Source organism: Centroberyx affinis, unplaced genomic scaffold (genome assembly GCF_046629955.1).
Source record: "Centroberyx affinis isolate AG114_WGS23_722 - 3 ecotype Tasmania unplaced genomic scaffold, CSIRO-AGI_Caff_v1 ptg002453l_1, whole genome shotgun sequence".
NCBI lineage: Eukaryota > Metazoa > Chordata > Actinopteri > Beryciformes > Berycidae > Centroberyx > Centroberyx affinis.
The window spans coordinates 147,115-291,293 of record NW_027280690.1 but is presented as its reverse complement, the minus strand read 5'-3'; the positions used below and the strand labels follow the sequence as shown (position 1 = coordinate 291,293).

The 144,179-nt window shown below is 40.4% G+C and overlaps 6 protein-coding genes and 1 long non-coding RNA gene across 7 annotated transcripts; 1 reads left to right on the top strand and 6 right to left on the bottom strand.

The window, feature by feature from the left end:
• Positions 1–32,859: 32,859 nt before the first annotated feature.
• On the bottom strand, positions 32,860–35,098 carry LOC139656350 (kelch-like protein 10). The gene is made up of 4 exons (XM_071533900.1): positions 34,953–35,098; positions 33,279–33,654; positions 33,081–33,241; positions 32,860–32,959 (listed from the first exon to the last, which is right to left on the bottom strand). The coding sequence occupies exons 1-4, from the start codon at positions 35,096–35,098 to the stop codon at positions 32,860–32,862; spliced, it is 783 nt and encodes a 260-aa protein (XP_071390001.1).
• A 20,460-nt stretch (positions 35,099–55,558) lies between these two features.
• On the bottom strand, positions 55,559–57,860 carry LOC139656342 (uncharacterized). The gene is made up of 3 exons (XR_011696093.1): positions 57,749–57,860; positions 56,816–56,909; positions 55,559–56,015 (listed from the first exon to the last, which is right to left on the bottom strand). It is a non-coding gene; the product is annotated as an uncharacterized lncRNA (long non-coding RNA).
• Positions 57,861–70,853: 12,993 nt separating this feature from the next.
• On the top strand, positions 70,854–81,779 carry adra1d (adrenoceptor alpha 1D). Its single transcript, XM_071533894.1, has 2 exons — positions 70,854–71,811; positions 80,321–81,779. Exons 1-2 carry the CDS (start codon positions 70,854–70,856, stop codon positions 80,866–80,868), a joined length of 1,506 nt encoding a protein of 501 aa, XP_071389995.1. The 3' UTR covers positions 80,869–81,779.
• A 6,687-nt stretch (positions 81,780–88,466) lies between these two features.
• LOC139656349 (5-hydroxytryptamine receptor 4) lies at positions 88,467–89,543 on the bottom strand. Its single transcript, XM_071533899.1, has one exon. The coding sequence runs from the start codon at positions 89,541–89,543 to the stop codon at positions 88,467–88,469; it is 1,077 nt and encodes a 358-aa protein (XP_071390000.1).
• Positions 89,544–97,699: 8,156 nt separating this feature from the next.
• Positions 97,700–122,654, bottom strand: LOC139656348 (atrial natriuretic peptide receptor 1). Its single transcript, XM_071533897.1, has 27 exons — positions 122,611–122,654; positions 120,923–120,960; positions 120,389–120,511; positions 119,800–119,921; positions 119,592–119,681; positions 119,347–119,492; positions 118,163–118,275; positions 117,815–117,961; positions 117,460–117,614; positions 117,225–117,360; positions 116,989–117,080; positions 115,340–115,472; positions 111,983–112,061; positions 109,066–109,162; positions 108,537–108,614; positions 107,888–107,992; positions 104,154–104,225; positions 103,621–103,792; positions 102,781–102,933; positions 102,275–102,449; positions 100,877–101,020; positions 100,344–100,467; positions 99,732–99,800; positions 99,430–99,604; positions 98,679–98,777; positions 98,250–98,341; positions 97,700–97,753 (listed from the first exon to the last, which is right to left on the bottom strand). The coding sequence occupies exons 1-27, from the start codon at positions 122,652–122,654 to the stop codon at positions 97,700–97,702; spliced, it is 3,027 nt and encodes a 1,008-aa protein (XP_071389998.1).
• Positions 122,655–125,215: 2,561 nt separating this feature from the next.
• On the bottom strand, positions 125,216–129,596 carry LOC139656347 (mucin-2-like). The gene is made up of 5 exons (XM_071533896.1): positions 129,581–129,596; positions 127,681–129,203; positions 127,303–127,364; positions 127,067–127,212; positions 125,216–125,319 (listed from the first exon to the last, which is right to left on the bottom strand). The coding sequence occupies exons 1-5, from the start codon at positions 129,594–129,596 to the stop codon at positions 125,216–125,218; spliced, it is 1,851 nt and encodes a 616-aa protein (XP_071389997.1).
• Positions 129,597–130,999: 1,403 nt separating this feature from the next.
• LOC139656346 (mucin-2-like) lies at positions 131,000–136,652 on the bottom strand (the record flags this gene model as incomplete). Its single annotated transcript, XM_071533895.1, has 5 exons — positions 131,000–131,189; positions 132,945–133,142; positions 135,010–135,074; positions 135,384–135,511; positions 135,569–136,652. Coding segments are annotated over 5 exons (1,665 nt in total), but the record flags the coding sequence as incomplete, so codon positions are not given.
• Positions 136,653–144,179: the final 7,527 nt, after the last annotated feature.

Below are 144,179 nucleotides of genomic sequence, written 5' to 3'. Positions count from 1 at the left end.
CATCATATCATCAGTCATAATCACTCTGTACTGCTCCACATTATGCAACACAAGCTGTAACCATAGCTTAGTCTAATTAATACAGGTACAGACAAAAAAAGACGGGGTTGAGAGGAGTACAAAGCCGATGGCTACCCTATGATCACAGCGGCAATTAAGTATTGATTTGCCATTTGACATAGATGCACTAATTGAAACTAATGCAGGGGTCTTCAGAGGGGCAGAGGAGAAGAGAAGAAAGGAAAGGTGAAGAGGCTGGGATAAAACTGCTGTGGTGGTCGGAGAGCAAGGAGAAAAGTTGGAGTGTGGTATTAACCGTGGAGCGCTCTTTTATGATGGTCTGGTGGAGTTCGCTGTGTGTTCACCCGTCACAGTCAATTGCCAAATCAGAGCTTCTGGCACTTTGGATCTACCACAGAGAGAGAGAGAGAGAGAGAGAGGGAAAAAGAGGGAGAAAGCAAGACAGATGCTGGAACAGCAGAAGAAAAAGGTGATATCATATAAATTGAAATTGAATTCTTTTTCCGCTGTTTTATATGAAGAGTGGCAGAATGAACTGAAGAGAGCTTATAAACACTCCTACATCTGAATGGGAAAATACCACCTTTGAAGTATAGTGTGCCGTTTGTTGGGGAATATGGTGAGATGAGTTTTGTATAATTATTGTGACAGTTGTGTAAAACCCTATATCTATTTCCTATTTTTTATTCACAATACATTGAAAAAATAGAAATTTACAGCTGAAGGTTTAGGATGGGTTAACTGACATGATTCATAAAATTTTCTTAGAAACACTTTTTCTAATACCGCTTTGTTTAACTAAGCTAGTTTCATGGTACATTTTCTTAAATAGTGGGTACATTCTTAAAGTCCTGCATAAGTTTGGTATTCTGATATTCATCTCTGCTGAATGGCTAGTATCAGTGTATTATGAGGATATTATTATATTATGAGGACCTTCTAATTTGTTTGAAAACTAAGGTGAGACTGTAAAGAAAGTGTTTCTCATTTATATTTAAGGGGGAATTTGTAGTGAACTAAAAATATTCTTCATTTTCACTTCAGTACATTGTATTATTAAAAAAAAGAAAGAAATTCTGCTCCATTCATCAGTAAATGGTGTGGAATTCACAAGCTAGCTAGATCCCCTATACCAGGGGTTTAAATACGTAAAATGTTAAAATATTCAACACAGAGATATGTCCTGGGACTCTTCCAGCTCACACCCATATTAACAATGATGGCTTCACATCAGATGGGAGATCTGTGAATTTAGATGGAAAATGTGAACTCTGGAATAGGCTGATTAACATGTCCAGCACTACAGCGGTCTAAAGACCTTCCACTGGGACTTTTTCATAAGGTACTGTATGTGATGACATTTAACATGGCAGAATTATTACAACAGGGTGATTTATTTTAACCTTGTCGACTCTTTTTCAGCAGCACCATACACCATATTTATATACAGTTACACACATTCACACCTGGGAGCTGGGTTTTCATTGTTTTCAAACACATTTTAAAGAAAAATTAAACCTTAAAGAAAATAGGTGGATGATATAAACCTGAAGTCTATGAGTGAATTTCTGTGGAAATCATGTTCAATCGAATTTGTCTAAAGGTATCCTATTCTTGTGTAAAGTTTGCGATTTCATTTGTTAGTGAAGAGCAAGAGAGGGGTCCATTTAAAGTTCTGCTGCCCTTTTACTACAATTTCAATTTTACAACTTTTACTACAATTAAAGAAATGATATAGGTCAAACATGTTGAAATGCTTTTTTTTTATATATATAAACTGTATAATGGTATTTATACTCTTCTTTAAAGCATGGAACAAAAGAATATGGTCCATATTTACATGGTTTTCTTATGTGTCAGACAAAAGTACCATAGCCACCTCAGTGCTAGTGTGTTACAACTGGACACATGAATAAAATTAATTCCTTCATTCATTCATTCACTGAATATTGCTGCATCAGTGAAGTAATTGTTTCACCACTTTCAATACAAGAGAGGTGAGAGAGTGATTTGTCTATGGCTTCTATTGTTGAACAGTCTCCATATATGAATAATGGCTTGCTCAGATTGCTGTGCGGAGTTGAAGCATCAGCCCCTTACTTTACGTCTTGTCTGAGTGAGAGTGCTCCATACTCTGGTTTGGCTCTGATGACAAGTTCAACCAGCCTCCATCAATTATGCAATGGGTTCTGGTGTAAAACCTTTGCTTTGACACTGCTGCCTGAGCTGTCATTACTAAATTATCTTTGAGAGGAAAGTTCCTCTTTGAGAGGAATTTTAGAAAGGAATTCCAGAAGGACCACTAAAAGATTGAGTTTTTTTTTTTTTTTTTACTGTGTAGTAGTTATTGATAGATAGATAGTTTGTACGTCAAAAGTTATAACCATTTGAACTTTTTTTGGATTGCATTATACGTAATTATCATATCTTCACTAGGCTATTAGAGAAGGCGAAGGTGGAGCTTTTCACCTTTTCTCCCTGTTTTCAAAATGTCTTTTGAGACTGTAACAGTGATTAAGGGTTATACCAATAAACATGACTTAAAAACATGAATGACTTTCTCCAGATTACTGAACGATTAAAATGGCTTAATTGCACTGACGGATCGTAACTAAACAAAACAAGACTGCACAACTGAACATCCAAGGTGGTCATTTTGAATCATATTTATGGTGTTAGTGGGGACCACATGGTATACCATTTCTGACATTGTGACATTATCGTCATTCAGTTTAAATACTGAGACATACAATATTCTATGTTATCGAAATATTGTTTAAGTGTGGCTAGGCTCTGAATTCCTAGATTTCAGGGGTAGATAGAGCTGCAAATCGTCAGCACAGCAGTGAAAGGAGATATCACTTCTACTTCTTCTATAATATGGCCAAGAGGGAGCATGTAAATAGAAAAAAGGTATTTGACCTAAAATGAATGTTGGAGAAGTTAGATTTATACATTTCTGAGCTAATAAAACAGATAGTTTGGTTCTGTATGCACTAATAAGAAATACATCCAACATTTGATGTCAACGACAGGCATCAAGGACGTCATTCAAGGAGCCTCCCAGTATATTGCTGATATGTACAGTTTTGCATTATCGGCATAGCAGTGAAAACCAACACCATGTCAGCAGATAATGCTACCGAGTGGAAGCATGTATAGGGAAAAGCTGAAGGATGAGACTTATTAAAATTAACAAATTGAAATCTGTTTATCATCTGACACTAATATTCCGTCTCGTCCACAACCTTCATGCTTGCCCCAATTTAGGATCGTGTCTGAGCTCTAACCGAGGTTTGTGTTTTAATGCAGCCGTATCATTATCAGTATGTTCCTAATGACAGAGCAAATGGGGAGCGCTGAGCACCGCCATCTGTGGCATCACGATGATGACTAAATATCAATCTAATCAACCATCCAGCCAAAGAGACAGGTGCCATAATCGCACAAGCAACGCTCAATCAGGCCCAAGCAGGATCTATCACTGCCTGGAGCCTCTGCACCTCGCAGTCAGGGGAGCATCAAACCATCCTGCTGATTAGCACTGGAAATATTAGGCACTGGGTACTGAAGCTAAGCTATTGATTCACATGTCATTTCATTGCTGTCACACTTCCTGATATAATTACTGCAGCCCTCGCTGGAAAATGAGATGAGGGAAAATGATGAGAGAGAATGGGAAGTGGGGAGGAAAAGATGGGGTGAGAGAGAGAGAGAGAGACAGAGAGAGAGAGTGGGGGAGAGAGAGAGAGAGAGAGAGAGTTGGGCTAAGGAGGACTGTTCAGTAGATAACACAGCAAAGGGGCACAATAACAAAAGACAAAAATCTCACTCAGAATCTATTGGACAATCAATTCAGTAACTTTTGCTTAAACTTTTTGTTCAAACCCACAAATTTTATTTTAATTGCTAGTCAAGATCCCAAGGTTTCAACAAATAATTAATCCTGCATTACATGGAAATGAGTGTAACATGATGTACATCTAGATTTTTCCCATGTGATGTAATGGTGCAGCCATAAAAAATGATCTCTTGGGTTTGAATATTTAACTCAATATAAGCGTGCTATAGCTTCAGTGAAGCGTTGGAATGAGCAGACACAGAATATATATGTGACATTGTCGTACAGTATGGAAAAAATGCTTTTATCCAGAGTAGTTGAGAGAAGCCAACAGAGGTAGTTGATTGAACATGTTTGAAAGACATATCAAGAGTCACTGAAGTATTAAGGGCTGAGAACATTTGCAAGATATAGACTTACGTTTTTTGTTTTTTGTTTTTTTTTTCTCAGTTTTTTTCAGTATGAGTAAAAGTATCAACTGAATAACAGAGGATTTAAGAAGCCAAAAACACATTTTGTACTTTTTGTTCAATACTTGATATTTTTGACAGAATGGATTTTTTGTCATTTTCATTGATCAGGCTCTTAGGGTGTCTACTCACACAGATGCATTTCTTACTCCTAAAGCAATCGGCTGAAAAAAAAGCTGAAAGACATGAAGGATGAAAAATCACGAGTTCAGGGAGAGAGCACTTCTTGTTATCAACAGGTGTCGGTGCGGTAATCACTGTTCCTGGCATATGGCCATTTGGCAGCCTTATTAGTCTGCTTCCTACTGTGTGATTTCATTGTGGCGGTTTTTGTGTTGGAACTAGCTTTTTTGCTTATTACAGCAAGCAAGAAACCTATAGAAGCCTATCAGATTATCTTTATTCCAGGTAACTGAAGTCTAAAAACAGATAAAAATAGTCACAATGATTCTTTAATTGCTGAAACTGAGTAAGGGCTGAAAAACATCCAATCAAAGCAAACCAGTGAGCAGTGAGTAATATTTCTCTGCATGGTTTAAAGCTTTTGCTTATACTTCCTGACGACATCATGAATTAGTAACTGTAATCCTTGCAGTAACTACTATTGCTGCAATCTAAAAATTCACACCCTGCATTCACGATTGGACGTTACAGTATGTCAACAAACCCTGTTGTAAATTGCAGGTTGATTGCAATGTTTTAATTTGTGTCAAACTCTCCGGTTATATTGGGGTTTGGTTGTATATCTTTTCTGGCAGTGCTATGCTGATCTGAGTTTAATGTGATTTTATAGATTTATTGGCTTTGTGCAGCCCTTTGATCAACTCCAGTTGTTTTTAAATGTGTTTTATAAATGAATTTGACACCAGTTCTGACACCAGTGTAGCATCTGATCAGCTTGATCTGTTAACATTCTGCACTCTGACTATGGCAATGGGAATCTTTCTCGGAGTGGTATAACAAGGGCAATACATGGACATAATGTTTGTTACAATATACATAAGACAAGGGACATCATCAACTAAAACCTTGCTGTAACTTCAAGAACAATTCGTGTTTGCTTCTTAGCACAATTCCTCTACTTATAATGAAAATTCATTAACAGACATCAATGGCATGTTGTTTTCCTTTCCTATCAAGATAAAGATGACTATTCAGCAGAGCAGTAGACTGAATTCCTCGTAACCACCAGGTCTCAGTTCAGGACTCCCCGCTGGAGATGACTCCAGTACAGTCTGCAGTGCGATCTGAGAGGACGAGAATGCATTGCTAAACATTAGTTCCCACAAGCTTTGACTTCACCTCTGAACTCATTGGTTCCCAAGGGCTTTCTGTCTGAGTGGGGCTGACACAGCATATGGCTTACTGAGAAAGGAGGACAGGCAAACCAGTGGGCAACAAACACACTAAGACAAACTATGAGTCTTTCCATGGACATGCAATAAGCAAACACTAATCACTAATCACCAACTAATGAAACAGTGTGCTCAGGAGGGTAGAGGATGATGAAAGAGGAATGACGATATAGCAAGCTAGTCATGTAGCAGTGTGTAGCTTGATAATTGATTTATTACTTGAACACTACGGAAGTATAGCTGTTACATCACTGAGCATTGAATCTGGTCAGGCCCAGCAGTGAGAATTAAGGAATCAAAAAGAAAACAAGGGCATGCATTCACAGAAAAAAATGACCAGTGTAACAACTGCATGTTCCAAAATCTGTTTGACGTTCAAAGGCAGGTGACTCACAAGACAGCAGCAGTTCCATGGACGTCATTTACGATTATTCTCTTGCAAAGTAGAAGTACAGTAAGTTACAAGCCATGAGCCAAGGCATTTCCACATACTACACTAACGGGACATTATGTTGAGGAAGGTCAATGGGAGGGTCGGGGGGAGGTGTTGGCACTCTTCATGCTTGAAAGATGAAAGTGAATCTCTCTTCACATTGCCAGAAATCCTTTCATAGCAAGAAAGGTCTTTTCATTTATTAAATTCTGCAACTCCATTAGCTGCCTAATGTTACAACCAGACACACATTCTGTTTCTGATTTGTGTGCAGCTGTAGCAGTGTTATTTTAGACTATACTGTACATGTAATCATTCACAGTAAATGAGCTAAAGATCTGTCAGAATGATTTCTCAAAGAACAATATCTGTCAAAGTGAGTTCAAGTGTTGAATCAAGCCTGCTCTGATTATATCTGGAGTATACTATCCATAAAGAGCCCACACCATAGTTTATATTGAATAGAGATCAGACATGAACTGTCTAAGAGGGTAAGAGGGGTTTCTGCTTGGGTTCAGATGAAATCATGGAGATAAAGAATGTATTACTTTGCCTAGAAATATTTCGGGAAGCATTCATTCCAAGAGCCTAAGCTGCCTTTGTGTGCCACCCAGTATCATTGGTTGATTTAACATGTTATTTCAGCATTATCATATTGAAACAATATTGCTAGATCTGAATGCCTCACTTAAAACACTTCATGGTGCAGCATAAATCTTTGGGCTAAAAGGCACAGACATATAGTAACATCTGGGGAGTTGTAAGATTCAACCAACTCAGCAGCTGAGCCCCTTGACCTGCATTTTACTGACATAAATTTTTAAAACTATACTGTCTTCATTTGCTCATAGGAGCTGTGGGTGAAACTAGTTTGAGGGGCATTCACCTAAACTTAACAATTTATTCAAGGACATGACGCACTGCCTTTGTTCCTCTCAGTGTTAGCAGTATAAATTCAGCTTGCTGCTCTGATCTATCCCTGGTCATTCAAATGGGTGCAATGACTCCAGTGTTCATGGACAGGTTCTGCAGAGGTGGGTTTGATCAATGACATGTGGTACGACTTTTACAAGTGATACAGGCAAGTCTATGTCCGAGAACTCAATGCATAGAGACCAGTGTGAGATAATGCAGCTTTATAAGCAGGATAAATGCAAAACACTCCTAGAATCCTAGAATTCCAAAGAGCCCTGCCTATGGTTGGAGAGACGAGGATTTAAGTACCTGACTTGAGACTTCATAAATAATTCAATAAGTCACACGGAGCTTTATGTGGAGCTTGGGAAAACCAGTTTACAAAACAATTGGAAAGCTAAAATATAACTAAGCGTAAAATGTCTGGGCTCCCATTAGTGATATTTATCCACCTTGCACGTGAAACCTCCAACAATAATAAAGACAAAAGTGTTCCGTCGAGGTTGACGAAAAGCCACAGCAGCAATCTATCCAGCGCTCACTCTTTGTAGAGGACTAGTCCAACACTGCTCCAGATGCAATAAACCTTTTAATCAGGCACCGAAGGACAGCTTGATAGGGGCCCTGGTGTGGACACATGCCATCTGTTTGTCAGGAGACATGGCAGATTGTCATTACTACCTATCTGTGGATAATTCTCAAGCATTAATTTCATCCAGGAACAAGACAGCTCAATAATATCCACCAGAAGTGACAACCTGCCGTGATAAAAGGTTATGTCACTGTTTTCATTTTTTATGGCAAGTGGATGCATTCCCCACACAGTCATCGCACCAATATGAATACAAATAGGCTGTAAAAGGCGCACTATAGAAGGGGGACTGTAAAGTTGAGACACTGCAGTGGAAACGACAGTCGTTAATAGTTGGAAGCTTCCCTTTGGTGATTAAATAAATCAAGCTCACAAGCTCAGTGACCAGCGTCTGGAGTGTAATGTCGTCCATCATGCTGAACAGATTTAAACATGTCTGCTTTTGATGATGTAATAAGGTGACAGCCTATGGAGAAGTGACAACTGAGGAAATAGTTCACAGGTCTGTCCCATGGTGTGAATGATAGTGACATGGAACATTATCCTGTACAAGGCGTGAATTGCCTCCTACACAAACTGGACCTGGATCAGCATACTATGATATGTGTTGTGAAAGGGATGTTAGTGAAAATCTTGTTATTCAATCACTGTTGTATATTCCAGTGGGGGGCAGGAGAGACCAGTTATGGTCCTTGTATGGCTTCTGTTGGCACCAACAGACTCCACCAGCCCCTCCACACACAAACACACACACACACACACACACACCTCCACGCGCTCCATCATTACATAACTGTGGCATGTAATAATTTGGTATGAGTCATCAGCCTCAGAGACTCACCCCCTCACCCTCCACTCAGTCCAGAGCATTAGAATTACATTCCCGACCTGACTGTGCAGTGACACATTTCAACGTATTATGGCATTTTCCCTGAGTTTTGACCTCATGCCTTTGGTTTTAGGAGAATGCAAATCGCAAATAGGAGGTAATGGATAAAGACAAATGAGGAATCTACCCCAATATGCACGTAGAAAGACCGTAAAATGAGATGCAATAAAACACCGGCCAATGAAAACAAACAGGTTGAAGTTGTTATCAGAAATCATGATGAAATGAAAGAATGAAAAAGAAGAATGCTGAAAATCAGAAGAGGCTAAAACCATAGTTACATAAGGGCAAAAAGTCTGCTGCTGTAACACTGTAGACACTGTGCTCCAGTCTTCATGATGCAAAAGTTTTAGAATTTAGAGATAAACACATTTGCATTTTCCAGAAGTGCAGTGACAAGTGATTGTATATCTATGCACTATGTATGAGTCTGGTGGGTCTCATACCTGTATAGTCAACGGGGATCATATGAGCCCAGTCATGCATGTGACACCTTCTCCCTAACATCCTGGTCCTGGACTGTTGTGATTGCTCTGCTATTCTGTACGAAGCTCTGTAATAGAGTTCTATTTCTCTCTGTCTCCCTATGGATTCTTCAGTGCTTTATTTCTGAATCATACTTTCCTAATATGTCTTTCTTTCTCAATTCATTTCTCTTTCCCTTTTGACATCCTCTGCTCTGAATTTCTGCCTCTTCATCTTTTTCATTAGTGATTCCATTTCCTTTCCTCTTTGTTTCTTAGTCTCTCTAGCCTTCCAACTCTTTTCCTCTCTCGCTCTTAGGAGGCTGCCTATGTGTGTGTGTGTGTGTGTGTGTGTGTGTGTGTGTGTGTGTGTGAAGGTCAGCAGTGATAGCGATAGTTGCCTTCCTGTGTATAGCTGTTAATTGCTGAAGAGCCTCATTCACACAAGTGGACTCTGAGCTATGACAGATTGCCAACAGAAGAAGCTCTTGTGTGCCAGAAACACTGGTTTGAAAGCCAGAGCTGAAGCATTGGGTCCATATAGCAGCCGGGGACATTCACTGTGAATGCAACACACATTAATTGGTATTCCGGGCCAAGTGCAAAGTACTCACTTTGCTGTGGTAAAGTATAGGTTTACGAAAAAAGGATTTGCACAAATGAGTACTTTATAGTTGAGGACACTGTAGGATCATTTAGCACATTTTGTTCAATGAATCGGCACAGAGGATTAATTCAAGCATATAGCAAATCAAGAAATGCTGAGTGAAAGTGGCTGACTTGGGTTGTTTATGGAGTAAAGACTGGTTTGTACCATAGTGAGAGTGTGACATCAACCAAATCTCAAATCAGTTATGAGGAATTCACCTGCTATTCTCTATTTGGGCGCCAGGAGTCTTTCTCCCGACATCATGTTGCCATCTTGTGGTAAAATGTTGGCCGCATCATTAATAAGCCATTCTTGTAACTACAGCAGCACATTCTAAAACAGATTCACTAATTCTCCATCCAAATTTGTTGGCCAATTTTAATTTTAAAGAGAAATAGAACGGATGCCACTGCATTCTCTTTTGTTGTGCAAGGAATAAAATTGCCTGAAATTGTTAGTCCTTACTAAAAACATAAATTCCAGCACACATGGATCACCTCTCCATATATTGACTTTTTGATCCTTTGACCTTTCTTTAGACATTACACCCACATAGTGACACAGTGGTTGATAGGGACATAACTGTTTGACCATCAACACCTGTGCAAGGGCCTGAGGCTCCATGGGCAATACAAGCACTATCCACAGCATTCAAGTAATGTCTTAATTGGTTGCCATGAGAACACAATCTTTAATTCCACTGCCTTTATATATTGAGGTAAGGATGCCACCAGCCTCCTCTAGAGCCTGCTGGCTGATAGCACTGCAGCTGAACGTGAAGCCTTGCCCAACTCTTTTGAGTCGTATGTCTTCCTGCACCAGTCGCCCATCACATGCCTATTCACAAAACTGATTTCTTTCCATATGCTGGGCCAAGCAGAAACATGTCAGAGTGTCTTTGCTTCATGCTGGTTGCTCATCTGAAATGCAGACTCAACGCAACGAGGGAAGGGTTGTAGGAATAATAAGTGCCAACATATGCATGTGAATGTACACACACACACACACACACACATCTGTCTGACTGGTGAAAAGATCCCTCATTTGCCATTGCCCAGGTATAATTTAGGATAAAATTCCAGTTAGTTGCTGTGATGCTTTCAGATGCAGAATCTACGACGTGGCAGCAAACAAGTGAAAGTGGCCTCAGCAGAAAAAGAAAAGAGGACTAGACAAGGGATCAAAAGGTCCCGCTCAGCCTTATTAATCTTCTGTGCCAGTAGATTGTCAGGGTTGATAGACTGTCTATTTTAAGCATCGCGCCTCCCAGTGTTTGTGTGTTTATGTGTGTGTGTATTTGTATTGCTCCCTCACTGTCAGACTAACTGCAGGATGTGGTATAACTAACAATCAGCCCAGGAGTGTCTCTACAAAGACACATGTAAATGAGCAGGCAGAGGCCACTCAGTGCATTAAACAGCATGCTCTAGTAGAACCGTGCATCTGAAAGCATAGGACATCTTGACATTATGCGAGAGGTATCTAGAATGTACATTTAAATTATGTGACAGATAAGCTACTCGTCCTTATGTTTCCAGGGAAAACATGATCTCTTCTTTCAACGCATAAGTGGTCAAAGGCAGGAAGACAGAAAGGCTAGGCTCGGTGAACAAAGCTAATTTGTGTTTTTTTACTTAGCAAGCTGTACATACATGTGCATAACCAGATCACCTGAAAGCAGAATATTGGAAAAACCAAGTGTACTTTCTTATTGTACTTTCAATGTGTCTGACAGTCTCCTGAACACCGGGCCAAGAAGATTCTCCCTCCCTACAAGGTTTCTGTTCTCTGCAGAAAATGTCCTGCACGAATGGCATATTCTTAGACTAGTGGATTAAAATGGAATTAATGTCAGATTTTATTTTAAAGTTTCCAATTGAATCATTGTCAAGACGTAACACGCACTGATGTACTCCTGAGTCAGGAGCACACATAGAGTTCAGGTTCGTAGTGGCTTGATGAATATGAATTTGACTCTCTCTTCAATGTGAATGAAGAAGGATTACAGAAAGGTATGACAGCAGGGCTCCACAGAGGCTGACCCTGTAATCTCTTTTTCAAAAATGGGCCAGGCATTCCCAGCAATAATCTTTATTCAATTAAGATACACCGCTGTAAAAGGTTGCTGGATTTATTTCAGCTACTCTCGATTTTCCAGAACTCAAAGGTAGAGTTTGTATGTAGACTACAATGAAGTCGTGACTGTCCACTCATGGTAACAAGCAGAGAGGTTTTTAAAGCAGAGAGGTATAATACACATTTGATCTTGATCCAAACCCATGGTATGAGGATAGCCTTCATTTGAACGAAAACGGTCAATGGTGATAATTATTATACACAAGTGGAGCGCTCAAAAATAGATAAAAGCTTATGTGCATTTGTTTGACATTTCCTGAATGACTGAAGTAGAGAATTCATTTCTGTGCATGTTCATATTCAAAGATGTCATGGTACATGAATCCCACAACCTTGAGCCCCTTATTGCCATATACCAAAAAAAAAGAAACAAGACTAGGTCACAACCTAGTATATGGCTGGACTGTGTATGAGTGTGCCACGTGCCACGGCCGACCAATGGTGTAACTAACTCCGCTGTAGACTGCTAATACAGAATAATAGTCCATACATCCATACTGATCGTTCCAGCGCGTCCCGTCTCTCTCTCCACTGCTGTCGTCTCCACCGCGCCCACGGCCCGCATCGATCCTGCCGATCCAAGCGCCAGGCACTCTGTTACCCGTCGGTGCTGAAAACGCTGTTCGCCGGACACCGGGGGCGCATCGTCGTCGGGACCCCGGCCGAAATCTCGGCCGGATCATCGGGAACAAATCGGTGCCCAGCTAGCGGCACTGGCCGGAACCGTGGCCCCGGGAAACTTCGGGAAGGTCGGCAATAAGCCCTCGGCGTGATGAAACTTCCATGCTTGTTTGTGTCTCTCTCTCCCCCGACAGAACGGAGGATTTCAGGTGGACTGAGCTCGCGCATATGCATCGACATAGACGGTGATATGATATAATTGTATTTCATTTTCATTTCATTTCAAACCTTTATTTAAACTCGAATAACCATTGAGGTTGCCCTCATTTACAATGATGTCGAGTTACAAACAAGTTCAAAGTATTAAATAAATAGGACAAGACATAGATGACAATAAAGAAAATCAATTAAAACAGTTACACATTGAGGCAGGGAGGTTTGTGATCATGGTTTTAAATTGTCCATAGGTTAGTAGAGTATTGGTTTTTAGTGTGTGTTGAAGATCATTCCAGGAATTTGGAGCACTAAAATAAAAGGCTGATTGTCCAAATTTAGACCGTGCTTGGGGGACCTTAAGCATAAGCAAGTCATTTGAGCGAGTTTGATAGGGTCCAAGGTTCCAGTCCAACAACATTGAAATGTAGGGTGGTAGCTTTCCAACGAGGGCTTTATATATAAACAAATACCAATGTTTATTACGCCTCTCTGCCAGAGAAGACCAACCCACCTTATTGTAGAGAATACAATGGTGAGTACCATAGCTATCACCAGTAATAAATCTGAGGGCAGAATGATAAACCGTGTCTAGGGGTTTAAGGGTGGAAAGAGCAGCATTTCTGTAAATTACATCCCCATAATCCAACACTGATAGGAAGACTGCCTCAACAATCCTCTTTCTGCTATTCATAGGGAAGCTGGTTCTGTTTCTGTAAAAGAAGCCAATTTTTTGACGCAGTTTGCTGACAAGATTGTCTATATGGTATTTAAAAGTAAATTTCTCATCAAGCCAGATGCCAAGATATTTATATTCAGTAACTCTCGCAATGTTAGATCCATTCGCAGTGGATATATGCATACAATTGTGATCAATATTTCTGGCTCTAGTAAACAGCATGAATTTTGTTTTATTTGCATTAAGTACCAGTTTAAGATTGATAAGAGCATCTTGCAGAGCATTAAAGGAAAGCTGCAGGTTCTCAATGGCTAGTTGTACAGAATCAGCAATACAATATACAATGGTGTCATCAGCATAAAGATGGACCTGACAGCCACTCAATGAAGAGACAATATCATTTATATAAATGGTGAAGAGGACAGGACCCAAAATTGAACCTTGTGGAACACCTTTTGTTACTGGCAAGAACTCAGACTGGACACTTCCCGACTTTACACACTGAAGTCTCTCAAACAAATAACTCTGAAACCAATCACAAGCCTTTCCATCAAAGCCAATACTGCATAACCTTTGCAAGAGCAAAGGATGATCAACTGTATCAAAAGCTTTTGACAGATCTATAAAAAGGGCAGCACAGTGTTTCTTATTGTCTAGAGCAGAAACTATATTATTTGTAACTAATGTAATAGCTGAAATAGTGCTGTGGTTAGCTCTAAATCCAGATTGGTGCATACTTAATACAGAGTGACTTGAAAGAAATGCCTTGAGTTGGTTATTTACCAAAGATTCCAGGATTTTTGCTAGACAAGATAATTTGGAGATTGGTCTGTAATTATCTAGATCATTTCTATCACCTCCTTTATGTAATGGAGTTACATGGGCTGATTTCCAAACACTAGGAAATATTCCTGTTGTGATAGAAAGATTAAATATATGTGTTAATTGCTCAGTAATAAGTGGAGCGGACACTCTTAGAAAAAAAGGATCCAATTTATCTTCTCCTGTTGAACTCCTGGTATCAATGGCTTGTAATGCTTCAAATACATCACTAGCAGAGAACGGCTTAAAGTTAAACTGAGAGACATGGTTCATGCTACATGCACAATCGTTATTAATATTAATGAGAGGGGGCCCTGTGTAATCCTTCTCAAATAAATGCCCAGCATCTGCAAAGTGCCTATTTAGAGCTTGGCAGACCTCTTTCTGTTCTGAAATCACAGAGTCGCCACATTTAATATGTGCAGGTAGGGAAATAGTGGTTTTATTTCTGTTTGAGTTTACTGCTCTCCAAAACTTTGCAGGGTTTGAATAGGAGCTAGTAATTAAGATTCTACTTTAGCTTCAGCTTACATGCATGATATTGGTCAGCCTGCTTACTGTGTGGGAGAAACGGGCTCCTGATCTCAGCGGAGAAACTAGACGGCGGAGAAAACGAAACTTAAATTTCTGGCTCTGTGACGCTATGATGTGCCACGTGCCACGGCCGACCAATGGTGTAACTTGATCACTCAGTCAGTCAGTCACTCAGTCAGTCAGTCAGTCAGTCAGTGACAGACATTCGCGTTTGTAGGGCTGGCCCCGCTGTTGCGGTCCAGCCAAAAAAAGAATTGCACTCTCAATAGAGATTTTTGAGCATGATGATGGTGGTTCTGTGTCAAAAGCATGGTGTCAAAAGCATTTTAATATACTTCAAATTAGTATTGCTACTAAAGAGTTACCACATTTACTTTTATATTCAAACACCTGCTTTTGCAACACAGTGCAAATGACTGACTTGTATAAGTGCGCTTTGGGGACCAAAGGTTTTTCTTTATTTTGACGTTATCAACAGACACACAGGCTGGGCATTTCTACTTCAATCTATTACATCAATCTATCTTCTGTGTAAAATACTGACAAAAGACAGACATTCAGTAAGTAGAGGCCTTCATTGATTCTTGTAGGTACGCCATGGCTCACAAGTTCTAACTTCAAAATATTACAAACTATTTGGTGTGGATTGGTCAGGATCCTGGGATAATGCATGCACATATTATGTCATTGTTCAACTTTGTTATATCTAATCATAGCCTAATATGGTCTAATATCCTAATAAATAGACTCATTTGTTTGCACAACAAACATCTACAGTGTTAAACATTTTATGACCTTTTGCTGATTGACCAGCTGTTTTCAGAGAACACAGTAAGCAATCACAGCCAGACTTAAACACATCAGACTGTAATGATTAGTGGAGCTTAGAGTAACTGGGGGGGAGTACTGAGGACGAGTGTATATGAGAACTTATAGGTACTGTAATGATCCAGGAGACTCATCTGGTGAGGTAAAATCAAAGTAACAACTGCTGGGATTTTCTTTTCTTTTAAAATACAAATTCAGCTAGTTAACCAAATAACATGGGACAAAATACCTATAGTGTTTGTGAGAAAAGAAAGTAAATCAATTGACACAAAGTTAAAAACAATCAACAGAAGAGCACCATTTTCCAAAATGAAAAATAACCTGAATTACATTTAGCAGATGTCAAAGAAATTGAGTGGAGAGCTGGACGCTACTGCTTCAAGTATACCTGAAAATTTACATTTTGACCATTTAGAGAAAAAAAAATCGAATTAAAGCCATTCAGCAGGAATATTTTGCTCTTGTTAGACTTATTCTTACATTCAGTGTGTTAATACTCATTTGCAATGCAATGGCCTGCATTATATATAACAACTGGTACTGGAGGACCCACTGGGACATAACAGCCAGAGCAGCAACTAGTACTTTCTGAATAATACAAAATTTTGTTAAACTCTGTCTCTGACTGTTCAATTTCTACTTATTCAAAATGTATTTCCTTTCAGTTAAAACCTTTTCCATAATACTCATTATATTCATTATAGCACCATAGCTGGGTGCAACAAACAGCAAATACAGTAATTAGAAAATTTTAATTATATTATGGATCAGTTATCCAAGGCATCATCACGCATGCATATGTGACAAAGGTCCTTGTGGCTTAATATGAGTAGAATCATCCCTCTCACTACAGACAGTGTGTGTTACGCTGACTGACAGGCCTCTATTTCAGCTGAGATCAGAGGCTACACGGTAAGTGACCAAATGGCTTCTACACCTCCTATTCATTCTCCGTTAATGAGTCCACTCATCTGACACCGTTATTACCACCCATTCGCTGCCCTCACCTCCTCGTCAAGACGCATCCATCTTCCTTTCATCCACCTCTATCTGCCTGCCATCCAGACCCCATCATCAGTCAGGGCTAGACGCCTCAGATGTCGACCTCCACCCTGACATACACAATGACGTATGGCCCTGCTCTTATAGTCAGGTCACACTCAGCCACTTACATAACTCCTCTCTGTGAAAATGCCATTCTCTGTCTGCCACTGTCTGGCTATAGACCTGCCAGAAGGCGAAAGAGCTTCTGGAGCCACTGAACACAGTAGAGAAATCCTGATCGAAATGCTGCCTGGTGAGGCAACTGGCCGACGTATTGTGAGAGGAATAATGGTCCGACAATGGCAGCAATGATTGGGATGGCTGGCTCCTGTTTGGTTTGCTCTGAGCACTACATGGAGTTAGGATGGAGTTCTGTTTGTTCCTTTTTTCCTGCATGGAGAAATGTGCGCCATCTGTGCAGGGTTGAACAGTAACATATTACATGTGAAGAGATTCCAGTAATTTAGACAAAAATGTTAACTAATATGTTACTGAAAAAGATCTGAGGACAGATACATTTGAAAAATAGCTGATAACTTACTGAATTATCACAAAGATAACTGGTGGTAAATAAAGTATTTTTATTACATATATACTGTATTTGGCCCAATTTGAAATGACGATTAATTATATGTAATGGACTATAAAGTAAATTCATTTATCGATGGGGAGATTACAGAATTTATCATTAAAAAGTAATGCTTAACTGATATAAAATCACAAATGAAGTTAGTATCCATCAACTCAATAGTAAACTCAGGTCTGAGAAATAGGATTGCTATAATAAGATTAGAGCAAACATGAGGAGCCCAGAAAAAAATGCTAGTGAGGCTAAATTCTGCTCTATTTTTGGATGCATTGGATTCTGGCTATCCAGGAAACATAAATTCAGTGAAGTAAACATACTTTGTTTTCAGTATCAGTGTTTTTACAAAGCTAACAATGTTTCTTTTACAATGGTAGCAAAACATCAGTTTCATTTATTTTTTCATTTTAGCATTTGGAAAATAATCAGGGTTGATGTATAGCCAGGTGCAATAGCTAAAAGCATGCAATTTGTCTTCAGTGTCACACTAATCATTGATTTGATTTCATGCATAGGGAACAGACCCACTAATCAAAAGCTGAGCAGAAAATGTTTTTGAATGATCCCATTTGATGTTATCCAGATGTTTACATTTAGCTCTGTATATTTGTGTTAAAAATGCATCATATGGACAAGAAATATCTGCATACCCATGAAGCTAATTACTGCGATGGAGGTTTTCTGGTTGCATCTGACCTTTGAAAGTGTTCCCAGCTTGGACTCACAGTCATCCTGGTTGTCACTTCTCTGCAAGTCTTGGATTCCAGGAGGAGAAAAGCATCTCTTTCATCCCACAAACCAGCATAATAGTTGAGACCATTTACACATACATCCTGAACAATGTATAAAATACCTAAACATATTGATTTTTGACAGTAAAGACTTTCCTGTCTTTCTTCTCCTGTCCTTGCAGAGTTGCTGGATTAATGCTGTTTACACAGCCATCTGCCATAGGACACAGCATGATTTTAGGGTAACACAGCTGGTTATACCGTGGCAGACATCTCATTCACTTGTGGGAGGTCACACAGAAGCTAAACCACTTTCATTCACTCTGCTTTGCAGACTTGTGCCGGCGGTAGTGACAGTCGGAGTTATGTCCTGTTCCTTATGTCTCAAAATAGAATTGCACATTGAAGGGAGGAATTTTGAAATGGATGCTCCCAGGAAGAGCTTTCCTGACCTCAATGATTCATCTATAGCTCAACAGATACATTTAATAAATCATAGCTTAATCACCTCTATCTTGCAGCACAGAGTACTCCTAAAGTGTAGTGGTGATGTTTGGAGTGGAATCGACAAATCTGCCTCACAGTTGCTCCACACCAACAGTTCACAGAGATCAGCAAACTAGAACAACCTGGTGAAATCAACAGAGAAAACAACTAAGAGTCATAAGATATGAATGTTCACTGCTCTGAGAATTGAGATTTTTAATAAGTTTCTTGGACCCAAATGTGTTTGTATCAGTGATCGCTTATCTCTTCTGCTCAAAACCAAGCTACAAATGTGCCAGAGATAAGTTGACATGAGCTTATTTTTTGGGTGAATTAGTTTCTGCTTAAAATAATAGTCCCTATGGACCTCAAGTTAAATCCCTGGCTTTCCATAAGCAAATTCAGCTGACACACATTTTGTTACTGCGTTGGAGTCCAACCTTCTGCACCATAACAACTCAGTTAGTCCTTTTCCCGTGAAAGGTTTTGACTTTTCCTGCCTTGGCTTTCGCAGAAATTCAAGTTTAGGCTCACTGTATCCTGTTGTAATACAAGTGCTGGCAAACCCTCAAATTTGTAATTTGTCTGTGAAATCAAGATGGGAAAAATGTGGAATCTCTGGCCCCTCAGAATTGTCTAAAAAAAACTTGACATGTACAGTATAATAAGGACTTAGACACTGCTCAAGGATTTGATTTCTTAAAATTACAGTAAATACCTGCCACAGTCCAAGCTATCTATAGGAATGCTGCGCTTGGCAAAGACACTTTGTTACATAATAAACCATCATTTGTGGTAATTGGATGACTGTAATGGTCTCAAATACCGTTGACTGTGTAATATTTACATAAGAAATGCAGGACTTGAAATATCAAATTGATGACCAGTGACATGATAATTGGAATACAATCACCAACTGAGACTACAAACGATGTGGCTGCTTTGTTTTTGGACCCACTCACCCAAAGTTGAGACTATAGCCAACACAAAATCACCTACAGGAGCCCCATATTACGTAGACAAAACAGCGAGCTGTGCCCCACCTGAAATGCACATTGAATATAAATAAAAAAATACAGATGTGCACCTTCATGAATAATTTCACTTTTATTTAATTTCCTTTTAGTTAGCCCAATGAGAGAGTCTATAGGACTGAGTATGCTGATGAGAGGTTATAATTCTGGACTACATCATAGCTAACAGCCTCTCAGATAAAGGGTGCCAGAGTCAAATTGGGATCAAATGGGGGTCTGTGGCCTCATTTGCTTCCATTTGGGGCTCATTGACATTAACATCTTGGGAACCTTTAGCCTAGCCTGATGAGGGTTTACTAATTTACAAATTAATTTGCAAATTAATTCCACTGTGGCAACAAAACGTTAATAAGTGTCTTGTAATATTATGCAGTGTATAAACAGATTTTATTTAGCATATTGTTGGCATCAAGTTGTCTCACTACGGATTACACTACGGATGATTTGATGAGACATATTCTGTCTCGAATGACTAGTTCTTTTCAAGTCTCCAATAAAACAAGCAATCTATACATCAAAACTAAAGCAAAGAAAATATTTTTCTCCAAGGCGTTACATATATTACAAAGTGAGTGAGGAACAAATTATGTTGATTGTACCATGGCACATAATTCAAAGATATGCAGACAACCTCCAAGTAGCAAATGTCTTTCAGTAGATATATCCTTATTCATATGCAGTTCAATAGAATTCAAGATGCTCAGCAGTTATATAATGCGGCGGAGTGCCATGGAAGAGGCAAAGCACTGCTGACTTAAATACCCAAAAGGTTGCCAACAACCTTCATACTCTTAGTTCCAATCTAATTTGCTATGAGGATTTAAATGTTTTTCAACCTCAAAAGTAGAAAGGCATCACCCTTTTAACTATGGGAAAGCCATGACTCCATAACTGATACAATGTGTGGGCCTAATCATGTGAAACCCCAAGCAAATTACTTATCTAGGTAACAGATACCAGGGAGATGAGTTCTTTAGACTGTAGCTATTACACAAGTATATGTAATAAGAGCAAACTAATGTTACTCTGTTGAAATAAATTATATACAAGCACCTTCCCTTATTACTTTAGAATGCTGTATTCTTCTGTGACTTACTCTGAGCTTCAGAGAAGTTTGTGTGGCACAGTGGCCATCTTTCAAATCCCGAGAGTGCTGAGAGTATCAATTCCAGCCTGCAGTACTTTATTGTAATCGCTCAGTGCCTGTAAACCTCTCTGCAATCCCCCTGTCTGAATAAAGATAAAATGAGGAGGGTCACTCCTTTGAAGAATTCTATTACGGAGAACACATTTACTCAACAACAGAGTAAATGTCAGCTGTGTTACTGCTTCATAGTATCACTCCATTAAAAATGAGAATGTGACTACTCTTCAGTCAAGCAAAGACGCTTTAAAAAGGTCACATTCCCATGACTCAAGTACAACAAATGATAATTAATTTCTTAATGACATATATTCATCTCTCCAGCCGGTGAAATTGGGGCAGGCAATTACCTTGACTTAGGACTGATAACAGTAATGTACACCATGACTTATCTGAAGTGATAACTCACATCTAATCTGCCTGGGGGAATGTGGCATATTTCACCAACTCTGGCAGAGGTATGCTGGCTTTTGTTGTTGGAGCACTACTTTGTTTCGGGGGGAACCAGCTCCAGGAATAACCTCAAGATCTCTTTGTAAGTCAATTAAAAAACCCCTGAACAGATGATTTGCTCCATGTGCATCCTGGCTCAACCTATACCAACTGAAATACAGTGGAACATATTTAGCCAGTTTTCTCCAACTCTGAAGAAAACTATTACCAACCTCTCATGGTTGGCCTAGCTAAGTGCCCTCTGGTTGTGCTATTTAGTATTGCGGTGGACTGTTGGAGGAACAACAGCACACAGTTGCCTTAGCGATGGTCTGTGTCAATCCCTATGGCATGCTCATTCAACATACACACAGCTATCATATTCACTGAATGAAGATTAACTCGTGACAGGATCCATGCATACTTTCAAACACACAGCCTTAACCAAACATTTATATGAGATGGAAGCCACAAGCCACAGATAACTGGAATTTCGAGAAAAGTAGCAAAGAAGGTGTCTTTCTCAAAGAGTAGCACTTAAGCTCAACATAAGGTGGGTCATACAGCAGAGACTTGAGAAAGTGAACACCAATCAAAAACTACAGCCTTATTTGGTATCAAAACTTGCTTATTGCCTATGTCGAGTGGGATGAAATTCCTTTATTGCTTCTTCTCAATCCCTTCCTGCATGCTTCTTGTAACCTGTGGTATGATGAAGAGTCGAAGAGCAAAACTTTGGAATGGAAGTCAAAGCAAAGAAAGCACCTATATCCAAGGGATGGTCCTCTCCGCCCTTCACCCCATCTGTAATAGGTTTTCTCTTCTCTTCTGTCCTCCTTCCTCCCAGGCTGGTGCAGTGAAACAGCACAGTTTTGTTTGACTGCGTGAAAAGGCAAGTTTGCTTCCCTTCCTTTCTCCTTCAGCATTAATGAAACTCATTATTTCTAGTCTTATCAGCACAGCTCCTCCTCTCTCCGTTCCTTCAGTTTCTAATTTGCTGACAAGGTGGTGAAGCCAGAAGCATTGGCGCCAGTCCTGCATCTTGTAACAAACTCTGGTGTACGGAGGTAAACAATTTCAGTGTTCACAATCATCATCGCATTTTCTCACCAGAACCTGATTACAATGGGTGATTGTAATAGCTGCTTTCCCGTACAGGGCTTTTGGTATGATGCAGAAAACTTGCATGTTTTTTTAAGGCTAAGGGGAATTCAATACTGCTGCTGTGAGCATCAGCAACATTAAGCACATTAGTGTGTAAACACTTCTTAACAGCAAGATCAGCAGAAAAAAAGTGGTTCCCTATCTATGTATTGCTTACAAATGTGTATTTTTGATTTTCTTCTTAGAAATCTTAGAGTTTGAAGGAAAATTTCTGACATGCCTGCATGGGGATAGATAACCCACCTTACTCACTGTACTCTGATTTCACATTTATCTCCTCTCTCTCTTTCTTGTCTTTTTTGCTTGAACTGCATGTTGTTCAAGTTGACCAATAGGATTCCTTGAGAAGACAACCCACATTCCTTCTGGATTAAAAAAAAAAACTGACTGACCGTATGACTGAGAGCAGAAAGTGTATGACTGAAGATTTAGACATATCTCTGAGGCTGTTTACAGTAGTTGTCCCATAAGTACAATACAGTTTATATGAACTTATCTGAAGTAATGTCTATACTGTAAGGAATCATGCAATGCATGCATGGTATCATGCAATGTTCTTTCTATGGGATGCTTTCTGTTATCTGACACAGTTCTGTATTTAAACTTTACAAGCACACAGACAAAAAACATTTTCATACATATCATATATAATAATAATCCATCATGTTTGAATTTAGGATTAAATAGAGGAATGTGTTTGTTTATCTGCTGTTATTATTATTTAAAAAAACAACAACGAGCACACTAGCAATTCTGAAGCCTACCTTTCCTTAATTATACATGTAGGCTATTTGAAAATTGCAGGACAAGTAAAATTGAGTAGGATTTGAAGGTAGCATGGAGACTGACAGGCAGCTGAACAGAAGCACTACCACTGTTCATGATGAATATGTATAAAACAGGGCCTATGGCTTTGTTTCTGAAACTCCAGTGTAATAAGAATCCACCTCTGCACGTAATCAAACCATGAGAGAACATTGGGGTATTTTCAAATTTGCAGGGCCATTGTTAGGCTTGGCATAAAGCACTCTTTGAATTATAAAAGGTTTATCTGAACACAGTATTGGAGAGTACTTTAAACAGAGTTGACAAACGAGTCTAGAAAAAAACAGGGCAAGAATGTGATTTGGTATTATTATGTTTCGTATGTCAATGCTGTATATGAGAGATAATATTATGAGGTTTTAATGAACATCAAAACAGTAAGCCAGCCTGCTCGTGTCTCCATCTTTATTATATCCATTGTCAGTTTCTCAGGCTGGTAAAGCTGGTGGTCTGTTGAGAGAGAGAGAGGCACCGAGTTGTTTTCTTTCAGTTTGTCAACTCTGACTCTTTCCTTAACCTGATGCTCACAGGCTAAGCCTCAGACTTGAGGGATGTTTATTATCTTGGCTGACACTTTCTGTGCATGGCCAGAGGGAGGTTGCTCCCCTAATGACATCCTAAGTATTTTCCCACAGCTAAAGGAGAGGGCAGTCAAGGGATAAATCTCTTTCACATGTTTGGAGAGGAGGAGGAGGAGGAGGATGGTGTGTCCCAACGCTCCTGTCACCTCCCAGTCCTGGAAGTCATCGCTGTTTTTACCAACACATCTATATGGTCTTGTAAGGTTTTCAGTGCTACTCCTGCTGAATCCTAGCATGGAACATTCACTGCGTTCAATTAGATAATTCTCAGGATATAAAATAGTTTTATATTGCTGTTATGACCCAGTGGGGGTCATGTATGCTGGCATGTTCTGTAGTATGTATGTATATATCGGCATATTCTGTTTTCTCTCTCTCTCTCCCTCTCTGTGCCCTCTCTGGAGTGTGGGTAATTGCTTGCAAGTGGGGGTTTTACTATTGGATGAACCAGGTGATTGGAGGGGTGTGTCCTGTGTGCTGATTGGCCTGTGGATGACAGCTCCAGGGATATAAGGCCAGAGGACAGCTGATACCATGGGCTCTCTCTTCTTCCGTGCTCCCAACCAGCCAGACCATGTGTGATGCAGCTGCCGACTCTGTAACTAAGCTCCAGTAACTTGTATGCAGTTGCAGTATTTAAGGACCTTGAGTTATCTGTAAATACCTGTTCCAGTAGCAGCTCCAGGCCTGTAGGGGTGGGTAGCCTTTTTGTTTAAGTACTCTGTTTTCTCATGTTTTGTTTAGGGAGTTAGGTTAGCTACCTATGTTCTTTTGTTTCTCTTTATTTTTGATAGGTAAGTTAGACCTGGTTTTGTATTCCTTTTGTTTATTGTTTTGGCTATGCCCACCCTGAAGCAAAAGGTAAACCGGAGAATAAACCTGCTACTTCTGACTGTTATACCGTTTTTCTGGTCTTCCTTGGGAGCGGGGAAAAGTGGGGAGTCACGCTCATTTCAGTTGTGTCCATTTCCCTTAGGCTGGGCATAACAAGTGCATATAACTGTAGAGCTAAATAGAAGTTGAGGTAATTGATGCATCTTTGAAAACATGAAACAGTCGTTTCCATGAAGATAGTCCTTTTGAACTTAATGGTAAGAGTAAGAGTACAATACTTTTCATTAGGCATGTTTTTCATTCACATCATGTTTTATATTTTTGCTTTGGTAAGATTTAAGTGACATTAGGAGGAGATTATTTTATCTTATCTACAGTATCATTCAATAAGGATACTTACTCACTCGATAGGTTTAACTGAAAGTGGGAAGTTGTAACCAGCAGCATGACGCATTTAGACCAGCCAATGTGACTTTTTTTTACATTTTGGGCATTGTTATCTTTATCTCAGGTCTGCACAGGGTTAGCTGATGTTAAAACTCGTTTTTGGCTCCTGGACAATGCATGAAAGGTGGAGGAGGCATCTCTTTGTGTGGTAAGACATTTTTTTCTTGATGCCTGTCTGTCTGATGCCTGTCTGTCTGTCTGTCCACCTAAGACTCTAACCTGGATTACCTTGGCTGTGCAGAGAGATGAAGACAGACTCAGGAATTGGTTCCCCTGTAATCCAAGTATGCATATGAAGGCATAGGGAGGGATCAAAAATAGAACCATGTGGGCTTACGCCTTTCTCCTCTTGCTGCGACTAAATGAAGCCCATAGAGAAGCTATGGTTGTTTCAAGTTACACATATAAATGGAATACGTTACAGATAGATCTGCTGAACTACTTCACTGGCTTGCTTTAGTATGGATATTTTAGCCCTGTGCCAGAGAACTGGGGCAAATGTATTCCCCACTTACAAAAGGTTTGAATCAAAGTACATTAGGTTTGTTTGGATGAGACACCACAGATGACTCAAGGAATGGATACCACCATAAATTATGTAGCTCCTCTCGTGTACAAGACCTTACCTACGCTGCAGCAAAGGCTAGATAAGGATTATTCACTTCTCAACAAGAGCAGAGTCGATCTGAGTTATTCAATTACAGGTCTACAGGGCTAACATACACAGAGACTAAACAGAGATTTATTTAGATAGGGAGGGGCAAGTTAAGTGAAGAATTAGTGGACAATCAAAGACGTTTCATTGATTGCTATTACAGATCTATTCGAAATAGGATAAGGACAATGCTACAGTGCTCAGGGCCTAGAGTTGGAAAGATAGTTGGAGCCTGCATGGCTAAACAGACAGAACAACAACAGAACTGGGCTAATCTGTTCAGATAATCAAAAACATGGTATCTTGATCCTTGGTTTCTACTATTTCTAGCCACCCGGATAATGTAATTTTATATTTCAGAATAAGTCACTATGTCGTCTAAAAATGAAAGACTGTGTTGTACAAACAGCTCAACAAATATAACTCCATACACCTAATGTGATCACTCTGGTATTCCAGGATATTCTGATATTTAATGATATCCTGATATTCTCTGATAATCCACTTGGGAATGTTTTCCTATATGATTAAATGTTGTACGGGTATGTTTTCATAAATTAAATTGGATTAACCCAGGGCTTTATTTTGGCTGGAGGGCTGGTGTAAGTATCAAGCCATGGTCTGTAATTCACTTCGACACTCCGAGGATTAAAATGCCCAAGGAGACACGATGCTTTTGGGCCTAAACCCTTAGTTTAACCTGAACTCTCCCCTATCATTATCTATTTGAGCAAATGAAAAACATGCTGATCTCAAAGTCATGCTGGATAAGTTATGAGACACAGAGAGAAGCAGAACACTTTAGAGGACTAGGGAAGTTTTTTTTAGCGATCTTCAGCAAAAGAAAAGAACTTGGGTTAAGTGGGATTAAGGCTGACAAGGTTTGGTCGTCTTTGGGGCAGTTGAGAAAATGCAGCTAAAAAGTAGGTTGTCATGGTTGTCCATGAGCTGTCAGTGGGGGAGAGAACAAATTAGGCCCTAATACTCTCCCTCTGTGTCTCCATCGTGCCTCTCTGATTTAAGAATGGAGTGACAGGGAGTTGACACACTGGCAGCAATAAAAACAGTCTCATTTCTCCTGCTTTCTGGCACCTCTTCCTTCTTTCTACCTCCTTCCCTTGGTCGTACATCCTACCTCCACACATTTTTCTACTCTTTTCTTTTTTACTTTCCCCTCTACTTTTTGAAACTACTGCTCATGCTTTATCCCTATTAATGTGCTGTTCTCTAAAGCATTGGAGACACCTAATTAAAGAGATGCCCTTTTCAATTCTAATCATAGCACTATACTATGAGTATGACAACACTAGGCCGAATAATTTTGGAAAGAAATTATTTCATCTGCAGTTCTATAATCAGCACTTCAGATAAATCTTTTCCCTGGTTTCCCTGAACACTCTGACTGTATTTATCCAAGACTATGAAAATCAGCATGAGGCTATATTCTCTTTGTTGAGCACTTCAATGAACACAGATGCTGAGTCTCCACAGCGCTGCCTGAGGCTGTTTGCCTACTGCTGCCGACCTTATTTTAACCACATCCTCACCTGCGTGGCACTAATCGCAATGCTGGCACCGGATATTACTCACAGATGTGGCTCACACTCACAAACTCAAGTAAACTAGGATAATAAACAGCAAATCGTCTGTCACTATGGCAAATGTACTAATCAAAATATGATATAGTACAACCTAGTTTGTTTTCACCCCTTGGGAACAAAGGTTGTTGAGGAGAATTAAATGTTTGGAACACTAAAATGTAGTTAAAATTGCAGTTAAATACTATCCAAAATAAGAGAAGTGCATGCATTCTGAAATGCTCTGTGCTGTCTCATTTGTAGTATATAATACTTTCAGGTGCATGTGTAAAAAAAAAAACCCATCAAACTGTTACATTCAATTAACTTGTATTTTTGTAACTGCAGATTATTTGTTAAGTAGTGTGACTGTTTAATAATAACAAAACATTAGATACTTGTAGTACCTACTGTAGTGTTAATGATATTAGGTCTTTCAAAGTACTTGCTTGGCACTTTCTTTGAATACAGGAGTCAAGTCAAGAGTCAAGTCAAACTGTCTTTTCCCCACTACAGATCCTCACCTCAAAAGAGGAAAGGGGGCTCATTGTGGCTGTTTCATAATAGCTTCTGAAACTCTGAATAACTGCAGAAAAAACACAACATAAATAGAGACAGAAAATTACTATTTCAAGGGCTGATTGTGAATGTCATAACAGCTGTCCATGGTGCAAAACGAAAAAAAATTAATCTGAATGATTCCTGAAAATGAATGGAAATGAAACGCACCAAAACAGATTTTTCTTGGCTGAACAAAATCAAAACAGCCATGCAGAGATTCTCAGAACTAAATAAGATGCTGGCAGTTGCCATTCAAAATAGAGGCGGGGGAGGTGTAGATATCATGTACACAAACACAGCAAATGGCAGGGGAGGAAACATCAAAACATCTCAATAGATACTGCTGAGCATCACAGAAGGGCTGTGAGACTGCAGAGGAACACTGCCATATGACAACCACATCTTTTATTGATAAGGCAAGTCAACAGAATCAGTCTAACGGACTATAGCTGCTATTTATGAGAAAGAAATATCACTTTCTAGTAGAAAATAAACACAATAATAAAAAATAAGGATCTGGGTTGTGTTGTTTTCTAATATTATGTTGTACGTGCAGTCTATGTCCAAACATTGGTACAGTCTTGAGTTTGAAGTGTACTCTGCCCCTGTAGCTGAGAAGTTCATCGAGCATCAATCAATACTTTCACATTATTTATTCAGACTTCGCCCACAGCAGCAGGCCCACCTTGGGACATGCGACATCCACTGAAAATAATAATATAAGAGCCGAACTGGATATTCATTACAAAGTTTATATTCAGTTACATTTAGTGTTCCACAGAGAGAGATACATTTGAGTACTAGATGTATCTCTCATGGCAAGTCAAGATTATCTGTATAGCTTTTATTCACAGTTACATTCTCAATGTTTGCATTGTGAAGCCCTCATTAAATTCATCACCACCTTAACTTTAGTACATTCTACCTTTCATACTCTGAGCTGACAATGACAGTAGACTGATTGTGTTGTACATAAATTGCAACGAGTCGATCCAACAAATGAACATCATGCTGCCTTTAAGTGTAAGTTGCTGTTGGAAATATCAGAATTACTAGTTCAGCATGCATGAACAAAATAAACAAGGGCTAAATATGACAGGGAAAGTCAGGATTTTCCATGATCCCCAAGTTGCCTAAATATGATGTTTATGGGCAGAGAGCATAGAAACTTTTGGAAAACTGATAAAAGTTATGTATTTTTTTATATTTTTAATTAAAATGTATCACCCCATATATAAAATCCCAACTTGTTTTTAAAGATTAAAAAAGCAATAAGGAGATGATATGTTCTAAATTCAAAAATACCATTACTACTAACCTGGATTAGAAGCAATGCAAGCACATGGTGTTCCCTCTGTTAATACCACCACCATCATGTGTTTCATCAAGAGATGAGCAGCAGCCCCCTTTTATTTGGTTTTGGCATGCATGTCAGATCTGGTCGCAGCATCAGTAGACTGGAAGCACTCCAAAGAATTTACAGCTATTTTTTTATTTCAGTTGTTTCCTTAAAAATCTACCACTAACATCACCAGAGACCACTATAATCACACCTCAAGTGTATAATGTTTTATAAGACAACAATAGCATAAAAAACGGTGTACTTTGTGATATTGTTGTCTGTGTATATTGCTTTTTTCATGTCTGTCCATTATGAACATACCAAAGATGTATTTATTTATTTTTAAACTGTCTAGTCTTGGTATCTTTGCTCTCATTTTCCCACTGTGGAGCTGACCTGTACTACGCTGAACTGGCTACAGTTCAGTTAAATTGAAAGTCGGCAAAATTGCCAAATCTAATGTTCAGTTGTATGTCAAGTTCCACTTAAACTCCCCTGAGTAATTGCCTTGTTTTACTACCCTGGTGTGATTGTCATTAACCATGTTTTACAGCAGTATTCATTTGTGTTAATTAGAGTCATTTGGCTGCAACTGTTTCAGACAAGAGATTCATTTGGGAGGATTTGACTGTGATAACGGTTGCCTCATTGTCAGGGGAGAGAGAGAGAGAGAGAGAGAGAGAGAGAGAGAGAGAGAGAGAGAGAGATATGAAAAGACAGAAGGAGAGAAAGAATAACCAAACATGTCTGTCTAGAGGATGAACTCTTTTGTTCATTACAACACAAAGGTTGTGTGTCGATGTCTGTCTGATCTCATTAGCCCCCTACTGAGACAGACAGAGACAGGAGGCATTGCTTATTACTGTCTGACTGGGCCTCATTGCTTATAGCACAGGGTGTGGACTCATTCTGTAACATCTTGTCTTCTGTCCTGGTTTTGCTTCAGGTCTCATTTTGCCCCTTCCTCTCCACAATGCCTTTTCAAATTTGATTTCAACCCCCCCCCCCCCCCCCCCCCAAAATGTCTCAGTTTCATTCGCTCACACTCACATTAGGTACCCAGCAAAACTGAACATTTTTAGCATTCACTACGCAGACACATTTAGAAAATCCTAAATTATAGTATCTATAGTTTCTGCTTTACCATAATATAAATATGCTTATATAATACTATAAAGATTTTGAAAACTCACACGTGCCAGATGCAATGAGGTGCACAGATATTATTCAGATTATTGGTTTTATTTCATGCACTGCATGCAATGGTACAATATGCTGCACTGCGACTGAGATTTATGTGGGGAAAGTTGCTGGCAGTATCACAATTTTAACACACAGTATGAGGTGCCAAATGACAGTAGATATTACATTAGAAATCCTATGGTACCAAACATGTGATGCTAGTTCAGAGGAAAATGCTTTAAAGTCAACTAGAGACATACCTCATTGATCAATATCATTGCAAGTGCTGATATAATATAAAGCTGTACTGATCCCTGCAGAGTTGCAGGGATCAGTGTAAGAAAAGAAAAAAAAAAAGTTAAAAGAGCCAAGTAACTTCCTGTCTCAAATCCAGGCTGATTTGTGACGAACTAGACAGGTGGCCTAATGTTTTTTTCACCAAAAGTTCAGCGGTCGTCAGCTTAAAACAGCAGGTCCTTTACACTGTGTTGTTGGTGATGTGTGAAGATACACACACTATCTCTTACAATTAAAATGTTTTTTTTTCTCAATAAGTGTCATAGATGGTGATACAGATTCAAGAGTGAACACAGTCAATTTCTGCAACAAGCCTATGAGAGAGCAGATTCAAGATGTGACATATGTTGGGGGTTACAATATGAATAGATGCATTCAGAACTGCTCCAGTGTTTTGCATCAAAATGCAACATACCTGTTTTGTTTAAGTCGAATAGATGCATTTATCAGTAGGTACGTGCCCTACTTCCGAAATATTGATTTCATATATGTTGTCTCCATGGCTTTTGAAGGTCGCATAACTTGAGTTGTATTGAATTGAATTATTCCAATACCAATTTGGATAAAGTTTGTCTTCCAAAATAGCCATAATTTATACTTTAATATGAATATGAAAACATACTGCATGCTTGCATAATTCTGGTTATAAACAGTCACGCTTTTCCCTGACTTGCTCTGGTGGTTCACATCAGCCTAGTCAAGTAAAAAATAAATCTCATGCCAAGAAGGGTTGCCTACACCTGACCTAATGAGAGATTATCCTGCAGGATACTCGCAGCCTCATGAACTCCCAAACAGGATTCTGCATGCAAGAATGAAACCTGTGTGTTCGCTGCGGTTGGTTTTGCTCCGTTGTTGTCCACTATTTGCCAACTGAAATGAGCGTGTGGTGAAAGTCTTTTTATGAATTCCCATGGAACAAGATTCACTCTCTCTTGTATATTCGGGAGTGGATACACACCCATTAAACATTTTTAATGGGTGTGAAGGTCCTGGTGCCAAACATGGAGTGTGGTAAGACCTCAGGTGAGTATTTCCCTCTGGGCAGTTGATGTGGAAATCTGCACTCTCAGTTTTGCAAATATGCATATGGTTTGGTTTAACATTCCATACTCTCAACAGATCATGGGCAGCCAGTGATAGCCCATATCCCAGTATAATGTTGGACGTTAGACAATTTGATGCTCAACATAAAAGCATATAATTTGTCATGTTTGGGAAAAAGAAGACTCATATTATGGTGTATTGTGATTGCTATTGAAAAAATGCCTTATGGATGGCTAAATGTTTAAATATTAGGCTAAAAGATTAATACTGGATGATTAAACACACAAAAAACATACCAACTTAGAAACATGTTTACTATCATTCAAAAGCCCATTTTAACCTAAAAAAGGTCACCACTAAAAAGTGCCCTGTGCTTGTCTTAAATTTATATCAGACAACATGGAACACTCGGTAATGGAGCTCCCATTTTGGAAATGCCTTTAGAAATAAATGTGCCACTGCTATAGGTCAAAATGCATTGAATGAAGATAGTAGACATGCCTGAGATTTCTGGTATGTCGTTTGTGTTTAACCAGCCTCAATTTATTCAGCCTTAAAATTACCCATCAATAAGATACTCTTTACTCAGGAAATTCCATGCACGATAACATAATTATTACAGTATTGTTAGGGGATAGCCACACTAACGAGCCAGCTGTGTTGTTGTTTTCACCTCTTTTCTAAAGCTTGTTGTCAAATTCAAACTCAGCCTTGAGACTTGTGCCTCAAGACTTGGGACTGGAGCAAACTTTGACTCGGTCACACCTCTGGCTGAGAGGAAAGGAGAATGAGTAACCTCCATTTAATCCACAGTTAAAGGTCGAACTGAACAGCCTATGAACCTCCATCTATACATTTTTGATAACACTGCACATTTTGCAGATTTATGCACATATGTTACCTCCATTTGTAAATCTGATAATATGAATATCTTAGTGCGCATTTGCCTGTCTGGACACATTTGTGAATATATGTCTCCCATCTGGTACACACGATATAAGGAATAGCCAGTGATACACACTTACACACTCTGCTTCAGCCTGTACATAGAACCTTTCGTTCTCTGGTGTGGAGAGAACATCATGTCGAACTCCATTCAAGAATGTGACAGTTTAACATTTCCTTGGCTCTCAGCAAATGTAACTTCCATAACTCGTAGATCAAGACTCAAGTCATTTTTGTTATAGTGAACTGAACAATGACACTTGCTTTGCCATGTGACAACTTGGCATTGTGTGTACTGGATATAAGACATGCAGTAGTCTCTTGTAGAGAGACTCTTGTAGAGATATAGAAGTCATATATGTCGGTATTGACTCATTTTAGTTTTGTGATGGATCCAACCCAAGGAGAACTTTGTCTTTTTCTTTTTCCCCCCTCCATAGGGAGGTCAGAGGTCAAAGGTCAGAGGTCAGAGGTCAGGCTCAGCTACAGAGCAACACACTGCAGCTGGTAGAGATTCAGTGTCTTGCTCCAGGACACTTCAGCAGGGTGGATGCTCACTGTTACGGGGGCTTGAACTCTCTGTCTTAGAACACAAAGCTAACAAAGAGTCACACAACCTGAAAAAAACTTAGAAATTATTAGAATAACAACAGTACCACTCCTGTTAGATGCAAAGAGAAATTAATTTAATTTATTAATGTTACAAATGCCAGTCTATGCCAAGGTGGATGAGGGGACCTGGGCTAAAAATAGGCCCGCCGGGGAGCAACACGGCGTCGCAAGGCGCGGCGTACTTGGCCACGTTGGGCAGCCCGTGCGGCATGGAGGTGGTGGCGCCACCTACGAACAGGTGGTTGTCCCGCGGCTGCAGCATGGTTTTGCGCCGCGTGTTGCTGGCTCACGAGGATGTCCGCCATGTTCGACAGCTGCTGCGGAGAGAGCGTCAGGAGCTCTTCAGAGACTTCCTCAAAGTGGTCCAGGATGTACAGGACGGCCTTGCGCCTCAGGTCGGGGCAGTAGTGGACGTCCACGAACTTCCAGATGCCGATGCAGTTCTGCGGGCAGAGCTGCTCCTCCAGGAACTGGCAGCAGGCGCGTACGACGCCCATGAAGAAGAGCTGGTCCGCTGCCGCCAACAGTTCCTCCACGTTCTCCCCGGTCACGGGAACAGAGCCGGTGTAGGCGAACTCGATGAGGAGGCGCATAATGTTGGCCGACACACCGGGGATGTCGTACAACCGCTGCTGCGGGGTCGACCAGCCGTGGGTGAAGAGAACGCTGTGGGATCAGGATGGAAAACAGGATTATTTTGGGATGGTATAATTTGGCTTTGTATCTTAAAATTGTATTCTAACAAAGACCTCCAAAATTAAAAGACATGGATGTGACTGTAAAGTGTTTTTGAGCGATTATTTCCTGGAGGAGACTTCCATTTCTTCCTGTGGGGTGTCAGGTGATTGACAGGAAGCAGAGCGTAACGCCCGGGCCACACCACCTGCGTGAGCGGTGCGTAACGGCTACCTCGCTGAACTGCTGCGGCTCGCACGCCTGTGGTGTCCACACAGAGAGTGTTGCTGCTGCGGCGCTGCCTATCTTTCTACATTGAGTTTGCCTTTGATAATGGCCATAGAATGTTTAATTTCATGTCATTATAAATGTAATTTATATGTTGATGAGCGGCCCGAAAAGTCAAGAGTTGTACCAAGGAAGCAGTCGCGTGGTTTTTGTTTACCCTCGTTCAGAGAGAGAGAGAGAGAGAGAGAGAGGGATAGTGTGCCCCACTATTCAAGTGGGGCACACTATCCACAAGAGAGAACCGGAAAAATACTGCCTATAGCCTACGTGGGGTTTCTGCTATGACTACCGTATTTCCACAATTAAAAGCCGGTACTCCACTAATTTAGCCGTGCAAGTCACTGAATTTTCTACAACACGGTCCTGCAAATATTTAACAATAGATGACTTGTGTTAACAAATGAAGGGATTCTGTCCACAGAAACGCTAGAAGGCTTTTAATTTGAAACGGAAACAGATTTTTTTTTTTTTTCATGTCTGTGACATATTCTACAGATATAGACATTGAAACTGTATTGAAATGTGTAATGTTGCTGGTATGATGTCAGTATGACTACCAACAGATCATTTTCCCTGTCTATTTTTGCTGACAACCGCGCGCGTCACACTGAAAAAGCGCTGAGATGAAAACACTCAACTCAAGAGAAACAGAAACCCAAACAGAAAGTTTGGGTTCATGATGGACTCTCGCTCTGTGGAAGTTGTTTTTCATACTAGACAAGAATGAATGTCAGTAAACGGCTTCTTCTGAAGGGAGGAAAACAACTATGTTGACTGTGTGCAGTGAAACTTAAAAAGTGTCCTTAAAAAAATGCGAGTACTGTTTGTGATGTGTTTGCTCTCTCTTGTGTTCATCTGTTTTTTAGGTCCTTTGTTGTTTGTAAAGCACTATGTGACAAACCAGTTTTTGTATCATTTTGGAAGCATGCTTTTGTTTTCCTCCTAATTTAAAGAGTAGAACTTCACTGACATCTCCTCACCGAGATAATTAACCAACTCACCGGAAGTATTGACTGCAGCCGCAGAGGATGATCTTGTGGACGTTGAATGCGACGTCATCAACGCTGATCACCACGTCACACAGTTTCCTCTCCAGACACAGCTCATTAAACACTGGGTTGTTTGACCCTTCGTCTTGTTCGTTCATTTTGTTTTAGCGATCAACACAATATAATTTACTCTACTCTTTAGGTTGATTTTGTCCTTCTCGACAGGTTTCACCAGCTTGTATGCATGTGACAGTCACGAACCTTCAAGCATCTCTTGGTCAGAATCTAGAATGGCTCTTTATTGCATCACAAAGCCTCAAAATAAACAGAAATTAAAGCAGTGGATATTAGTAACACAGAAACTCAACTAAAAACACAATTTCATTATTTTCATTATTTATTTTATTGTGTGACACCTTTTTTACTCCAACAACACCTTACTATATTGTAATTAAGGCCATGAAAATAGAATAAAATTGTCGTATGGAGATTTTTCATCAATAATCTTGCATTTTTGCTCCAAAGTGGGTTGTTGACTGCAGTTATAGTGATATATGCCAAAATGCAATAAAATAGTTTATATATATATTTTTATATATGTATTATATATATATATATATATATATATATATATGACATTTCCATGCATCAATAATATAGCTTATTGTGTTAATTATGCAAACACAGTGGGCCACTAGACGTGTTAGGCTATTTTGATAAGTGTATGCAACTAATTTCTTTGTTCTATCAGTTTAAGATACATTTTGATGGTAGTTGTCATGTCTTATGAGAAAGACGGTCGATACAACCTTCCCACTGGTAAATTCTGTTCACATCAGCTTTCAGGTGATAAAAAATTTTACCTTGTTATTTGGAACACCAAATTGTCTAACTTCCAATATTATTTGGGCTATCGCTGTCTATCTGTGGTCTGTTTGCAGCAGCAAAGGTACTTTGAGGACATGGAATGCTAAACTATGCGCATGGCTTTCAAAACTAGAGTATGGATTTCCACACTGCCTTGTTTTCGTCAGGGAGACAGAGAGCAGACTGCAGGATAATATTTCTGTTGGAGCGCACCACATGTCAGTGCAGACCTAAACATCAAGGTTATTCACAAGCTTTTATAAGTGGGAGTGGCGAACAGCTCACAGACAGTAGTGTGAAGCTCTTGTTCACGTAATAGTGTTAGCCACACTGTTGGAAGCAAAAACTTTCCCCTGGAATTGAAGGGCAGGGTTATTTAAACGTCTGCAAGACAGACAGACTGTCGTCATCAGTCAACATTGCACTTTCCAACAACACAATCAATAATCCACTAAGGATAGGAAGGATGCAGATGTAAACAAATGTATCTTTTGGCCAATATATATTTTTGATAGAAATGAGAACTAAATAATAACTAGACAGTGTGTGTGTGTGTGTGTGTGTGTGTGTGTGTTAATGTGTGCTCTCCTACAAAGTAATGTGATGTGTCTACTGCAGACATTTCTTGATTGCTAGTTACATGCTTGCATCCTGGTTGCTACCCTGCATGCTTTGCTGCTTGATGTCTCTCACTTTCAGGTGCTTCCACAAGCTCATCTGAGCTTAAAGGGACAAGAAAAGCCAGAACGCTTTTCTTGCCAGTATGTACTGTAGCCTCTCTATCACAAAGACCTCTGCTGTGGCAAGCTCAGTGGATTACCATGGCCATTGGCCTTCACAGCCATAAGCACAAGCCTTTAACATCCCTCCACACAAAAATAAGACAGTATATATATGAAAAAAAAGAGTTTGTGTGTGAGAGAGAGAGAGAGAGAGAGCGAGAGAGAGAGAGAGAGAGAGAGAGAGAGCGTGAGAGAGACTTACTCCCAATATATACAGCCAATATCTGTGAACCTCTACTGTCCCAAAGAGCTTTGTACTCTAGGCTCTCGTCCATAACTCTCTGGCACTATCGTCCAGCTAAAAATAGATCCCTATTAGAGGTGCCACTGCCCCTTGATCACTGCTGTAGTGGATTATTACCAAAGGCAGTGTTTGGGTTAGGCTGTTTCACAGGCCCGGTCCCCCTGATTGACCCACAGCTGTCTCTGTAAAGCTTAGCTGAACTGATGGGACTGCAACTCACAGCCACTGACATGATGCTAAAAAACATCACAAGACAACTTAACAGTGTATTCTCTTATCTTTTTGTCTTTGCCAGTGTCGGTGCCTATCCATTTTTCATTTACATTGAATTGAATGCCAGTGTCCCATCTATGACACTAGCAGTGACATTGTGATGGTATTTAGTCATGATATTTTGCAATTCTTCCATTAGCAAGTTGTGGCCTTTTACGGAGGTTTCGGTCGAACAAGATAATGATGATAATTTTACTTCACCATGCAACTCCCATAATGTCACAGGCAGAAGGCATGGAGTATCATTTATTTTACCAGTCAGCCAATCTCTCCATATCTGCTCTCTGGGGTGTTATTTGTACCGCACACATTAGATGATATAAATAGACCTGCTTTGGCTCACAAAATACTAAAATCCATACCCAAACCGGTTGAAGGTGTACTTGACAGGAAGATTGACTTAAACAGAAAGGAACTGGAAAAGAATTCTTCAGAATATTAATGAGTAATTGCGCCGTTAAATATTCAAATCAGTATGATTCATCCACTCGGCTAAAATGAACACTGTTAAGTATAATTATGGATGCTAATGATTTATCAAGGGCAAGGGGATGGGATATAGGTCTGAATACCAAACTGGGAATTAGAAATGCATGTATGTAGGAAGCATTTCCATACAAGGGAAATGCTTATGAAATAAACAATTGAATGAAATGCTGGTAATGTGAGACTTTAATGTAACAGACTGATAAACACTTTTTCTTCTTTCATGAGGATATTGGGCCTGTTGTTGAAGGATGACAGAAAAAAATAATAACGCCAAGGAGCAAGAACTTCAACAGCAAGAACAAGAAGTGTGTGGACTTTATCCCTGTTTTTTAAGGATCCTATATTTCCTTAGTCCTCCTTATCAAATGTATGTCTTTATTGCTTCAATATACTTAAGAAAGTGAGATCCAGCTCACCATGACGAACAGTCAGCATCTAGAAAAGAATGCTGCTCAATTAGGATGAACAGTGATGAATCTCAGTAATAAACAGACCCATTTTTGAGATGCTGTGCTGGGAGGAACAGTGATATCAAGCTATATGAGATATATGAAAACCCAACAATAGAGAGACAAAAATACAATCCACTGCAACAATTCACTTATCCTGCTCTCTCTTCATTTTGCTTTAACTGAGCTTTAATTTGCTCCATGCATGAGATGAAGCACATACAAAAACGTATTAACATTACGATTGTCAAAAATATTGCATATGATTTACATTCAAGACCACAGTAGTGGAATTCTGCTGTTGATTAACTTATCTTGTGAATTCTCTGCCTAAAATAGTAGTCCCCATTTATTACACCCCCATGCACACCCCCATGCACACCCCCAACCACAGCCAAATCAATCCCAGATGCAGGGTTTATAAAGGCACGTACATCGCCAAAAGTACTGATATTAAATCATTTAGTCTTGCATTTAGGCTTAAAATATCAGTTTCTTAAAACGAATGAAAAATGCAAGTGGGGTGAGGTAATTTCTCTTGTGTTCAATGCAAATCAACCATTACAAGAATTTACTTGATTCAACTGTGGCAGGTAGTATCCCCTCCCTCTCTTCCTCACTCTTGATTGGTTTTCCAATAAGACTGGAATGGAGGCAGTCCTGTCACATTGTTACCTTTATAAAGCTCAAGGTTTGATGCAAACCTCCTTTTGGCAGCTCTGGTAAATGGATGGACTGCATTTATATAGCACTTTTATCCAAAGCGTTTCAGTGTCTTGCCCAAGGACACTTCGACATGAGGAGCCGGGGATCGAACCACCGACCTGCTGATTAGTGGACGACCCGCTCTACCTCCTGAGCCACAGCCGCCCCCTTGTCCTGCTGTAGTGGCAAGACACGAAGGCAGGTCTGAAAAACTGGGTCAGATTGGTGACTGTGGAAAACTGTTAGGTAAAAATCGTTCTCTTTTTGCTAGACGATTTGATTGGCAGGCGCCTTTGCAGCTCCCTGAGTCCAGCACACCTTCAGTTGAGGTATGTTTGGTTGTAGCACCTATGGCACTTGTTTGTAGCATTAGTCTAACAGTTGTCCAATTCTATCATTCCCCTTCAACTTGAAAAGGTCAGGTACACAATGCAGGGGTAAAAAAATGACCTGGCCTCCATTTATTGAACATGTCAAGAACTTGTCTTCTACCTTAAAAGGATATTTCACCTACAAAGACTATATTCGTTTTGCTGTTGGGCAGCAATATCCTCAACCTCTTCACTGCAACCATTAGCAAATTTCCCCCCGTGATCGGTATGCTAACAGTTAGCTTACCTATGTCATCCTCACTGGTTTACAATGGCCCCCAGCTAACAATTTGAAAAAATAGCGCATTAAATATAGTTGAACATAAAATAAATATTTTGGGAAGTGAAAAGCACATTGCAATACTGTTGCTGTTGCTACACAAAGGCTAGGCACATTTAGTGGCATAGAATATTTCCCTTAAATCAAGACACTGCAAATGTGTATCTTTCCGTATGTTCATTTGAGTGCACTTATCATGCTGCTGAGCTTTCACACCTCAAATTGAAGCATTAAGGAGAATTTGCAGCATGCTGTTGCTACACAAATGCTGGGTAAATTCAGTGGCGTAGAATATTTCCCTTAAATCAAGATACTAAAAGAGCGTATGTGGCTGTATGTAAATTTCTGGGTGCTTAGCATGCTGCTGAGCTTTCACGCCTCAAATGAGAAGGGCACTGGAAGTGTTTAAGGGGAAATTTCAACATACTGCTGCTAAACATTGGCTAGGTGCATTCAGTACCGGTTGAAGTTGTTTGGTGGTGTGTGGTTCTGCTGTTTTGGGGATTATTGATGCATTCTCCACTCTTGGCGAGATTCGAACGAGGACCATCAGAATTCTGTTATAGAGGTTTGATTGCGCTCCCTGCTGAATCCTGACTTGAAATGTATGTTTTTCTATTGAAACTTGATATAGCTGCTGATAATCTTCAAAAAGGTCAGGAACCTACTAAAACCTCCAGTACATATTGGTCAGTCTACTTGCAGCCAAGTATTACATGTCAATCCAAATACAAACACTTGACATAAACATCAAAGAGGTAACATTCTTGTCTGTGCAGTGAAAACAAGTGAAAATGAGCTTAGTGCTGGTTGGATGCTTGCCACCTGTGGGTTTACAGGCAGGTTATGGCTTGTAAATTGAAACGTCACATAACTGATGATTAAACGTGCATGGTGAGCATTACAGTGTGCAAACTATTTTATTGACTTCATTTGTCTTGGAGGTGAGTGTCTATTAGTACGCTATGATTAAGCATACGCATTCACACAAAAGCCCAGTTCAGATATTAAAGAAATTGTGTACCCACTGCAAATAGTTGACCATGCCTCATGTCGAGGTTGTTAGCAAATATTCCTGATTAAATATATAAATACATGGTTAGCTGTATAGGCCTTACAACAACAATGGTGTAAATGTGCGTTTCTTTCATCTGGGGATGCTGGATGAAAGAAACACATGCTGTTTTTACATGCATGCACCACAATTAGGCTTATTCACTCCCATTCAATTCCAAATGGCATAGAAAACAACTACGGAGACGTCTAATTCAGTCGGTAAAGGTAATTTATCACTGTAAATGAGAAGCTGACATAATCACTTTTACATTTTGAAGTTCCATTACCTGTTTCACATGAATGTGCATATTAGGTAACAATGGAAAACCCAAGCGACCAAGACAGCGATGAAATTGTGTAAAACATAAAGTTAGAAAGGCCATGTAACAACCAACCTACAAAGTCTTTTTACCTCCATCTAGCATCATACGATACAATCACCATTCAATCGCAATGAGTCTTCCAAATGTTTTTTGGTGAAACTGCATTTCATTATTCAACAGGAGTTCTGGGTAAATTGAAAGTTCGTTGTGTTGAGTGTGGCTTTTTTTGGCAGGACCTCTGCCTCTCACTGTGATTGAGTATGCTGTAATTATACAAAGTGCTGTTTCATTATTGTTTTTGACACAGGGATGAGATGGATTCTTAGTAGAGATATTTCTCTTCTACATGTCCATTATGGTTGGCGCTGCGCCATATGGAATTTCAATGAATGACCCATGCTATTTTTAGATACACTTTGACTGATTTGTCTTTACCACTGAAGTATAACACTGACGAATTACACACACACACACACACACACAGAACTGCAGAACCTGCCAGCTTGTCTGCCTGCACAGAGGCACGATACTGCATGTGCAATTACCTGTCACTAGTTATGGAGCTGATGGAGCCAATCAGTCTCACAGCATACGGAAGGATCCAATAGGGACGGTGCCACACAATTCCTCCTGTCCTGTCTCCTCTGCCATCTCTTCCTCCAGTCTTTCAGTCAAGAAGAAAGCAGTGCCTTAGGAGACAACTGCTGCTTTCTTTCTCGTTTTTTTTTTTTTTTTTAAAGAAAAACAGACACACTCTTTTCTTTTCAAGAAAAAACAGTTATTGAAAGGAGCAGAGATGGTGTCAAATTAGTGTAATAGTGTGTAATAGTGTCAAAATCTGTGCAACTGTCTTTGCAACTTCACTGTAATTTCAACATAGGTATTTCTCTCCAGCTGAAGATGCATGGATACTGTAATGCTAAGGTGAAATTTGCCACGGGAACAGATATGGAACCAGCTAGGGGCAGCTGGTTTAGCCTCAGTGGAACCTGGAGAGAGTCACTGCAGCCACTTCCCTGACCTTTCCAAAGTGACAAACACACAGTGCACAAACACAGATAGCCACATGTGGCTGCTGCTGTGAGCTCGGCCAGAGAAAAAACATTACAGTTTAGGTCCTCTTCACAAAACTGAGGTTATGTGAACCGACCTGTGTGAAACTCCAAAGACCGGCCGAAAGAGACAACAAAGGCTTTCTTGCTAGGGCCTCTGCAGGCTGAGGTTAGAGTGTGTAATTAGCATGTTTGTTATTGTTAATGTTGTACAGCAGATAAAAGCAAACTGCTGGACGGAAGGATGAAGGAGAGGAGCACTGATTTCCCATAAGAGGGAAGTCCTTGTCATTAAATGTTTATCTTCGAGCCACAGACAACCTAAAGGAACAAACCGTGATTCTGTGAGAATTGCTTCCCCGTGGATTGATCAGACATCCACCCATCTGTTCACAAAATATTAAGTTCTTTCAAATAAAACTTTCTACCACTGATATCCATTATTTATTCGTTCATTTGGAAGATCAGAAAGAGGCTCTTTAATTCTGAGCGTGCCCCTGACTGTCCCCATTTTAACACTGGGCTCCATCCTGGCTGCAGGCAAATGGGAAGTTTTCAGTTTTTTTAGTGGACACACTACAAATCACAATCCCATAACAACCGTGGCTAGTCACACCTGTCACTCTACCACAGTCGACAGGTAGGAGAGTGGAAATCATTTAATTACCTGGATTCACCTGAATTGTGAACCAAACGGGCAACCAGCAAGGCTTGAGGGATGAGGAGAAATCTAATCATAAACATGAACAGATACATCTGTCCACACATCGATTCAAAAAGGCAGTGACACCTTTCTATCAGAGAAGTTTAATTATTAAATGAGACTTGCCAGACCAGACATCACAGCTCTAGTCGGTGGCTCCACTGTCACTTTGTATACTTCAGGCTTTATCGAGCAGGCCTGTTAGTCATCAATAGACTCTCTGAAGGCGCAGGTGCTGCAAACGCTGGGGGACATTTGTCCACCTCCCTCTCTCCTAACCACTCTTTAATGAACAATCAGAAATCTTTCTTCCTTTCATTACAGTGACCAGTAATAGTGACTATCACACTGAAGTTAATCACTATATGGTTGTCCTGGTGGTTTAATGGTACACCCTGCTCTACTGACAAGATACAAACATGAAAAATCATCACCAAAAAAGATCATCTCAGCATCAGGTCGGGTTAAGGAGTACAGTCCAGTCTAAAAATTCACAGCTCCTAATCCCCAAAATATCTGGGTTCTAGTCCTTGTTTTTGAATATTACTCCAGGATGCATTTATTATGAACAAGTAAGCTGTAAAAGGATGGTGAGAGTGATAAAGGACAGATATGGAGTTGCACAGATGTGTTGCTTCTCACTCTCCTCAGAGTTATTGCCAGTGCTTGATTTTGAGGCACTGAGAGCCTTACCATGGGATGGCTTGCTATAGTTGGACAGTGGCAGATGTGTGCGAACTATGAATGCAGATGTGCCATCTGTATACTTAAGCATTCATGCTTCATTCGTGTGCTTCTAATGACGACCGCGTGGCTGAAAACTCAAGCGCTTCAGTGGCACTGTAGGAAAGGAGAGGTTTTGACCGTGTGCACTCCGTCACTCCATGCACTCCGGTTCATGCTTCATTTCCATTAGAGGCATGAACTGAGAGTATTGGGCTTTGAGAGTTTCTGTTGCCAAAAAAAATGTCCTTTTACTGTTAGTTGTTAAATATTAATCATATTTATATGTTTTTTAATCTACACAGAAAGTAGCAGAACGACGGGAGACAATATCTTGATTGAAGCCATTTCAATTCATTTAAACTATCAATACCATGTCAGTGTACTTGTGCTTTTTAGGTGCTCTGGGGGTATAGAGCAAGAGTAAACACACACATGCTCACACATCCAATCTCAACACCATCTAGTATCTCATTAGGGATAATCCTGTGCATGCATACTCTCTCTCTCACACACACACACACACACACAAACACACACACACTCTGCCAGCAATGAAGAACACACAGAGCCCAGCTCTTGAGGTGCTCCATCCCAAGCACCTAATAAATTCTTTGTCTTGGCAGGAACGTTGAGCTATGGTGTTGCTAGTCTTATCATCCTGTATTTGATGAATTCATATTTTGGCCAGATGTTTGATGTAAAGCATTAAAGGGGCATTAAGGAACATATGACTTTCATCAACCTCTACAGGCGAGACGTCACGTTTTCACAACACATTTTCACAATAGAGTAAACTAGCAAATTAGAGCAGAGATCCATCAGAAATGTGTAGAAGAGGTGATATATTACGATGCAAAACACTGAAAATAATACTTGATTTGTCATTGAGAACAAAATGTCTTTCACCAGAGTATGAAACAGAGTATGGGCCGGAAAGTGAGCCAGGAATCTCAGTACCTAGCAAAGTAATCATTGAGTCATTGGTATTGATCAGTAACCCTATATATTATGGTCATTTTGTGCTGTGGGACAGTAAAAATCTTACTTAAGGCACGTTTAAAAAACAAATTTGTGTATTTAACAATAAAACAATTCCATAGTTGCAGTCCGGTTGCCAATGCCGGTTGCAAATGTCAACAAGACATACCTTTACCAATGATAGCTTGAAAGCACTATCTCAGCTGGTGCAACTGACTCAAGATGGAGAATAGAATGCCTAAAATACATCACAGACCATTTTAGTATTTTCTGATGAAAACACAGCACTACATTATAGTTGTATAGTTTGTACCCACATGCAAACAGGTGCACACTTGGGAGATGAATGCGACAAAGTATGCAAGTAATCAACCTTAAAGAAACCAATATGCGACCAAACAAATTTGAGTATACTCCCAGAATATTTAATCAATTTTCAGAGTAGCCATCTACAGTATGAGAAATGAGAGGGATCAGGTGCTCTTTCCACAAAGTGGTCAGGGAAAAGTGGGGCTTAATATCAAAAGCCTGACTGGACTTAACCTAACAAATCGATCTCGGATAAAGCACTTCCACAAAGCCACCATCCAGCTAACGTAATCAGTCTGATTCAAGCTTGGTTTGAACAATCAAGATAAATGGACGTCCATGGCTTTAAAACACAGGCTGAGATGTCCAGCATGGGACACCAGTTCACAATGGAAAAGCAAGAGAATCTACATCTGATCTACCATGGTGGCCTATTACAGAATGCAAGCATTTAGCGGGTGTAAACTGAAAAAACGGTGTTGTCTTCATACATATGCATTTATGGGAGTGTCGATGCTAAGGCACAAATTTGGAGGAGGGCATTATCCGAATATTTGCTAATGACTCACCCAAGGTGATTTATCAATGTTGATTGCATGCAGTATTTAACGCAGAGAAAAAGCATGTCTTAACTATGTGAGAAAAGGACAAGGCTGCTGTTGTGAATATTAGAAGATGAAACCGACATCAGGACGACAGCGAAGGGAGCGGGTTTTCCACTGTTTTATTTAATTCTTGCCATGCATCAGCCACATTAATAAAGGCTTTATAATTTGTATACGTAAGGGAGTGTGCCTTGGAACTTTTTTCTTTCTGGTTAATCCCAGATTAACTTTTCAGAATGTTGGAAGAGACATTACATAATAAGATGCAATAGCCTGCCAGGTCATGTTATTCTGGATTTGCTGGAAGAAATCAAGGAGGATTTAGAATCTCAAACCAGGAGGAGCCATGCCATCCCTGCTGGACTCAAACTTCTGGCCAGTTTGCATATCCTCGCCTCTGGCTCCTTCCAACAAACTGTGTCAGTAAGAATCTCGCAATCCACACTGTCACCTGTGTTGTCCATTGTGCTGAACACTTCGGTCAGGAGAGCTGGCTAATTCATCCACTTCCATTCACAAGGGAAGAAATCAGCCAAACCAAAGTTGATTTCTTCCAATTGGCCTGTTTCCCTAATGTTCTCGGGGCAACTGATGGGATTCGTGCATATAATACCCTCATCCGAGAATGAGCATGTGTTCAGAAATAGGAAGCACACCCACTCCATAAATGCTAGGTTGTCTGCAATGCATCATCACAAACTGTTGCAAAATACCCTGCTTCAGCACATGATTTGTTCAGGAACAGCAGACTGTACGAGTTGCTGAGGAACGGGGAACACATGGTACGGCTAGCTGTTGGGAAAGCTTTGTATTTTCAGGAGTACATTAAACTCGTAGGCCATTATTATCATCATGATTATTACTATTAGGCCATAATTCCTTACGTTACAACAGGAAATCATGCATAGGTTGCTGGATGCTGACACCTGTACTGAACCCCAGCACACCAGCAGATGTACAATGATGAACACATACATAGGGTCAGAGTTGAGTTATGCTAAATGCAGATTTCGCAACTTTGAAAATCCCCAAATCACTGTACCACGCACATTACACAACACTCTTTCTTGTAATCTGTTGTCTTGTCGACGTAGTGGTTTGCACACTACACAATCAAGCGCAGACAAGGTTCACAAATTACAAGATCTTTCACCTAGAGGGATCCCTGACAGAGCGATACACCTTTTTCTCACAAAAACAAATGCACAAAAAGTGGTGCTGAATCAATACTGATGTGTATGTAAATGTGCTTGTCATTCCATTCTTTGTGTGAGAAAATGTCAAAGTCGGCGGTCTGATAGGTTGACGCCAAGAAACGCATTGCTTTCAACATTTCACATTAATTTGATTTGAATAAAAACCGCATAACAGTCTTAAGAACAGACTAGACAAGTTCTCATTATCTTACTCGGGGTATCAGACAGATGCTGTGACCGGCGGTGAACAGCTGGCTGAAGAGGACGGCTGTGCACCCGGTACCGGCATCTCCAATGCGCCCCGTGCTTAATGAAACCATAACGCATCATCATTTTATTACCTTGTGACATCCAGTCCAATTGCTTAACACCTTGAATTTGTCACTTTTAAATGAGGCCACTGGTTGTGTGTGCATTTATGTTGGCTGAAAAACGGTAAAAGAGGACAAAACACAGAATATGGAGGAGGGAATGGTTGGGGAAATGTGGGCAGCAAGGACTGAGTTCTGCAGTCAAGACAGAGGTAAATTAGCTAACACAAATGTTTTTTATGTGTAGGTATTTCATTCACAATTTATTAACTTTCCTGTTAAATAGAAATTGACGAGTCCTCAGGTGTAACAGTTTGCTGACTGTGTAAACAAGTTAGCTGTTAGCTAGTAGTTACTAAGATTAGCTGGTATGGTCATGACCATGGAGATCAGTTAGACATTGCCAGCTACATATTATTTGGTCACGGTTTGTGTGCTAGCTAACGTTAGCTGGCTACATAGAGTGGTTAGTTTTATTTAACCACCTTGCTTTTCCCCCAGTGTGTAGTCTTGTCCGATCTGCCCCGAGCTCAGTAGGCTAGGGGGGCAGATCAGTGAACAATTATATAAACTGTCTAGCCTACTGTTCCCAGGGCAGATAGGACAACACTGCCTAAAGACTAAATAGAAAAGTGGTATTTTGCTTTCGCTTCTCCACCATTAGGAGCCAGTCAACCTCAAGTTCTAGTTCAGTCGGAGGACTCTCTGGCTCATCATGGATGCCGTCATTTGGTGGAGCTGCTGATACTGACTCTAGGTTCAATGTCTAAACATCTCACCTTCTTGGGAATGCCTTTCTGTTTAAGTGGTGAAAACAGCACTTATAGAAAAGTACAAAACTTCTATTACACTAGTAATAATTTACAATTAATGAATTTACATACACAGTAGAAATTCGAATTGACCAACTTTACCTTGGCATTAATACTACATTCATCTTGTCAGCTTAAGTGTAAACTAAATGTAATTGCTGAATGTGAACATTACAGTATTTAATCATTCTCTAATCAAATTGACTCTAATAGTGCTGTGTGCCGTGTCCACTGTTACATTACTACAACACGGACAACATGGATTAAAGCTTAGTGGCTTTACCAGCTCCAGAGAAACATATTATTAATTAAATACTCTGAAAGTTGAACATAACCATTCCGGTTAATCATAACAGCATTAAACCAGATTGACTTGCAAAAAAATTACTTTTAGAAGTTCTCCTAAACAACATGCAAATTAATTGGCTTTAGCCTCATTCATTTATAAGTTAATTGCTAAGCTCCAGTAATTGACTTCCAAACCTTTCACTTGGTGAAATTTGGTAAACCGTCCCTCTTAAATGGAAGTTTACCAGCTAATAACAAAGTAGAATCTGTTACTTTTCATATTACATAAGCTTAGAATCAATTGTCAATGATTTAACAATGTTTACTTTTTTACCGATCAACAACAGATCCTCTTTCTACAGCAGCACAGCACATCTGGAACTGCCTACCCTCACAACGTGATGCAGGTGATCTAATTGGCAACGATAATGTAACATGAGAGAATAATAAATAATTATTGTTATTTTAACCCTTAATTTTAACCCTCTAATTTTTTTCTTATGTTTTCCTCCTGAGTTTCATTGCAATATCATCCCAAGTTGTTTTTTTCTTGAATATGGCTTGGGACAGAGGACACAGAGCAAACATCTGCTTTCCTTTACGTGGCTTTTCTGCCATGTTTCACCTGTCAAACATGGTCAACCCAAGGTCTTAAATACTGTAGCGTTGCCGCAAATGTGCTGCACCTGCAGCTACCTCATTTGCACAACAGATCAACACACAAAATAAGAAAGCACTGCACCCTTTAATTATTTGCGCCTGTCATTCATTTGCACGCCTTAGTAGATCCAGGCCTTAAAGAGAGAGCTGCAGTGTTCACAGCTGTGAAGCAGTAAATACTCATTAAATCGTATGATGAATAAAAATACAATAAAGAAAGTAGTATCATTGCCACTAACGAAGCCAGAAAGAAAGACGCAAGATAATGCAGATCAATTATATGCGTATGTAGACCTACATTTTGAAACCTTTTTAGGCCTGATAGGTTATAGACTTGAGCTATTGTGCCATCAACAATTTTAAATAACTGAGAAGCTGAAGCCAAGCCTATTTCAAAAGGCCAGAGTTGTTATTGAAAATCAGATAAAACTGTAGGCTACATCGCAAACGCGCCCCTTTACATAAAGGATAATCAGGGAAGTCAGTGGGCTAAGTATCAGCCAATGGGTAGCATCAGACACACCTGAGGTTCATTTCCTCCTCATCATAGGGAGTATATAAGGCTGGAGATCAGTGTAGAGCATGCTGGTCTGTGGTTGTGCCCTTGTGCTGTGTTCTCCTGTGCTTGTAGCTGAAGGTAAGCCTAGTATTTTAGATTAGTGATATTAATGATAGCAGGTTCCAAACTATCTCACTGACTGGTTCACCTTATTATAGGTTTGATCAGCCTGGACCCTTATGGCTCTCCATTAGATTGGGACTGAATGGGGACCAAGGTAACGTGTTTTCTTTCTTCTTGGTTTTTAATAGTTTTATGTTGGTTGATTAATGGCTATCCTCAAATAGGGATGATGCAGCAAAGCTGAGCCCCAGTAGAGCACTCCAGAGTGTAGGAATTCCCCTGATTCTAACTCCTGTTACAAGGTGGTGTCTTGAAGTGCCAGAGGTATTTTTCTTTTTTTCTAGTTTGTGTAATGTAATGGTCTGGATTTCAGACTACGGTAACTATTGTATTTTGTTTCTTTTTGTAGGTTACCGCCCCTGCTGTTTTACCTTAGTTATATTTATGGTTTAGTTTTTCTTTTTGCCTAAGTACCTGATGTGGTCCAGTATTGCCACTTGTGTGGTAGTAGTGTGGAGCTACCTCCTGTCTGGTCTGGGAATACCTTTTTTGAAATTTTGTGTACGTTTTCGTTTTGTTTGACAAACCAGCTGTAGGTTATTGCCCTTTGTGGACTCTGAAGAGAGTGTGGCCGTGTTGACGGGGACTGGCAGCGTAGGGGGGGGGGCCTTCCTTGAATCACTTGCATGCTATAGAGTTAAATTTGCACTAAACACCTTTTGCTCACCTGTTGCAGTGTGTGTGACCTGGACACAAACACGTGTGGTGTGGTACATCGTTGGCCTTGTCCTGTTAGCAAGTCTTCCCCTGTCAGCGGCCTCCTCCCTCAATTCCCCACTTCCCTTGGGTATGCAAATCCTCATTATATAAGAAATTCTCTATTTTTGTACTTTATCCATTTTAACATAACAATCTTAAGACATTTTTATATTGTAGTTACAAATAAAGTTGTTAAACTATTCTTTTCCATAAGCAGCTTCCGGCGTCCCTCATTCCCAGGCTAACTTTAATAAATAAACTTATTTTTGTGAGCTTGAAACCACGTCTGTTTCATTACAAGTTTACCTGTGCATTTCATAGAAAAGGAGTATTGTATAGAACATTATTTCCTGGGGTGCAATTCCCTAGGTGGCGTAGTCGGTAACTCAAGGTATCAAAGCCCCTAGTAAGCCTGGTCACATAAGCAAGTTACTTACTGAAGGAAACTGAAACCATTGAGGTGGACATTCAATACATAAAACAAAAAGGAGGACACCAGGGCTGGAAATCGTTCAACTAGAGAAAGATGCAAGCTGAACTGCTGTAATCGTGGCAAACATAACAACCGTGAATTTTTTGACACTAATTAGGCCTAGGCTTCCCTCTCCTGCAGGCATTATGAAGTTTCAATTAAATGTTAAACTTTCTCATTAGTGTGTGTTTCCTTCCTTAATTTCATTTATATGGCATTTGTTACAAAATAAACAAGAGCAAGTGGTTTCATGCACAATTTAACAAAATGTCCTTTAAAAGGCTGGAAAGAACTATCCTATTTTGTGACCTAAATTAGACTATTGATGACCAATAGCCTATAATGGTCCACACCATTATTACTTTTTCTACTTTCACTATTAGGCCACAGCCATAGTCCAAAATGTTTCATTAGTGGACCTATTTTCATTGTGATTAATGTTAATTCTGTTGGGATACTTTGGTAATTAAGCAAATAAAATTTCTTTATAGAGCACATTTAAAAACAACAGAAGTTGACCAAAGTGTTGTAAAGGGCTTCCACTGATACAGGCCTACATACATTTTAAATAGGATAGCTTAACCTTGGCATAACTGTGGCTTATGTCACATTATCAGAAATTAACTGACTTATGGGCATGGTGGCGGCGTAATGAGGGCCTGCCATGACAGAACTTAAACGGCACATTTCAGTCGGGTCATAAATCAGGCTTATGCAGATTCAACATAGTCATGGTATCTTTGCAATAACTGGCTACATAAACCCAAACAATGGCAATCCCGTCCAAATTGTCTCACAAAGGTAATCTCCTGGCTTCTGGCTCATTCCAGCGGACAGTGGCAGCTGGGATATCAGTCTGTTCTCTCACCTGCATATTGTAAAAACAGCTTCTGTACATGTGTCACCTGGTAGACATGCTGCTGGCAGCAAGGGTTACTCTGATGATGTCACCAACATAAACAGGCTGTGATTGGCTAACAGTTGTTGGCCCTGGGGCTTCATAAAAAGTTAGTTTCAGGACAGCAAGGTCTTGGCAATAATAGATTGTACATGTGTGGCATACTATAAACAATATGGCTTCTTGGCAGACTTTTGCATCACAACAGAAAAGACTGTAACACCAGTAGAAGAAAAGTTTTGCAGTTGGTGTCAACAAGTAACAAGCAGTCCGTAAAATGACGCCGTAAAATACATTTGCTGGCGCTGCCTCCCACTTCGCTGTCCTCCATCTTTGTTTGGAAAATTTCTGTCGACCGGGTTGTTTCCATGGGAACAATTTGGTGCAGAGAACTGTGGGACAGAAACGATTGTTTAGCAACCATGGGATCCATACTTCCATGTAATATTCATGCAGATATGTTTCAGCATTTGCATACTGACATATCGCATACAATTAGTATGTAGCATGAAGAACATAACTATTTATCCCTCTCTTCCACCCAGTTCTCTCTTCTTGGTTTGCTGACCATTTAATTTCCTCTCAATACTTCTCCCTCTCACCTCACTGTCAGTTTACTTTTCTTCCACAGCAATCTTGAGAGAAGTGTTTTGTAAGTTTCAAATTAACTTCTATTCCCTTCATTCTTTACAATCTTCTAAGTCATTAACTGTTTAATTTCCAATTGATTGAGATTGTTTTATAGTTATTGGCAATTCTCCTTGAGATGACACACAAAGACTAGCAGAGGATGTTATTGCTGAAGCTGTCATGGCGCAAACCTATAGAGCAGTGAAAGTCACCCAGTGATCTGAAACTTGCCGTGGGCTGTCATGAGGGGGTAAATTGCACTGCAGTGCTTCCATGGTCCCCATGGGTACTACTGGGAGGAATAATCGCTCTATGCTTAACATAAAAAATGATAAACACATTAAAACTACTTCATACTTACCATCCCATGTCAACACTACCCTAACAGCTAAAGGAATAGTTCACCCAAAAATGAAAATTCAGTCATTATCTACTCACCCCATGCTGACATTTACACCATTATTTGCTAAAATAATGGTGAAAAGTTTGCTTGCACCCCGGCCTTGATAGGTACGACTAGCTCGAATTAGCAGGAACGAGATTTCCAGGTTGGCTGTTTAGCCTTCAAAATAATAGCAAGATTTGAAAATAGGTAGAAATACTGTTTTAAACCAATTGCTTTATTTTGAAGGCTAAACAGCCAAACCGGAAGTCTTGTTTCTGCTAATGCAAGGAAGAGATACACATGTAGTTCTCCTCGTTCTCGTATCTCAGGTGTGCGCAAATGTGAACTTTTCAACAGCTAGAGTGGCGATTTCAGCTATATAATGTTGTAAATGTCTTTTCAAGTCACTTTGGGATCGTTTGGCTTCCGGAGACTTTCATTATGCTGGATGAGCTGCATGGAGCCATTTTATGGTTATTTTCTGTTATTTTTTTCATCGTGAAGTCAAGTCAAGTCAGGTCCGCAGCAACTTCAATTGTTTTGGAGAAGACTTCTACGCCGTTTTACTGTGGAGCTCAGGACCTGCTGGACTAACAAACTTCACCCGTGTTTCAGCTGGCATGGGGGTGAGTAGATAATGACTGAATTTTCATTTTTGGGTGAACTATTCCTTTAAGCCTAAAAAAGACCCAACACTATTCTAATCACACTCCCTGTCTTTCTTTTTTTGTGCAAATGATCAATATAACAATAACCCATACAGAGTCTGTTCTTCATACACTAATCCATCCACACCAACAAAAAGGGGAACATTTCTCCAAAAATACGTCACTAATTCAGCTTATGAATATGCATATAAATTACCGATCAAAAAATAATATATCCCTCAGTGTTGCTGGAAATGGCTGACCCTCTGTTCTGACCCTTCTAGTGAAATGCATATATGTGTGTTTCTCAGAGGGAAGTTGAAAAAAACAGATTATTAATTACCCTGTGTGTATTTTGGCCATTGAGTGCGCTAGATCCTAAAATTCCTAATATGGATAAATAAATCATTCCTCTACCCCCCTCTGTCACACCTGTCAACCCCCCCACCCAAATATCACAAAGTAACAGCCTAGAAAACAATACTACTCGACTGGAAATACAGACACAAAATCTTTAAATCACAGTGGCTTAACCTGTTGATGAATTAGCAATCAATGGTACAAATTACAGCCAAAAACAATAATCAATCTGAAGAATGGAACACTTCCTGGGGGCCCATACTTTCAGCACTCAACCGTTTAACCCCGCCAACCCTACACACACACACACACACACACACACACACACACACACACACACACACACACACACACACACACACACACACACACACTGTCCAATCCTGTCCTATCTCTGTGTTTGTTTATTCTTAATTAGCCCCCTTTTCCCCCTTTGGTTCTTTTCTTCTCTTTTTCTCTTTTCTCACTTGTTTCTTTGTGTTGGTGCATGTATTTATTTATTGTCTCCTCCCCCCAGAGAGGCGTCACATAAAATGTAAATGTTTAAAGAATCTAATTAAAAATAAAGTTGTCCTCTGACAAAATAAGTTAAAAAAAAAAATTCAAAATAAAGAGATGAGATGGTGGCCCAAATCTCCCCGGTGCCACTTTGTGCTGCTTTGATTTCTTAATAAGGTACCTAATACATTCCATAATACTCTCACACTCTTCCCTAAGGTACATTTTCTGAAAGAAACCTGTCATACATAGGACATAGGGCATATGAAATCTAAATTACAATATAAGTATAATCCCATGAACAGGGACTACATGGAACAACCAATATTTACTATTTATATTTTATTATACAGTAAATACATTATCAGATAATTCTTGTGGAATAGTGCAGGTACGGCAGACTCTGCAGACCATCTCTACCAATATGCAACTACTGTTGCACTATAGGCTCTGCTGAGTCTCCACAGATAGTTGTTGCTTTCCATATCCACAGATTTATCAGCAGACACAGGTTGCTTTTACTGCAGTCAACTTGACAGCATTTGGTAATATTGCCTGACTATTGAATGACTTCTGGGAATGTGGATAGTTTGATTGCTTGACTAACACAACACATGTATAGTGCTCAGAGCCATACTGTTTGACAGCTTTCTCTGACTAGCACACAATTTGGTCTGGTGATCAGCCTATTGTTCAGTGATCCGTCTACTAAACAGCTATTTCAGAGCATTATGCATGATCACAGCAATTACATTTTCCACATGTGGCCTCTTAAAGATAGAGGTTTGATAAGTATTATTCACAAAGCGCTTTAACCTGTAAATGAACTTCAGCACGAGGTTGAGAGGGTGTTTCATTCAGCCAGAATTAAGTAATACGTGTGGGTTTCTGCTGGGTTGAAAGAAACAAAAGAAGTCCTGTTGTAGCCTTTTATTAAGAGTGCAGTTTTTATGCATGTAAGCACACAATCTATGTATGCCAAGCTATCATCAAAATTTTCGTGACCTATGAGGGAGTTTGTTTTGCAATAGTACAAGTAATGGTTATTTATTTACGAAAAGTGGAGGAGACGTGGAGGAGGAAAGGTGTGGAAAAAAATTTGATTTGCTTAGCATGAACTCTGACTCTGCGTACATTTACCCATCAACATTTCCATAACCTTCAGAGAGGAGTTGACGCAATGGTATTCAGAGCATTTTCTGAGTGGTTCAAGGCTTAACTTTGCCTTCATTTAGCACAACAAACTGCACACTACAGAGCAGGATGAATACATGCATAAACGAGCACACACACACACACACACACACACACACACACAGAGACACATACAGACACTCCACTATGTCACCTACACTCTAAAAAGTAATGCCTTTCTTTAACTTATAAAAAGTGAGGTAAGTGGTTGCATTGGACTTTTTGAGTTGAGTCAACTTCAAGGCTTTTTTAAGTAGAATGAACACTGTAACATTACTTAACATGAACCCAGTAAAATCAGGTTGAGTTAACTAATACTACTGATATTACTTAGTTAGATAAACTTAATTTTCTTGGTAAAGGTAACTCACTTGCACATGATAATGAACTTAATTCAAATGAGTACAGGTTACTTGTAGATAAAATGTAAAATAGTAAAATTAACCTAATCACACATGTGAATGAACTCCATTAAATTGAGTCCAGGCTACAACCTCTGGTGAATAAATTATGCTACATTAATTTCTCTAAAGGTTTTTTTGTTATAATTTCTATATCCCAAGCACTACGTTTTGATTAACTTTACATAAATAGACTTTCCTGTCAATAACAATAACAATTTCAAATTAAGAAGAACAAGATGGAAAGACAGATTTAAGATTATAACATTTATTTAACTCTTCACAACCCACTGTTTCAAAGGTTTCACTTCTAACAGTGCCATAGATTGCAAAACAGGCCATAACTGCTGAATTGCGCACACAATACTGTTGAATATCTACCTCATGAGGTAATGACAATGATGGTACAGAACACAGTTAAGTCCATTTTCATTTAAGGCACATTAGAATGAACACAAAAGGAAACTGCCAACTGAAATTCTATTACATGAGTAACTTGCCAAAAGACAAATTATTTTCAGCACATGTAACACGCCAGTTTTGGTAGATACTTAAGTTCCAGGGCATAGGTAAGTCCAAAGAGAAGGCAGCATGCTTTTGACAGGTTGGTCAGACCTCTGACCACTGGATGACCTTCTTTGATTATGCCAATGGCATCAGGCTGATGGCACGCGTAAATTTTCATCGGGCAACTGCTGAGCTCGGCGTGCACCTCGGTTTCATCACGACTCTATTGGTGGAGACAAAGAAGAATAAAGAGTTTGGTCAGAGAAACAGGTAATGAGATAAACAGATCAGACAGGTAATAAGATAGATCAGACACAAAGTCAAAATTGTACCATTGTTGCTAAAGGTGACGGATACTTCATTACACAGTTACACTAGTTGACAGCATATGTCAAAATCAATCTCATATAGCACTTACTGTCAGTGTAATGTTAACAACACCAAATTGCAGTTATGTTCTTGGATCACTGGATATTAAGTTTGTTTAGCTTCAATTCCTTTGCTTTCAAGTCTGAGTCACCAAAATTGAAGACCCCATTACCAGTGTCCCAGTCACCTGTAAGCTACACATCCAGGTCAGTTTTCAAGTTGGTTTCCAGTGCTCCAATCTGGAATTCCAAGCCATGAACCTAAGTACTATAGCATTGGCAAACAGCATCTGTAAGTATGCCTGCTGTGTTGGCCAATCTTACTTTGCCATGACAATGGCATGGAGTGTGGGTATTGTACTATCGTGATCTGGCATAAGTGTTGTCTTTTCCTGGTTTTAAAGGCTGCATTACAATAAAGGGATGCAATTTTCTGTTCTTTGCCTCTACCTGCTTGGTCATCACATTACTAATGACTGTTCATCACTTATCTACAGTGTGTAAATATCTTTTGAGAGCAATAATAATCATCCCTATAATATCATCACAATATCAACACATTAAGACATTCACTTAAAAATACTGATCAAAAACAGGTGACCAGTTAGACTGTTGATCAGACAGATAGATACGTAGCTTTAAGCCTAACACATACCTGGTGGTCACTGATGAGTTCTTCTTTCTCTCCCCCACTCGACCAGGCATCTCAGGAGCACTTCTCTCCTTTTCTCCACAGAGGCAGATGGATCCTATCAAAAAGTAAAACCTGTTCAAAATTCACTGCCTGATGACACCAGCACAAACTATACACCCTCTGTATTTCAACTATTCATTCAATTGCAGTATAATAGACCAAGCATTCTTTAAAGCTGTGGTTCTCAACTCGTTGTGCTACCACGGGCATGTGGAGAGGAAAATTAAAAAAAACTTACTTTGTCTATATTTGGATTAGAATTTTGAGAAAATAAACAACAACTACTGCCTGCCCAAAACCCACAACACTCGATATCAGACAGTCAGCTACAGCTAACTTACAGTAAATTGACATTAGCTAGCGTTAGCATTAAGTAGCGTTAGCATTAGCGTCTTTTGTCTAGGAGTTTTATCTAACCGTTTATGGTTCTAATTTCGTGTATGGCCACACACCAAGTTTCCTGCTCTGAGGCAAAACAAGGGAAGCGAGATGGCAGACATAATGAAGAGCACAAGTGCATAAAATTCACTCTGACTGAAACGTGATTGCTAACTTAGCTAATAAGGCATACATTAGCTAGCATGTCTGTAGCCTGTCTATATTGAAACTTAAATCGGCTTGGCTTAGCCTACATTAAATTTTACAGGCTTCGCTTCAGGTTTCTGTTTTCCCCAAGTGTAACGTTAGGTTGCGGTAAATACGGTGACAGAACCGTGGTCGACAGGATCACGTTAGTTAGCACCGGGCAGCTAACTTAGCTTGCCATGTGTGCAGGGCAGCAACGTTAGCTACAGATTTGCTTAGCTAACGTTAGCTGCCGAACGGGACCTCTCAAGTCATCGGTTTAGCGCGACTTTACATCACCAATCATTCGGCTAAAATTGCTCAACTTACCGCTTTATCCAGGATCCATAAAATTCTGCAGCGGCGAACAGAGTGAGTAGGCTGTAGTGCCAAGCAAGCTGCTGATACCTTCCCGGGTAAAGTGACCTGTCCCGCCCAGACCAGACAGACACGTTGCAGCACAAAGCATCAGGGGAAAAGTGATAATGTCAACTTTTTTTTATTACGTTACATGAACACAGCAACCACATCGACATAACTACGCTAATAAATTGTGTATGTCAACTCACTTTTATAACATTTAATGTACACAACAATCACATAGACATAACTACTCAAATAAATTGTGTATGTCAACTCACTTTTATAACATTTCATGTACACAACAATCACATAGACATAACTACTCAAATAAATTGTGATAGTTTTATTTAAAATATATTGTTGTATATATACTGACACATTTTAAGTAAAGGGAAAGTATATTGATACTTTTTAGGATAAAACAAATAAAATAAACTAGATCACAACTATTTAAAGTATATTAACCCTACATGATGGATGTAGCACTTATTACAGTGTACCAAGCAATGAAATTGAGGGAGGGGACTATGGATCCATCCTGTCCATCTGTTCAAGGTGATATCTCAGGTGTTACCTCAGACACACTTGTCTGATTTTGACTAACACTGGGGGGAAAATGCATCATTACACCAATTTCCAGCATTTAAAATGACACTCATTGGCCTAATGAGGGCACTATAATTAAAGGTTAACAACTTAAATTGAATTAAGCAGAATGCTTACCTAGAGGGATGCAAAATGGCTGCCGTAAAGTGGCTGCAGAGGTGAGTTGTGATAAAGACAATCTTTTCTAAATGATCTCCAGATTTTTTTTCTTCCAAGATGCCTGTACCAAAACTGATTTACTGGCATCAGTGAAATCTGATGGGAGGAGTATTACATAGTTCTACACATCCAACTTAATAACAACATTAACAAATTTGTTAATGAATTAATGTTGCACTGATATAGGCATACACACTTCTAGTCCTAGAAATTAACATTCTTTTCTTACTATTCATGCTCTCTGGCTTGCATACCTCAAATTCCTCCTTCTCATATATATTTTCATTTTCCTTCTCTCTTTCCATTCCACGAATCTCTTCACATTCCTACAATTTCCCTCCTCTTTGTGCTCTCTGCGATGTATTAAGATCTGTAATTTCCAAACTAACACAAAATCAATGGGGCAGTGATTGCCCGAGACAAGAGTTCTTTACTATGTGAATCTGCAGTCACCTTCTACGACCATAGGCGGAATCATAATGGACAACAAACAAGGTATATTGCTTTTCCAAATGAGCTTACATAAAAGCTTCCCTGATAGCCTCAACACCCTTGCTGTTGCAAACTTGACATTTGAATTGAAGTGGCCATCACAGCACTGGTGAACATAAAATGTTAAAGTTTCGTTAAAGCCAGACCTTGTGTTTCATTCTAATCAGGTCAACTGTGGCAGACTCATTCATTGTAGAAAAGGCAAGAGAGAGCAATTTTTAAATAGACGTATAATGTAGGAAGGAATGAGAACCGGTCTTCCAGAAGTGGGCTAATATTGGGTTCATATTAAGTGAAAAGTGTCAACTGGGTGAAAAGTGTAACAGCCAAAATGTCCTCTTTAAATTTTTTAAGGAGATGCTTTCTGAGGTTGAAGAGTAAGTGACCCCGGGCAACGTGACTGTGTTTGCAATTAGGCAGGAACTGTGAATTCTAATTATGGAGGAAGTGATTAAATCATCAGACAGGACTGTAATGGATGTAATGGGAGTTGATGGTGGAAAGCGTGTGGAAGAGAATGATCCCATCACCGCTCTGTTCACTCCGCCATCAACATGCTTGACTCTGAATACAGACAGGCACACTTGTGAAGAGTTGTCGCAGTAAACCGGCTCCATGGCTGGCAATCAAGTGAGATTTACACAGCGCTGAGCAGAGGCCAAGAGGATGAGCATGCGTGTAGTGTCGAAGAGCGTATTTGTGGGGATATCAACATCAGTGTTGGTTTCATCTGACCGACACACACACACACACACACACACACACACACACACACACACACACACACGCCCACACACACACACACACACACACAGCGAAGCACATGTAGCGTGAGAAAGGAGCCTGCCGGGTCCCTGCACTTTGGAGGACACTCAGAGAACACAGAGCAGGTCTCAGGAGAATTGTCTCAGTAAACCGGGTCCATGGTGAGCAATCAAGTGAGATTTACACAGTGTCATAGAGAGGCCAATAGGATGAGCATGTGTTCCAAGTTGAAGTTTTGAGTGTTTGTGTGGGGGATGTTCATGTCTGTGTAGATTTAATTAGGCTGTGTGTGCTGTGTGTGTGTGTGTGTGTGTGTGTGTGTGTGTGTGTGTGTGTGTGAGAGAGAGAGAGGGGAGAGAGATTTCCATTGGCACACTGCCTTGCTTTATGATGAATACACTGCCATGTTGTCGCCATTAGTATCTGTAGTTGGATTATCATTTTAAGATTATTTTATGGCATTTCTGCTTGATGTGATAGCACAGACGGTGGACAAAATAGCAATGACAATGTATGAATATCGACTGAATATCCACTCATCCACCCTTTGCATTCTTTGAATGCTGCCAAGTCCCCATCTGTGTGGTGGGATATTGGATCACTCTTTAAAAGGAAACCTCTAGTTTGTCTTCTTTGAGGGAGGAAAGAGGCGGAAATCTACAGGGGAAGACATAATAGAAACACTACATGAAAATGCACTTTAACTTAACTAAATCACAATCACAAATGCAGCTGCACAGGTCATTAAGTTGTATGTGTCAGCTTTGAAAGGTTTGAAAATCACCACTTTTATGTGTGGGTTTTCAAAGCAACATGAGGCAACAAACAGAGTTTCAAAGGCCAAATAGAATTGCAGATGCATCGGATACAAAAACCGCTAAATAATTTAACGTGGCAAGGGGAACAGTCTTGAAATTCATAATGCGAAACACAGACTAACTTTCTGCGCAAAGATCAGTGGTCGCAAGTCAAAGCTCACACAAACACAGACCCTGAGCAGGATAGTTGCTGCATACCTCAAAACTACAGCCTCAAAAATGACCACAGAATTTAATTCAGTAAAAAAAAAACTGTACATTTTCAGAGCACAAAGGTGGCAAGATTGCCATTCAGAAATGATTCAGGAACCATTGCATTCAAGGCCAACACACAAAAACATAACCTTGTGTACAGAGCACAAAACCTGGACCTCTTGACCAAAACAAGAAAATCTGACCAATAACACCTATCCTACTGGGTCCCAACTCGTGCCAGATGTGACTTCAGGGTGCTTCTGCTAAAATATAAAATGTGACTTGGGTTCGCGCTGTCCTATTTATCAGATCTCATTGCACCGTATATATATTGCCGCTCACCCTCCGATCGCAAGATGCTGGCTATTTATCTATCCCAGCAGTCAAAAGGAAAACTGCAGGCAGCAAAGCTTTTTCTGCTTTTTCTCTTACCTTGGCTTTTCACAATTACTGGGAGTGACTCATTCTCTTCTTAGAATAAGGTTAGACTAGTTAATTAGCACTAGGGCAGGTTCCTGCGAGTCGGAATTTAGTTTGTCTGTGTGAGTGGGAGTAAGTGGCTGAGTTCTTCTACTGCTATCTCTTTTCACTCCAGGTTGTGGCTCGGCAGTATCAGCTTGGTCCTGGACTCTTCCTCCCTCCTCACCTCATGCTTGTTGTTGTCCATGGTGACAAAGAAGGTGCTGACGTCCCTGCACCGAGTGTCGTTCCTCTGATTATCTCGATAACGACAATGACGACAATGACGATGATGGCGAAGTTGGCGTTGATGCCCTGCACCAGATCCAGATGTTCATCCAATTGTTCTTATTCTGTTTGTTAGGTGTATTTGGTTTATGTTCATTTTGTTAACAACATTTAATCTTTGTCTGCCCACTCTCAACACCCATTGCACACCTGACCGGGGATCCCTCCCAAGGTTTCCTCCATGTTCTTTGTCCTAATGAAGTTTTGGAGCGAGTTTTCCCTTCTTCTCACTGAGGGTCTCAGGTTGGGGGGGTGTCATTTTCATTTACTGTTTCATAATGTGAAACCTGAGACTGTAACTGTGATCAAAGGCTATATAAATAAAACTGACTTGAGTTGACTTGACTGAGCAATGGGAAAAAAACTGTAATATGGACTGATGAGTGGTCGCACCATTTTTCCTGCACCTGCACAGATTTACGTTTGGAGAAGGCCAAAGGAAGCCTTCAAACCACAATGTCTGTACTGGTACGGAATATGAGGCCATTTTACAGGACCATGGCCAAACACTGTTCCCTCATGATGTTCAAAGATGATAATGCCCCAATATATCGATACATACTAAACAAATTCAAGAGTGGTTTCATGAACACCAGGATGAACCCCCCCCCTCACATTACAAGCAAAAAAGTCTGTGAGCTAGAATCAAACCCTTCACATTGCAAGTACGTGCCGTAGTCCACTGAACCACCTGCACAGTCCCTTAACTGTCATTTTCAGAGTGTATAGATTCACTGCACGTCTCCAATATGTGTGCCAAAATGTAAGGAGTATTTTACCTGCATAGCTGCTAGCACTGGTCTAATCTAGATGGAAAATCTCACACTTTGGTATCTGACAGGGCAGAACTCCACAGTGCTGTTTCTCTCAGGAGTCATGAAGCATAGAACATTAATTTAGCCCAGCCCCACTGGCTTATGTTTACGTTCTCCATCTGAGATTGCAGAGGTGTGTGAGCAGGAACATGTAACTTCAGGTTAAAAATCAAAATAATAAAAAAGTACAGTATGAAGAAAAACCTAAGTTACATCTCTGTTACGCTGTTACAAGAGCTTCAGTTTTCTGTTGTAATGTTTGCGGAGAATGAATAACAAAAAAACAGGATGTGGCTACATTTTTGAGACTACTGTTTGATATATTCATGTTTTTTATATGAAGGACACATCATTGTCATTGACATGTTTTGTTGTCATCTCTGGTGAGACATCGTCTGTGAGCAACCTTCCAGTCATCATCATCCCAACACTGTTGCCTGGCTTGGGTTCTAAGGTGATTGAATTAAATAAAAAATGCAAATGAAAAATAGATTTTTACTGTTTGCCAGTATCATTCAAATCCAAATGTTTCAATTTCAAATTTAACCTGAAAATCTGAACTCTTTCTGACAGCTCCTCAAAACCTTCATTTAATGGTTTTTAGCATTTTTATTATTATTGTTTTCATGGGTGTCCTTATACTAATACAATTTTAAATTAATATGAACTTCAGACCTCTGCCAACCTTGGTTTTATTCTAACCTTGGAATGGAATTGTTTTGTAGTCACTCTCAATCTACAATACTCTGGGGTGCTTACAAGCAGCCCTATCTAAGATAAAATACAAAACAATAGAGGCTGGCCTTGAAAAACAATGGCACAAAACAATATGAAATGTTCTTTGAAGAAAACTGCATATATTTTCATAAACAGCAGCATTTGAGGAAAACATTAAAACGCAAAGAGAGTTTGCGTTGTGGTGGGTGGATCATGCTGGAAGGAGCAACAAAAACAGTCAGCAAGAGACCAAAATCAACCTTGACAAGAGAACATGAATCAACATTCAAAATAACTACCAAGCATTACCTACAGCATTGTTGTTTTCCCAGTTTTCTTAAAACCAACACAATGACTCTGGGTGTTCATGTGCTCATGGCAGTAAGCTGCATGGGTTTCAATTCTGCTTTTACTTGTACTACTTTTCCATTTTTTCTCCCTTTCTCTGTAATGTTTTGGCCAGTAGGATCTCCAAGCTGTTTGTGTTGGATGGAGCTTCTCCAAATAAACAGATCGCTACTGCTTATCTCCCTGTCCAGTGTGTATCTCTCACTGCCCAGACCCAAGTCCACTGTCCAGAAGCAAGCCACCATTGGTTGTGATGATGGTGGTGTGTGTGTGTGTGTGTGTGTGTGTGTGTGTGTTGGTGTTAGTGTTTGTGCGTATGTGCATGTTATACCATATTATTCATATTATTCAGCAAACTGTTGGAAGTTTAAGGCCATACTGTATCTTGAAGTTGCATACAGAATGTTACACAGAGTATCACAGTGATAGATAAATAGCAGCGTGTATTAACAGAGTGAACTGAAGTGTTTCTCTATGGTATGTTTCGTGTATGTATATTTCTGAGTGTGTCTTTGTTAAAATGTATAATAAATGGATTGAGATGTGGTGAGAACCTAATCTCTCATGTGCATACTGAATCCCTATCTGCATCTGATATCTCACCTAATTTCTAAATCAGAGTCATTCCAAAACAATCAAGACCAACCATGTCTCTGCCTCGCTGTTGTTGTTATTGTAATTTAAAAGCAAATTTAATGCAGTTCTTGATCTTAAAATCTTAATCTTAATTCCTTCCCATATCTCCAGAATCTAATCTCATCTATGATGTAATTTCCCAGTGAATATCTGAAATAGCGTAACTCATTGCTAATTCTAAAAGTATCTCACTCCCAGTCATTCTGTTTCTCCCCTGCGAGTGTGCTGGTACTCTGGCATATCTCAGGTCCGGTGCCATGGCTTCTAGGACTCCCAGACAAATAGAATTATCTCAGAACATGCCAATCCAACCGAACAATCATAATAAGGTTTGCATTCCGGAGCTGCCATTACAGTCCAATGCATATTTGACACTGCTGTCAGACCTGAGGGGAAAGACCAAAACACTTCTCCAATCTAGAGCTCAGGCTCACAAAAATATCCTTAACTTATCGCTTTGCCCCCTTCACCAAAATTAGTGTTGTTTTTATACATTTATTATAAAATCAATGAAATTAAGTCTGAACCAGAATTAATCTAAATTGAATTTCCTAATCTACATGCACAGCGTTTCCCCACCATTACTGTAAATATACCATGCAGGAACTTGCCTTCTGGGGTGAATGCAAATATGTTGCTCAAATCACGGCACTGCCAGAGGACAGCATTCTCATGTTGACAGGTGGTGCTTATGCAATCCGCCCCTGATGACACTCTTCTTTCCACGCTCCTCCACCTGGAGATAGATGCCTTCTCCAAATGGCATTAATGAAGCATTGGTAAAGTGTGATACACCCCTCCATTTGCACATTGTTAAAACAAATCTGTGAATGCAACACATTTCCCCCATCTGATAAGAGTGCTCTTGTGAGGCAGAGTTGCAAGCCATAAAACAAAGCTTTTAAATGCAAAGAGGGTGAGAGGCGTATAATTCTGCTAGTAGTTTACAATCAGACTCAAAAGCCGAGAATAGATTTGCAGAAAAGGCAGCAATGTTTATCTTCTTTGTTTCACCTTGAAGCAATGTGGTACCAATTTGCAATCTTTTAAAAAGGTGCTTGCTCATGGACGCCCTCAAAATCTGCACAAACAACACCAAAATGCAATACCAGTAATATTTGACAAGATGTGAAGGAGCATTGTGTTGGTTTTGAGTGAAACGCATGAACACATACAGTACATACCTGCAGACACACAGACACACATACACACGCATACACGCATGTCTGCACCCTGGCCAGTTGTCTCCCTGGCCAGCACGTGGCAAACCAAGACCCGATATGAGAACGTTCTGACCGTCTGACCTTTAAAGACAGTTGAGCATCCAAACACACTTATGTGAGGTGATATCACAGCATGACATGACTTGTGGCTGACTGAATCCCAGCACTCTGTTGACGACTGATAAGGCGGCACACACTCAAAGTCTGGGGCAGAGGATTACCATATTGAGAGTCTGATGGAAGAGAGAGAGAGAGAGAGAGAGAGAGAGAGAGTTTGGTCGTGTGTGTGTGTGTGTGTGTGTGTGAATGTGATGTGAGTGTGTTCATATTCACGTTTCATGTATGACGGTCGGCCAGAGCTATCTTGTGTTCGCCACAATCTGAGATAGGTGGAACGAGCTGCATCATATCAAGTGCAATAGTTACATATGGAAACATTAGATAACAGTAACCACTTTCGTCCACCCAGGTTTCTTTAGATATTGAGATATTAAGCTTGACACTAGTCTGGTGCTGAATTACCACTGATTTCTCTTCAAATCATAAGACAATATCCTACTGAGAATATGATGTACTCTTCCATTATTTCATATTTTTTGAATGAAGAGCTAATGAATGCATATTGGTATTCCCAGTGTTATGCCAGTTATGCCACTGAGGGAGGCCAATTAAAGCTGTGATGGCCATCAGTTTGCCCCTGAGACACAGTGGCAAGAATGACATAAAATCCATCTGACAGTAAAACTGATGTCATTTCAAATATCTGTGTTAGCACCGTAAGAAATGGGAGCAAAAATCTGAGGAGGCAATTTCAAAGAGCAACAAAAATACCCTTCCTTCTTTCTTCCTTTCTCTTTTGTCAATCTGCAATATCATTTCTAACAGAGATTGAAAACCATAAAAACATAGCAACTTCAATTGGACATTCAAAGAATGGCACGTCAAAGATATTTTATTTGGAACATTTTTAGATCATTATTTTTTCAAAATGGTCACATCACAAGAAATAGGATGAAGCAACATGTTCAGAAATCCACAGGCAGGTAATTAAATCCAAATGGCTGAGATTCTTTTTCCACTGGATTTCTGCCATACATGCAGATTATCAAAGGAAATACCAGGCATTCTGATAGAGGTCAAAGGTCATTTGACTGAGCGAAGGGGCGGTTGTGTGTGATACAGACCGTCAACGGTGGAAATTACATGAACCTATTAGTGATTTACATGTCAGAAACAAGGCAGCTAATTAGCTAATGAGTAACAGTGCATTACAAATTGTCTGGATGCATGACTTGTATTCTAACTGCATTCTTGTTAGCCCTATATTTATGTTTATATAATGTGAAAATCTAAATTATGGTAAAATTATACTACAAATAGCATGTTGGACAATACCATTTCCTTTGTATGGTTAATGGAATCTTAGAAATAGTGTTGGTCAGAATTTAATTTTAAAACATTTAATGTTTTTGTATGTTCTGATGTAAAGATATGCTGCAATAAGATACCCTAATCTAAAATACAAAGGGCCACATTCATGAGATTCAATGGTAACAGCATTGCAGTGCGCAAAATCTGCAGCTCAATAATTTGAATTTATTCATGAATTTAGGCTACCAGGTCTGTGATTACCGTGACGAGCCACATTCCCACAACCAAATAAGTTTGGTGTTTCAAAATTTTTGAGACACCAAGGCAGGCATCTCACATAGGCCTATATGACTATTAATATATGCTGTGAAAGGACATTTTGCAGTTTCATACCGTATTGATTATATTGATTGTATGTTTTTTCTCATTCTGTATACCCTAATAATACATTATTCTTCTTTCCACAAGTGATAAAAGTTCCGCTTTTATTTTGAAGTCAAAATCACTTTACTTCCAGTCTTATTGGAGTTCTCTGTAGCAGCTGCAGTTCACACAGGCATGGATCATCAGGGTAGCTGTTCAATATGCAAAGTTTAATTAACATATTGATTTTCACTGGCTGTCATCTGGGTTGTTGCTGAGAATAAGGCAGAGGTAATGAATATGAATTATGAATAATTTCAAATTACTGAGTTGTAGATTGTGCACAATGTTGTTACTGTGTTTTCTGTATATATCGCCCAGAGTGTTTTCTTATTCTTAAACGTGGGTCCGGCTCAGTCTAAATATACCGTTTTACTAGAGTAGGGTTATTTTTACCGCTGCTGTGCGCTCTTATGAATTGCTTCCGGAACATAAAACAATCAAAGGGAGTAATGGTGCCACAAAATCGCTGTGTAATGCTGGATTTATAGGTAAGAAAAGATTCTACCTTGACTGTCTACCTTGACTGTCTGAGCCCATAAGTCACCCTAACCCTGCTGGTGAGTTCAGGGACAGCTCTACCCAAAATGCACATAGACAGCCTTCTGCCACAGTCCATCGCAGTCCGATATGGAAACTGCACGAGGGGGAAGGAAGGCAGGAACATCAAAACAGCATCAGAGATCACAGGCTGCGACCTCCTGAATATCAGCTTAAATTGGGTCTGCAGGAGGGCCTGTGAAGATGATTGGAGAGCGGTCACACCCTGGTTCTGCTGTGTTTCAATGGTCTTAGCTTTTATTGTTAGGTCTTAGTGTTATAAGAACACCTTCTTCCCCACAGTAATAAGATTTAGAAACTCTCTGGACCTGACTTCCAATAAACTCCCTCCACAGGCTTATAGGTTGCACTGTTCTCATCTACTGACTGACCTATTGTATTAATTTGCTGTAATGTCTCTACATGCAATTTGCTGCAATTATTGCTGTGCTGTTGAACCCAAGGAAATAAAATCCACCAATGGCGTTGCATGGTAATAACAGCACTTTGTCTATCTGATGCAACAAATAAATCCATAAAATGATGAGTCAGAAGTAGAATAATCAGGCGATATTACCGCCAGCCAACTCCAGAGAAAACATATATCTCCGGCAGGCGCATACTGTCTGCCACCAAACATCTCTCCCTGGTGGACGGTGTAGCCCGAGGCTGAATGCATGTGTGCAGATTTACCCCTCGCTCATACGGAGGAGCAGGTGGTTCGGATGAGGTTGGATCTTGTGGCTGGATCCGATAATGAGGATGTGCGTCTGACAGCTGAGCAGACTCACGTGGAGGAGAGACAGAAATGGTGTCGTTCCCTGCCAGAACAATGACTCTGCATTAGGCCTATTTCGCCAATGGAAATAGGCCTTTTTTCAAAAATAGGAAAGTTAATAACAGATGATGTCGATTGGAGGTAAACAGATGCAGAGGAAAGGCAACAAACTTGTCTTTTATTTGGCTTCTGTTTCAGATGGGCACCAGTACAAAGACAGAAATAGAGAAGTGAAATGACTGAGTGGATTTGGAGAAGTCCATAAGTACTGTACCATATGGTGGGGACTTTGCTAAATAGCATTGGCCAATACATCCTTAAAAAACAGACAACATGGTGAAGATGAAAGATATTGCTACAATAAATAAGTGCTTGAAAAAGTTATGTAACATGAGGTTTCTGCTTCACCTGACAACTTGATCAGCTTGAATTCCGGTGTTTTTAATTTATCTGCATCTCACACACAGAGGCCAGGGTGTTCTCCCTCTGCGAGGCTATCCAAACAAAATTTATTCTGATGGCTCTTTTTTGGCAGTTTGCCTGCACAATTTCATTTTGTTTATATCTATTATATCTATATATTTTTTCATGTCTTGTTCTACTGGAAATCAATCATCCAACTGAGTCATTCCTTTTAATATATTTGAATATCCTTTATTTTAATGTATCATTTTAAAATGTTTAGTAGATGGACTATATGAGAGTCGCAAGACAGAATGTGAATTCACAGCATAGAGCGATGAAACCAAGGTGCACTGGACAGCACTGACTGACAGCTGCCAATTTTTGACTCTTGGCTAAGAGGTGAGAGAGCTACCAATTTCTAATTATGGGTCTTAGTGGGGATTTGAGGTGCAGGACTAGGAAATTCAATGCATTACTTCAAATTGGACTTGAGTAATTTGGGCAATTCTGACCACATCAAAGCCCCAATCAGTAGAAAACTCAATGCATGCAACAGTAGTTCAGCCTCAGCTGAGAAACGCAAACGTCTTCTGAAAAATGTTGCCATTGCAGTCACTCCTCTAGGTAATCTAAGGCAAACACAACTGCCAGAGTGTTTTTGAATGTTTTTCACCTTTGTACTTTTGAAATTCATCATCAAAAAAAAGATGGAGCTGGATGTCGAAGCACAGTGTGTCACCACATTTGACCACAGCGGTGATTCTGCATCCTGGGCTGATATGTTTTCCCAGAGCTTGTTTGTCCACTCTGCGATTTCTGCCGCTTAACCTTTCCTCTCTTCCAGGCTCCCTGGTGGCCTTCCACTCAAGCTATGCACGCTAGGCCTGGGGACGGCAGCTGCACAGCGTCACTGGGAAACTTCACAGCTCTGCCTCAAGGCACTCAATTTTCACTCAAATGCTCAAGCTGGCTTGGTGCCTGGTTGTGGTTTTGAAGCTCAGTTTGATGCATTGCCTTGTTTATGTCTCAGCGAAGACAGGTTGGTTCAGGTTGTTGTTGATGACGGTGGTTTTACTTAACTTTTACATCAAGGGACTGATACCAGTCAGGTCTAGCAAAACCATACATAATAACACCTAAACGTCTAATACAGATGCACACACACACATGGCATTTGATACCTAAATACAACCAGGACAGATGAAGAAATTAGTCTTAGTATATACACTACCAAAAAGTTTGGACACACCACATTTTTCTTTATTTTTACTATTTTCCACATCTAGTAAAGTCAAAACGATGAAATAACACAGATGGAATTATGCAGTGATCAAAAAAGACTTAAACAAATCAAAACTATCTTATATTTTTGATTCTTTAAAGTAGCCACCCTTTTGACTGGTAGTGTAGTCTACAATCATACACCACTGTTGCCGTCACAGGCCAATACATAAAGCTTCAATTAGTGTGTCATTTGGTGCACCTCGTGCCGCCAGAGGCAAAGTGATGCTCTCTTGTGGAGACTGTGCGCGCAGCAGGCAGTGCGTGACGCGCCGGGGTGGAGCCGAGTTCAGACACGCTGTGGCAGCTCTGACTCTGTGGTCAGACATGGAGTTGTGACCAAGGATGCCACCAATGCAAAACCATCGGCTTTACGAGTTGCATGGCAATAGAGACAAATTTACCTGATATTTTCATTCAGTTGAAGAATATTTTTACTGCCTCGAGAATCAAAAAAACAACTGTTATTGGTTTTGTTTTGGTGAGTTGAATATTTCAGATTTTTTACAAACATCAGCTTTCTAGTCGTGCATACATTTTCACCTATCTTTGTACGAGGTTTTTTTTTTTTTATTTGTGGGCTATTTATTTTTTCAATATCCTGGCCACCACTGGACCTGTTGCAAAAATGTGAGGGCGCCCGCTTTGACTCATTGGAATGAGAGGCCAGTGGGACTGAACACAGCAGGCTATGCCCAGCACATTGTTTTCTTCTGGAAACGAACTTTAAAGTCCTCTTTATGGAGTTTCAAAATGACATATTCTAACTTGATGAACGAAAGCAACGATGGGATCTATTTTGCTGAAGCTTACAATTTATCTCTTCTGGACCAAATCTTTCCAAACGACAGCAACACCAGCTGCACGAACTTCACACTGGACTCGCAGGTGGTCGGGGTTGGGATCTTCCTCTCCGTGTTTATTTTGGTGGCAATCGTGGGGAACATCTTGGTTATCCTGTCTGTGGTGTGCAACAAACACTTGCAGACTGTCACCAACTTCTTCATCGTCAACTTGGCCATGGCAGATTTGCTGCTGAGCATCATCGTGCTGCCCTTCTCTGCCTCTTTGGAGGTCCTGGGATGCTGGGTGTTCGGACGGGTTTTCTGTAACATCTGGGCAGCGGTGGATGTGCTGTGCTGCACCGCGTCCATCCTCAGCCTCTGCATCATCTCCATAGACCGGTACATAGGCGTGAAATACTGCCTTGAATACCCCAGCATCATGACAGAGAGGAAGGCAGGAGTCATTTTAATCATAGTATGGGTATCGTCCACTGTCATCTCCGTCGGCCCGCTGCTGGGATGGAAGGAACCGCCGCCGCCGGACGAGAGCATCTGCAGCATCACGGAGGAGCCGGGCTACGCGCTCTTCTCCTCGCTCTTCTCCTTCTACCTCCCGCTCATGGTCATTCTGATCATGTATTTCAGGGTCTACGTGGTGGCCCGCAGGACTACTAAGAGCCTGGAAGCGGGCGTCAAACGGGAGAGGAACAAGTCGATGGAAGTGGTGCTCAGGATACACTGTCGCAGCGTGCTGGAGGACGCGCGTCCCGCCAGCGCCAAGAGCAGCAAGAACCACCCGTTCCGAAGTTCGCTGTCGGTGCGCCTGATGAAGTTCTCCAGGGAGAAAAAGGCTGCTAAAACCCTGGCGATAGTCGTTGGGATGTTCATCGTGTGTTGGCTGCCTTTTTTCTTCTTTCTGCCTCTAGGTATGTCCTGTTACTTTTATGTTATATTTCTGCACTCTTCAGCCCATAAAATGCGCTCCAGTGCGTCTGGTGGACTGTTCAGGTCCTTGTGTCTGTTTCACCTGGAGACTCCTCTAGACATTATTACTTAGAAATAATTCACTATCCTCACATCAAATAACATTAATCTAATATGTGTTTGAAATCGCTTAACATGTTAAATCTTGATTACTTTCCATTTAATTTATCCGTCTCAACGTCTCAGAAGGCCATAATCTATAGACTATAATTTGTTAGTGACATTTTATCAATACATGTGTTTCTATTTTATTTCTATTTCATATTAATCGTATGGAATGATTCGAGTGTTTTCTGGCAAATGGATTCAAATTTAACGTGAATAATTAATTAGCGTGCATTTGCGTCACTGTGACTTGATGAAACTCACAGTGACTCAACTGGCCTATGCAGCTCTTTCTGGAGAATTGTTTTAGCGGCTATAGGCCAAACAGACTCGTGTGGATTTGGACCCATGTTCATGCCAAAGCTGTTACCTATTTCATACTGGCTATCCAATCAATAATACACTGCAGCCTAAGAGAACCTACACTGGCAAATCAACAGCCACTGCAAAAAGAGCTACAGTAAAATTTAGAACATAGAAATAAGGCAATGCAATAAAGGATGTCATTCCAAAACACTGTCTATTTTGGAAAAAAAATACTGACATTATTCAGTAAGTAGTTTACTTAAAAAACAAAAGATGTTGTTATCCTCAAAAACAACTGTTTTATTAGAACAGGTCTTTAAGATGACTTGTAACTGTAATGTAAGCATTAATGTGCTTTACTTTAATGCCAGAAAGCATTTTGTAAGAGTAGGCTCATTTTTTTCAAATGATTGACAGCCCTAATAGATCCATTGTTATTCTTCAGTAATGAATACTCTAATAGTAAGTGTTCACATCCCTTTACAGCCATCACATCAGTTCCCTAATGTCCCAATCCAAGTAAGAGCTCCAGTTGGCTACTTGTTGCAACACAAAAGTGGTTCTGATTTGAAGTCTTACATCATGATATACAATCATGATAAATGGGCGCTACATGTGTTTGTTTTGGGTGAGTCGTTACATTTTTAGTAGCGAGGGGCTATTGCTAAATGAAACAGTACATCATTTGTGTACTGCATGCACTGCTGCCTCAAAAATAAAAAATGATTTGGATTTAAGAAGACAAATGCAGCTGTTTATGCTGAGCAAAATGTCTGGACACAGTGTGATGAATATGTGAGATCGGACACAGAGAAGGAGAGTCTCTCTAATCGGACTGCAAAGGACCTTCTATGGAGATGGCCCCTGTGAGTCATTATGGCTTTACATAAATCAAACTGAATAATACATAAATGCACACAAAGATGTGCTTACAGAAACTAATGGCATACACACACATACACACAAATGGGGGGCTCATGAATTTTTATTTTACATTTAATTCATGTAATGGATTGTAAAAGTCATTAGGAACAAATGGCCAATATTTTATCAGGAATAGCACTCCCAGCACTCTCATTCTTGCTGCATCTCTAAATTTTAAGAACAGAATATTAGAACAAAACTTCCGGGGAGATAAAGCGCACATCAAATAAAATGAGTGATTGTAATCACTCCATTCAAATAAGTATGAGTGGGAAAAGGGCAAGTTTATTCTTACTTAATAGTATCTGAGAGTCATAATTTTATATAATGAGGCTGCGTAATTAAATAAATAAATAAATAAATGGAAAATCATTTGACACCACATTTAGAATTGCCACGGAACAGAGAGCAGCTGAGAGTGGTTTTCAATTTGAGTGTTGTTTGCATAATGAGGGTCAAGGACAATCCAATAACAGTGGGGATGCACATTCACAGTTCAAGTTCTATTTGCCTATTGATTCATTCAAAACAATTTGGCTTTTGGGATTTATATTGATCGCAGAGTTATACATAGACCAAATCCTCTCCCCAACTTTTCCCGAATAATCTCTGCCCATAACAGCATGGCCGCATAGTTTGACACACATGCCTACAGCATAACTCTCATGAAATGGTGCCAAGTTCCTCCTCCCTGCTTGTTATTGTGGATGCATGAAGGAAGCCTGGTTGATAACACTGCCTGGTAGGACAGCAGCACACCCAGAAAGAGGCCAGGAAGCCAGCAGTCCCTGTAGAGGACTCTGACCATTGTTTGACCAACCCAGCCCCCTACCCTTCCCTGCAGTCCTCTGGCCTGATTACCGCAGTAATTAAGTGACATTAAAGAGTTGGTCGTTTCCTTGTTCCCTCTCACTCAAATCACAACAACGTGCCCAAAAAACAGGAGGAAGAAAGGAAAGGGTGAGGCAGAGATGGCTCCAGTCCATACACACACACTGTACGCCACGCTCACTTTAAAAGACCAATGCAGTAAATGTTCTTTTGCCTTGATTCATTCGTGAATCACAAAGAAAAAACAAAACTTTACACACAGGATTTGATGTTACAATCCCTTGTTCCACAATCCAAGGTGAGCATTCATACAGAATCCCAATTTGTATGTCAAAAGAATGATGTACTAACCCACAAATGGTGACTATGGAGGACAACAGGCTGTATGCAGCCATAAATCTGCAGGACCATCAGACAGGCTGCACCATTCACCGGCCACCTAATCTAAATGTTACAGGGTTGAGAGTGTGAAGTGCCAGTCTTTGCCTCCCCGGGGTCCTAAGCAATCTTCTAAGAGGGGCCCACTACCTGACTCACGTAAACCATTTCCCACACAATCGCATTGCAACACTGATGTATACTGCCACTGCTGTCCCAGTGCAGCCTTCCCTCCTTTGAAAAACAAATCAATACACCAACAAGCAAAGACGTGGTAAGACAACATTCTTAAGATTTATGAATAATTCAAATTCTACACACGTTATTAATCCAATATTTCAGACAACATCACAAGAATACGTGTGCACTTGGAATACAGGCCTTGGAGGCGATCTGAAACCTTTGCAGAGTGTTAGATTGATTATAACAAACAGTATCTGATGATAACGTTTTAACACATGATATATCTTATGACAACTTTGGAATTACATCAGACCCGCTTCCCCCTGGGGAACTTCATTCAGGACACCAATTCTACAAGGTTCCTCAACTTTGAGTGTGGCACAACGCCGCATGACAAATTTGTTTTTGTGCTTTTTCCCATGACACTGCGAACATCACCATCCCAGTGGCGGTATTCAAACGAGAGGGGAAAGAAGAGCTCTGCCAAAGGAAATAATTAGCTTAGGAAAATAGGCCTGATGTTATCTTTTGGAGTTTCTCTCAAATTCTCGGTAGATGGTAGGGGCCTTAAGGAGCCAGACCATTTCAAAGATCATTATCATAATTTTTTTTTATCATTACTTGTCAGATGGATCTGAGCTAGTGCTCTCAGAGGTTATAGTTGTAGCAAGTTATGCATTAAGCTAAGGTACCTTCTATATGAATCCATTAGAAAACCCCCACAGTTGAAGTGGCTGATTTGAAACAAATACTTAATGGACGCATGGATGCATTGGGATCGTTAAAGCCATTTTCTTGGAATTCAAACCCTTATCTGATTCTGATTGGAAGCCATTGTGTTTTATGAAACCTAAGGGTGGCCTTGTGGTTCAGGAGACTATCTGTCAACCAGATCACCCAGGTGTAAGCTCCATGTTGAAGTGCCCATCACTGAATCCCTGCCAGCTCCAGGCATGCTGCTCTGTAGCTGACCTGGCACTCTGACCTCCCTGAAGGAAGTAAACAAAAAGATAAAGTCCCCACAGGGATCAATAAAGTATCAGATTACTGTTATTACGGAATCATTCCCAAGGGGGTTTTCTATTCAACTGCTAAATGACCTTTTGACTAGTGTGCAGCAGTCACAGGTCATCATTCCTAGGCTTGCTTGTCCATAGCTATATATGTGTGGCCAGTCGGATGGGTTGATGTTGATACGGTGTGGACAGATACCACTAATGAGTCATCTTTTGCTGAGAGGCAGACATGTCTTGTTAGCACCTCTTATCCCAATCAAGTCTCTCCTCTGTGATGCTCTCAAGCTCATCAGCGTAGTGTGATTCATCTGAAACTCCATTGAGAGTGCCGTAACACCGCAGGCCAATATTAGTGCATCAGACTCGCAAATACTACTCTGTTGCCAGCGACCAACAGAGAAAAAAAGAAAATAGCCTTTCAGATTTGCGTTTTGTATGCAGTCTTTCATTAAGTCCGTCTCAGCGTGATGCATATAGCTACCACGACTCCACAGAGCAGGAGAGCCTGGATAAATCACCAAGCGCAATCATACACAGAATATAGGAATAACTTTTCAGCTGGGAATGGCTCAACAATGTCCTAATTGGCTTGTGTTGCTGTCTTCGTTGCTGACGTGAATACAGTCATTTGAAATGTGGACATTCCTTTGTGGCAGGGAATAAACAGGTTCCCATTTAAAACCTCTTTCTATACCTGTGAATGTTTTAAAGGTATACTGAAATGGTAAGGGAAACTCTTCAGCAATACAAGAAGTGTGTTTCCAGAGTATTACAAGAATACACTTGTAGCAAGAGCATTGAAACAAGACACTTGCTCTGATGAAGATGTGACCTGAAATGTTATGTGTTCTTCAACTCATCCTTTTTTTTTATTTGCATTTGTGTGCAGAATACTCTTTCTCTCTTGAAGAAATGCCCATTATCTTTTATAGTTATTTTCAAGCTGAAACATACTTCTAGTTCAAGTGACTCGAATATGAAGCTGCAGTTTTAATTGTGATTTAAATTACTTCAAGCTTAAAATACTTCTTCATGCGGTGTTTCCATTATTTTGTCGACTCCCTATGTATATGAACTAGCAGTATGTATCAAGATGTATATGTGTGTACTAATATGTGCATACTAAATACTAAATAGTTATATAGGAATTGATAATACTATATGGTAATACTACATATGAAGTTTGTCAATATTCACATTCATATACTTATACAATGTTCAAATTTGTAAAGTTAATAATACATATAATGCTACTACTACTTCATTATTAGTAGTAACAGTAGTAGTAGGAGGCTATTTGTATTATAATTACAATAACGTCTGACAATATTATAGCCTTTGGCCAGACTACAGGGCAACTGCACTATCACAATACTTTGTAGCCTTAAGTTGAGGTTGCGGTTTAAACAGCAAAGCATCAAATATTGACCTTCACTTGGAACATTAGACGTCAAAGAAATAAGCTCCCTAAGCTCTGCAACTGTGATTGGCAAGAAGTCTGTATGCTCGCACAAAAGAGCTGTCACAATTTTTTGTCTAAGAGACTGAGTAAATCCCTAGACTACCTGACTGGCTTTCTTGTACAAACCTCTACATATTCAAAGCCTTAATCTATTGCTTTAACACATTGGACTGCGTCTTTGAACCTAGATCAACTGCTATATAACTTTGAAAATCATATCTTCAGAAAAAACTTAAAATGGCAAACATCTGAGACTGTAATCTAAAAAAAGAAGATAAGAACAAAGAAGTAAAAATATTGCCTGTTGTCATGGTATTACGGTCGTGTGTCAGAGCAGTGAATCACTTGATATCTGCTTTAAATGACAAATCAGTTCCCACATGCCAGAGTCAGTCACATTAAGGGGATTTCAGTAAAAAGAATCAATGGAGAACATCAATTCCTCTGATGACTTGACTCATCTTAATACTTTACGGTGAGTCAGAGCTTATTCATAGATACAGAAATGAAAGCAAAGTAAGAGCCAGGTAGAGGATGCTACTTAGAAAATAAATACTACAGAAAAACTAAAAGGGAAGGATTGGGATTTTTAGAAGTCTGCTCCATTAATCACAAATTCAAGGCCTGTCTTGGGGTATTCAGACATTTTCATAGCAGAGTTTTTGTTTCTGAGTACTTGGCACAAGCCTCCTGTTAGCACTTGTTAGCAAGTCAAAGCAGTATGAAACTTTACCACAGCTATAGCAAGATTAAATAACAGAATGCCCGTTGTAGTAATAGAACGGCCTGAAAGGACTTTTGGGCCTGATTCAGACATTGACTTATAAGCACTGTACAGCTTAAGGCATAACACGGTGCTGAGTCCAACTGTGGAGAGACAACAGCAAATTTAAAGCAATAGGAAAAGGCAACATTCCATGAACTACCAAATAGTATGTCATGCCGACACGGCTATAACAAGTTTCAATCCAATGAGCAATTCAGCTGGAGCTTGGCTTGTTGGTGAGCTGAATAGAAAGCAGTTGTCACTCAGAGATTCATCTTTTGATATAAACTTTACATTGTATAGTTAAAATAATCATTATGCAATTTTTATATGCAAGAATGCACAATAGCCTATCACTTCAGATTTTGTTAAATGCACTTTATTATGTTGTTATGCAATTAATGATCCAAGGGAAAGTTTCCGATTCAGTCTTCATGCTCCATCATCCTAAACAAAACTGAAATAAAGGTTCCCAATATTTAAAGGTGGTCCATGGCAGGATTTCCCATCATACCAATAGGAAGGACGAAGAAGCCAAGGTTTTGGATAAACCTGTGCACAAGCAAAGGTGCGTCCCAAATCCTCAGTGCACACATCAAATTTTGTCCAAGTCTGAATAGGAAGAGCTCAACATCCAGATCTCAATCCATGTAAGAATGTACACAGTCTGAATCAGGCCCTTTGTGATTTTGAGAGGTTCATTTCTAACAAAAACAAAGACTGGTGTGTGAACACTTTTTGCCTGAAGGGGGTCTTGATGAATTGCATCTTGATCAAATTTTTGTTGTGATGAATAGGATTGGCTTTTAAAAATCCTGAACCTTCCCTTTAAAACTAGAACAGCATGTATGTGATAATGTATATGTGCTAACTGTGCACAACAGTATAGTTTCCATGTTGCAGGGGAAGAGAGATTTACAATCCTAAACTCGTTAATGGTTTGGAGTTTATTTTATGGCACCCTCATGTGTAGTTGTTAATAATGAGAACAAGAAATCAGTGCATTGTTTAAAGCCGTGGTCTCACCAAGGTAAAACAAAAATGTGGACGGTCTTTTCCCTCATCTAATGAGTCCGGGCTTCCTGTGGGGCCAGAAACAACACTAGTAATGGTGTCATCAGGCACTCGATGGGGATCTTCTGTAAAGGCCATTTTCCTTTCACTAGTTGCTAAGCATCCTGCCTACAGGGACTGGTAGCATATAATCACATAGCAATTTCAGATCCAAAAGAACTTGCTTTCATCTGAGAGATGTGATTACACCCAATTACCTTGCCACTGACCAGGAGAAGACCGCTGTGACAACCATGTGAAGGCTAACTGTGAGGCTGAGGAGTACCTGAAGATTTTTTAACATAATGAATAAAGTACTGCTGCTTTGAGAGAGTTTGTGCCGGCCCCTTCCAATTTAAAGTTCTGGGTGCACCTCACAGAACCAGGAGTCCTTTCTCTTTCTTCCTCTCAGAAAGTGTCTTGCAACAGAGAAAATTAAAGTGCACTTTGTGTAGTTAGCAGCCTGGTTAATGTGATCCATCAGTTTACATACATAAGTATACATCAGTGGGTGTTGACTAGTGTGCTGTGCTTCAGCTGTGCCTTCAGAGGTTGTTCGAATGTAAAGAAAATGGTTAAAATACTTGACACTTATAAGAAAATACTTGACAATTATTGGAAAATGGCTCAAGATTACACATATTTTCCTTAAGCAAATAATAATTATCATTTCACCATAATAATTTTATCATTTCTCATAAAAATTGTTAGAGCCTGTCTTCGCACCAGGGGCTCCTGGTTGAAGCATATAAATCCTGGTCCATTAATTGAAGTCCGTGGAATTTGAAGCCTTCCCTCTCTTTGTTTATTTATTATAGTGTTTTATTTATAACAATATAATTGCTACTGAACAATTGATCTCTGCCATAATGGTGTGAATTTCCTGCTGTTATTTGAAGGGCAGAGGGTTGACAACTGTGTATATAGCATAATACAGCAGTGTGTACACTGCATTGTTGTACTGTATGAGTCAAAGTGACAGTGGAGACTTTAAAGACCAGCCATTCTTCTTAACATTCCTGTCCTATATTGTTCCTGAATGAGATATTCACATTGAAAAATGTGACATCTACTAATGACTGATAGCAAATTGTTAAGTATAGTTATTGAAGTATAATTAACAAATGATAAGATTACTTTAAAGGGATAGTAGGCAACTTGAGTCCATGGTTGACAAAATTACAGATTGGATCCTCTATAGTTTAGAGATATTGAATGATAAATGTCAGATAATAATGTTTGTCAATATAGATACATGTAGTGTTTTGGAACAGAACTCCTCATACCAACATTTTGGTTAACCAGGGATTTGTCGAAGAAGTAAACTCGGGGAAACTATATCAGCGTTAGGATTCTGAATGGAATATAATTGTATTTTGTGTTAAAGTTTGCTCACATATCTTACTGATGGCTCCATCTCCCTCCAGGTTCCTTCTTCCCAACACTGAAGCCATCCGAAAGTGTGTTCAAGGTAGTCTTTTGGCTGGGCTACTTCAACAGCTGCATCAACCCCATGATTTACCCCTGCTCCAGCAAGGAGTTCCAGCGAGCTTTCACCCGGCTGCTCAGGTGCCAGTGCCACCAACGACGGAGGGTCCTGCGTCGCTTCTATGACCAGAGGTGGCGGACAGCCGTCAAGGGAATGACAAGGGACCACCGGGGGGACTACAGGCCCAGCTTTGCTGTTCACGAACCCTGTGGCAGCTCTTTGTTATACAAGGGGAAAGGGCGCTCACTGAGCTTCAAGGGATGGAGCCTGTTTCCACCGCTGCAAAAGTCCTCCTTCCAGCTCAAAGAGAAGGTGAACAATCTGTCGAATAAAATCAAGGGAGGGACGGGGAAAGGCGCCGCACCTGCCGTGGGCCGGACTGATATCGATACAGTTTCTATGGGGATTTACAATGACTGTGAGCAGAGCCGGTATCAGTTCTATGATCTGACAGAGTGTTATGGCCTGAAAGAGACAGACATTTAGAGGGCCACCAGAGAATACTTGCATTGGATGTCTTTTCATGGGGGCCATATTGGATCAACATGCAAACAAGACTGTGATGGGGCATCATTTTGTGTTCAGAAAATATCTGAGAATCACACAGCAGTTTTGATCAAAGCTATGGTCTGGAAATGAGGGCTTTGATCCAAGCACAAATTTGTCTAAAATATTATCTCAATCCCTCATGACCACTGTGGTTATCTAGACGAAACTTGTTTTGACTGTTTAGGGCCATTTTTTGGAAGTGGACCTAAAAGTGCTTCTGTTTTAAAGCTGTCATTTGGAAGCACTGTGCATAGGATGGTCCTTGGCCCACAGTTGACAGGTATACACAGTACACACACCTTTGGCAAGATAATTCCCATCAGTCTGTGCCATTGTTATGTTTCACTGCTTTCTTTTAGCATTATATCAGTCAACCTCTGCCAGCTAACCCATTAGCCAAATTAATTATCTGATCATCAGTAAATGGCAAATGCTTTGTTTGATAATCAGTTGATTTTGAACAAAAATCATATAACTGTAACACATAAAAATGTTTGTTTTGAAGCTGTACCACAGGGACGTTATAGTGGGTCAAAAATGCAGTTGGCATTGCCACTAGTATGTCTGAATTTTGATGAATTTTCACTCATCTGCCATTTATTTGTTGTGTTTGGACAAGGCATTGTAGAAATAGTGGGCCAGCTAAAAAAATATATGATATAGTAAAGTATTTATTATAACAAGGTGAAAAGGTGAATTTACCCTTTATAGGCTCACTTGCGAGGAAGAAACCCATTAATCTACTTGGCCTACCTGCCTGTAATTTACATTGCTGACTGAGTGCTAATACTAAATGAACATGCTTTCTTTGTTTGTATTTGCTGATGTTATGATGTTTATTAATGTCTGATGTAAAGCAAAATAAAAAGGAAAGAAAACAGAACTGGAGCCAGTGATCATGTTTATCAGCAAGAATAAGACTAGATCCCTTTATATTGATTCATCAGTAAAATAAAATCTACACCAACCAGTAGGATCTACCTGCCATATCCAGCAGATGTCACTGTTGATTTTGGCTGAATTACTAAAGCATACCCTTTTGGGTAGTGAGTATAGGTGGTGTTTTTGAAAAGAAAAGCAAGTGTCAGTGCTAATGCTGTCTGTATGAGGCAAGCAATATGCACCGGGCAGCCAAAATATCTACAGTGCTGACTATAACAAAATAAACCTATGAATGGACTTTAAGTACTGAGATTTGGGAAATTCAAAGGAAAAGACTTTTGCACACACACTGGTAACAGCAGAACTGTGGAGAGTGAGATTGGAGGCAATTTAGAGAGAGAGAGGGGGGGGGGGGGGGGGGGGGGGGGGGTTACCTGCGGGCTCCTGCAGAGTTAACATCCCTTTATTGACCAAATAAAGTGTACTGTGTACTGTCATGGCCAGTTTCCTCTCAAACACATAAGGTAAGCAGTAAGATGAGAGTGGACCAAAAACAGACACACCAAAATAGAGTCAAAGAAAAAACAAAGAAGAAGAAACAAAGAGAAATATACACCAGTGAGCTGTCAGTCACCTCCCATCACCTCTCTACCTAACGTAAAATGCAACTGGACATAATTATAAAAGCAAAAATGTCAGCTGACTGACTTTCTCCTAGCTCAAGAAAAGATTTGAGTAGGAAACACATGGTGGAATCAGGCTAATAACAGGACATAACTAAGGTGTGTTAGAGTCTTGTTAGAGCTAGGATCAAAGTAGATTTTGCCTACTGTAAAGCAATGAAATAAACCTGACAGAAAAAAAATCACCCATGGAAAGAAACAGAGAAGCAAATAAATGAGTGGAACGCTATCTCTCTGAATGGACAAAGTAATTGCTAAGATTGGGATACAGGACAGATACAGCTATTACACCATGTACAATTTTCGATTGCAAATCCATGGTGGTATGAAGAGTAGCCCCAGGGTCTCTCTCTCTCTCTCTCTCTCTCTCTCTCTCTCTTTCATGTTGTCTTTGTTCAGGTCTTTAACAAATGCCCTGTGAAACACATTCCTATAGAGCAGAGTCCACTCTCATGCATTTTTGCCTTCCCCTTCCCTCAAAATAAAAGAAAAAAGAAAGCAGTGGTCCATCTGCAGCAGGGATGTCCAGTGTAAACCTCCATTTAGGGAAAGCATCCCTGGAGTCAGGCTGCAGCAAAGCCCTGATGTCCTCCTGTGTCAAGACCCCGTTGTACAGCTCCAACAGCTGCACAGTGAATCTCATTGACCTCTGCCACAAGTGTTTCCATTTCCTGCCAGTTGCAGCAGCCCTCGCTGTGCGGTGATGTGTTCTCTCTCCTGCAAGTCTCTGACAAGCCTGGAAGTGTTGGTGCGAGGTCCGGCCACACACTATGGATCAGAGGCTAAGAGTGAGTTCAGGGAGGCTGATGGTGCCGGTCTGCAGAACCCTGTCGAATGGTGGCAGGTTATTAGTGGACATTTTGCAGCCAATTCTGATCTAACCTTTAAACTTCCACTTGGTTCAGAATAAGCCCTGGTACTGCCCTCCAATTTTCCTCCTCTGTGCCATAGAGAACCACTGTACTAAATGGATATGGAAGGCAGCCGCATTACTAACCAGATGTACGAATGCCTGCCCAGCCTCACCCTTAATCACAGTGTGTGGGTCATACACACTCCAAAAACAATTAACTAATTTACTGCCTGGACCTTAGCTATAGTTATAATGGTGGGCCAACCGATGCCCCCATAAGACAGGCAGGGTACCAACACCTGCCACCCTTTCAAACGCTGCAGGACCATCTCTAATACTCTAATGCCTCTCCATATCTTTTGCATATACTCATCTCATCATCACTCAAACTCATCTCTTACGTAAACACCCAGAACCTCCCAAGTCCAACCCCAATCCCATCTGAAGAGCTTGTAGCCCAGTTAACCTCAGTTGAAGAAATAAGAAATAACTCCAGATTTCAGTTTAACAACATTTCAAGTTTGTCCCCATCACCTTGGGTATTTACTATGAAAATGAAGCCATTAGAGATAAATGGAGAGAGAGAGAGATGAAAGTTTGTAGGCACCCAGGGAAATGCCAAGTTGAAGAAAAGATATTTTGATAGCTGTCACATTATAGCCATGTGTGGCCGGTTCAGGTGCTCAACTGCTGAAAAGATTGAAAGAACATTGTAATTGCACTAAAGCTATCATATAACTTGTTATGCAAAATAAGTAATTGGTTCACATTGGTTATTGTAGTTTAATGTTTTTCTGTTTTCAATAATTCAGTTTAGTTTTTTTGTGACTTATATTGAATTTCCTTGAAGTTTGGATGTTCAATGTATAGTTCAGAGATAAGATACATTTACCGCAAGCTGTTTGAAAGACAACAGGGGGTTGTTCCAAATATAAGGAAATGTATCTCAAGTCCAGATTTTTTTGATCTTCGCTCTGTGTATGGAACTGCCTGCAGCGATCAGACAGCAAGATAAAATAAAGGGGCTAAGTATAGGCCAGGAATGTCATAAACTAGCACTATATGCGGACGATGTCATTCTATACCTTACCTCTCCTGAAATCTCACTTTCAGAACTAATGAAAACAATAAAAGAATATAGTGATCATTCAGGATATAAAATTAATGAAAGTAAATGTGAGTCTTTATGTATAGGTAAACAACTGACAGATGATTCTAAAGGAAACCTCAGATTTAAGTGGAACCAAAGTACAATAAAATACTTAGGAATAAGAATTCATAATGATTTAAAGAAAATCTATGAGGTTAATTATCAGAATCTAGAGAAAAAAAATAAACAAAATCTGACCAGGTGGAAAACAATACCTGACTCTATTTTTAGTAGAGTAGATACAATCAAAATGATGGTCCTCCCACAATTCCTCTTCCTCTTTCAGGCCCTACCGATTTCAATTCCTCCACAAAGTTTTAAAAAATGGAATGGAATGATAACTAATTTTATCTGGAATAATAAAAGGAAAACAGGTCAACCTTAAAACATTAATAACATCTAAAGAACATGGTGGATTAGCACTCCCAGACTTACAGAATTATTTTCATGCCACACAAATAAGTATCATAATGAAATGGACTAATGACAGTACAAAAGCCAAGTGGTTTATGATAGAAAAAGAGCTAGCACCACTTTCAATAAAGACATTACCCTTTATAGATAAGAAAGATATTGCACAATTGAAAGGGAAAAACAGATGGACTAATAACACTTTACATTATCCATTAAACCAGACTGTTGGAGAAGCTGTGGCGAAAAGAATGCAAATCACTCACATGTGTTCTTTTTCTGTCCATTACTAAAAACGTTCTGGAAACTAATTATAACCTCTATCATGAAAATTTTCCAAATTAAAAAGGCACTTGAACCAAAATGTATTATTTTAGGTATATCACCATCTGAACTCACATTAGAAATAGACAGATACCTATACAGGATACTTACAATTGAAGCTATGAAGCAGATAACGAGGAACTGGTTAAAACCTACTCCACCTTCATTTAACAACTGGAAGTCAAATGTAAACAGCATTTTAGGAATAACTTATAGAATCAGAAATCAAGAATTGGAATACTGGAAACGGTGGAATAAATGGATTAAATAGGTGGATCACAATTAAAAAATATTGAAGGATTCAGCCATGAAGAGTTTGAAGGGTTAACTTTTTCTTTTTTTATGTGTATAGGTATGTACAGATGTGCATGTATATATGTGTATGGATGCATGTATATGCATACTGTATATGTATATATGTATGTGCACCATCATACTAGCCTATTTATCTTTTCTCATTCTTCTCCTCCTTTTTATTTTACTTTATTATTATTATTATTATTATTATTATTTTTATTATTATTTGTTTTCACTATAAAATATATAAATATTGTAAGATGAACAATATCATATGTAATCAAATGTAAATTTATGTAAATTATAAAAAAAAGTATAAAAAGTATTTTTTAAAAAGTCATGATTTTATGGACTTTATGTCCATGTTGCCATTGCCTGCGGTTTGTTGCCTCTCTTCCTATCTCTTCCTGTCTGGCTAAGAAAGCTTTGTCAGCCTCTTTGTACGGACTTAAACGTGACATTTTCCCTTTGATTCGCATGCCACATACCCCACTATCAGCAACAACTAAGTATACTCAAAAGTATTCCCAAACAAGACTTGCACACCACTCCAAACTTGCATGCTAGCCATTGTTGGTTAATGTCCTTCTTGCCAGTGAGCCAAGGACAACAGGGCTCACTGTGGGAAGGGGGGCGTTCATCGGCATCTGGCAACAGAGAAAGAGAATAATTTGCCGTGACAGAAATTACTTGGGACTGGATCAAAATATAAACTTAAAATATTCATTCCATTTTATTTGTTTAACTTCATTTTGTTTTTATTCTTGTTCCAGCTTAGAAAAATATTTTTTGACCCGTAGTTGTCATTTTAGTTTTAGTTTCAGTTTATTATAATTACCTTGTGTAGCATCAACTATTTTTTACCCTGCTAGTAAGTCCGTCTAGGGGCTCTGAGAGCTTGCTGACAGCCTGAGGGATTATGAAATTAACCAACCACGGAAAATAACAACATTCTGATACAATATGATGCTTAGTTTGGGTTTCAGTATGTTTTGAATGTAATATGTTGGAGTTGGTGCAGGTACAAATGATTCAAGGGGCCCCACCCTGTTGGGGGATGTTACAACCTGGCTCAAGGAAGTAACAATGAGGGGAGACATACGCCAAAGTAAAAGTTAAAATAATGATTTATTAACTAAAACTAAGGGGTAAACAAACTACATCAAACCAAAAGAACAAAATATGGATAGGAAGGACAGTGGAGACTTGCTTCTGCGTCTTTCTAGTGATTTATTCAGCACCAACAAAAATCAACCAGAACATAAATTCTGCAACAAAGAAAATCACTGTTGCCCTTTTGGGGCTGAGTTCACAGTCTTTCACAGGGATCCATCTGACATCAGATTTGCACAACATGGTGATCAGTGCTGGTTAGAGAAAATAGACGATGAAATGTACTGATAGCAAAAGTTCTTGCTTCCAATTCTGCCTAATGAGAAGATGGAAGACGTTAGTTTGATGCTCAAAATCTACTTGGGTGAAATGAAAAAGACATGGCACTTACCCCAAACTGCTCAGTGGCTTGAAGTGCAAGACATCTTCACCTGAATGAAGTGAATGTAATTGATTTCATTGCATCCTTTGCAGGAAATTCCTTTTGTGTCACGATGCAGTATTAGCATGCCAGTGTCACAAGTGAAAGATACAGAAATTGGATGTGTTTGTGTGCTTATTTTTCTATGATCATTATTTCTCCTGTGATTTGCATGTGAACTCTAAATCTCATCTAGTGTAAACACAAAACAGCTGACAAGGCAATGATTAAAGACATATTTTGTCTGTATTTGTTTTGCACTGGTATTCATGTATGTGTTACACAAATAAAGAAACACATTTTCATACTCCACTTGAGATTTACTTCTTGGCTTTTCAAACTCAATTAAACAGTATTCAATGTGTTTTCATTTCCTTAAATTACATAATTTGTTAATATTGTCTTTAAAATAGCAAGTCAAATGTTTTTCAAGTGGAAATGTGACATGGTAAAATTAGAAATTCAATTCTCTCTCTCTCTAGCTCTCTCTCTCTCTCTCTCTCTGAGTCACAATATCCTGAGGTCCAATCTTACTTTTTATTATTCTTAGTTAGTGTGGCTGGACTGGGTGGTGCCACTCCCGAACCCAGTCTGTCCTGCCTAGACAGCAATCTTTTCATAAGCACCGTTTAATCAAAACACAACAGCATTTCATATTTCTATTTTTGCCTAGCGATTTCCTCCTGCAAGCATGTTCAGAGAAGTAATCTTGCCTTATGATTACATTCTGGCCACTGCTTTATTACAACAATCACAATTAATAATGAGGTACAGGCTTGGTGGAGAAAAACGTGAAACATTAATGATGTTGATATTGGGGTTGAGTATTGATAGCTCACATGGTGCTCTCATCACAAAGGATTCCATGCAAAAATAATAATGCTAGTTGTGCAAGTCATTATTACACCAGAAATAATCAAATAAGAAGGTGGTCAAATTAGCATCTAAATACAGAGAAAAATATACTTTATTATACTTTAATTTATAATTTTATGGATATGGGTTGTGTGTTGAGTGTTTTGAATTCAGAAATTTGAATTCTGCTCCTGTATAAATTCAGCCTTTCTTCTGAGCACTCAAAAGGTCATAGAAAAACAGAACAACCATTCCATTTATTTAGACGCTAATGTATTACAGTATGATGTGTGTTTGTACAGTATCATTTGTGGCTTCACAGAACAACAATGTGTTTATTTTGTTTACCTAATTTTACATTTTTAAAGTTTTACAGCTTTTACTTAATGGTCAGTATTCTTAAATGACAACCAATATGATTCTTTATACAAGTACAATGTTGTCAAATGGCTTTATTACGAGGATACATGTATTATTCACTGCTCTTTCTATGTCTACAGGAAACGTACAGATATCTGATAGAAATCTGTAGAAGTAGAAGTAATTCTATTGTTGATCTGCACGTTCATTCCCCTCTTTCCTAGTGTGTGACAGATCCATCCCAGGAGAAGATCCGGGCAGACATATCCTACAGGCCATGATCATGAGGAATGCTCTACGGAAGGAACGGTTGAAGAACCCATACAGGAAGGGATTGAGAGATGAGTTGATATATCCTAGCCATAAGAACACGTCCCACACTACAACTGCGGTGCTGTAGTCAATGAACGGGTCCACAATGTTGACCGTAAAGAAGGGCAACCAGAATATCAGGAAAACTCCCATGATGATGCCCAAGGTTTTCGCCGCCTTTCTCTCCCTCCTCATCGCATTGCGGTGTCTTTGCTTCTTGCTGGAGTCCTTGCTCACCCCGGCGCTCATCTGGCTTTCCATGGCGCTGATCTGCCTGGCCTGCCGCTTGGCTGCCTTGTAGATCTTCCAGTAGGCCACCAGCATGATAGCCATGGGCAAGTAAAAGGCCACCAGGGAAGCCATGACAGCGTAAATGCGGTTGACCAGGAACACGCACACATCGTCGGGCAGCGGGACGTCCACGCCGGCCATGTGGAGGCCGAGCATGATGGGGCCGAAGGAGATGAGCATGGGGACGGCCCAGCACACGACGATGAGGAGTGTCACCCGACTCCGGGACATCTTTAAGGAGTAGACTAGCGGGTTGCAGACGGCGTAGTAGCGGTCGAAGGCAATGCAGCTGAGATGGAATATGGAGGCGGTGCAGAGCATGACATCTAGGCTGGAGTGAAGCTGACAGAAGAGGGCCCCAAAGTACCAGCAGCCCTCCACCGTCCGAATCATGCTGTAGGGCATCACTACCAGGCCCACGAGGCAGTCAGCCACCGCCAGCGACATGACGAAGGAGTTGGTGGGCGACTGCAATTGCTTGAAGTAGGCGATGGACAGGACCACCAGGAAGTTGCCCACCACCGTGCAGAGAATGCCTACAGTGAGGAAGGCGTACAGGAACATGCGGGAGGCCGGGTTCCTCAGCGTAGTGCAGGACTGAAGTTCCATCTGGAGAGAGGTGTTAGCATCCCCATGCAAGTCCAAGCTGCTGTTATCCATGGTCTGATCAAAATCTGTCAAAACACACAGATACACAGTTTTAATGCATGTTTTGGCCTGACTTTGCAGTAAGCGAGGAATTTCAAAGCAGTTTGCTTATAATCCTGTAAGGTAGAATAACAGGCAAAAAGGTACACAAACCACCCAGACCTCTTTGTTTGTTTCAGACCCAATTCTTGCTCCATGGAAATCCCTCATTAGTTAATTTCTAAACTGTGTGCTTTAGTTTGACATATGAATCACTGTTTAGAGACCGCCCATAGAGACCACAGGCCTAACAACACCTAGTGCTGCTGCTGCTGTCTTATCTAGGCTGCCATCTCTCCGCTTGGTGTGCTGAGCAAAACCAGATGCACTTTTCATCTACACAGTCCTCACTAGTTTGTGGAGAATGACACATGATTACTTTTTGATTGTGTAGTCTGAACCAAGGCAAAAAAACAACTGAAGTGTCAAATAATGCCTGGGGCGCTGGAGCTTGGAGGCAGCCGTTTTGGAAAACTGTCAAGTAAAACAGGACAAGAGTTTCTAAGACCGCTCTCTGGGTTCCATCTCCCTGTGGACCTTAAGGGAATTCTCCCCCTGAGACGACTGTCATCAGGTCTGTTGGAGTGGAACTTGTCACCAACGTAACACAGTGTGACAAACACACACTGTCTTACAAAGATATCTAAGAATCTGAGCCTTGCGCGTTGCATTTTATTACCTTATAGGTTTCTTTAATGTTGTTTGGTGAGGAATTTAGGGATTTATTGAATTTCGCCTGTGTGTTTTTTGTCTACTGAGAACAATTAAAAACGAAATGTTCGTCCTTTGAAGTCATGCGGCATTGCACACATGATAACACACAGCGGAACGCATAAAAATGACTCCAATGAACAGAATCAATATGACTTTTCCGGTGCCAGTGGTGCGAAACCTGGAGGAGAGGAAGCCTAGAGGAACGGTTCTAGCTGACTTAAAATGGGTTTTTAATGAACACCAAAGGGACTGTGCAGTTGCGATGGAAGTGAGTGAAAACGTCACCGTGCGTCTGCCATGGAGACCAGGTTTTGAACCGTAGGAGCTTATCATCATGATTGTCAATGTCAATGTTGTCAAGAGAAGACTGATTTAACTGATTTATAACCGTAAAACCTATCATTAAAAAATCTTCTGATTAATGCTTTTGTCATCATGATCATCAAGGCTTTAGACATTTTAATAATTTCGATTATCAGTGGAAGCAGTTTTCTAGTTTCACGGTAGGAGGAAGACTGGGACAATTTTTCCTTGGTCTCATGTCAGTTGACCTAATTCTATCAGTTAGATCACACCTTTTAGTATTAACACTGACACTGCATCTGCAAGTCAGGACACACTGTGATACCTACTTGCACTGGCTCAGCTATGAGATGAAATCTAAACAGAATTAGCTGTTAATAACTGAGGGTATTCATCATGACAACAGCAGATAAAATTAGACTATCACACTCTCCACGTTTACAGTGTAGAGAAGTTTGATTTCAGTTCGTAAAGTCAAAATATTGGACTTCTCTGAAAGGTAGAGAAAAAATACCAGAAAATGGTGTGAGTATGGTCTATTTTGAATTCAACAACCATAAATGGATTCTCTCCAGACAAATAAAATCTCAGCTAAGGACTATCTGTTAGCTTGCTCTTGCCAGGACACGATGGCCCTGGCAGGCGGCGTAGGACAAAGAGTCAAAGATCATGACCCAATCAGAAATGCAGCAGCATCATTAGAGAAATATGTGTGTTTACCGTGAGCGTGTTCCAACACCACAAACAGGCCAACGTCCGCCCCCAGGCTCCCATCCTGACCTCCCTTATTTTTTTTGCAACCAAATGTTTATTGAAATGAAAACACACAATTTACAACCAAAAGTACGACTTGTTTGAGTTTAACAACAATAACAGAGGTACATACTTGAAAAATAATAAATAATTAGAAGAAAATAAAATAAAATAATCAATTTATAACAAATGCAATGATATTATAATCTACATACATAAAATCCACAAGGAACCAAGTGCAAAAGGTAAACAATAAGTAATAATACAACACAAGACAAGAGAAGAGAGCAGCACCCCCCCACCCACGCCCCAGGCACATTCACACCCACATACACTCACACTAGGGATGTTCGCTGTTGGTTACCAGCACTCAATCAATGCGATCAGAAAAATTATATATCCCTAACACATATTCACACACCCACACATACACACACACACACACACACACACACACACACAGGGAAACGTAGAGGTTCTATAAAATTACTTTGAAAGGCACCAGGTAAGGGAAGGATTCACCCTAAAAGATCTTTTAGTAAGTCAGCTGCAGCGCGCCAATTGTCTAAACTAGTTTCACTAGCCCCATTAATTCTGGCAGTTGACATCTCTAGATAAATAACATCCAAAAATGTAAGGACCCAGTGTCTGGTGGTGAGGGAATGAGGAGGTTTCCATCGCAACGCAATCATCTTTTTAGCAGCTGTCAGGCCAGCTAGTACAATGCGCCTTTTAAGCTTGGTGATATTAAGCTTGGACAAATTATTTAACAGCAAGGTGGGTATAGTCACTGGGACGGTCACTGATATTAAGTCAGACAGCTTGGCTGCCACTTTAGTCCAGAACCGTGAAACTGGTGGACAGTCCCACATCATGTGAAGGAAAGTACCAGGGGCCTTTATAGTGCATAAACTACACAAGGGATCATTAATCATCCTCACACAGTGGAGTTTACGCGGGGTTAGATATGTTCTATGTACATAGTTAAAATGAACTGATGGTCAGGATTGCGGGAGGCCTCTCTAATGTTTGCCCAAACAAGCTCCCAGTCAAAATCTGGGTCCAGACCTGGGCAGTCACGCCTCCATAGTCTGTCTAGTGGTAGGCTATCATAGGAAGCCTCCAGAAAAAATGTATACAGTGTGGACACTATACCCCTGGTTTTCCCCTGTGTAACAAATAATTTATAAAGTGGGTGAATGGGCAAAGGTTGTTGCCCTGGGACACCATAAGCCCGGAGAGCTGATCTGAGCTGCAAATAAAAGAAAAATGTGGAAACCGGCAGATTGAAAGCATCACTGATATCTTGAAAGGAGCGCAAACCCATATCGTTATAAATGTCCTTCAAGTAGTGAATGTTATTGTTATTCCAATGAGAGGCTGAGATAGGTCTCCCTCCAATTAATAGATCCTTGTTGTTAAATATCGGAGAAAGTGTGTGCCACTTACAGGAGATCTTACATTGAGATTCAGCTGTGCGCCAGGTCTGAATAAGATGAGAAACAATTGGGCCGAAGTGTAGCTGACATTGCTTATTGGATATGTTGGCAAAAAGAACATCCTGCAAGTTCCACGGTTGTACACTATTTTCTTCTAGATTACACCAGGAAACCGAGGCATGAGGGTCACGCCATACAAGTAGCGATCAAAGCACAAATGACCAATAATAGAACTTAAAGTTAGGCACTGCAAGACCACCGTCTCCCCTCCCTCTCTGTATAGTGGGCGCTTTCTGGAAATTGCAGCGCTTTAGCTGGGTCATTCAGGGGTAACAGGGCAGGTTTGGACCAATTACTCTTAAAGCCAGAAAGACAGCCAAATTCCTCACAAATGGATAGCAGACTAGGCATAGACTCTATTGGGTTTTCCATGAAAACCAGGACCTCATCGGCATATATTGCCAAGTGGTGGTGAGTGTCGCGAACTGAAATAGGTTGTATAGTAGTGGATTGACAAATCATTTGGGCTAGAGGCTCAAGGGAAAGTGCAAAAAGTGCTGGGCTCAGGAGACAACCTTGCCGGGAAGATCTAGTGACAGGGAACAGCGCAGAGGATAGTTGCCCAGTGAGCACCAGGGCTGAGGGGTTAGAGTACAGGACCTTGATCATATGTATAAAGCTCTCACCAAAACCCATTTTGACCTCCCTTATTGAACACTCCAGCGTAGTGTGTCTCAGTAACAGCAGACCGCTGTGTCTGTATGCCTTTCTGTTTGTTTGCCTGCCTGCTTGCTTTTCTGTCTGTCAAACTGTTCCTGCAGATGTGCAGTCACACACCTGCCATCAGAACACTGTTGCTTTATTTCAGCTTGGAATGATCTCTGTTTTTCCTCTATCTATGCTTACATACCAGTGGATGTGCATTAAAACTCTGACTGTCTCTCACTTTGTCATTGTGTTTTTAGTGCCGTCATGGCTTCCCTGGTGTAACCTTTCAAAACTCTTCATGGTCAATTGCTTGCTTTCATTTGCTGGTGATCCGAGGCACATAACACTCAACAGACCATCGCACTATGCTCATTAAAATCCATTAGCGTCGACTATCAGAGCAGCAGCAAAAAGTTCCAAAGTCTCTACCCTCTGAGAGAGTGCAAAGCAAATTTTGTAAATCTCCTGAGTTTCTCCTTATCTAATCACTGCTACTTCTGACAACAGTAATTTCATGTACATCCCTCTAATCTTTGTGTTAATATGAGAAGGATCACGTCTGCAGGAACCATATGAGAGCCTGTTATTTTGTACAAACCCCATTTTCTGCCATTATCCAAAATAATCAGCTCATTAGACTCAATCTGGTGCTTCATACTGCCAATACACAGAAATTACAACTTTAAGGCAAATCATGAAGCAATATATTTATCAATATGAAACAATTACTGGTCTTCTGCTTTGCAATTTTCATAGTGTGAGAGCTTTTTATCCGTGCCCTCTTGTCAAGTTTATAAACTTTAATTCAGTGCATATAAAAATTAATTCATGTTCATCATAGCTGATGCCAGGTAATAATAATATGTGTTTTATAGCATAATGGTGTTCACAAGCCCCACTTATTAGTCTTGCAGTAGATTAAAAGCATGTGATTATATATATTTTTTTGCAGCAATATTGGTAGTAGGCTATAATTATGAACTTGCACACTGACTGCAAAATGTACTGCAAAATATCAAATGATAAGGTTCCAAAATGTTGTTTCATTTATAACATATGGTAAGTGCAAGTTCTTGTATTTTCACTCTTACCACCCTGAAACAGCCACATTTAATGCATCATCAAAATATTCAGCAGAATCCTTACTGCTACATCTCCATCTGTTTCTATCATGAGCAGTTAAAAATTATGTATTTCAAATGTGGTTTTATTTTAACTATGATTTCCAGGTTTCCTTCTGATTATTAAAAAAAATGCAGTTCACATCACAGGCTACAGGAGAAAATGCCACTCACCTGTAAAGAAGAGAGATGATCCTCTGTCCTCATGTCTGTATCATACTGCAGGTCTATGATCCTTCACATTCGCTTGATTTTACATAGTGATGAGATGGATGGGAGAGGTGTAAAGTGGGCAGTAATGAACGAATGCAACAATAATCACAGTAACAAGAAGCGGTCCCCTGCCATCCAACTCAATAAATAGCAAGTTGTGTTTGTGTGTGGGTGTATGTGCATGTGTGTCAACATGAGTGTGTGCATAGGATCCAATGAATTGTAGAACTAATGCAAACGATCATCTTAGCTGACTTTAGACTTGCAATATTCTCCCATCAGTGCTTGATGATATTAGGGTTCATATAGAATAGTCTCATTGAAAGAATCAGGTACTGCCACTCCCATTCCCAAAACAATGCAGTTTTATCTTGTATCCATATCCTTTATTCCAAATTCTCACTTTGAAGTGAACAGTGGTGTATTACATGAACTTAAAAGCACAGTGAAGTTTTGGCTGTGCTTTGACACGTATGAAATATGGAAGCAGACATATTTCAGTGAAAAGAAGGGAGCATACTGAATTAAGCCGCAACTGCAAGGCTGCACCTTTTACTACCACTCAGGTTAAACCACTAGAGGAGACAGTGACTTAAGTGCACTTCTGGTTCTATCCCAGATCATCTCACTGAAATAAATTACACTCATAAAAGTAATAATTTCACTCAACACAATTGAGACAACAAATTATATCCGGACATTTGCAGTGTAACAGTTTATATTTAGAGTATTCATGACGATAAAGTAACATATTTATTTAAAAAGCTGATCTGATTTTAATGTTGTAATTGGTGCAACTGACACTTCCTACAGTGTATATACCCTTAACAGCTCTGATCATTCCCTTTCATGTGACTCAGTGTGCATTAGAGCACAGCCAAATGCTGCCTAGCCTGAATACCTTGGGCCTCAGCCAGAGACAGACGTATCTCAAGTGTGGCGGATGCGTTCTAATTAAACATGGGGGGATTTTTAATGAAGGACGCAATAAAAGGAACATTGGCCCTATGACTAGTGTTTTTCCAGACCAGTCATTCATATGTGTAATGCAAGTGTGCTCGACAGACAGGGTAGACCGGCTGCACATCTGCTCTTTTGTACCAGGAAGAGGAGTGAGCAGAGGTTGATTCCCGGTCTTTGTTGCATTTACTAAGGGGCAAATAGAGCGACCTCTCTAACATGATTACACATATCATTATCAGCAGTACGCTACTGACGAATGCGATTAGAACTTGGTATGAACTTTTGATTGAAATAAAATAATTATACTACACTCTGACTAACTGGATTATGTATTTTATATTACAAAATCTCATTAAAGTTTATTTAATGTATTTTGGATTTTCACAAGTTTGGACAATCTATGACAAATTAGAGGCTTTTTCAGACAAGATGAGCGGCTTCCCCGTAAATTACCACAACATGACTCGACTAGACATGGCTCTTGAGAATGGCGGCACAGGCTTACGCAGTAAATTAGAATATTTCCTGACCGTGCTCACCAAAAACAACCAAACATGATTGATCACTGTGCTCACAGAGGCATTGCTCTTGGCCTATCACGAAATCTACCTTTTGTTATCTTTAAATAGCTCCTTTTGAATGACCCATCACTTCTGTGAAGAACAGGAATGCCTATCAGTCAGATAAGATGGATCTTCTCTTGGAGCATTGCTTGAGAGCGGTGTAAATCACTGGAGCACCAGGGAAGGGTCGCCTCGGGCCGCTCTTCAGACCATCTGCACCTCATTTCATGTTCACTCTGGCTCAGGACAGGCCAGAGTGCATTGCACCCAGGACAACCCTCTGAACCAGCAGCTGTAATGAATGATTGTACTCTGCTAAGTAGCCGACAGGCAGCAGACCAAACAAGGGGTCTGACATCCGGAAAATACAATTTTGGTTACTTACATGCTTGTCGCCTAAAGATCTTGCTTAGAATAATGAAAGGACATCTGTCAATTCTTATAAGGAGTCATAAAGAATACTTTTCAGAACCAGAAAAGGAAGGAAGGTTTTTGTTGTTGTTGTTGTTTTTTTTACTTCTTTAGCCTTTCTTTGTATCACTGCACCAGCAGCTATTATAATGCAGAACGTAGTGTCTGATAACTACTGTAAACTAAATTACTTTCCAATCGATCATTCAATCCAGTTCAATACCGCTGACAAAAATCCATTTCTTTCACCTATTTTGTGCCCCATCATATAAGCCTACAATAACCAGAGCGACATGAATCTGGAAAGCATTGTGGGTTGATTATTTATTTATTCATAAAAGTGAAACGTTCAAGACTGGTGAGATCTGCATCACTAAATGTCTTTTGTTAGATGCTCTAATTAACAGAGAGCGTAACAAGCTTTTAGCAGTGATTGTTCATTGTTTAATTTATTGTGGGAAAGTACACCTTTTCAGCATCATTATGCACACCAAAATACTTTGAAAACTATACTGCATATAACACAAAATGATTATCCTCCCACCAGCTCCTGAATCCCTGCATGGTCACATTTACTTTTTAGTTTGGTTTAGTTTGGTAACATCCTTTTAGAAATGAGTTTCAGGTTACAGAATGATAAAACACACAGAAATAAGTTGTCTTTGAGTTGGCATCTGCATAATTTATACAATTAACCGGTGAATTAAGTTGCCTCTTTGATGGTGTGTACTCATATTGGAGTCTTAGACATAATGCAGGGAGAGACACCAAAAATCCAAGTGCAACACAACTGGAGCACTTGCTCCACAAACCTTATATATAACTTTTATAACCACAGAATCAATAATAATCAAAGTAAATGGCAATGAAGAAATACATGTCAATCATGTTAATGCATAAGACACAAACAATTAAATTTCTTAGATAAAAATAGAACATTTTTACTCTCCCAGTTCCTCTCCCAAAAGCCAAAATGTCCTCACAAGTCCTTTCCCCTACAGAGAGACAGAGAGAAAATGATCAATGTGACAGAGGTATATTATCATCAATAACAAGTCCAAAACCCAAAATATTTTCATCTGTCATTTCAGCTAAACATGTCAACTAAAATGACATCTTTTACAAGAATGTTGTGTAAAGTCCTTGTTTATCTTCCTAAAATCAAACCAATTGAGAAAAGGAATAAGCTTTTTTGTTCAACTTGGTTCCATTTGTTTTGTCTCCAATTACCTAGCAAGTGACAAAGCTAAAATCTGTACATATGTCTAAAAATTAAATTAAGAGGAAGTCTTCTGTTGAATGTGCAAATGGTATTTTTAGTGTGACTGCATTACACCCCATCTTAACGCAGTCATTTATTTTTCTACTGTAGCACCAAGAAGCTGACAACCACGGTGGAGAGGTCTCAAACCACAGATGCCACGGAAGTGCCAGAACCACAATATATACCTCCAAAAATCCCCAAACTTTCAGACAAGGCCCTCACTGTACCTTCATGGTGATGTCTCCTCTCAGCTCACAGTAGAATGTGCTGAATGTGTCCAGAAGAGCCTTGGTGGAGCTGCTTACATGGATCTTTAGTGCTGAGAATCAAATAGGAAACTGTCACTACTGCTATTGGAGACCCAACAACATGCAAACATACAGCTAACTAACTAACTACCTGCCTACCTACATGTCTGCCTGCCTACATAACTATCTAACTACCTAAGGTTCTTACCTACCCACCTGCTGAGCTACTTAATTAGCTGCAATGCTAACTGCAAAGTAGTTTGCAGTTTGTTGGCATCAAATACAGAGGAAACTGTCATCTGTCATTAAAGGATCAAGTCAAATTCCCATATCTTTTGTTTATCCACTTATCTAATCAAATGTTCAGGAAAGTGTATTGTGAATAAACATATGATGGAGGCTGCATACGTGATCCATGCGACTCCATCCTTGATGCAGTGTTGACCGTATCCCCAAACAAACAATAGCGGGGCATTTTCAGACCAACCACACCCGCTACGCAAGGTCCTGACAACAGCAGAATAACAAGCAGAGAATGACGCTTTGTTTACAGATAGCCATGATGATTTCCTTTTCTATCGTTAATGTTTCAAGTGTAGCGTTATATTAGGTTTTTGTCGTTTTACATATCTGGAAGGCAGCGTATTTCGTTGATAGAAATAAATGAAGAGAAGCTGGCAAAGTTAGTTGAGGCAGCCCACCCGAGTCGGCGCAACAGCTCTGGATCAGTTGATGTGTCAGCTGAGCTCGGTTATTGCCATTGCCGATTGGGCGGTCTATTTAAGCTGTCAAACTCACTTGCTCATGTGCATCAGAGCACATACTTGCTCATTCTCTCCTGCTGTTCGCCCTGCTGCCACTGTTGCTGCTGCTTCTCTCACCCCATCACCACCTCAGCATCCAAGAGGTGGCTCTGTTTCGTTATGGTTCCCCACAGGGGGTTGATCTTAATTGATCAATTGAGAATTAATTAATCAATTGATCTCTCCCTGCTCTCACTTTTGGCTTGGCTTTAAATTATACTGTGCAGGGAGTGATATGAAACAGAGCCTTGACGCAAAAATAAAATCTGTATTGTACATTTATTCTCAATATGTTCATATTCATTACATGAGTAATGAGACAAATCTGATTAATGCTTTTGGAGTTTATTTATTACCTGAATGTAAGCCAATGCGAACCTTGAGCTGCTGATGTGGCACATGTGGGCTCTGGTACTGCCTCAGAGCCTCTAGTATTGCTAGAGACATTCGGGCAATCTCTTTAGCATGATCATCCCCATTTCTGATAGGTAAACCAGACACTACCATGTAGGCGTCTCCAATGGTCTCTACCTGGAAAACAAGGACAGAAATACATTCTAAACTTAGAAATTGAGATCTTTTGTTCATTGCTCAGAATTGTAATTTTTTTAATGGAATGTATGGTAGAGCATTTTTTAGCAGAAAATTGTTAGTTTACCTTGTAAACATCATAGTTGTCAATGATATTGTCAAAATATGTATACAAGTCATTCAGTAGATTTACCACCTGAAGGAAAGAAAGGTATTTTAAGTGCATAATGTATATTTATGGACTTGCATGCATGCAAGCTCACAAGTATAAACAATTCTTATAAACTCCAACTGTTCTACCCCATATTTATTAATAATAATCCTTTTCTCTAGTTTCCCCTTTACCTTAACCTAACCTTAACCTTTAAGCCTATCAAGCACCCTTATCAGGTCTTCCCTAGTATTTTACACTGAATAAAACTGAATAATGCTGTTTGTCACCCAATATTACCATTAACACCCAAATGAGGCTTCAGGGCATTGCCTGCTGTGCTTCACAGCAGCTGTAGCCACAAAGATACATAGTGGCCTACGCTGATCCCATGTTGTTTGTTGACTTTCCCATACATTTGAAGGTTTTTGTTAATATAATTGTACAACATAGGGTCCCAGTAAATGGAACTAGTTCAACCTGTTTGAATGACTTGAGACTTTCTTTTTGTTGTATTTTCTTATTTAGACCTTTTCATCTTTTTCACAGAAAGGTATTTGCCCTACAAGTCCGGAGTCAGCTGGTCACCTGCATAGGTGTGATTCTGGCCGACATGGCTGTGAATCCCTCTATGTCACTGAAATAGATGGTGACACAGTTGTAGGTTTCTGCCTGCACCGTCTTCCCATCAATGAGCTGTGCAGCCACAGATCTAAAAATACAGGGAGAGCATGAGCAAACAAACTCCCATATGGAAGAAGTGCAAGGAACAATCCTTAAATGTTTGATTTACAGTTGCTATGTGCTGCCACTTTGTCACCTACCAAAGTACAGTATAAGTCACATAGTGTAGGTGCTGTGTTGCGGGAAACCTCTGGTGAACAATAAGATCATTAGATGGAAAAGGAAAGAATATGAGATAGAGGCCAAGGTTATGCTCTAGGCAGACAAAGACATAAAAAGAGGCATGCAAGACAGATTTGAATAAATAGGAGCAAAGAAAGAAGTTTCACGCTCTCTCTTTCTTTGTGTGGCAAAGAAAGAGCGAGAGAGAGAAACAAGAGGGAGGATGATCCCGAGCCTCACACAGAAAAAAAAAAATCCATATTTATTTTTATCACCGTGGCAACATCTGGGTGAGTAGGCCCTCGGCACGCCTCTTCTCCTCCAGAAACTGGGCAGTGCGTTCGCTCACCACCTCCTCCAGGTTTGTGGCATACTGCTCCAGACGAGACAAAAGGTTGTCCAGAATGTTGTCGCTTCCACTAATAACGCAAACACATACGCAAGCATGAACTTAAAAATGCATTTATTTATCCAGAATGGTTCTGCTGTCTAATTGTTTAGTTTATAAATAAAACAAGAGGGCAAAGGTTGAATCAAAAGACAAAGACTGAAGAGTTTCACAAGGAGCAAAGAAAGAAGTTTCATTCTCTCTCTTTCTTTGTCTGGCAAAGAAAGAGAGAGAGAGAGAGAGAAACAAGAGAGAGGATGATGACCTGACTTACTAATGTTTTATGATATATTTTATGAATATTCACTGTGACATGAAATCACTTCAAAATTAGGTGTCGGATTGTTTGAGTAGCATTTGTATCCTTATATTTTGCTTTCTCTTCTTTCCATTCGATCTCACTTTCTCTATATCGCATCTCACTATCTCTCCCAACACACATTTCCCCCTCTCTCTCGTTCTCTCTCTCCCTCCCTTTCTTTCTACCCCCTCTCTCTCTCTTTCTTTAAAACTGTCATGTCTGTCTTTGCATGTTGCCCAATTAAGAGTTATCATTGCTAACTTGTATTAAGGGGCCTCCTCCTGTGTCTGTTGTACTTAATTACACACTCAATAGGACCACTCACAGCTCCTTTATTACAGGAAGCATAATCACACTTCATAAGTTTGACAAGTGTAGCCAAGAACTGTGGCACTTTAACAGTTTTGAACCTTATTTCAGTGTGGTAGCTTTGGTAAAAAAAAAAAAAAAAAAAAAAAAAAAAGAAGGAACATACAGTGTGTTCTTGCTCTTATCCATATTAGAGAACAGTTCTGTGTTTTTCCATCAAAAGGCAAACTCAGGTCAAATTCAGGTCAAAGTCAGTCAACTAAGTCAAGAGTGAGACATTTTTCCTCTTTATCTGTGACAAACTTTTTCACAGTGTACATCTTATGAGACTTGTTTCTAAAAATCATATCTGCTCTTTACTGAACTGTATCTAATTAATAAAAGGAGATAAAAGTTATATTATTGTGAAAATGTAACTAACTATGAAACTGCACACGTGTGCTGTAAACTCACATAATCCTCTCGTCATATACAGAAAGAACCACTGTGTTTATCATCGCCATGAAAACACTGTGGGACTGTGCAGAATCTGCACTTGTAAGGTCCAGAATTTCTCCAGGAGTTAATGTACTGGAATGTTTCTTTATTGAGCCTGGCAAGAGAGATTTGTGAAACAGACCCAAAAATTTTCAACAGGGAATAAAACTTTATAAGGTGTGATTCCTAGTTCCATACCCAGTGGGGCAGAGCCTCTTGACGACGAGGCAGAGGGAGGAGAAGTCGGGTCTGTCAGCGGGCCGCTCGCTCCAGCAAGAAGTCATTAGATTCTCCACGCTCTCTGGACACTGGCTCCCGTCTGTGTGGGGCCGCAGAGGACTGCAGACACCTGCCTTCACCCGCTCCACTATCTCTGTGAAAGGTGGGGGAAGGGATGAAAGAAACAAGAGGACAGGGAAACGCTGTAAATACTGTATGAGTACTGAGTATGTGCGTGTGAATGCGTTTGTTTGTGTGCATGTATGTGTGCACATGTAGCTGTGTAAGAAAGGAAGTGGGTGAAAAAGAGAGAGACAGAAATAGTAGAGAAGACACACAAATACACGCACATGCACACATGCATATATGCACACTACTGCTGCTACCCTACATGGCACTTCACATATTCCCATCATTGCACAAAACACACATCAACAATGCCACAAGGGAGCAAACAAAAAGACACACACAGATATCAGGCCCACCTTGTGCCTTGAGCTTGCGGTTGGGGATATAGAAGGGGCCACAGCGGTAGACCACCTCTTGAACAATGATACCAAAGCTGTAAACGTCACCTCTTTGGGTGCCAGAAGGAGGCATGTTGCCCCTCAACAGCTCTGGGGCCCGCCACAGCAAGGCTGGGGAGAGACACAGCAACAAGGGAGACGGGAGAGAATACACAGCAAGTTCTTTGTTTAAACAGAGACAACAGACTCAGTTTCTTAGTCTCTAATACACTAACATGGTGATAGGGATGGAGAGTCGACTCCAAAAGAGTAAATTCCATCGTGTCGATTCTGAGAATTCTAATTCGGTTCTACTAATAAACAGAATTGAGTTGACTCCTGTTGCAATCTCGACTCCAAACTCTGGAATCGAAGAAACAGTTTAATTTAAACAAATTTGTAAATAATTCATTCTGATTTAGGCCTATCTATACTAATCTGTGTTCGATTGACTTGGTCCGATCCATTTCAGAAATATTTTTGTGTATTTTTTGTGCTGATTTTCATTTGGAATTGGAATCAATTTAGAATCAATTCCATCAATTCCATTACAAGGAGTCGGAGTCAGACTCAACTCCAACAAATGTGGAACTGTCCATTCCTACATGGTGATGTTCTGTATTTCACCCACACTGTGAACTGGGGTATGATAGTTATTGTGTATGAAGAGACAAGCAAACACTGACGATAATGATGACAATGATAATTCTCTTAGCTTTATTTTCTGCCCTCTATCCTTCTCACTCTCTTCTATTCTCCTCTGCTCATCTTCCTAGTTTATTTCTCTACCTCCATCCATCCCGGTTCCTGTCTACTCACTGGTCCATTGCTCTGAGGAAGGGTCCAAGCTCTCCAGGCTGGGTGGTGTTTGTCTGAGGTGGCTCAGACCATAGTCAGTCACCTTCAACACAAAACGACTGTCCACCACACAATTTGAGGAGGAAAGGTGACCGTGAGAATGCAGAGGACTTCGGTGCAGATAGTCCATTCCCTACGGATGAACACACACACATACACACACACACATACACACATACACACATACACACATACACACACACACACACACCAGACAGATGGGGTCAAGGACCATCAATGTTCATATCAAACAATTATTGACAAGGGTCCTGGTTCTGATCAATGCTCAGTGGTGTAGAAATGTAATTACATTGATTTCATGTGGCCATCTGAAAAACATCCAATCTTGTGATATACAATGTCTCAAAGGTGATATACACGTGATATACAATGCCAAGGCTGTAGTCCTGTATTTTTTATTGAGGTAAGACATGATTTAATGAGTATAATTTGGAAACATGAAAGTGCATGAAAAATGGGAAGAACATTCATACCTTTACAAAGTCCAGCATCAGGGAATATTTGAAGCTCCAGTCAAGTTTGATGGAGCTATTCTGTAAAATGTCCTGGAGTTAGAGAAGCAGGTAGTAAAAGGTGAGGTCATGTACAGTTAACATGCACTTTCGGAAGTTCAGGGGTACTTCTCTCTCTTTCTCTCTCTCTCTGAATGTGCTATACACTATGTGTGACCGGACTGTGTATGTGTGTGTACCTGGAACACCTAATCAATGTGTAAGATTTGGCTAAACTTCTAAGACTACGGAAAAATTTTACATAAACTTACAAAGTAGACATAAGTAGGGCAGGTGTCATTGGCGTAATGTCTCTCATTTAGGAGAGTCTTAGCATTGTCTTAGTGTGTAAAGGACGCCTGAACTACGCTTAGGCTACACTAGATTTATTTTTATTTATTTTTATTTATTAGAGGATGTTGCCACATTGATAGTTATCTCCTTGGTAACGTCTGCGCATCTGCTATAACAAAATAAATAAAATACAAATAAATAAAATACATATTTCAAGTTTAAGCATAATGCATCCTGATCCACTGGTCCTGACCAAAAGAAAAAAACAGACTGTGATGCACAACTGCACTAAGGTTTGTATAAAAACATAATAAACTTGTACAATTATATAATGTATGCATTGTATATTCATTTGTGATCAGCACTGATGTTTCCATCAATTTTGTTGCTATTCTCTAGGTCTAGGTCTCATCGCTTGCTGGTTTTACAACATCCTCGACTTGGCTGCCATCAGTGCACAAATTTGATTCAAACAGCTTCACAAAACAGTGTGCAGGGGAGACTTCATCATGGTCCTTGCATGTGAGCTGCATGAAGGCTAAAACAGGAGCAGCAGAAGCCAAAGCATGGCTCATTCCCCGCCACCATCGCTCCAGGTAGGTAAACAAAGCCAGGTGGCCAAGTGTTCAATGAACGAGGCAAAGGAGACTGTCTTGTAAAAAGCAGTTCATATGTGTCGGGTGAGTAGGAAGAGAGGAGACGTGCAGAAAAAACACATTCCAAGAAGGATTTAGTGGACCGAGCTTGTTGTAGATATATTTTTAACATTTAGCTAATCGTAAACTTGCCGGTTATTTCCTATTATTTCATACTAATATATATATATCTATATCTATATATATATATATATATATATATATATATATATGTATATATAGATATATAGATATATATATATATATATATATATATAGATATATAGATATATAATACTGCAAGGAATAAGAGGAAATGAGAGATGAGTGCGTGCATAAAAGCGCACTAAATTCACAATGAAGAAATCTGTCATGTTTTTATATACCCTATATTTTGTTACTGTTTATCATTCAACTGCTTTGTTATTTTTGTTGTTTTGCCTACTTAAGCATCAAGATTTGTGATAGATCAGATTGACCATTCCCAATCCAAGCTACAAATTAGGCTACTTGCATTTACATATCCACATAAACAGTCTGGAAACAGTTGAATCAGAACCATGGACAGCATACTGGTCTGGCAATAGCATATCACAAAAAAAGCTTATTCAGTGACAAAACGTTTTCGAAAACAAGCGCTGTAATGAAAATTTGCACTAACTAATGGTGTAAATATAGGCCTTTTTGCACTCACTGTGCGATCATTTGGCTTCAGGATTATGCTGCACAAGCTGTAAGGAGTAATTATAAAGGTTATTTTTTGCTTCTTTTGGAACTGAACTCTAAATCACCGGTCACCATCATGCTTGACTGAGTGACTGAGGTGGGGGTTGTATTTGGTTCCCTGCTTGCATGTTGTGTTTTGACCACTTTTGATATAACCTGTACAGCACAATGCTTTTTGACACACCCCTCCTCCAACCCTCAAGTTGACAGCGCGCTCCTGTCCGCACAGAAGGCAGCACCGACTGGGAGGAGGAGGGTGACACAGTTGATGGGGCGAGTGGAGTGCAGGAAGGGAACTACTTTGAAACGAATCCTATAATAATAAATAAAACAGCACTATGGTGCCTCTAGCCAGCTGCCGCTCTAGTCGACTGCCTATATTGCCCGTGCCATTCCCCACCACTGCTCTCACCATCCTGGTCACTCCTCTTCAGTCTTCAGTCTACGGCTCCACGCTCTCTGGGCTGAGGAGAGACTGATGCAACTGATGTAGTGCAAAGTAGATCAGTCAGAGTAATGATGAGCAGGTGTGTCTTATTCCCAGGCGCGCAGCTGCTGTGAGTGATAGTCCTGGTTGCTGAATCTCATTTCAGGAGTGTGTAAACTTTAAGCCCTCACTGCACTCTGAGAGGCAGCCTCCGTGTGATGTATTATGTACGTCATGTGGAGGGACACTCGTACGGAGGAGAAGTGAACCAGTGTAAAAACGGGAATAGAACAGCATCATAACCGTGCCACTTTATGTCAACAATCTGAATAAAATATACTTTAAAAGGGATTAAGATTAAAATCACTTATATGTATATATAGTTTTGTCTCCATCTACGTTCGCCATTAGTCAACAAAATATTCAACATTTTAGGCCATTTTATACTTAATTCGCAAAGAATTATGGGAAATCCAAATCAAGAAATTGGCTGGAGTCTGCACCTGAACAGAGGAGGAACATTGATGTGAAATGGGTCGGCACTCCAAAACGATGTGTTAACACATCTGGGTGTTGCAGGGGATTCCCACTGAGTGCAGAGTGAGGAGGGCACATAAAACGTTCACTAATGACATTCAGCCAATGACCTCACTTGGGGTGAATCCAAAGGCTTTTTCACTTTTCCTCCTTTCCTCCCCTTCCTCACTATCACTCCTCTCTTACCAGGAAGTAACTTGGAGGAAATGAGGGGAGGAACAGAGTGGAGGACAGGAGGGAGCGAGGGAACGTGGAGGCCATTTTACCTGCTACTCCATCATCAAAAATGGACATCTGCTGTTGATGAAGTGGCCCTATCATTACTGATGTAGCCCAAGCCCACAATACAACTCATAGCCAAACACCGACTGTAACATTAAATGTAAGTTATGTAAACTGTTATACTCACATTTATGAGCTGGTAATTCCCCTGCCAAGTTTTTTCAAGTTTTGTCAGTGCTGTCATTTTCTGGACTGCAGAAAAACCTTCACCTATCTAAAACATCAACCATAAACGTCATGTTTTGGTGTCAGTCCCTCAGAATTAAAGAGCAAAGGCTTCTTTCTAGCCTCACCATTTGCACTAAGAACAATTTAAACCTTTCACTGCTCTTGACATTAAACACGCTTGTTTACAAAGAGAATGGGATTTTTGTGAATAAATATGAATCCACTCATTTGTACTTAAAGCCGCAGTAGGTAAGTTTGAAGAAAAATAAGAAGACGGACGCACTTAGCCCCTTTCTAACCCCTCCCTCCCCTTCCCACCCAGCGGCAATCGGCACACAGCTGATTGACAATTTGGAACGAAGCTCTCCTGCCAAAGTTTAACTCAGTTGGTCAGATGCCCGAACCACAACATTTACTTCGAAAGCAACAAGCAGAGCAATGTCGCTATCAATATTGCCAAGAATCTGACATATAATGTAGTGACATCCTTTGATATGTAAAAAGCATGAACGTGTGTGTAGCATAGATGATCCAGGTAGGCGATCCAGGTACTAGTTCTTTGGGGTTATGGTGGAAATCCCACACCATAATGTGTGTGTGTGAGAGAGAGAGAGAGAGAGAGAGAGAGAGAGAGAGAGAGGGGTTACCTGCAGGCTCCCTTTAGGGCAATACTCGATAATAAGAAAGAGCTGTGGAGTCTCCAGGCAAGCACCAATGAACCTGCAGATGTTTGGATGGCTCAAGTCTCTGCACTAAAACAAACAGTGATGTAGTGGTAAATAAGGAGTTAGTAAACCCTGATAACAATAATAAACTAAATTTATATGGCACTTAACAAAACATTGTTACAAAGTGCTTCACATAAAATAAGTCAACAAAGTTAAAAATACAAACATTAAAACAGGGAAATAAAAAAGTTATAGGTCAAGTGATAATAATAAATACAGACAGTGCATTTTAAAAGTGATTTTGTGGTGGAGTTGGTGATAATACAGCAAACAACCACAAATAAAACCCCCCAAAAAATACAAATAAAAAAACAATTCATGCTTTTTCCCTTTTCCCTTTATATAGCTCATTTTGATACTTTTCTACTTTTCTTTAGGTTTAGGTTGGTTTACTGTGCTCTACATCCCTGAAAACCAAAGCATGCATGTATACACAAGTACACTTAGGCACATGCATTCACACAAACACAAACATGCGCACACAGTAAAGCAATGCTTGTGAGAGAATAGTTACTTGTAAAAGTACACATTTCAAGCTTTGCCTTGTCTTTTGATAATTCCCTCTCACCTGTTTCAGCTCACACAACAGCTCTGCATTCAGACACACACTCTTCACGGTTAGGAAACGCACCCAGCAGATGCTCTCCTGAAATAAATAATCAAGCACTTTGATTCACAACGATTAAAAGGCACAAGCTGGCACAAATTGAGCACGGTAATTCAAATAGGAATAGATAGTTGAAACACTGTTTTAACAAACACTGCATTGAAGATTTGAATATCAAAAGTACTGCAGTTCAGACGCTAAGGATTTTTTTGTCTTTCATGCTAATTAAAATATAACACTTTAAAAAAAAATTAAAACTTAAAACAAATTTTGTTTTACTTGGTAGATGCCTGTTCTGTGAGTTGGTTTGTCTGTCATGCTGGTGAGGATGTACTCCATCGAGTGTGTGTGAAAGGCCTTGGAGTTTGGATAGGACACCTGGAATGTCATGTTATGTTCATTGGTGAGGAAAGTAGTAAACGTTGGGCACTGAAATAGAAACGGGGATCAGCAAGACAAAATGCATGCATGCACACGCAATCCTCCTGACCTTGCCTGCAGGGGAGGAGGCCATTAGTGTGACCTGACTGGGGTCAACCTTCCAAAGCTTCACCCTCTCATGGAGTCTCACACGCAGAATGTACTTCCTGTAACACAAGAAGGGGTTAGACTTCCTCACGTAAACAGCTTCAGATAAATACAGCATATGAAATTATGTATAGACTCCATAGACTGGTCTTAGGTTCAAATCTAAACATTGAGAAAGTTTACTAAAACAACCTCAGTTGAAGAATCCAGAGCATTTTCATTCACTCATGTACACTACCACTCAGTTTGGACACACACATTTTTTTTTATTTTTACTATTTTTCACATTTTAGAATAATACATCATAGCTATGAAATAACACAAATGGAATTATGCAGTGACCAAAAAGTTAAACAAATCAAAACTATCTTATATTTTATATTTAAAGTAGCCATCCTTGCCTTGATGGAAAGGCAAAGGCTTTGGAAAGTAATTCATAAACAGGCATTAACTTAACTATCTATATTTGTCTAAGAAACAAATTTCAAGCATGTAAGCAAAAGCCTTTAGTTCAAAATGGCTTTAAGATAATGAAAAACATTGTCCATTCAATCAGATGTGTCCAAACGTTTGACTGGTAGTGTAGATAACCTACAATTTTATAGAACTGAATTATCAGAAAAGGCAGCTAGCCAACTTAATTAACCTGCCTTACTGACACAGAATCATAATCGTCCATCACACATATTGAACACAGTGCATACTGTGTACTAATTACCCAGCTAGAGCAGAACGTTCCCATAACATTACATAACATTCCCTACAAGTTCTGACAATGTTACAGGAGAAACGTTTTGATTGCAATGTTCACAGAACGTTTTGAGAATGTTTATTATATTATATCAAAGAACGTTCCTGCAATGTTACATGTTAACAAAGGTGGAACGTTCCGACTGCAACATTCTGAGAATGATTTGAGAATATTGTATAGGGCGCAGATTACAGAATGTTTTTTACATAACGTACCTGCAGTGTTACCTGTTAACAAAACTGGAACTTTCTGACTGCAACAATCTGAGAATGTTTTGAGAACGTTGTCTAGGGCACAGGTTACAGAATGTTTTTTACACAACATTTCTGCAACGTTACATGTTAACAAAGGTGGAACATTCAGGCATCCAGCTAAGAGAAGCCTTGATTGTCAATATTTGGATATGTACTAAATCACCTTGAGAAACTTACGGTAAGTTGAACTTGCTCATCTACTCATTCAAATCAATATTGTTGTATTATATTGTATAGATTGTGGCCCCAACTCTCTGCCACATTTTGCCTCTCTCTGCCTCTTCTGTTTATCTCATGTTATTGTCTGCGTTATTGTCATGGCTTGTCCTCAGCTGTCAAAAACTAATGGACTACTACAGAAAAAAGGACAAAAGCCCTGCTTGACTCATAAGCATATACATATACACCTGGCCATTTTTCAAAGAGATATACTACCACCACACACACAAACCCCTCGCACATACATTCTGGCAGACACATCCCACCCCACCTCTACACAAAAACACACACCTGTATGCACTTGCTCACACATCCCACCCCACCCCCATTGAAAAAATCTTAAAATAAATTATTTTTTGAAATTATTTGATTTGTTAAATGAATTTGTTGATACAAATTAACTTTTTATTTAGTTGGAGTTTAGCATAGGTCTGACTAATATAGGAGATACAAAAAGATTACTATATTATATAAGTTATTGACATTTTATATACATATTTTGTATTCAAACAAATGCTCTAAGGGAATATTAGGTAAGGTTAAGTGCAACATTAAAGAAACACTATTGAAACCAGGTACAAAGAAGGTTCTAGGAAAGCATTCATAGAACTTAAGAGAATGTTTTTGGAACTTTTGAAAATGTTCCAAATGTGAAATAATGTCATAACTAGGGAAAGAATATTCTGGGAACATTTAAAAACATTTTAATTATGTGTCAGAATGTTATAGGAATGTTGTGTCACTTTGTTTTAAGAACGTTTTCAATAAAATGGCCATAACTAAGGAAAGAACATTCTGGGAACATAAAAAAAAAACGTATAGTAAAAAAGTTTTAAGAATGTTGTGTAAAAACATTTTAAGAATGTTGTGTCAGAACGTTATAGGAATGTTGTGTCAGAACATTATTGTTACATTGCGTTTTTAGAACATGTTCAAATAACATTCTGCTAACTCTGGAAAGAACATTATGTTTTTAGAACATGTTCAAAGAACATTCTGGGAACACTTAAACGTTCCGCTAAAAATGTCAAAAGTAACGTTTTCATAACCTAATGAGAATGTTAGGAGAACGTTTTTGGAATCTAAAATTGCTAGCTGGGTAGCTGTATTCTCCACATATTAAATTTGGCATATAACAATGTACAGATTAAAATGGACACAAATGGAGCTCTAACTGCTTCAGGGAGCTTCTCTTTCAGCTATGTGAAATAAGTTCACCACCTTATTAACACTTCATTTGGAAATGACGTGACATGGTGCTGTAGTGATACATCATATACCAGCATTCAAGTTTTCACTTCAAAGAGTAAAGTAAAGCAATTCTTTGAGAAAAGGAAAGTCAGTTTCTCTCATGAAAGGGCGATTTGAGCTGGAAAGCCTCTTAGGACCCCTGTCCTGCTCATTCTCAATATACAGTATAGCTCTAAAACATATAATGAATTCTCACGTATTCAGATTTTATTGAGAGTGAGAGTAGTGCTAGAGGTAAGAGATTTGCCTAGGGTATAGAATGATAGAGGAATTATTCAATAAATTAATGAATGAGTTTAAAAAATTTCTAAATACCCTACTGAATGAGTGTGCAAGCACGTGTATGTGTGTGTGTGTGTGTGTGTGTGTGTGTGTGTGTGAGTGTGTGTGTGTGTGTGGAGTACCTGTAGAGCAAACAAACAACAACTGTCACTGTGGATAAAACACCAGCAATCATTCCCATGACAATCAGAAGCCTTCGTTCTGAAACAGGAACAAACACCACATAACTTTATAACACACTTTATCATTAACATCATTAATAAATGGTAGATAATTATTACCCTAACCCTACATTTTATCAATAGTAATTGATATAGTGTAAATTATTCAATAATAATTTGTATGCATGTTTGTATGTTGTATCATAACTGTTAAAAAGGAGTGAGGGGCTTTGTGCAAAATATTCTGTATTCCTCTGTTCAATCTATTCAAACAATAGACTTGATGTTGTGTTTTTAGTTGTGTGTGCTACATCCCAGTGGAGCTGAGGCAAATCTCAGGCTGCAGAAGGAAACTGGAAAGCTGGGAGGACTGAGGTAACGAGGGACTCTACCAGCCTTGCCCTCAATTATTCTCTCCAACTCGAGCTCCATCGCTAACAAAGTAGGAGTGGAGTGCATATTCAAGGTATTCTTATGAATTTAGGGAAGCATCCCTCTTGTGGTTTACAGAAACTTGGGCTGCATTCATCAGTACCAGACTCATTGTGTGATACTGATGGCTTCTCTCTTGTGTGGGTGGACAGGAATGGGAACTCGGAAAGAACAGGGGGAGGCGGCATTTGTGTCTGCATTAAAGATTAGTGGTGGTGCCACTGATACACCATTAAGGACACCACATGCAACAAAGAGGTTGAAATCCTGTGTTTGGGGTTAAGAGCTTTTACTTCCCCAGGGAATTTGGCTGCATCATTTTGTTGTGTACTTTCCACCAAGTGGTAGAGCCTCTAGGGCCACAGCAACAATTGCAGAGTGTGTGTACAAACTCCAGCAACATTGTGCTGGAAAGTACAATGCCCACTTTTCAGCAATACATGAACTGTCAAACATGAAGGGGAAATATATTGGATAAATGTTACATGAATTTGAAAAACGTCTGTACATCCAGGTGTAAACAACCCATATCAAACGCAGACCGCTATGTAGTGCATCTTGTTCATACATATAGAACTAAGCTAAAATCAGGAAACCTGGCCTAAAAGTGGTCAGGCTGTGGACTAAGGACAGTAAAGAGGTGCTGAAGGCATCTCTTGAATGTACAGTGTGGGAGGTGATTAAAGGAGACACCCTATACATGATGACCACAGATCATATTAATTCCTGTGTGCAGTCACTAATACCCACAAAAACAGTGAGGCTATATCCAAACAACAACTCCTACATAACTAAGGATGTCAAGGAAACTATGCGCTTGAGAAAATTAGCTAGGTTGTCTTTTCATGCATCTGTAATTGTTTTTGGTCAAATTCAAGACAAATTTCCATGCAAACAGCCAATAAAGTCGGCTATAATCTAATCTAATCTAATCTAATCTAATCTAATCTAATCTAATTGTAGTTGCATTTTATTGACATTTTGCTTAGCGACCTCAGTATCTTAATAACAGACATAGCAACTTTCCCGGTTGCTACGCCAACAAGAGATGGTTACATTTTATGAATGTTTCATTCAGGGAAAAGAGCCTCCTTTGCTTTTATGCATGTTCCTCCATCCCCCATTAACTTTAATTAAAAATCCAAACAACTGTGAATTCCTGTCATTTTTCCAGGCCCATCAGTATGGAGTCATGACTGCCAAGGGAAGCTGGACACAGCAGCAAGGATAGCATTCATTATGTGTGTGAACTAAATCCACTGAAAAGCCCAGAAATATAACAGAAGAAACAGGAATAAAACTCTGCTTCACAATAATTTCCAATCTATAATCTATCTGTAAACTGTGGGCGACTGCAATAAAACTGTATTAAAGAAACCCAGAATTGGTTCCTCTTGGCCAAGATACAGATTAATAATTTAAAGTATGCTCTCCTGGGTAGTCCCCTCTCTCACTTGTCCATCTCTACTTTCTCTCTATTGTTCCCGTCCTTCTCATTCCCGTTCTGTCCCTGTTTCTCTCCCAGTTTCCATCTAAAATTGCACTCTCTGGCTATTCTTTTTTTAATCAAAGCAAAGTCAGGTCCATGGCCAGGGGTGATGGGCTGTGTGACCTTGACTAAGAGCAGAGCACACACAGTCTGCAAATATAGCTTTTCAGGGCTGGAAGCAGAACACACACACAGTTTTGGATGATGCATGGGGTAATGCAGCCCTCTTCTGGTGTTTCATTCCCATTGCATGTACACCGTGATGAACATGGCATGCAAGTGAGTACAAATACTGTAAATTGTAAATTCTGGATTTATTCATTCTGTACCAACTAAGGCACACCATTCTGTCTGGGTATGGATAGAGAGGTGTGGGAAAAAAGGGGCCAGATATATAAAACTGTGTGTAGATTCAAGACTAAAGATCTGTGTATGCACTACATTGGAAACATACATGCACAGTCTTTTTGTCAGATTTATACAACCCAGCTTACATGGTCGCCATGCATTGTTATGTTTTATAAATCTCAATCATTATGAAACTGTGCACACGTGCTCAAGCTAATGCCCACACCTACAATTAGCCATAAATGGATGTCGACACACTACTATTTCACCTGGTTTGTATACTGTAAATGCCAGTCATGATTAAGCCCAGAAAATCAGCAGTCTCTAAAGACTAAAGCCTTAGTGTTGCACTGGCATGTGCTCTAATAGCACCAAAGCAGCCATTATATCGTTACGCACAGCCATTATGTGCTACAAATTATTATGAACCATGACAGCCTATTGATTAATGAGACATGTGTAGGTCTAATTTATCATCCAATATGTGTGCTATTCCACAATACTGTATGTATGATTTGGTGACAATAGTAAACCTATTTACTCTTGCTGGAATAAAAATTTGGAAAAAGGATGATAATCACACACATACATCTATAAATGTTATCATCATTAAACTCTATTAAGACCTAATAGGCTTCTAGTTTAACATGGTGTACTGAAAAGATCAAAGCTCCAGTTGAAACGTTGTCAAAATTCTCTCTTTGACGTTATCCTCCTCTTTACCACATTATCACACTCAGATCGGATGACTCCTGAAAGTCTAGGGTACGCATGTTGTAAAACATTTGTGGAGGTATGCACATTCTTCACATACTTGTTTTTATAAATTCAGATTTTTGTGTGGAAAGTGGTGTAGTCTATTCATACATTTTGTGTGTTCGCATTGTTTATGCAACTGGCCCCAGATTTTTTTCACAACACTGTCATTACTGTAGGAACTCTGGCTACTCTAGGAACACCCACAATAACAATTTAAAAAGGTTCCAAAGCTATTTGCTGATTCACAACTCTGATCATACCACAGCACGTCCGAGAAAATAATATATTACCAGTGCAGAACTCGCCGTTGTAGCCACATTCAGGTGTGTCCTTAGGTGGGCTCTTTCTCCCCCCCGGCCAGATGATTTGGATTCCCATTACTGCCTCATATTCCTTTTTGGTGCCAGAGTAGTTGGCTATAACCTGTTCAGGAGGGTATTCATGAGCATGGATGTTTACTTTACATGTTCAGAAAGAACACATTCATTATAAGAACAGTGGACACTAACACATTGAATTGACACATTGAATTAAAGACAAAAGATGCTAGCAAGGTTTAGAAATTCATGAAAACCTTTACACCCTAATAGGAAGTGAATGTGGTTTCAACGGTTCTGAAGCAGGGTTTCCGTTATCCGGTAATTACCGTTTTTTAACGGTAAAATCTGTTGAAGTCCGACATATTTAAATCTCTCCGGTCATAATGTCTGGTGAAAATAATTCCCTCTAAGCACAATTATTGGAACATTGTGCTCCTTGTTTTACTGAGACTGAGTTACAGCAACAGGTTGAGTTCTACTCCCAGTCTGTCTCCCGACCTGCTCCCGACAAGTAGCTTTGAGTAGCTTTGAGTCTCTTTCAGTAAAGTAATAATAAATATTGTACTACGTGAGTTGATTTAAGTGACATGAGACACAACTGGGGAGGATTTACTAAATTGTTTTGAATGTAGCGTAATGTATTAACCAATCAAGGGCGATGTGTGCGTGCGTCAGGTGTGCCTATGTTGTGCGTCGGGTGAAGGTAAGATGCCTTTGCAGTTTATTTTCATGACTTTTTGCTGGGCTGTGCTATTTACATATTTACTGTGTTGTTTTTCTTGGTTGTCGGTTGCGTATTTAGCAATTGGCAATGTGTGATGATGGTTAACGGGACATGCACGTTGCGCATTTGGCATTGGGTAATGGTGAGAGGGACACGTAGTTTTTGGCATTTGGCACTGCGTAATGGTGAAAGCATATGGCTATTTGGCAACAAAATACATGTCAGGAACAAAGTAAAGTGCAAATTTTCATAGTAGATGATCCTATTTTTCTATTTTGCATGGTAACATTGTGTGTGTGTTTGAGAGAGATAGCGTTATGCGCGTGAGTCTATTGACAGGATTTATTTTATTTGGAATATAATGTATAAGCAAAAGTAGCCTACTTTACAATAAAAAATATTATAAATCTACATGCCTTGATGATGTCATTTTTTATATCGCTTGCCTTTAAGCTCAATAAACACAGATAATATTTGACCGGAATTTCTCCCATTTGTCCGGGACATTGAAATCTTCCAGGAAATGTGGACCGGCACCAATGCACCAAAATTCTTCAGAACCCTGTTCTGAAGAATTAAATATGAATAAGAATGCTTTTGAGAGCCACCCATGTATTCCACACATTACCAGAGTACTAAGACTCACAATCTGGTCTGAATGAGGAATTAATTATAGAGGTTAATCTGTGGGTCTACTTCAACTTTGATGATTCCTTTGTTTTAAATAATGAAAAATAAGTACCTTTTTGTGATACAACCTGCTCCACATGTGGGATTTACATTGGGATATTTTCCACTGATATAAAAGAAAATAGGCCAAAAACAACCACTAATTTGCATGGAGTTCACACACTTTTCCGTTACAGCTATAAATGATAAAATATTGATAGGTTACTTTGAATTCTCCGTCCTCCCCTTGGATGTGCTTAATCATGTAGGCTGACTCTCGGTCTCCACTGACATCCATTGTTACTTCGCCCTGTATACCTGGTAACAATGCATACAGACTGTCACCTTGCAATCACAATATTTTTCATCATGGTTTGTTTTATGTATGTAATTTCGAGGTAAGGAGCAACATTTTTCACAATCATTGGTCCATTTTGCATGTGATTGAATGATATGGCTAACCTGTGATTGTCCTGTTCCACATTTTGCGGGTGATGGTGAAGCCGTCATAAGGGTCTCCATTCTCAGCTAAGGTTTCATTTAAGGCCTGTGCATACAGCCACACTGAATCATGGGCGATGGCTGCCAACACTGACACCTGCCATAGAACAATTACAAAGGCTCACTCTTTTGTGTCCAAGATGCTATTTGGAACTTACTATGAGACAATAAGAAAGACCATTTTTTTCAAGCTCACCTTTTCATTAGTAGCATATCTGTAACCAAAGTTGTCTCTGGAGCGACGAATGACCTCAGAGGAGAAATTCCAATACCTCTGATCATCAGGCTCGTACAGAGACAACAGGAACAAGGCCTGGTATGCTTTTTTAGCCACAGAGTCCTCCTCATCTCCTGCAAACACAGCCCCACTCAGTTTAATCATTTCAAATGGGGGACGGGTGTGTAATGCATATAGAGCGATTGCTCCATGAGAACAGTTTCAATAAAACAATTTCAGTTCTAACCCTTTTCTAAACATTACTGTTTGTTAAACAAATGCATCTAATTGAGACTGTTCTACTCAATAGAACCCATTATCTCAGAATGCTAACCGCTTTTCCAGTCAAATTTGCCAAATATCTCCGGTAGCTGATAAGGCTCAAAGCAGAAGAAGACATAGTCCCCATTGATCAGCCCATTCCTGTGGGCCTGAATCATGAATTTCCGGACTGCCTCTCCTCGCACTGAGATGAATATAACTAGGAAAAGATGAGAAACATATCCTGCCTCAGGCATTCACTGGTATCACTGACATTGTACAAGTGGGTACTTTGGGAAAATATAAACGTGCTCAGTAAAATCAACACAACGTGATAATTTTTTCGGTAAAGAATTTATGATTAGCCATGTTACAGTCATACCGTGTAGGTTGGCTCATATCAGATAAGATTATTACTTACTGCGTGAGACCTTAGCTACTTCCATCAGTATATGGGAAATTTTATCTTGGCCAAAAGGAGTTTGGAACTCTACATATTTAGCCACCGTGATGTTACAAATCTGAGCTTGGTACCTATAAATAAAGCACAAATAGAAAATATTCTCCAAGCTGTAAATGAAGAGTTTCATTCCAGTCCACCATTTGAAAAACACTGATTTGTGAGAGCCACAAATAAAAGTGCTATTCTTGTTGAAAATAAATGATAAATTAAATGATTGTTACATCTCATCAGAGGGGAAATTAAGTCCCTTTTCATCAGCACTGTCAGGTATTAAAGAAAAACAAAAAAAACAAAACAAAAAAAAACAATAAAGTCAGGAGACCACATGGTCAGCTATAACCATCAGGACGCCATCTCTATGTTTCACTTGTGTTTATACATTAAGGTCATATAGGTTTGCAAGTTTTGATTTAGACCTAATAAATTTATATTGCTGCACAACTATGATATGTCAACACCATCAACACTGCCAGGTTTTCTGTTTGATGGCGGTGACAAAGCATCTTTTATGGTGGCCTGACAATAATTTATGACCACAGTAAATACTAATGTCTTGTCATGTTTCATTGTTGCATGTGTACTTAATGTAAAAATACTTTAAAAAACTATTTTTCCACATATACATAACAGATACACCTGATGTTTCCTTATTATGAGATTTGATGTACACTTGTAAACACTAAAAACATATTAGCAAAATGTTATTTTATTGTAGGCCAGTAGCCTACATGGTGTTTACTTTACAAATGTGGACTGCCAGATATTATGTTTTAAATCAGACATGACCTTTATTACTATTAAATACTGCAATTAGATAGTAAATACTGTAATGACATGGATTTTGTAAAAAAAAAAAAAAAAAAAAGGTAAAATCAGGAGGTTGTACCGAAACACTGCTTGATAGCTGGAAACTTGTTCTGTAAACATATTGATTTCTTAACATGTTAAATTATATTTTTTAAGACCTGGTTTGTCCCAGTTCTCAAGAATCAGTGATAAATTTTGCAAGCTTTGAATTAAAACTTACTATGAATAATTACTGCACTCATTATCTAAATTAATACCCTTTGCTACAAAATAAAACATTTAATAGGATATGATATTTTCTATGATCAACAGTATGTTCCTTTATTTTATGTTACCTGATTCCTTCGGCTGGGATTGTCCAGACTGGGCTGGGGTCATATATGATACCAATACGCTTCCAGTCAAACTTCTCACAGATCTTCACAAAGAATGATCCCATTTTGGTGAAGGGGCCAAAGACGCGAGTAAGAGTTTGATATCCCTGTTCTCACAGAAAAAAATAAAGAACATTAAACATGAAAGTGTAATGGATATTCAATTGCACATGGCACTCCTATTGTTGGAAAATCTATTATTTCACCGTTTTATTGAGGAACTGCTGGTCTGCACATGTGGGACTGATGACAGGTATATTCCAGAAGACTGCAAGCTTCGCAGCAATGGCACATACCTAAGGTATATAAGAGGCTATCATCGGTAAATCAATCTATAAGACTTATGCATGTTAGAATGTTATTAATGTTGAATTCATGCCATTTTTGTAAGTCAGAAAACAGTTAAGGTCTCACATTGGAGCAACTGGGGCCAATGAAAGCACTGTATTTCTTTTTATATTGCATCTCCACTATCTTTCCTGGACCATTTACATCAGAGCATTCATCATCCATATACTCATACTCCAGGCTGTGACCTGAATGAAGACAAGTATGGCATTTAAAATTATAACTGGTTAATATGAGAGAGGAGATTGAAATCTCAATGTCTTTATTAGCCTTTTGACAAAGCATATGTAGCTGTGCTCTACTAAGTAGAGTTGACCCTTGCTGGTCAGTCTACACATTTAATATATACAGCAGAGGATTAGAGCCACATGTGAAACATGTATTTGAGTTCTGAGATTATTCTCAGAATTCTGACTTTATTCTGAGAATTCTAACTTTAATCTCAGAATTCTAACTTCATTCTCAGAATTCTGACTTTAAACTAAAATTTAAAATAATTCTGAGATTAAAATCAGAAATCTAATACATTTTTCACATGGCCCTAATCCTCTTCCGTAAATATAGCTACATGAGCCTCCTAGAAATAATTTGAACGGAGATTCACTGTGAACTGGCACATTGAATGGTTTAGCTTGGTATTGCATATAGCACTTACCTGTCAACAGGTCGGGGCTCTGGTTCACAGTATCCATGGCGATGAGGGCACCTGCCCCAATCCTGCCCACACTAAAGGGCACGGAGGTGTTAGGCAGAGACAGTAGGAGGGTGAACTTTGAACCTTCAACTTCACTCACCCAGGACAGGAGAAGTTGCAGCATGAGAACCTCATAGGGGAATGCCATTGGCTCTGGGAGACACAGGAATGGGGTTATAACTCACAATGAATACCCCATAAAGTAGTACAGTTCATGGAGTTAATGTTTAGAGTCTATGCATTGGCTGAAATCATAACAATTTACATTCTTTATTGAATGTTACTATTACATGATCTATTAGTGTGCATGTCAATTACAAAGGAAAATCAGAGACTACTGCATAATTTGCAACAAGAATAGCAATTGTAGCTTTCTTGTATTTATTCTTTCAGATAAAAGTAATTTACTTACCAGTCAGCCCATGAAATATTTAGTGTTGGATTATAACAAAGAAATCCATAGAAAGCAGGTAGAGAGAGCAGGTTGTTTGCTACCAATGCTGCGGTGAACTATAGCAGTGATGAGAAATTCCCTGCCCAAGCACCACAACAGCTGGCTTTGGCCGGAACCAGTTCCGAGTCTTCTATCATAAATCGAGTGGTTTTCATTTTAATCAAGTTCACATTGGGGAGGCTCTGGGAAGACAAAACCACATGATGTTTGTTGAGCTTAACAGCTGCCTAAGTAAACAATTGACATGGACATTGGTGGGACTTAACAGTGAAAAATAAGAATCACAGAGAAGATTGTATCTGCGTGTAAACAATCTCCTACATTCTGCTATTTCACATGGATAATAAGGGAAAGTCATGTTTGTCTGTTTTTATCATTGTTGAGTGTTTTATCATTGTTAAGTGTTTGTCATCAGTGTGCTAAGTGGCTCTTTGGTTTTGTATGAATCAAAGATTCCAAGGTCAATTTTATCTTAATGTTCCACATGGTGAGCAGACAGCATCACTTCTGTTCAACCTCTTAATGAGAATCCTTAATCTGCAAGTCATCCTAGTTTTGGGTACTTAGACTGGGTCATGGGAAATGCTTTGAGGGTCTTGGTCACCAACCAGATGGTGTAACTAAAGGAGTTATATATAGACAATGCATAACTGTCTTCTATGAGTGAGACAAATGGCCTGCAAACAACTGTGTTTGCTGAGGCAGTTCTTGTTGTTGCCTTAAGATTCTGGATAAGCAGAGTTTCCTAGTTATAGTTTAGGAAGCCAATATTATGGAAAATAGATAATAGCTCTTTGCTTGTTTTCGGCACGTATGCCTAGTAGCACGAATAACTTAAAATTCTGAACTCATAATGCAGCACTGAATCATTTTGAGACACTTGAGTCACAAATGAGCCCGGATCTTCTAAAAAAAAAATCTGGTCATTGTTAATGCAATAAACACATTACAGCTATTTCTGTAATATGTTTTTCTGTAATGTGTTTCTTTTTTTTACCTGTCCATTAACAAAAAAGCCGTATCTTCATCAGCTCTAGATGAAGATCTACGGTAATTATTTTTTTCTGGATCACTGAAGGCGGAGTTGGTGAAGCCGATCCCTGCAGAGCTGCATCTGCCATGCTGCACTGCACCTACAACTCAAAATATTCTGCAGAACACAGTATAATTCTTTGGTGGCAACAGGCCAAGAAGAGCAGCCCAGATGTCCTTTTCCCCAGCAGCCTCCTCCAGCTCCTCGGGGCTCCCCAGGTGCTCCCAGGCTGCAGCTGGGAGATATAGTCCTTCCAGCATGTAACTCACTTAAATTTCTTTACAGTGCACACATCAGTAATTACTAGTACTAATTGCTAGTACAACAATCAAGTTATTTACCATTATATGTGTTTGCTTAGCTTTATTCATGGAACCTTACTGTGTCTATAATGTGAGGTGATACATTTCCAGTTAGTGAGCATACAGTTCCAGCATCTATTGGGCGGAAAGCAGTAAAACATTCTGGACAAGTCACCAATCCATCACAGGGATAACACAGACAGACAATTACACTAATACGTATGGGCAATTTAGAGTCTCCAATCAACCTGACCTGTATGTCTTTGTAATGTAGGAAACTGGAGCACCAGGAGAAGACCCACACAAACACGGGGGGGAACATGCAAAGTCCAAACAGAAAGAGCCAGGGCCGGGAATTGAAGCTAAGTCCTTGCTGTGAGGTGACAGCACTAACCACTGAGACACTGTGCCGCCCTCATGGAAGAGGTCCACATTCATATTTTGCAACCGTATTTTACAGAGGGCAACCTTTTTTTCAGAGCCATATGATGTCCTGCCCTCTCCCACAAACCTAAATCTTTGGCTGGGAGAGGATCCAGCCTGTCCCCAGTGTGCAGTTCCGGCAACCCTCAAGCACATCTTGGTTGGTTGTAAGACCAGCCTAACACAAGGCAGATACACCTGGCGACACAACCAAGTGCTGAGGTGTTTGGCAGCTGAACTTGAGTGCAAGAGAGTAACCACCAACGCCATGCCTGTCAGGTCGTTCCCACAATTACCATCCTTCATCCGGGAAGGAGAGAAACGGGGGGCTAACCCCTCGCCTCCCGACTCATGCCCACTGAACGCAGCCAGGGACTGGGAAATGCGTGTTGACCTAGGCCAGAGACTCACCTTCCCATCCGAGATTGCAACAACCCACCTGCGACCGGATCTGGTCCTCTGGTCCAACTCCTGCCGGCGTGTCTTCATCATTGAGCTGACGGTCCCCTGGGAGGATGCTGTGGATGAGGCATATGAACGAAAAAGGCTGCGATACGGCAACCTTGCAGCCGAAGCAGAGGTGTGAGGCCGGAATGTAAAAGTGCGTCCAGTTGAGATGGGTTGCAGGGGCTTTGTAGCCAGTTCCACCGCAAGGCTCCTGAGGGAAGTAGGAGTCAGAGGGCAGGCCCATAGGAAGGCAATCAAAGCACTTGCCAATGCCGCCGAAAGAAGCAGTCACTGGCTGTTGCTGAAAAGAAGAGATACTGTCTGGGCTGCCAAGTGACCATCTAGAGACTAACCATGAGACACACACCCAGGTCTGATCAGCCTGTGGTGGGCGTGCCTCAGCTGAGGGTGTCTTGTGATAAAAGGCCAAATACCCTGTGACGCCGAGGTACACAACTGAAGATGTGTCATATTGATAGAAACATCATCTAGTGGTCATCTCCAAGAACAACCCCACTCAAGTCAATTGTAGTGCAGAAACTTCAGGGATTGTAACACCCAGTCCTACTAATCAATCTTTTGCCGGGCCTATGGGACAGGCCTAGAAGAGTGAAAGTAGCTAACTGTCTGACCTACACGTGAAGACCTACACAGTTATGGTGGTATACGTGATATCGCGTTGTTTGCACTGTTAGTACTGTTTGTGTTACAATAAAGTTGTATTTCACTACAATGCAGAGGGCAGTTCAGAACACATTATACTAGGGTGTGAAAGCCAAGAGGCCAGACATTCCTGGCCCGGCTTGCCTTAGGTCAACCTAGTCTTGTTATTACTTTAGGCAGACTTCCAAAAAATGAAAAGCAATTCTTTATAAGCCTTTTTATTTTGTTTCAAAATGGATATTGACAGACAGAAGGCAAACAGATTGTATACTTATTTTTCATGACAACAAATATGTTGCTTTTAATTGGAAACATATTCAATTTAGTTCTAATTAGATACCATTTTAGAACACAACTAAAATTCATACTGGCAAATCTAGAAATAAGACTGTCAATGTAATTGAGAGACAAATGATAGAGCTGGTCCATTGATAGTGAATTAGAGATTGACTTTGAAACACTGTAACAGTATGCCAATATGACAATATTAACATGTTTTATGACTGCATACAATTACAGCTATTATGAAATCATGCAAATTATAGCCCAGACTGTTAATGTATCCGCTTCTTGTTTTATGTCTTGATTACATCACAATTTAGAGGTTTCTTTCAAATGTCAAACTGGCATTTGAATATTCAAGGAAATAACATTACATGGACAAAATCAATTAACAAGCTTAAATAACCCATTTTTAAAAAAGGGGGGCTTACAAAATACCAAAAAAAAATAATAATAATTTTGATATATATAAAGGGGCAATAAGTAAAAGTTTTACTGGTATTAGTACAAAATGACCATCATTTATCTGTGAGGGGTTGATAGGGTTTTTGATCAATACCGATGACTCAATAAATACATTGCCAGGGGCTGAAATTTCTGGCTTTCAAAACTCAATTTGTGGCCTGAACTGTTTCGGAACAAAAACTCCTTGGCCATTTCATGATGCTCTCAATCTCCTCCCCCCACCTACTCCCATTGCATTTTCAACCGCTCAACAATGGAGGACGGCACTATGAGCAAGCGACCAGCGTTGCAACACATTTCAGCTATGAAGGTAAAAAAGCCTTGTTTTCAGCCAAACAGCAAATGACAAAGCAGTATTATTATTACAGCATTTTGGTTCATCATATATTCCCTATCACCACATGTTTCTTTTGTATCTGTGTAATTAGCTAGCATACTTGTCTTGACTGTGAAAATGTGACTGGTCGCTGAGAGAGGGTGATAGAGGTCACAATAAATAAACAAAATGCTGTAGAAAATGTGGAAAATACTGAATATTTGTTTTAATGTGTCAATGTTAGACACACAGCACACATCTTTTTACCGTATGACTTTGCATTGGTAAAATTCATTATGCACATCTTTTGTTGTATTTAGTTCATTGGTGTAGCCTGTTAGTTCTCGTCCACACTTAATAGCACTGCAAGATATTGATCCAATCAATGTCAGTTTGGTAACAACTATAAGCCAGACAGCATCTGTATCACAGCCAGTAGTGTAAGTGGCAAAACTACCAATGAGAAGGCTGTGAACTGAGGAGGACTGCCTGATGTTGTTGATGTCTCTGAAATATTAGAAAAGCAGAGGGTTTAGTAAATGAAATTCACTAGACTCAAAACAATTTCACACTTCCAAAAAAGCAGGCTTAACAGGAAGCTAGCCCAAGATTGATGCCCACATCTTCTTTTAATAGTTAAACATGTTAATAGTTATTTTAATAGTTAAACACTATAAACTACTGAACAAAAATATAAACGAAACACTTTTGTTTTTGCTCCCATTTTTCATGAGTTGAAATAAAAGATCTAAGACTTTTTCTATGCACACAAAAGGCTTATTTCTCTCAAATCTTGTTCACAAATGTGTTTAAATCCGTGTTAGTGAGCACTTCTCCTTTGCCAAGATAATCCATCCACCTGACAGGTGTGGCATATCAAGATGCTGATTAAACAGCATGATTATTGCACAGGTGTGCCTTGGGCTGGTCACAATAAAAGGCCACTCTAAAATGTGCAGTTTTATCTTGAAAAAAGACATTTATTAGGCACTGAACTATGGATCTCACTTGACTAGGGCTACAGATATGCATTTTTTGAAAACCCTTCAGTATCTGGTGTGACCACCATTTGCCTCATGCAGTGCGACACATCTCCTTCACATAGAGTTGATCAGGGTGTTGACTGTGGGCTGTGGAATGTTGGTCCACTCCTCTTCAATGGCTGTGCGAAGTTGCTGGATATCGGCAGGAATTGGAACACGCTGTCGTACACGCCGATCCAGAGCATCCCAAACATGCTCAATGGGTGACATGTCTGGTGAGTATGCAGGCCATGCAAGAACTGGGATGTTTTCAGCTTCCAGGAATTGTGTACAGATCCTTGCAACATGGGGCCGTGCATTATCATGCTGCAACATGAGCTCTGGTGGACAGTCCTGCAGTCAAAACTTGCAACATCTGTGGCATTGTGTTGTGTGATAAAAACTGCTCATTTTAGAGTGGCCTTTTGCTGTGACCAGCCCAAGGCACACCTGTGCACCTGTTTAATCAGCATCTTGATATGGTACACCTGTCAGGTGGATGGATTATCTTGGCAAAGGAGAAGTGCTCACTAACACGGATTTAAACAAATTTGTGAACAAAATTTGAGCGAAATAAGCCTTTTGTGTGCATAGAAATAGTCTTAGATCTTTTATTTCTACTCATGAAAAATGGGAGCAAAAACAAGTGTTGCGTTTATATTTTTGTTCAGTATATATATAACAGCAAAGAAAAACTATATAACAGTCTTTGAAATAGCATAGAAAGCATGGGAGCATAGATATTTGTCTGACATTCCTATTTTTATTACTGTTCTTATGGTTCAACTACTTAACTATAAATTTGTTTATGTAATTTGGCAGAGATACTAAGCCATTTTCAATCTCAGCCTGTGTTAAGACTTTAAAAAAGTTCATGCACCAGGTATTGGAAGTTTTATGTTTGACAAATTAAATAATAGTATGCCTTCCTGCACACTAAGGACTCAACATTTGGTCCAGAATTTCATGGATCCAGATAGTGGCACTAGTAAGTAACAATGTCATTTTAAAATATATTCTGTATTGGACAATGATTGTTGAGCCCAAGTATATTTTAACTATTGTTATTAGATAGATAATTAGATAATCACGGCATCTCTTTACATCTCTATTTGAGCAATGACATAGTGTTACACACTGTACAGTATAAATCTTTACATTCTATGACAAGGTAGTGTAACATCAAATTACAGCAGATAAATAGTTTGATTTTGAAGTCTCAAAGAACTTACGTGCATTAACGCTGCCTGCTATAATGTTCAGGGTAGTAGAGTTGCTGGAAATCGCACTATTGAGAGCTGATGTTGCACTGCTTGGTGTAGGAACTGAGGTCTGATTTTTGAACACAAGGGTCATATTAACAACCACTGATCCATTCCTATAAAAAAGGGAGAGGAAACAGAACTCTGAAATGCCAACTCACAACCATAATTCTAGCAATTAGCCAGTGATGGAAATGTAGTCTTACTCGAAGCTGTCGACAATAGAGCGACTGAAACCTTCAAAGTTCCTCTGGAAAACTGAGTTAACCTGAAAGAGAATTTAGCTGTCAGTTGCAATAATAAATACAAATAATGCTGATTGAATTGTTAAAGGGACCAGTACAGTAACCCAATTTGCATGCACCACAATGGAAAAAGTTTAGCAACATCAATCTCCTTATTTTCAATGCGCATGCTGATCTGAATGTTTTCAATCATCAATCATAGCACATATTATCATGAGTTGCTGGACGTTTGAATGGTCCAGTGGCTTTTGTAGTTAAATTTCTAAGGTTCTTTTCCATCTGTCGATGCTCATGGATGATTCATTTTAGTTTTAAAATTACAGTACATCGATATCTTACCTCAGAAACCACATTCGAAGCCTTGGTCTTAAATGCTGCTGAGGATGAGTTGGAGAGATCTGAGGTGAAAGTTTCATTAAGACTAAACTGAAGACCCAGGGTGCCCTCACTGGATGAAGGAGGATTTGTTGATGCAGTTGTGGTTGCTGTGGGAGCAGCGGTGGGAGCAGCAGTGGGCGCAGCGGTGGGCGCAGCAGTGGGAGCAGCAGTGGGAGCAGCTGTACCAGTGGGCGCAGCGGTGGGAGCAGCGGTGGGCGCAGCGGTGGGCGCAGCGGTGGGAGCAGCGGTGGGCGCAGCAGTGGGAGCAGCAGTGGGAGCAGCTGTACCAGTGGGCGCAGCGGTGGGAGCAGCGGTGGGCGCAGCGGTGGGAGCAGCGGTGGGCGCAGCGGTGGGCGCAGTGGTGGGAACAGCAGTGGGCGCAGCAGTGGGAGCAGCTGTACCAGTGGGAGCAGCGGTGGGCGCAGCAGTGGGAGCAGCGGTGGGCGCAGCGGTGGGAACAGCTGTACCAGTGGGAGCAGCAGTTGGAGCAGCTGTACCAGTGGGCGCCGCGGTGGGAGCAGCGGTGAGCGCAGTGGTGGGCGCAGCAGTGGGAGCAGCTGTACCAGTGGGAGCAGCAGTGGGAGCAGCTGTACCAGTGGGAGCAGCAGTGGGAGCAGCTGTACCAGTGGGCGCAGCAGTGGGAGCAGCTGTACCAGTGGGAGCAGCAGTGGGAGCAGCAGTGGGAGCAGCTGTACCGGTGGGAGCAGCAGTGGGAGCAGCTGTACCAGTGGGAGCAGCAGTGGGAGCAGCAGTGGGAGCAGCTGTACCGGTGGGAGCAGCTGTACCAGTGGGAGCAGCAGTTGGAGCAGCTGTACCAGTGGGCGCCGCGGTGGGAGCAGCGGTGAGCGCAGTGGTGGGCGCAGCAGTGGGAGCAGCTGTACCAGTGGGAGCAGCAGTGGGAGCAGCAGTGGGAGCAGCTGTACCGGTGGGAGCAGCTGTACCAGTGGGAGCAGCAGTTGGAGCAGCTGTACCAGTGGGAGCAGCTGTACCAGTGGGAGCAGCAGTTGGAGCAGCTGTACCGGTGGGAGCAGCTGTGGGAGCAGCTGTACCAGTGGGAGCAGCAGTTGGAGCAGCTGTACCGGTGGGAGCAGCTGTACCAGTGGGAGCAGCTGTACCGGTGGGAGCAGCAGTGGGAGCAGCAGTTGGAGCAGCTGTACCGGTGGGAGCAGCTGTGGGTGCAGCAGTGGGAGCAGCTGTACCAGTGGGAGCAGCTGTGGGAGCAGCACTGGAAGCAGCTGTACCGGTGGGAGCAGCTGTGGGCGCAGCAGTGGGAGCAGCAGTGAGAGCAGTGGTGGGAGCGGCTGTACCAGTGGGAGCAGCTGTACCAGTGGGAGCAGCACTGGAAGCAGCTGTACCGGTGGTAACAGCACTGGAAGCAGCTGTACTGGTGGGAGCAGCAGTGAGAGCAGTGGTGGGAGCAGCTGTACCAGTGGGAGCAGCAGTTGGAGCAGCAGTTGTAGGTGCAGTAGTTGCTGTATCAACACCTGTATAAAACAAAATATAAGCTGTATCAACACCTGTATAAAACAAAATATAAACTGGTACAGAAGTTGGAGGAACACTGGGAGCAGTGATAACTGCAGCTCCCTGTATGTCATAATACTGACAGAAACCAAAAAATTAACTCCTACTTGTTGCAACAATTGTTGATGCATTCAGTGGAAGGGTGAAGTTGGAGTTGTTCACAGCCTTCACTAAAGCGTTAGCCACATCAATAGTATCTGGCACTGAGCTGGCATTGTTAAATATCAGTTCAGCATCCACCACGATTGAACCTTGACTGTAAGAGAAATTATTATCATCATCATCTTTAATGGTAAGTTCTGATTTCATCTGACATGGCAATTGAACATGGAAATACATTTCAGATATTTCATGATTACCACAAAACTATGGATAAAAAACATTCACCAAGCAAATAAACAAATAAATACCTTCAAAGCCATCTAAATCTGGTATGAAATTTGTAGTTTCTGGCATACATGTTCCATGTGAGTTAATAAACAGTCTGCTAACTATATTGGCTGTCCCAGCTCATCCATCGTGATGTAACTCACTTTGGCTTTGCTTCTGAGAATTTTTCTTGTTTCCATTAGGAAAAATATGGATACTGTGATGTCATTAAAGAAATTCTCACATTTCCATTACCAACCTAAGACTGAAACATGCATACAGCATTGGTAAAACATAAATAACTTAATTTCTAATATGAAAATCAATGTTGTATACCTGAAGCCGTTGACCACAGATCGATTGAAAAGAGCTTGATATTCTGCTTTATAGACAATGTCGAGCTGTAAAGATGAAATTGACACAAGCAATTTAAATATCGGAATAATCATGACAGAAGAAAGAGAATTAATATTATGTAACTGAGATCTTTGGAGTTTAAGATACAGAACTGATACTTAACTATATACGTGTGTGTGTGTGTGTGTGTAATTTGATAATAAATTGGACAGTCACCAAAGATAAGAGGAACTACCAAAATGGACACAGGCATATATAAAATGCATGAGTAATAATTTTCATATTTCCTTTATATATTCAATGATTTTGATGTTTATATTTGGCATCTTATTTGGGCAGAGGGCTAGAAATATGAAGAGACTTACCGCTGAAGTTATTGTGGCTGCCAAATTCTTGAACTCTGGTGAGGATTTGTTTGAAAGTTCTTCTGTAAAGTTTTGCTGCAATTTAAATCCCAACTTGACCTTTGCCTCTGGTAGTGGGGCAGGAGCAGCTGTTGTGGTTGTAGCCACAGCAGCAGGTGTTGTGATTGTTGGTGGTGATGATGTTCCATTCACTGGTGGAGAGGTTGCATTACCTGGTAGGAGTGAATTTGAATGGATTGGTAGCAAATTGGAATAGACTGGAGGTTAAGCTGAGTTGCACTGAATGCTGGTTAGTTGTACTGTTGTACTGACTGTTAATGTAACTGCATTTGCTGGTGGAGAGGTTGTATTACCTGGTGAGGATGATGTTGCATTGACAGGTGGTAAAGTTGTGTTGACTGCTGGTGAAGTTGCATTAGCTAGTGGGGGGAAATGTGTTTTGTGGTGAATTTTCATTTGTTTACAGTCAAATTCACTTGAGTTCTGATGAAGTTAGAATGATTGGAAGTGAAGTTGTATTGATGGATGGTATAGTAGAATTACCAAGTGGTGAAGTTGTGTTGACTGGTGGCGAAGTTGTGTTGACTGGTGGCGAAGTTGTGTTGACTGGTGATGAAGTTGTGTTGACTGGTGGCGAAGTTGCGTTGACTGGTGATGAAGTTGCATTAACTGGTGGAGTAGCTGTACCGGTGGGAGCAGCTGTGGGAGCAGCAGTTGGAGCAGCTGTACCAGTGGGAGCAGCAGTTGAGGCAGCTGTACCGGTGGGAGCAACAGTTGGAGCAGCAGTAGCATTGGGAGCAGTGGTTGGAGCAGCGGTGAGAGCCGTAGTGGGGGCAGATGTAGGTGCAGTAGTTGCTGTATCAACACCTGTATAAAACAAAATATAAACTGGTACAGAAGTTGGAGGAACACTGGGAGCAGTGATAACTGCAGCTCCCTGTATGTCATAATACTGAAAGAAACCAAAAAAATAACTCCTACTTGTTACAACAATTGTTGATGCATTCAGTGGAAGGGTGAAGTTGGAGTTGTTCACAGCCTTCACTATAACGTTAGCCACATCAGTAGTGTCTGGCACTGAGCTGGCATTGTTAAATATCAGTTCAGCATCCACCACGATTGAACCTTGACTGTAAGAGAAATTATTATTATTATTATTATTATTATCATCATTTTTAATGGTGAGTTCTGATTTCATCTGACATGGCAATTGAACATGGAAATATATTTCAGATATTTCATGATTACCACAAAACTATTTCTAAAAAACATTCACCAAGCAAATAAACAAATAAATACCTTCGAAGCCATCTAAATCTGGTATGAAATTTGCAGTTTCTGGCATACATGTTCCATGTGAGTTAATAAACAGTCTGCTAACTATATTGGCTGTCCCAGCTCATCCATTGTGACGTAACTCGTTTTGGTTTTGCTTCTCTGAGAATTTTTCTTGTTTCCATTAGGAAAAATATGGATACTGCGATGTCATTAAAGAAATTCTCACATTTCCATTACCAACCTAAGACTGAAACATGCATACAGCATTGGTAAAACATAAATAACTTAATTTCTCAAATATAATATGAAAATCAGTGTTGTATACCTGAAGCCGTTGACCACAGATCGATTGAAAAGAGCTTGATATTCTGCTTTATAGACAATGTCGAGCTGTAAAGATGAAATTGACACAAGCAATTTAAATAATATCAGAATAATCATGACAGAAGAAAGAGAATTAATATTATGTAACTGAGACCTTTGGGGTTTAAGATACAGAACTGATACTTAACTATATACGTGTGTGTGTGTAATTTGATAATAAATTGGACAGTCATCAAAGATAAGAGGAACTACCAAAATGGACACAGGCGTATATAAAATGCATGAGTAATAATTTTCATATTTCCTTTATATATATTCAATGATTTTGATGTTTTTATTTGGCATCTTATTTGGGCAGAGGGCTAGAAATATGAAGAGACTTACCGCTGAAGTTATTGTGGCTGCCAAATTCTTGAACTCTGGTGAGGATTTGTTTGAAAGTTCTTCTGTAAAGTTTTGCTGCAATTTAAATCCCAACTTGACCTTTGCCTCTGGTAGTGGGGCAGGAGCAGCTGTTGTGGTTGTAGCCACAGCAGCAGGTGTTGTGATTGTTGGTGGTGATGATGTTCCATTCACTGGTGGAGAGGTTGCATTACCTGGTAGGAGTGAATTTGAATGGATTGGTAGCAAATTGGAATAGACTGGAGGTTAAGCTGAGTTGCACTGAATGCTGGTTAGTTGTACTGTTGTACTGACTGTTAATGTAACTGCATTTGCTGGTGGAGAGGTTGTATTACCTGGTGAGGATGATGTTGCATTGACAGGTGGTAAAGTTGTGTTGACTGCTGGTGAAGTTGCATTAGCTAGTGGGGGGAAATGTGTTTTGTGGTGAATTTTCATTTGTTTACAGTCAAATTCACTTGAGTTCTGATTAAGTCAGAATGATTGGAAGTGAAGTTGTATTGATGGATGGTATAGTAGAATTACCAAGTGGTGAAGTTGTGTTGACTGGTGGTGAAGTTGTGTTGACTGGTGGTGAAGTTGTATTAACTGGTGGAGTAGCTGTACCGGTGGGAGCAGCTGTGGGAGCAGCAGTTGGAGCAGCTGTACCGGTGGGAGCAACAGTTGGAGCAGCTGTACCGGTGGGAGCAACAGTTGGAGCAGCTGTACCGGTGGGAGCAACAGTTGGAGCAGCAGTAGCATTGGGAGCAGTGGTTGGAGCAGCGGTGAGAGTCGCAGTGGGGGCAGATGTAGGTGCAGCAGTTGCTGTATCAACACCTGTATAAAACAAAATATAAACTGGTGCAGAAGTTGGAGGAACACTGGGAGTAGTGATAACTGCAGCTCCCTGTATGTCATAATACTGAAAGAAACCAAAAAAATAACTCCTACTTGTTGTAGCAATGGTTGATGCATTCAGTGCAAGGGTGAAGTTGGAGTTGGTCACAGCCTTCACTAAAACGTTAGCCACATCAGTAGTGTCTGGCACTGAGCTGGCATTGTTAAATATCAGTTCAGCATCCACCACGATTGAACCTTGACTGTAAGAGAAGTAATTATCATTATTAGGGATTCAAGCCCGTAGGGCTGAAACCCTATTGTTTTTGTGCTGGTTTATTATTATTGTTCATCCACGTTGGCACAAATTATCGTGAGTTGGTACATCGCAGAGACATCAAATTTGGCCCAATGACAGATACTATGACCCATTACTAGCTCAACAAATATTTACCCAATCAGCCTGAAGGGGCCGCTATCACTATAATTTTACTTTAAAGGCCATAACTTCCACACCCCGTTGGTCCGATTTTCACCAAACTTGGCACACATGTCCACCTGATCATACTCTACAACTTTGCTAAAAAGACCCTCAAGGTCCGGAAAATTTTTGAGATATTTTGAAAGTTTTGAAAAACACATTTTTAACATCTCCTCCTACACCGTTTGACCGATCACCACCAAAATCGGTCAGTAGCATCTATGGACCAAGCTCTATAAACTGTATTTTTCAGATTTTTGATATTACTTTAATTTTGAAAACGTATTTTTTTTTTTATTTGTGGGAGGGCGTGGCCTGTCAGCTAAATTGTTATAACTTCATGACCGATTGTCCAATCATCATGAAACCTGGTGAACATGTTCAGATATCCTCAATGCCATGCGCCCATGTGTGCAAAGCCGTTTTAAGATTGAACAGTAGGGGGCGCTACAAAAGCCAAAAAACTGTATCTCCTAATCCTAATGACAAAATTGCGTGAAATTTGGTACGCATGTTCAGGGAGGCGGTACTAGTCAAAATCTGAAGTTTTGTCATCATTGGGGGAAGTGGGCGGGGCCTATGGTGTAATAACCATGTAATAGCTGGTAAATCAAAGTCCATTTGCAAAATCAGTCCCAAACTTCTCAGCCTCGTCTGGAATGTCATTTCTAACATGTGCACCGAATTTTGTGCAATTCGACCAAAAGGGGCACCGCAAACGCCAAAAACTGGGCGTAACACAAAAATGTCCGTAACTCCACACCCGTTTGTTCAATGATCGCGAAACTTGGCAGATATATCAAGGGATATATTTGGACAATGTCTTCAGAACAACTGACACTTTTTTCGCGACGTCAGCACCATTCAGAAAGGCTTGAACCCCTTTCATGGATTACGGATATATCTATTATTATGATTATTATGATGATGATGATGATGATGATGATGATGATGATGATGATGATCATTATTATTATCATCATTTTTAATGGTGAGTTCTGATTTCATCTGACATGGCAATTGAACATGGAAATATATTTCATGATTACCACAAAACTATCTCTAAAAAACATTCACCAAGCAAATAAACAAATAAATACCTTCGAAGCCATCTAAATCTGGTATGAAATTTGCAGTTTCTGGCATACATGTTCCATGTGAGTTAATAAACAGTCTGCTAACTATATTGGCTGTCCCAGCTCATCCATTGTGACGTAACTCGTTTTTCCATTAGGAAAAATATGGATACTGCGATGTCATTAAAGAAATTCTCACATTTCCATTACCAACCTAAGACTGAAACATGCATACAGCATTGGTAAAACATAAATAACTTAATTTCTCAAATATAATATGAAAATCAGTGTTGTATACCTGAAGCCGTTGACCACAGATCGATTGAAAAGAGCTTGATATTCTGCTTTATAGACAATGTCGAGCTGTAAAGATGAAATTGACACGAGCAATTTAAATAATATCGGAATAATCATGACAGAAGAAAGAGAATTAATATTATGTAACTGAGATCTTTGGAGTTTAAGATACAGAACTGATACTTAAATATATATGTGTGTGTGTGTAATTTGATAATAAATTGGACAGTCATCAAAGATAAGAGGAAACTACCAAAATGGACACAGGCATATATAAAATGCATGAACAATAATTTTCATATTTCCTTTATATATTCAATAATTTTGATGTTTTATTTGGCATCTTATTTGGGCCAGAAATATGAAGGGACTTACCGCTGAAGTTATTGTGGCTGCCAAATTCTTGAACTCTGGTGAGGATTTGTCTGAAAGTTCTTCGGTAAAGTTTTGCTGCAATTTAAATCCCAACTTGAACTTTGCCTCTGGTAGTGGGGCAGGAGCAGCTGTTGTGGTTGTAGCCACAGCAGCAGGTGTTGTGATTGTTGGTGGTGATGATGTACCATGTTCCATGGTAGCAGCAGTGGGAGCAGCTGTACCAGTAGGAGCAGCACTGGGAGCAGCAGTGGGAGCAGCTGTACCAGTGGGAGCAGCAGTGGGAGCAGCTGTACCAGTGGGAGCAGCAGTGGGAGCAGCAGTGGGAGCAGCTGTACCAGTGGGAGCAGCAGTGGGAGAAGCTGTACCAGTGGGCGCAGCAGTGGGAGCAGCAGTGGGAGCAGCTGTGGGAGCGGCCGTGGGAGCAGCTGTACCAGTGGGAGCAGCAGTGGGAGCAGCAGTGGGAGCAGCTGTACCAGTGGGAGCAGCAGTACCAGTGGGAGCAGCAGTGGGAGCAGCTGTACCAGTGGGAGCAGCAGTGGGAGCAGCTGTACCAGTGGGCGCAGCAGTGGGAGCAGCTGTACCAGTGGGAGCAGCAGTGGGAGCAGCAGTGGGAGCAGCTGTACCAGTGGGAGCAGCAGTGGGAGAAGCTGTACCAGTGGGCGCAGCAGTGGGAGCAGCAGTGGGAGCAGCTGTGGGAGCGGCTGTGGGAGCAGCTGTACCAGTGGGAGCAGCAGTGGGAGCAGCAGTGGGAGCAGCAGTACCAGTGGGAGCAGCAGTGGGAGCAGCTGTACCAGTGGGCGCAGCAGTGGGAGCAGCAGTGGGAGCAGCTGTACCAGTGGGAGCAGCAGTGGGAGCAGCTGTACCAGTGGGCGCAGCAGTGGAAGCAGCTGTACCGGTGGGAGCAGCAGTGGGAGCAGCTGTACCGGTGGGAGCAGCAGTTGGAGCAGCTGTACCGGTGGGAGCAGCAGTGGGAGCAGCTGTACCGGTGGGAGCAGCAGTTGGAGCAGCTGTACCGGTGGGAGCAGCAGTGGGCGCAGCAGTGGGAGCAGCAGTGGGAGCAGCTGTACCAGTGGGAGCAGCAGTGGGAGCAGCTGTACCAGTGGGAGCAGCAGTGGGTGCAGCAGTGGGAGCAGCTGTACCAGTGGGAGCAGCAGTTGGAGCAGCTGTACCGGTGGGAGCAGTGGTGGGAGCAGCTGTACCAGTGGGAGCAGCAGTTGGAGCAGCTGTACCGGTGGGAGCAGCGGTGGGAGCAGCTGTACCGGTGGGAGCAGCAGTGGGAGCAGCTGTACCAGTGGGAGCAGCAGTTGGAGCAGCTGTACCGGTGGGAGCAGCAGTGGGGGCAGCAGTGGGAGCAGCTGTCCCAGTGGGAGCAGCTGTCCCAGTGGGAGCAGCAGTTGGAGCAGCTGTGGGAGCAGCAGTGGGAGTGGCGGTGGGAGCAGCTGTACCAGTGGGAGCAGAGGTATGAGCAGCTGTACCAGTGGGAGCAGCAGTGGGAGCAGCTGTACCAGTGGGAGCAGCAGTTGGAGCAGCTGTACCAGTGGGAGCAGAGGTATGAGCAGCTGTACCAGTGGGAGCAGCAGTTGGAGCAGCTGTACCAGTGGGGGCAGCAGTGGGTGCAGCAGTGGGAGCAGCTGTACCAGTGGGAGCAGCAGTGGGAGCAGCTGTACCAGTGGGAGCAGGAGTTGGAGCAGCTGTACCAGTGGGCGCAGCAGTGGGAGCAGCTGTACCAGTGGGAGCAGCAGTGGGAGCAGCTGTACCAGTGGGAACAGCAGTGGGAGCAGCTGTACCAGTGGGAGCAGCAGTGGGAGCAGCAGTACCAGTGGGAACAGCAGTGGGAGCAGCAGTGGGAGCAGCAGTGGGCACAGCAGTGGGCGCAGCAGTGGGAGTGGCGGTGGGAACAGCAGTGGGAGCAGCTGTACCAGTGGGAGCAGCAGTTGGTGCAGCTGTACCGGTGGGAGCAGCTGTGTGAGCAGCTGTACCGGTGGGAGCAGCTGTGGGAGCAGCAGTACCAGTGGGAGCAGCAGTGGGAGCAGCAGTGGGAGCAGCAGTGGGCACAGCAGTGGGCACAGCAGTGGGCGCAGCAGTGGGAGTGGCGGTGGGAACAGCAGTGGGAGCAGCTGTACCAGTGGGAGCAGCAGTTGGTGCAGCTGTACCGGTGGGAGCAGCTGTGTGAGCAGCTGTACCGGTGGGAGCAGCTGTGGGAGCAGCTGTGGGAGCAGCAGTGGGAGCAGCTGTACCAGTGGGAGCAGCAGTTGGAGCAGCTGTACCAGTGGAAGCAACGGTGGGAGCAGCTGTACCAGTGGGAGCAGCTGTACCAGTGGGAGCAGCAGTTGGAGCAGCTGTACCAGTGGGAGCAGCAGTGGGCGCAGCAGTGGGAGCAGCTGTACCAGTGGAAGCAACGGTGGGAGCAGCTGTGGGAGCAGCAGTTGGAGCAGCTGTGCCGGTGGGAGCAGCAGTTGTAGGTGCAGCAGTTGCTGTATCAATGCCTGTAGAAAACAAAATATAAACTGGTACAGACGTTGGAGGAACCCTGGGAGCTGTGGTAATTGCAGCTCCCTGTATGTCATAATACTGAAAAAAATAAATTAACTCCTACTTGTTGCAACAATGGACTTATGCTGAGGCCAAATGAATTCATTGTACTGTTGTATTGACTTCTGATAAATTTCTATTACACAGGGAAAGGTTATTTAGACTGGTCGAGTGTGTTTTGTGATGAATTTGCATTTACTTGCAGAGAAATGCAATTGGCTGCTCATTATGTTAGAATATTTGGAAGTCTTGGAAGTTTTATTAATGGATGGTACATTTGGATTACCTAGTTGTGAAATTCTGTTGATTGGTGATAAAGTTGAATTGACTGGTGGCAAACTTGCATTGAATGGTGGTGAAGTTACATTGACTAGTGGTGAAGTTATGATGACTGGGGATGAAGTTGCATTGACTGATGGTGTAGTTGTGTTGACTGGTGATGAAGTGGCATTGACCAGTAGTGAAGTTGCAATGACTGCTGGTAAAGTTGTGTTGACTGGTGCTGAAGTTGTGTTGACTAGTGGTGTAGTCGTGTGGGCTGGTGATGAGGTTGCATTGACAGGTGGTGAAGTTGCGTTGATTGGTGGCAAACTTGCATTGACTAGCGGTGTAGTTGTGTTGACTGGTGATGAAGTTGGATTGACTGCTGGTGAAGTTGTGTTGACTGGTGGTGAAGTTGTGTTGATTAGGATAAACTTGCATTGACTGGTGTAACAGTTGTGATGATTGGTAGTGAAATTGAATTGATTTGTGATGAAGTTGCATTGACTAGTGGTGTAGTTGTATTGGCTGGTGGTGAGGTTGCATTGGCAGATGGTGAAGTTTCATTGACAGTTGGTGATGTTGTGTTGATTGGTGGTGAAATTGTTTTGACTGGTGATGAATTTGAATTGACTGGTAGTGAAGTGTTTGGTGGCAAACCTGAATTGACTGGTGATGATGTTCCATTGACTGATGATGAAGTTGCACTGACTAGTGATGAAGTTGCATGAACTGGTGGAGAAGTTGTGTTGACAGGTGGCGAACTTGCATAGTGGGGGGAAATGTGTTTCGTGGTGAATTTGCATTTGCTTCTAGGGAAATTGAATTGACTGCTGATTAACATCACAAACTGGCCATGTTCTCACTGATCCGTTTCAGAGGTGCTGTGTTTTCTAAATACAACATTGGCAAAATTTTACTGTGGACCAGGAACAACCATGAGTCTAAACCCATGAAAAACATTAGATTCATTGGCCCTCATTTACGAAATGAACGTACGACAAAACTGGGTGTACGGTCATTTCCACGCAAAGCTCGGCATTTATCAATTTGGACGTGAGCGGAGGCTATGATCAAATCTCACGTCAAGTCTCAACTCGTGTACGCAAGTTTTTGAGTCAGCGTGGACTTGTGGTGCAGCATAGTAAATCTGGCTGAGTCGGAGAATTGTTATTAGACCATATATTCCGACTGGCATCTAAGCATATGCAGCCACATATTCATCACTTAAAAATATGTAGCCTATGGCAAAATATTCTATTTTGTAAAGGCCTACATCGACTATATAGCCTATTCCTAACATAAATAGGTATTTTCAAATTGTTTGCAATTTACGGAGTTAACAGTTTTCTGGTGTAAGATTAATTTCTCTTTCATTTTGAGATAGGCTCATCACCTCTCCCAGTCTGCTCACCTGCCTCTCATCAGCTCATCAGCCTGCAGTATATCTACCCCGGTCCCATTCTTCGCCAGATTGTTGTTTCAACCTCAGTGGTAGTTACGCTTCAAGGCCAATCTAGTTAGAACTTCTAGCGACTTGGAGCCCTATCTTACACCCGGCACAAAGCGGCACAAAGCGCAAGTGTCATTGCTAGTTTCCGCCCGACGCAGTTGTCATTTTCACACCCAGTGCCCACGTTGTTTAAATAACAAATGTACTTGCGCCCATCTTTGCGCCCATGGGTGTGTTGGTCTTAAAATGAGGTGTGGTCAGGCGCATTGTTGGTGCATTGCTATCTTGAGGCAGCGGAAAGCGATTGCGCCATTGACCAATAAAAACCTGGTCTAAAGTCTGGCGCAGTATTTTCCTGCTATTTAAAGGGCGCATTATTCAGATAGTAAGATGCGTCTCTCTCTCTCGCTCTCTCTCTCAAACACACACCCACACGTTACCATGCAAAATAGAAAAATAGGATCATCTACTATGAAAATTTGCACTTTACTTCGTTCCTGACATGTATTTTGTTGCCAAATTGCCATATGCTTTCACCATTACGCAGTGCCAAATGCCAAAAACTACGTGTCCCTCTCACCATTACGCAGTGCCAAATGCGCAACGTACATGTCCCGTTACCCACTGAGCAAAAGACATGATTTCAACGTAGCCTAGACGGCTATGGGCCATTTAGATGTGTTTTAAACGTCTAATCAACGTAAGATTGTTCAGTGGGTAACCATCATCACATATTGCCAATTGCCAAATACGCAACCTACAACCAAGAAAAACAACACAGTAAATATGTAAAAAGCACAGCCTAGCAAAAAGTCATGAAAATAAACTGCAAAGGCATCTTACCTTCACCCGACGCACACACACATCGCCATCGCGCAAGAGCAGATCCGTTTCCTCAGCAGAAAACCGTTTGTTTCTCCAACTTGCCGAATCCGCCATTTAAATAGCAATGCGCCAAGGTGCAAGCACACCTGGCTCTTAAAGGGAATGGGAGATGACACTGATTGGGTGAGTTCATGTTACGCCCAAAACACACCTATGATTAATTAAGGGACTTAGTACAACCCCTTTGCGCCCACATTGTGCGTCGTTTAACTAGCAATTTGGATTTGGACACGCCCTAAATGCACTTGCGCCATGCGCTGTAGACCATGCGCCATGGATCATTTAAATAGGCCCCTTTGTCTCTTTGTGTTTCCTGTGACTAACCAGCCTCTTTTGTACCCCAGGATCATCACCCGCCTGCCTGTCTTCCTGCTTGTCTCCCTGCCTGCCTGCCAGCAACCTCCTAGCCTCCAAGCTACCCCTGCCTGCCACGCTTCCCCTCATCCCACGCTCATGCCAAGCCCCGCTCCTCCCATCACTCACCCCTGCTGCCACTGGATTCCATTTCCCTGCCATCAGCCCCTCATCCAGATCCTCCTTTACAATAAAACCTTTTCCCTACCAACACCACCCTGTCCGTGTCCTGCGTTTGGATCCCTCCAGTGTCCGTAACACTTAGTTAAGTTGTGTGTTTTGCAAATTGGGTTTGATTTTCCGACCAAATAGCGCGAGAATGCAATGCTCTTTGGTAGCCAACTCTGACATCCTGGACAGAGTTTCCCACCAGCATGTGAACGCAACAGAAGACATGTAGACTTTTCAACTCAATGTGGGCATTAAACTAAATTACAATAAAGTAACCTGTACAAAAATAACCCTGGGCAGCAAGTATGGTGTATTTTTGAAAATGCTCAGTTGTAATGTCAAGTACACATGAATTCTAGTAGATGGGCTAAAACATGCAAAAACAGTGTTATGGTCCTTAGGTGCAGTTGACAGGAGAGGAGTAATTTAGCACAGAATCTATATATCATTCTTATATCTTTTCATATTGGGATTTCTGTACTTGGTCAATTGATCCCATTTATATAGAGCTTGCATAGTACCACAATACATCCAACAACCCTCAAAAGTATTTTTATGAGACAATTTATGTGGAAAAACAGTCAGTGTACAGATTTACCGGTCAATCTGCAAAACATACAGCTCTGTCCTGCCTGGCTAAATGACGTGAGCACTAAGGAGAGAATGTAGAAAGGCTGAAGGCAACTGGAAAGCCAATAAATTACAAACAATTTTGGACATTCTAAAAGATCATATGTCAAGGTTTCAGGAAGCAGTTAAGCATCACTATATTATAATATGCTACCTGATTGCCTGTCAAGTTATTGAGATAGCAAAGGAAAAAGAAAATGGTAGAACTTTAAAAAGGATGCTGGTGGTTTTATTTTCACCTGTTTGTAAGTCAACACATTGAGATAAAAATGAGATATGAGAAAGAAAAATCGGTAACCCTTTAAATTAGTAGGACTTAGGACGCAGTAAGGACTGGAAATAACTAAGTAAAATAGATGTAATAACTAGTTATAGCATTAGAATGACTGCTAATTTCCGAGTAATATACAAATAAAAGGAAAAGGTGCTTTTACTAGTAATTGTATGATTTTTTAGGGCTTCCATATGTATTACCTGTTGCTGCGTTGGAGACGGTAGGTGACGTTGTTGTAGTTGATGCTGTTCCCACCACTCCTGCAGAAGAGAATGTCACAATGCTCAAGTGCAAATCCTAATTTCCAATCCAATTTAAAAGAATGACCTGTTAAATATTTTGTAAGTAGTGAATTGTAAATAATCTGAGGTCTCTTTTTCTCTCCCAATTTCTCTCTCTCTTTCTCTCTCTCTCTCTCTCTCTCCTGCTTGCAGTGGCACACATACTCCACACTCCAACAAATACCTGATAATAGGAGAAGGAATATGAGAGTTTCCATCCTCTCTGTCTCTGGTCCCTGTGAAAATAAATATTTAGTTGTCATTATGAATTTATTTTGAATTCATTTTAATATGCAGAAAAAATGTGCACACTAATGTGATCTCAATATGATAATAATCACCCACCTCAAGCTAAAAAAGCAACTCAAAAGTAATATCAGAACATAAATGCATTAGACTTTAATGACACTGGCTGAAGTTTTCCTTCCGTTGATAAGCTCATGCCAATAATTCAGTAGCTGCTGAAGGTACAGAAATATAAACCACTCCAACACAATCCCAGTGTTAGGTATTCTGAATCAGGCATGCCAACATTCTGGAGGAACGAGTATGGGTATATCTGAATGGCTTCACACCTTCGGAGACTGTTCAAGATTCCAACCATACCTGCCGTTTTGTTTCCCTTAAACCCAGGAAACAGGTATATGATCCAGCTACACTGGAACACAAGCATTTGGTTGGGTTTTTTCTTTTGTTTGCTAGGGACTTATGTACAGCACGATGTGGTCTGTTCAGATTTGTGTCATACACAGAAACAGTTTGTTTGATATCGGAACATCTCATTTGAACTTATGGAGAAACAAACAAATTTAGCTCTCATGTCATGCTGATAATATTTCTTAGGGTTGCTCAAAACAAGCCGCAAGATAAAATTGTGGTTACAACAAAGGGCTTAGGCTTTTAGGTCTGTATTAGCAGATGTCCATTACTTTTCGTAAAGCCCGAAGGCTAGAAGAGTCCCCGAGACAGAAGAGTCTGTCTGGCCCCTAATTTGTGATGTCATGCTGAGGTCCAGCTCCATAGAGAATGACACCGAAAAAATGGAAATGATGACTGTGACAGCACCCAGGAAAATTTTCAAGAGACAATGTCATATTTACTGTTAGAATGTTATCTGATGCTTTTGAGCTAAAATCATGTATTAAAGCACCATGGTGTCAACCTTCCTGGTCTTTCCATTCGAATGCACCTGTTGTGCATCTGTTGTGAAGTTAACATCTGTATTCAGCAACGTGATCTCATAAAATTTCTGAAAATGAGCACAAAGTCTGAAACGTGGACATGTTGTGGACACAAATTATGAGAACATTATGTTCCTCCACCACAAATTGGATTGCGTGTCAATAAAATAAATTGCACATGCCCTTTCCACCTGTTCGTCACGTGAAAAAGTTGGTTCAAAGTTCAAAGTTTAAAATAAGCAACTAAAACAACTTTAAGCTTAGGGTTAGGGTTAGGTTTAGGCAACTAAAGAAATGTGGTTAAGGTTAGGGAGAGGCTTTGGTTATGGTTAATTAAAAAAACAAAACAAACTTTAGCTAACAATTAAAACTCGGAATGACTTGGGAATCGAACCCGTCATCGCCGTTGAAGGCAAATGTTTACAGCCAACCACCACCCTAACCACAACACCCTACTTTTCACTGCACTATTTCAATGTCAAGACTACCTGTTTCTAGTCGTGCCTCCTTCACATAATCCTTTCATGGTGGGAAAACACATTTCTCACACTTTTCATTCAGAGAGCGCATATTAGCATTTTAAGACATCGTGCTCATTTCATGAAATTTCAGGAGATCAGGCTAAAATGTAGACATGCCTTGTGTGGGCCATAGATTTAATCTAATTACACACTTTCAAATCCATTGTGTAATACATTCTTGCCTTATAATTGCAGTACAGAAACAGAATAGAGAAACATTGTTATATACTTTATATTACATAAGCTCACCCAG

Bases quoted from the DNA above. Each gene is read 5' to 3' on its own strand.
- LOC139656348 (XM_071533897.1), bottom strand. From the start codon at position 122,654: ATGAATGTGGACCTCTTCCATGAGGGCGGCACAGTGTCTCAGTG. The intron at 108,615-109,065 runs GTCAGGAGGATT...TATTTATTTCAG, and splicing joins CCTCCTCCCCTGCAGGCAAG to GAGAGCATCTGCTGGGTGCG. The intron at 99,801-100,343 runs GTGACCAGCTGA...TCTTTCCTTCAG, and splicing joins CCAGAATCACACCTATGCAG to GTGGTAAATCTACTGAATGA.
- LOC139656347 (XM_071533896.1), bottom strand. The intron at 127,365-127,680 runs GTAAGATATCGA...ATTCTCTTTCAG, and splicing joins CTTCGAATGTGGTTTCTGAG to GTTAACTCAGTTTTCCAGAG. The intron at 125,320-127,066 runs GTAAGTTCTTTG...CTAATATTTCAG, and splicing joins AGCAGGCAGCGTTAATGCAC to AGACATCAACAACATCAGGC.
- LOC139656350 (XM_071533900.1), bottom strand. From the start codon at position 35,098: ATGAACGAACAAGACGAAGGGTCAAACAACCCAGTGTTTAATGAGCTG. The intron at 33,655-34,952 runs GTGAGTTGGTTA...CTGATCCCACAG, and splicing joins GGCTGCAGTCAATACTTCCG to CGTTCTCTTCACCCACGGCT. The intron at 32,960-33,080 runs GTAACATTAATA...TTGTGTTCTAAG, and splicing joins CTTGGCATAGACTGGCATTT to ACAGAGAGTTCAAGCCCCCG.
- adra1d (XM_071533894.1), top strand. From the start codon at position 70,854: ATGACATATTCTAACTTGATGAACGAAAGCAACGATGGGATCTATTTT. The intron at 71,812-80,320 runs GTATGTCCTGTT...ATCTCCCTCCAG, and splicing joins TTTCTTCTTTCTGCCTCTAG to GTTCCTTCTTCCCAACACTG.
- LOC139656349 (XM_071533899.1), bottom strand. From the start codon at position 89,543: ATGGATAACAGCAGCTTGGACTTGCATGGGGATGCTAACACCTCTCTC.